The sequence below is a fragment of the Centroberyx gerrardi genome, chromosome 7, assembly GCF_048128805.1.
Source record: "Centroberyx gerrardi isolate f3 chromosome 7, fCenGer3.hap1.cur.20231027, whole genome shotgun sequence".
Classification (NCBI taxonomy): domain Eukaryota; kingdom Metazoa; phylum Chordata; class Actinopteri; order Beryciformes; family Berycidae; genus Centroberyx; species Centroberyx gerrardi.
Window position 1 is genome coordinate 16,555,640 of NC_136003.1, and position 128,317 is coordinate 16,683,956.

General features: G+C 41.7%; 2 protein-coding genes and 2 pseudogenes across 2 annotated transcripts; 1 reads left to right on the top strand and 3 right to left on the bottom strand.

Annotated features, from left to right (window-relative positions):
- Positions 1-47,192: 47,192 nt before the first annotated feature.
- fam20ca (FAM20C golgi associated secretory pathway kinase a) lies at positions 47,193-93,340 on the top strand. Its single transcript, XM_071921197.2, has 10 exons — positions 47,193-48,467; positions 49,425-49,603; positions 53,858-53,936; positions 81,579-81,671; positions 85,148-85,263; positions 87,965-88,145; positions 88,860-88,969; positions 89,197-89,278; positions 89,967-90,026; positions 91,345-93,340. Exons 1-10 carry the CDS (start codon positions 47,908-47,910, stop codon positions 91,601-91,603), a joined length of 1,719 nt encoding a protein of 572 aa, XP_071777298.1. The 5' UTR covers positions 47,193-47,907; the 3' UTR covers positions 91,604-93,340.
- A 2,607-nt stretch (positions 93,341-95,947) lies between these two features.
- LOC139928599 (microfibril-associated glycoprotein 4-like) lies at positions 95,948-96,839 on the bottom strand. The gene has a single exon (XM_071921204.2). It carries the CDS (start codon positions 96,797-96,799, stop codon positions 96,065-96,067), a length of 735 nt encoding a protein of 244 aa, XP_071777305.2. The 5' UTR covers positions 96,800-96,839; the 3' UTR covers positions 95,948-96,064.
- Positions 96,840-107,026: 10,187 nt separating this feature from the next.
- LOC139928601 (microfibril-associated glycoprotein 4 pseudogene) lies at positions 107,027-107,973 on the bottom strand (annotated as a pseudogene).
- A 10,729-nt stretch (positions 107,974-118,702) lies between these two features.
- Positions 118,703-119,683, bottom strand: LOC139928594 (microfibril-associated glycoprotein 4 pseudogene; annotated as a pseudogene).
- Between the last annotated feature and the right edge of the window lie 8,634 nt (positions 119,684-128,317).

The following is a 128,317-nucleotide window of genomic DNA, read 5'->3' on the forward strand; positions in this document are numbered from 1 at the left end:
AACAGCTTGAAAGATTTTATTAAACCCAGGCAGATGAGTCAGAAGAGGGTAACAAAAAATAATGCACTGTGCATGTTTGAATATCTTCAATATCATAGACAATAGATATCAACTATAGACTTCCATGTAAGTCCAAACATTCAAGTATAAGTACTAAAGATTGGTATCATGTTCATGCAAACATGGTCCACACAACTAGCACCCTTCATAAATACTTTAAACTGTATCAATATTAGCTTATGTTGTCTTTCATGGTTTATCTACGTTCTGCTTGCTCTAGACAATCTTTATTTACAGGCATTTATTTACTGTAGAAGACTCTTTCTCAGGAACAGCATTAATATCTGAACCTCTCTGATGCCGTTCTTACTTTAGTGTATCTGTGGTAGGCCATGCGTGGAGCACCCCATTTATTTTCCATTGCAGGAGCCTCCAGATGAGCTGTCGCCTCCAATACTATCAGAAATAGATGGCAGAATCAATGGGATTGGTTCGCCGAGCAAAAGCCCACTCAAATTCAATTTCAAAGTACAGAGAGACCCTAATTTCTAAGTCACTATCTCAGGCTGGGCGTAGATGAGCAGGGAATGAATTTCGACAATGTCATCTTCAGAACGCGTTGTATGCTGCACCCTCTGTCGATGAGCACAGACATTATTTCATGCATAATGTTGACATTTCAAGTTTGTGTAATTATTCTCTTTCAGCACTTTTAGTAAATTTACAGATGTTTACAACATTGCCTTAGGCTAGTGTTTCAAATGCGTGCATCAGTAAGAAATACAATCAAATCAATATTCATGCTGTTCAGAATGTTGACAGCTCACAGAGAACACATTAGCTTACAATTGTAGGGAATTTAATAATGTCTTGCTGAAAAATCCATCAGCAGTTGAATGTTTTCATTGTGTCGGACATAACATCTGAATGTAAATGAATCAGCACTCTTCGGAGGAGGAAAATTGCTCGGCAGAAATTGAAGTCTATGTAAAGTGTTCACAAAGGAGGGAGAAGGAAGAGGAGGGAGGGCAGACCAATCCCCACCTGAAACACATTGTCAAAACACTCGAGGAGCTACTTGACCTTTTCTCTCCTTCCAGTTCGAAGCTGAAAATTCATGGAAACATTGGTGTGGGCGATTCCTGAGCGCGGCTCATTATGAGTGATTAATATTGCTCATCAACACAAGGTCGTCGGGGGTCTAATAAACAGCCTCTTGAACAGTGCTGCCATAACTACGCAGCCTTAATGTAGCTCCTGCAGCTCAATCGGCTCTGCTGATTACCCTGCACTGGAAAACAACTCTGCATGCTGGTTTCATATAACCTGCTTTAATAAAAGTTTAATCAATTGAACATTTTCATACATACTGAGAGCTGCGATACAACCACTAGGCCTTTTCATTGTATTAATAGGTTGGCAGGCTGAGCACTGCAGCAGAAACCAAAAAAGGTTTATTCAGAAGAGAGTCCCTGTTTGTTGAGTTTAGTTCAGACTGAACTGAGGATCAAAGGTCGTCGTTTGTATGCATTGAATCAATTGCGCTTACAGTGGAATTGTGTCCACATGCAGTTACTGGTGACCCATGAAATGAGATTTAAGCATTTTAACTGCCTAATGAGCTAAGCTAATGTGCCTGATCATTGGGCTCAGGGTGGTGAGGGAGATTAATCATTTACCTATGTGTTCCCAGGGTTACCCATGTTGTGGCTGATACCACCAATGGATGGATTTTCTAAATAGGCTATATATCAGCAATCTCATGATATATTATGATCTAGCTACAGATACATTCCCTTCTGAGGAAAATTCTCCATGAAAAAATTCTCCTAAAAACAAAATCAAGAAAACAAATCCCAGTGAGGTTCAGAGAGGGATATGTGATGCTCGCTTGTTTTTTATGTTGGTTTTGCTTGCTTGCTTTTTGCTGGTTTACTTGAACTTCAAGGTACAGGTTGGCATCAGATAGATAGATAGATAGATAGATAGATAGATAGACTTCTGATTACTGGTATTCATCTGACAGTTTTACTTTCTCCATTTCTTTTCACATTGGTTACTGTTGTAGTCCAATCAATATGCAGCACTCACACTCCATGTGTATGTCTCATAAAACTGCACTCAACATCATTTCATTTTCATTCAGTTTCACTGAGAACTCTTCATGGCTGATATTGTATTCCTTCTATTACTTTTTTGAATATGTAATAGGTAGCCTTTTGTCAAACCTCTAGAGCATGTTGACTTCCTGCCCGTTCTTGTTCACTCTCTCCTGTGAAAACCAGCATTTACACAAACAAAAGTGAGTCTAAAAGGAGCAAACATCACAAAGGGGCTCCTGTCAAATGAAATTAGCCAGATGCAGACATGGGATTGGATACAAAATGTAGTCTTTTATCCAAATGTCAATGGCTCCGATGCTGTGGAGTCAGGTAGTTATCTTCAAGTAGATAGCGCTTATTGTGTGCTGATCAATACTTGGCAAACCAGCAGCCCGTTAAGTGGTGGAAAAACAGCACAATGATGAACTAACACCGCCACACAGCCCAAGACGCTCCTCACTATGAAGTGTTTTCTTACTTTCATTTCTCCTATATTCATTGTTTTCGAGAAGTCCACTGCCTTTATGAGTGGCAGAGAAGTGAACTCCTCTTTGGTTGGAGCAAAGGTAGCAGCAGGGTCATGCAGTGTAAAAAGTGGGATTTGTACAATGCAAACATCTGTAAATGCCCCCCAGGAATTTGACATGGCTCCCTACAAATAACATCTGGCCATTGGTTTATAAAGGCTCACTCTGTTGATGAAGGATGGGCAGGTGTGGGTTTGACCTGGACTCACTACTCAATGTCACTGACACAGTGAAGCAGTAAGTGTGCCAGTGAAACTCTTGAAGGGTATAGCGTACTCAGTACATTTCATCTAGTGGTCATTAGACTTGCAAACAATGTGCTTGTTTATCATAATAGCCAAGGATGCCCCGGTCAGACAAGCTTGTTTGTTTCCCCTTGTCTTTGCCTGAGTGTCCTCACTTGATAAATATCCCATTAACTCTTCCGTTCCACTTAGCGGGTCTGGCCATGTGGGACTCCTGTTTGGCCCCGCACACACACACTTTCACACGCTCATATTCAGCTATACGTTTGTTCATGTCAACCCATACACACAGGGGGCGGTCGCTCTCATACACACACAAATAAAAAAGCACTGTGCTTCCTTCTCTCTCTCTCTCTCTCTCTCTCTCTCTCTCTCTCTCTCACACACACACACACACACACATGCACATACACACACACACACACACACACCATTTGCAAATAAACTCCCTCTGATTTACTGTACAGTATGGAGTTCCTGAGGGTCCCACAGGGCCTGTTTGGGCACCTAGTTTGCAAGATTATGTAGCACCTCCCTGCAGGCAGATCCGTTCACATGCTGCCAAATATTCCACTCCCCTTCACTATCCACCACAACTCCCCCCTCCACTGTCCCCTTGTTTGCTAAATAACTAAAGAGAACATAAAAAAAACAGTGTGCATTCCACCCAGTGTCTCAGTGGTCATTTATCTCTCTTGCTGCCTATGGTTCAGGAATAAGGGGAGAAATTAATTTAGTCTCCCTGTCACGAGAGCGCATCAAATTCGGCGGCGGCAGGCACACTCGGCTCATTTATTGCCTCTTTCTTGGCTCCATTGTGTTTCACGAAGATAGGGGGATCCCTGCAAGGGAGGAAGGAGGATTAGGAACTTTTATCCATTCCTACAGAGAATGGAGGTCGTAAAAAAGTCAATACGACGCTTCATAAAGAATGATAATGAGGAAAAGAGTAACATATGTCACAGCTGGCTAAATATATGAGGACTTGGTCACAGATTTACGCGCTGAAATAAAAGGCAGTTTTTGCCATAAACTTTATGGGCTGTTGGTTTGACTTGGGGGTTGGTTTCACCGGTAAGTCAGGGGTGATTGCGGTCAGGATGAATGATGTCTCCTTGGTCCCAACCAGTAAGCTCAAAGAAGGCTGAGAGGGGATGTCTCCATCAGGCTCGTGTGTCTATAAACAAGAATTAGCAGGAGCAGACTTGACAAAAATACCATGTAGGCACTTCTGTCTCTCACACACTCATTCTAAATCAAAATCCTTATTTCCAAATCCCTCTGAATCGATGTCAGGTGAAGATTTTGAGTACTTTCCCTACCCGCTTGGTCCTAAATAACTGGTATCAGTGTGTTCCATTAAGCAAATGACTGTTTTAGGGGCTTGGAGTTGAGCTCTACTTGCTAAGAGGGTGCCATTTTTGTCAGACCTGAGTAAATATAGGGTCAGGGTAAAGGCTATGGCTATCTGTCTCTCTCTTTTCACTCTTTCTTGGTCTGTCTTCTGTCTTTCACCCACATAGGTGCACACATACACAAACACACACACACACACCAAAAAAGAGCAGTTGCTCAGTCATTTGTGTACTTGATATAGCTATTTCACGGAACCTTTGCAGCTGCTGTTTCATGAACAGTAAATATTGTCTGCCATGGCGAGCCGCACCGCTCTGTGTTTTTCCATGTGTGTTGCCATTTTTCTTGGATACTAATTTTGCCTGTGCACAATCAGTTCAAACAACGCTTGACTGCTAAAAGTTATTCAGGGGCAAAGGTTAGAGGTTAGCTGCTAATGGAACTGTAAAATTTGTGCTGAAAAAAAAAGGGATATATCAATTTCAGCGAGACAGGACAGTGGTGGAGGGCAATTCTAACTCATGGCATATGATCTTGACTTCAGACTTCAGAAAACCTTTTGAACTGAGTCTAGAGAATATAGTAGACAACTCTTGAAGTTATATAAGGGATGAAATATTTAGTATTCCGAAGATGTGCCATCGCAGTGGCGGTGTCATGCCCTGCTCTGCACAGATGCACACACAGTTCACACACACACACACACACACACACACACTGAGAGCAGAAGTGAAAATGGAAATGGAAATGTAATGCACAGCATATCCTATAGATCTCTCAGTGTGTGTGCATGTGTTCACTGCACTGCAGATGTGTGCGATGTGATCATGCACACGGCTGCCTCTTTATCACGATTGCATTTTTGTGTTTTGTGTTTGTATTTGCGGACATGTGAGGATGAATGTGAAAATGAAAAGGATATGTTTCTGTGTTGGTCCTCCCTTCGCTCATCAAAGAGTCCAATGTGGCATGTCGCCCCTTGTGTGGCAATTTAGTCGGACAGATGTGTTCAGAATGCTTAATGATACCATTGATCTACTGTGATCTGACTGCATTTCCATTGGGCTGTCATCTGTGGGGGTGTCCCACTAGTAAAGTGTCTTTTTGGGCAAAAAGGCAGCAGATCATTAGACTTCTCAGTGGGTGAGCCAAGCTCACAGAGTCCCTGGTCCCTGCCACCAAAAGGCACTGCCACATTTCATTCCAATCAAAACACATGTTCGTAATAAGAATTAACATGGCGGTGGAGAAAAAATATATTTTATGCCCAGCTGAAATTTTCTTCAGTGCAAGAAATTGGAGGGCAGTTGCTTCTATGTCTGCAAATGATTTTTGTTGTGAACTGAATCAGATTATTGTCATCTTGTTATATAGCTAGATAAGCTCTGAGCCGTGGCTACACAAATACAGTACACCTGACACTGCATAGTGCTATTGGAATAAATCTATAAATACAACCTACAAATCAGTCTATAAACACATGAAAGATGGCTTTTCATAGCCAACTTTAGTATAGTAAAGCAAAGTGGTATTGATTACCTGTTGGCTGACTGGTCCCAGCCCCTGAATTCATTTGCCAGTTAGTTTTTCTTCTGCCCCTGAGCACATATATCCCTGGTCCTTCCTTTATCAGCTATTGATAGGTAGAGGTGACAAACATGCAGGCTTAAAATATAGTCATCTTGAGACCCATAATGCATTGTAGACTGCCTTTTGCTGCAAACGCACAAACCCACACACAGACACACACTACATTAAGGTACTGTACTCTCCCCTGCACCACACACACACTTGTCATGTCCCTTAATTCAGTACAGTCTTGGGAGCATAAGATAAATTGGAGCCATTCTTCAACTTGCACGGGCTGGGTGTCTGAGAGAGTCAATAGCCTGCTAATTACATGGTGGTAGAAAGTCTAGGCTTGGCTCTGTGGATTTGGCTGTAAGTCATTATTGGAGCCCCCATGCACCACAGACCTATTGGCATGGTCCTAACATGGGGATTAGTTCTGAGTGCCAGAGAGCCAGTGAACATTGGGGAGTTGAATGTTACAAGACCACTCCACTCTATGTTTGTGAAGTGGGAAAAAACGTAATTGTGTTGAGAGGCTGTCACGGTCCACCAGAGGTAGAGTACACTAAGGTGCCTTCGCTTATGTCCCCCCCTGAAACTGGGACAGAGAACTGTTTACGGTAGATGCTTCCTGTATCAGTGCACTTTGGAATGAATCGAGGTGTGTGTTCACAAATTATTAACTCCTGGTTAACTGTAGATGTTGAGGAAAAGAGAGAAACAACAATGTACATGCCCACCAACCCCCTTGTTAAATTTGAACAAATTACCCACAGATTTTTTCTAAATAGCATCCAACTAATAAAAAAAAAAGATGTTGCAGAATACTGTGCACCAGGCTCGCTCTGAGGCTATGCTCGGTTGCCACTGAATTAACAAGCAGTTTTTATCATTTCTAAAAAGAATCTTTTGCAATGTGTTTCTTCACAGCCACAAGCAATAATAGATAAACCACAAATGTTGCCAGACAAAGATAGGAGTGCTTTTTCTGTTGCATGGTTTCATCTCAGGTTCCACAAAAACCCAAACCAGATCATGGCAGCTTCGGTAGTGTGTCTTGGACTAAGGATTATCTAGGTCATCCATATGAGTCTTGTATGTCAATTTGCTTCTTTCTATAATGTAACACTGACCAAAGACACTTTGATGTGTTTGTACTGAATATTATTACCAAAGTACAAAAGAATATCAAGTGGGCATATTCTAGCTCATTACCAGTACTGTATCTTGTCTGTCTAAGACCTGAGGACTTGTTTAATGGTTACCTTTTGTTTGTTGTTGCTGACTGTGTTTTTGTGCTCCACCGGCCATAGGTAATGTTAGAGAGACCAGCTATTATAGCTGTGTTCAGTCATTAATCAGACAACTCATGATCAATCACATGTCAACTACACGTCAGCAACTATCACCTCATTGGCCCATCTATCATGTATGCCGAGTGCTGCGTTGGTGAACTGTAATCCATGAATTATCCATCAAAGTGTTGCTTGAACTCCTCCAAGGTTCCCCTTCCACTATTAAAGGACAGGTGATAAGATGCTACAGAAAAAAATCATATTGATAGCACTATTGTGAATAGATACGCAGTGGGTGATTTCAGATATTTTTAGAAGGTAACAAGCTTGACATTTCAAACATGGTTGCCTATGTGTGCGTATCCTAAACCTACAGCAAGTCCTTTCCTAGCACTGACAGAGGAAAGTGAAATGAAAGCTGGCAGAAAGCGGGAGTTTGCGTCATTATAGGAGAGCAAAAAAAGCAGAGAGCTGGAGTGGGAGAGGGGAGGAGTGGGTTAGATTCACGTAGACGGCCCCAGAGAGGAGAGGAGGAGGAGGAGGAGAGTGGGAGGACTAATTGTCTTTGTAGAGGCTCATAAAGTGTACGGTCATCAGTGTTAATCACGGCGTGCCGTCACCTGGGCTGCTGTGATTATCTGACTGCTATTGTCGCCACTGCCATCGTCCTCCTCACACTGCAAGGGCTCTTTCTCTCTTTCTTTGTTCCCTTCGTTGCTTGGACCTCAACCTTTTTCACCTCTGCCTGTCTGTTTGGCTCTCTTTGTTGTTTTAGTCTACAAAGAGTATGCTTTCTCCCAGTCTCACTCGGTTTCCTCTGCCATTTTCTTTGTCTCTCTCTCTGTCTCTCTGTCCCCCTCTCTCTCTCTCTCCCCTCTCTAGTAAAACAAAGAAGTATCTTATCTACCCTTTCTCATGTTCGAGGTGCCCTGTCACCTGGATTTTCAGGTCAGGGCTTTGATTGTGCCACTATGTCCTATACTTTCAAGGTTTACATCACTTTCACGACAATTCACAACATCTCACCTCTCTATGCCAGGCAATGATGAATGAATGAGTTTACTACTGTACTGCAATCACCATATCATTGAACTGTAGAACACTGAAAATGTTGCCGAGCAAACAAAAATATTTTAGTGTCGATGCATTCTGAATCTGTGGACACTTTGTTTGTCTGTGGCTTTGTAATGGTACAAATGTACTGGTTTTCAAGGAGAATGTAAAGAGCCAATAAATTCTTGTCAGAGTTGGGCCTCATGTTCTTCAAATGAGCTCACAGATAACTCATTTTATAACATGAAAGAAAAAGAATGAGAAAGAGATTTCAATCTCAGTGAGACTCCCCGAATTAAATAAAAGATAAAAGAAATGAAGAGAAAAGAATATGTACAGTACCTGCCTGAATATATGAAAAGTTTAGAGGAGTAGCATGATTGACAACCTGAGGCTCGCAGACCTGAACCATAAATTTCTGCCGTGCTCCACCAGCCCGACACTTCCTTTTGTTCCTCTCCTCCAGTAAGTGAGCTGTAAGCTGAAGACAATAGGTTTAATGGGATTATAAAGGGCATCAGAGGAGTTGCCATGGATCACAAAGCCCACAACACACTCACAGGGCAAGGGGGAAAAAAACTAGACAGTCAACATGGTGAGATAGGTTTCTCCTTTCTCTAACAATATGCTGACCGTCCATCTTGTCTGGCTGGAGTAAGCAGCCTAGGGACCTGGGGACCAGCGAGAGGGGTCAGGGAGATGGTCTGGGTCGATGTTCCAGGGCCCTGAACTGAAAACCCAATTATGCCGGCATTTCAGTCAGGCTTAATTAGGCTTGTCAGATGTGCGGCGGATTCATTATGTTTCTAATTAAGTCCCTATCAGCCCCACAGAAATAATGGCTTTATGGCACATCAAAACCAAGCTGCACCACGCTGACAAGATTGCAAAACTATCTTGTGTCAATCTCTCCGCTTGCCAGAGTGGGTGGTCGCATGGAGGTTGGTGTCTCCTTCAAGAGAGGTTTTTGAACAGAGGCCTTGCTGTGTGTGTGTTTCGCATGTGCTGCCAGGGGCTAGATGCAGCTGGGACTGAGTGGGACACCCAAGTCAAGTCAGGTCAAGTTTATTTATATAGCCCTTCCTCAAAGGCATGTCTCAAAAGACTGAGAACGAGCCTACCTAGATCCAGACAGGGCTATTGGTTGGTCATATGACAATCAAAACAAATGATTTCCAAAGCATTAGCTTCCTTAATCTCAAGAGGAAGCTGATTCCAAAGATAGGTAGGAAAATGCTCTACTGCCTGACAATTTTTTTTGTATTTTTGGGACAGTAAGGTAACCAGCGTCCTTTCCTCTGCAATGGGAGGGCGGGAGGGGAAACATAAGGGACAATGAGGTCAGATGATGGCATGAGCCCATGTAATGATTTATATGTCAGCAGAAGCACTTTACAGTCAGATCTGGCATGAATTGGGAGCCAGCGAAGGAAGGTCAAAATGGGTGTAGTTTTGCAATTGTGGCAGCATCAATACATGTTTACTGTCAGTCTCTAACCTAGAGATAGGGTATACTGTGTGATATTTTATAACCACTGAATAGTAGATGTCCATTTTCAAGACCTTGAGAGGGATGAATTAGTCTTTGAACGGAATGACTAGAGGTGCTCTCTACTTTGACAGCAGAATATCAGATATTCTCAGGAAGAAAATGTACAAAAATATTTCCTCAGTGAAGGACAGCAGCAAAAAAAAGGCTGACAAAGTGATTTGACCTTGAGAAAAGGTTTCCTACCATTTATAGTATTATTTTGTTCAGAACCTGGACTTGTTCATGTGCATTTATAAGCAAAAGCGTTCATACCACAATGTGAGCTCTGCTTCAACAAAGATATAAAACAAAAGCAGTAAACACACGCTCCAAAACATGTCACAACTACTCAAGCAAAGAATCGTAGCTAGTGGGTCTTTTGGCCTTTATCTTCCTCATGAATTCACGTGCCACTCGAAAGGAAACAAAGAGAGGATGCGTTGATTTTGTTTAAGGCTACGAGTAAAACAGCAAAACACGGGTTCTGGGTGAGTGACTACCAACTGATGCTGATTTAAATATCCCAGAGGATGGAGCTTGTACTCCAGGGAGAAAAGAGGCCTCATGAAAGTGTGGAGAACATGTGGGAAACAGTTGGATCACAAACAGAGGGATGTGACATCTACAATATAGGCTGATGGAAAAAACGCATTTGAAAACCAAGCAGAAAATCAGCTATGATGCTGGAGAGTCAACAAATTACATAAACAAAACAGACGCTGTGGGTGGTTTCCTTTGCTTCACTTTTTATAAAACTACAACTGAATTCTGTATGCATGCATTTGAATGTGGTTTCCAGAGACATGGAGGCAGATTTTCTAAGTCACAGAAGGTAAAAGCGTTCCAAGTACAGTGATAGCAATGCCAAGCACATATTGTCCATGAGTGCTGTACAATACTCTCTAGGCTAGACCACTTTGGAGTCAGTCAGTGTGTCAGTGGAGAATCAATATCAATATGGCTCTTGTGATAGTGACCAGTGGTCCAAACAGGGCGCTAATGATAAAAGCTATTTTCTGTCTGATCAATGGTAGTTATGACAGAGAAGCTATTGTTATCAGCCCTAAATGGACACTGGGGCAGACTTTGTATTATTCAACGCACATTATCAATGATCCCTGTGAGAATCTATAAAACAGCTTGTCTTTAGATCATCAGTTTTCTGCCTATGATTATTTGGGCAATGTATGTCACATAGTAACTACAATCAGCAAATTACTATCCATGATTGCTGGCAAAGGAATTGTATGTCAATGTGTTTGTATAATCATTTTTTTTTATTTTGTTTGTTGAAATTGTTGAAAAGAGAAGCATGTGTCGCAGCACAGGTCTAAATGTAATCAATATGGCCTACTGTACATGATTATTAACAAGAAATGTGCACATTAAAGTAAAACTGCATGCAACCATGATCAGTCGTGATAATTGACTGGGCCTGTCGCACTTGAAGGTAATAGATCATTCAAAAGCCCTACTTTGCATTCAGCAAAAAGAGTCAGTAGGCCTTTAATTGTAAATCCTTGTTGCGAGGCACTTAGCACTTTATTTGTGTGTGTGTGTGCGTGCGTGCGTGCGTGCGTGCATGCGTGCGTGCGTGCGTGCGTGCGTGCGTGTGTGTGGAGCTGGCGGGATATTATTTTATCGTCCAGTGGAGCAGAAATATGGGAGCCGGTTGGAGGCCAATGCCGCTGGGTGACATTTAGAGGAGCTGTGCAGGTTCCTCCAGGGGATAATAGGTGCTGGGAGGCAGGTGATTGCCTGGGAGACACACTGGATGGCTCAACACTGCAGTCTGTTTGTCCCAATACACTAAAGAGGCCTCCTGCTTCAGTGACAGCACTTGGTAAATAGATGAACTGACTTGGTGCTAATTCGGAGTTGTATAGTTCCTGAGTTCTTGTTTGCAGTCCACACTGAAGAAGACATACATTTATCTCTGAAGGTGCACATGGCCCCGAAACAACACAATGCTCGACAGTTCAGAGACAGTGAGAGAGAGAGCGGCTTTATTATTTTTCATCCTTTTACAGAGGTGTTGACAGTTGTGTTTCTAGACAGTGTTTTGAGCTGTCAATGTCAATACACACTCCACTACTACTAGGACTAGGGAACACTGTGTCACAGTGATTGAGTGGGTTGTCAGAGGGGGTCACATTCTTGATAGGTAGTTTTGATTGGATTACCCCAAAATGTAATCAAGGCTGATTCCTGATTACTTGCCTGACAACTAATTAGTTCCTGATTACTGAAAATGTAAAGTGATTAATCACCATTTACCATGAGTTACCGAAAATACAGGTTCAATTTGGGTTTTATTACAAAAAAAAAAAAAAAAATGGTATTGCTTCAAATATTTCAAAAACACAGATTACTATTTTGTAAGATGACTGACGGTAACATGTAATGTGCTTTGCCTTCATGCCAGTTAATCATTTTGTTAAGAAGGCATCATTAAAAAAAATAAAAAAACATAGTGGCTGTCTCATTTTGGAGTGAAACTCTTCATTTCCTTGTAACCCCGGCTAAGCCAACCACTAAAAACTTCCCCTTCTACAGAACTTGTCAATATGTGATGCTGCTCTTTAGAAACACTCAGCACACACAGTTTTCTCTGTTTGAGGAGACTGCATAGGTAGCTTTAAGAAATACGTTTGGGGAAGTTAAAAATGTGAAATTGACATTGTTCCTGTTAAACTGTTTTAACGGGAAAGAACTCACAAAGTGCTCAATTGAAGCTTAATGTAGGCCTGCTTGTGCTGCCTAAATGGTGAAGTGAGAGAATGTGGTTTTCAGTTGTTCTTCTCATTCAAAAAGGAATGCTGAACCAATATTGTGATATCTTATTCTAATGTGATCCATAAATGTTTTAAAATGGAAGTTAGCCAAAAATAGGTTACATACTTTGATAATACTATGCCTGGCTGATAAGTGCCAATTTATTTGATAATATAGAAAAACAATAGAAAGAAGAACTGCTCCAATACAGGTAACAGGTACTTATTGGAGGATGCATCTACATAGATCCCCAATTCAAAAAAGCCAAGGCACTTCATCTGCAGGTATGGTAGAAATATTAAAAAGCCTTCATAATCGTGGTACATACTAAGGACAAACGACTCACACATGTCGACCACATCTGGTCGTCATGAAGGCGAGGACACAAACGGGCACACACACCTTATGAACAAATATGGGAATTTCAGTGATTGGATGATTGGACAACATAGTGGGCACGGTCTCACATTGAACAATTGCTCTGCAACAAATTAGGCATTACAGTTTGTCAAGGTGGATCTATACAAGTTTTATAGAACATTGCAGTCTGGTATCACCAAAAGCCTCTGAATACTGTAACAAAACCAACAAATGATGCTTCTACTCAGCCTGACCTGACCTCTACCTCACATTTAGATGAAAATGTCACTTTTTTCCTGTGATCAACAATGCCTGCCTGATGGCTTTTACCAAGAAAGTTAGTCATGCTGTTGAATCACCGGTCAAGGATGGGCATCTGCTAGCTGGCTGAAAATGAAAACAGGAGAAATTGTCTGAAATTATGACTAAAGCTGCGGAGGACGGTTGGATTAATGGCAAAGAACATGCTTTCCTACTTCCAAATAATCCTGGACTAGCATTTTTCTATATGCTGCCAAAAGTCCCTAATAGTCTTATTAACCCACCTGGTAGAACCATTACTAGTGGAAATTATTTAATTGCTGAACCAACATCAAAATTCCTCAACTTTTTCATCAAGCTTTTAGCCCCACAGTTGCTCCTTTGTACACGACACTACCTATATTCTAAATTATTTTATTCTTTTATCGTGACAATGGATGTAGAGTCACTATAAAGTGACATTAAGCATGAAAATGATCTTCATGCACTGAGCCATTACATGCAATTAGGAGATGATAACTGTATGCCACCCAGTGATTTGATTTTGCAACTAATTGAACAGACTCTCAACAATATGTTTATATTCCAAGATAACCTGTTCTGACAGAAGTTGGGGATAGTGATGGGAGCCTGTTATGCACCTAATCATGATGGTCTATTTTCAGGTTTATGGGGAAAGAAATTCATCTTTGGTCCCTCCAGTCCCCTCAGTGACAAGATACAATTGCATGCAAGGCACATTGACCTGATATGACATTTTAACAGGAGCCAGCAGAAACTTCAGCATTTCCATAATACCTTAACAAGAGTAATAATAACTTCAAATTGTCATTGGAATACAGTAAAACTGAAATAAGTGTCTTAGACTTTAATATTACAAATGAGAACGTAGATCTCCACACTACCATCTTCAGGAAACCCACTGATAGAAACATAATTTTACATCCTGATAGTTTTCCATCCAAAACAATATGCCCTTTTGACATTTTTTGAGGCTGCGACACATTTGTGACCAGGATGATGACTTTGAACAAAAACTATATTGAAATGCATTTCCATTTTTCTAGATGGGGCTATTAAAGTCTGAAAACTCTCACAAAGCCAAATCCCTCAATAGGAAAAAACAGTTAAATCCTTACCAAACTTGTCACACAGGCTTTTAGCATCAAGAACATGATCAAATATAACTGGGCTATACAAAGTGACCCCACACCACACACATTGCTCTACTCCCTGAGCTGCCTACCTGTTCATTTAGACTTGTGCTGAGTTTCAAAGATAAGCTGGTGTGAAGTTAGTTATCTTCCACCAGGAATATAAGCACCAAGCACATGGTTAAAAAATCTGTCTGGATTTATTTTATTTTTTTTATATTTATATATGGAACCTGCTCACACTGATGTCATGTAGTCAAAACTAACACATTTGAAGATGTTTTCTCTAATAAGAGCTAGCAAATGTAAAATGTTTTCCAACTTTAATCTTACACGTCATCTGTCACCTTGAATGTCCCTGTGCATGTTTTTATCTGGTATTGGACTATTATTTTTTTTCTAATTGTATTATTTGTTTTTTTGTATCGTTCACTTTGTGTATTTTTGCTTTTTGCTCATTGCTTTATCCCCATGTATTGATAAATCTCTTTCTTTTCTTGTTTACTTTTTGTATTAGGGCAGAGCAACTGTTCAATCTGCTCGACGTGTTTTTGTTTTTGTAGGAATGATAATAAAGACTGACTTTTTAAATTATTGTATCTGCAGAGTGCCTTGGCTTTTTTGTATTATTTTTTGTAGATACACTTTAACAAAAACATTTTATCAGCAAGTGTATCTCTTTGTCGTGACTTTTATTTGTTGATATATTGGATTTAGATAATCCAAGGATTACCTCAATGCTGTAGACACATACATTTTAACGATGCTCTTATAGCCCACAACAAAAATAAATCTTACCAATGGAGAGATGTAAAATAAGTTAGGTTGTTTTTGATTTTGGCGGCTGAGAAGAGTCTGGGTAGCTACGGTTTGCATACTCTGTGTTGTTTCTCACAGTAAGACCCAGGCCATGCATCATTCATGACTAGATCTAACACAGTTGGTTTTGAGATTTCAAGATGAAAAAACATTAATCACATTCAACAGCAGCACACTAGTTGTTTCGCTCCTTCCTGGAAAGGAAAAGAAAGCACATTTCTATTTCAGCAGCCAAGGTGACATTTACAATCTCCTGTAAGACCAGGGTTATGTTTCAGGTGAAAAGCATAGTTGTTTCTTTTCAGCATGTCACCAGCTCACATTGGCAATTTGCTGTAACCTTTCACTCACGCCTGGGAAATCTCACCTCGGAAAGCACAGAGGGTGTTCTTCAGATGTTTCTCATTTTTTTCTGGGCAGAAAAGCTGCCAGACAGCATTTGACATGTAAAGGAAGAATCACATCTCTTGGGTATTGACCAGGCTCGTCCCTCATCTGACACAAGCGTTAAACAAATTTTTACAAATACATTGGCCTCCGAAAGTAGACCTTGCCAACTGATGGTTCTTCAATAACAGCAATCTTACACCACAGCCTCTCGCACTTGTCCTTTTGGGTATTGATTGGTCTAATGGTGGGGGGCAAAAGTGAGGTTTCATTGCTTTTAAAATCATGTACTGAAAACTTATCTAATAGGAAAAGGCCTTGGTGCTGAGGAAATATCAAGTTGGGATCCCTATGACTGAATAATTACTCACAGCGGAGATTGGAGAAATCATATTAATCATATTAAGAGACACTCATCTGTTCTCTTGAATTTAAATAATTTGAATGCACTGAACACAAACCCACTTCTGAATTAAGATGTTATGATGTCAAAATATTGAAGTTTTCAAAACCAAGAACTGGACACTGCATCATGTCACTGAAACAAATGGTGATAAACTTAACGCAATGATGACACTGACCAGAGAAACTAATTGTGATTCATTAAGCCATCACAGCTGCCTTTTACTCAAGAAGAGCTGGAAATATGGAAAACAAACCATGTGCCATTTCATTTTACACCTCATTTAGCAGGCTAAGCAGATAACCCATTACTGCCTGGTGGCGGAGGACTAGCTGCCTCGGAACACAACGCTCCTCCGATGGTGACAGAATTAGCACCGCTAAGTGTTTCACACTCCAAAGGTCAGGGGCTTGCAGTGATTGAATATTAGCTTGTGTAGCACAAATGAAATCAATTACCAACCCGCTTCATGAAGGGAGATTAGAATACAGAGAGGGAAGAGGACGACAAGTAAATCTGATGGAAACGGATGGTCACTGTGGAAGTTCAGTGGACCGACTGCTCCAGTTAACAGCCAAATTGGTCACAATCGCCTGTTGGTCATTCTATCTTTTTACCATTACAATGTCACATCCAGACCAATACACACTCTGTTTTCTTAACTTTGCTGTATCCACCCACCTCACCACACACACACACACACACACACACACACACACGCACATACACACATACCTTTTCAATAACAAGATTTTTAACAAGAACTTGAAAAGGTTGCCTTGTGCTATGGTTCACATTGCCCTTTTGTTCCGCTAACAAGGCCACTGCTGGATCCGCATGTGTCCTCGCCACGCAGTGCCAGCTCTCTCTGGGAAGGCTATTAGCCATCAGCAGTCAAGGCCTTCCTACCTCTCAAATCAGGGTGGTGATTTTTCGCTGCTGGATGCTGCTGTCTCTCCCTAAGTAACCCTCTGGCAAGGAAGCGGCACACACTTAATCAGAGTCAACCTCACCTCAAATTACCTGTCGCAGCCCATCCTCCCAATCTGCCTGCTCTCTTGCCCCCCTGCTTGATAATTCTTGCATCTCCACACAATTTGTCACCGCTGAAGTAATAGAAAATTGCATTATCACCCTGATGAATGTGAACTCGATGTGTTTGAAGTCAAACGGAAATTAATTGACTTTTGAGTTCTTGATTATGAAACTACTTCTGCACAAGCGATTACAATTACAGTTTTACAAGTGCCCAAGCTAAGTGATGCATTATTTCATAGACATGATGCGCTGAAAATTCCTGGTAAATTTCAACAACCGTAGCCCTATAACTACATTATGTGCCCAACAACAAAAACAATGTTATATGAAGATGTAGATGTTTATTATGAGTGACATTTTCATCCATCAGCAACAGTTGGGTTTTGCACACTTCAGTGGAGATCCAAATGGTTATTTTTATGCCCATACACCGAAACTAGAACAGTACAAATGGGCCAGAGCAAAACAAACACAATGTAATGTGACATAGTGCTCAGTTATATTGATTCCATGGTCTGTCAGTTACACCAGGTCCCACTGAAGCCCTTCCACCAGACTACAGCCAATCTGTTTTATTAAATACTGTAAGTCAGGAGAAACACTGGCTTCCTTTGAATATGTTGTTGATATTTGTTTTCTCACCCTGACTTGCAAGGCAAATATTTCACAGTAATCAAAGGTGGCATGAGTGGGCACCAGAGTCAGTCTGCTGTTGTGAGATGTTTTATTTAAAAGCCTCAAAGTCCATCCTTTCTTTATGGATGGTGATGGAAAATCACATCACTGACAACTGTACAGCAACAACAGTATAACAAAACATGTCAATTGCTATAAAGTGCAGTAATTGAGAGGGAATCTTTCTGCTGCATTTCCTTCATTTGAAACCTGGCCTCTTCAGCAAATGTCACACCCAGCACAGTGTTTAACCAAGGCTTTACTGGCACATATCAGAAGCAACAACAGCAAACCAGCCTTTCAGGACGAGCTCATAACGGCTTGCTGTAAATCAATACCCCAGATTGAACAAATGCGGACAATAAATAGTTTTCATGGGACCACAACATATCAAATTTCACCATTACTGGCATCACCTCCTCTTAAGAGGGCTATTGTTCTCCTGTATAACCTAGTCTGCGTTCCTACATTTCATACACAATGGATGTCAAGTGATTTCAGTCAAGTCCAGATGGACAGAGTCCCCTCTCCTTCCTCCCCCCTTAGACCACAATAAAAGAGACTTGCCAATTTATCATGTCTGAAATGGGATCTAGCGCAATGGAGAGCTGCGGTAAATGAGTTATAAGCCCATTTACCTTCTCATCACAGCTAGATTGGGGGTACAGTAGAAAGCCGGGTCTCAACGCTCTGATAGATGAGAGATAAATGAATGAATGAAACGAATTCGCCGGTCCCTCCCAGCTGTGCCGTCTTACACATCTGCTCTGTCCATATACGACTGTCACCACTCAGCTCGGGTGTAATTCCTGCCGCTGTGGAGGATGCTCATGCTACATTTGATGCCCAATCGAGCGGGGGGTCTAAGACGGAGTCACATGTGATTTGGGAGAGTTATCAGTGTGTCGTGGTGTGTAGTGTTTAGGGTGAAGCCACATCATCGCTTCTTTAATAGGAGCACCTGGAGCAAAAGTAATCAAGGCACTTACAGAAGTGAAAGCATGCATCAGCTGTGGAATGATGAAGTGCCAACATGGCAGTCTTGGTTAACTTTTTGAAATTGCTTCCAAATTATGCAATGGATTTTGACTGGGTTTCCCAAGCCCCAGTGGCACTTACACCCCTTGTCGCTACACTGGGGTTTTGGGGAACAATGCTATGCTAAACATTCAAAGAAATGTGAAAAAATGCATTCTAAGTCTGGGTGTTGTCCCTACATTATAGTTTAATTCTACTTCACCTCTATTTTAAGTCATTTGTGAGTTTAAGATTGATGGCTCCTTTACTTGCACTTTTCATTTTCATTGCTGGTTATTTGTTTTAATTTTATATTGTTGTATGCCTCAATTATTATTTGTTATTCCACTGCAACCTAATTGCTCACTGGGGATATTAGTGCATTACTAAATTGAACTGAACTGCTGAGTCTTGTCTGCTCTTTTCAAAGGTCTAGGCCGACATTAGAAAAAACAGAAAAAAAGCACATTTTTAATTATTTTTTACAGAGTATGACACACCATGCCATCATGTTTTGGTAAAATGCTTTTATGGAGTGTGTCACTTTTAAAATTTCATATCTAGTATGCTTTAATTCATATAATTTCACCTCCCGTTCTCTCCCCTAAAAGCATTAAGCGATGGTTGCTGAGTGGGTACGCCGGCACTTAGGGTGCCCTACTGTCTCACCTGTGTGGAGGAGAAGGCGCTGTGACATTTAGGCCTCCATGTTCTGTGGGCTCCGGGCCAGGGGTCGCTGTGAGAGCCGGCCAGGGAGAGTTACAGAGTGTGGGGTGGAAATGCCAGCCATCAGAGGCCTTGTGTGGCACGTCACAATCTCACCGCTTTGCTGTCATTGACTAGAAGGCGACTTCCTGACCCACAAACTTAAAAACATTATGTCCTGTTCCTGTCTGTGTGAGTTAACACACACAGCCGCACAAACACACACACCAATAAGAAGGATCTCTTCAGTCAGTACTGAGGATTGCTTGATATTTCTTTGGTCCTGGCACCTTATTCTACAGACATCTACTGAGGGCTTGAAGGCATGTGGAAATAATATAAGGTATCAAAGTGTAATAGAGTTCACATGATCACATTCAATATCCCCTTCCATGAGACTTATATAGGAAATAAAAGAAGCAGTGACTTGCTCAAGCAATAGAGGGTTTTTTTCCTTTATAGTGGCCAATGTCCAAGAATAGTCACAGTGGTTTCTGTGTATCCCAGTTTGTCCATAACCGCAGAGGGGAAATCCACGTTTTACCAAAGCTGACCGCTCACACCCACTCGTCTGAATTCCACAGCATGACCTCAAACCACACAGCGAGTCAACACGGTCCTGTGACTGCGCGGCACACTGGCCGACACAAACAGTGCCTACCTGCCACCCACACAACCCCAAACACACAAGGCATTCATTAGGCCCTGTAGAGCTCTAAACACACACTCGCTCAAGCAAAAGGCATGTGCGTACATGCACGCACAGCCACATGTACACGCACACACAAGGACTTAAACACACACGCATGCATGCACACACACAAACAGATATTACTTCAAAACATAAAAATGCATTGATAAATGAACATTACACTGAAACCTGAATGTCAAATGCACAAGAATACCGGTATCCCCTTCCCTTGCATATAACATAGGTTTGCATGTCCGCATCCAAATATATAGGATCATGCAGATTCTCTCACACTCTTCCTTTTTCTCTTTCGCTCTCTCATGCACGCACACACACACACACACACACACACACATGGGCACTAAGCCCCTTGACATCTGTCACTACTCTGTGGCTCAAACCTAAGTCACAGTTTTGAAAGCAGCCATCAACCACAGGGAGACACTGTAGTCTCTATATTAATGCCTTTTTTTTCTGTATGAATGAGCATGGAGCTGCAAGTGTACACAATCCAAGGCAACTCATGTCAGCTAGTCCCAGTGTTGCCACTATCTCAAAATGAAAAATTTGAGATAGAGTTTGTCAGACGAGAATCCTGTTTTTCTTTGCAATGTAACTTTTCAGATGGCACAAATCCACAACTTGATTGGTAGTTTAATTCTTCAATGTAGTGCTCAGTTTTCAAACTTTTTCTTTTGGATGAGTCTTTACGAGGGTTGAGTTGTATCTATTGTTGCCTTTGCGCCTCTCAACTTCTTTGTGACTGAGCCGGCCCCGTGTTTTCTGCTCTCTCATCCATGGAGTTCACACCTCCCACACATGCACACATCTTTTCCACCTTATTGAAGACACTAATGGCTTTTATCACAACTCAAGTGTTTTGTGCTCTTCTTCAATGCCTCACCCCTCCTAACCCCAACTTCATCCTTCTCCACTTTTTGAGCATAAGAACTCAGAGATTTTCCAATGCCTTCTTGGCTGAGAGTAATTTGCGCACACTTGTGTGCAAATTACTGTAGAATGTGATGAAGGATGAGAGCAATGTTGTGGGCTGATGCAGACAGAGGCTAATGCATGTTTATTTCATTGAGTAACGTCGCCTGGCAAAGCCAACGGAGCCCATACTAGGGGTAATGGCCTGACAAATCAGATCTGTCAGAATATCCACACTTGCTGTTTCTCCATCCCCTGCAGGTAAAGAGATAGCTAACTCAATAGACTAGGGAGAGAACAAGGGAATCACACACAGCTATACGTACAAGAAGAGGAAAAATATGGGTGATTTGTTATTCAGATCATAATGCATTAAAAACTGCTGTCTTTTGTAAATGCAAGCAATTTGTTGCCTTCTGAAGTAAGATGAGATTTACAGTAAAGTAGCAGGTTACTTCAATGCCACAGCTGGTGTAAAAGTGCTAACCATGCTAGCGCAGCTGCCCATAAACCCCTACAACATAACTGTTACTGATGCAATGGCCAAACCTGTTGCTATGATTGCTTAAATATTTGAGACTTTGAGAAAAATGCTTTTGGTACAAGTGCATTTGTCCATCTCCCATACAGGAGAGAACTCCTAAAGGAAGTTGTCAATGTTCCATACTTGGAATATACCAATATAATAACCAATATTATCTATATGTAACTGTTCACCAGCTTCTTTAAGTTGTCATATTCTGTACTTGATTGTTGTTGAAGGAGGAGATGACATGGGAATGTTACTTCTCTGGGTCTAGTTCCACTTGCTCTGTCATTTCAGGCATCAAAATTGTACAAACTCAGCAAAGGGGTATTCAACCAACCACTAGTAGACTATAAAGGGAATGTCAAGTGCTAATCAACAGACTTCATCAACTGAGCATCGACTATCAGCTAGGGAGAAACATATTCCTACATATGAAATTGTTTCATGAGTCCATTGCATTACTGTCCCATAACCATTTTTATGTTGTTGTTGACAGTCTACAACAGTCTAATCGACTCAGCCCACATTATACCTTTCAATTGCAAACACGTATCTAGTTTTAGATAAATGTAGAATAGATACGATTTTTTGTTTATTACCTTCAACTGAATATTTTCAGAGTATGTGCTATCGCCATACCAGCTTTCATACTGCATTTACTAGTCTCTAAGTCAAAGTATTAAGCAATTACAATGGGGTGCACTTTCTTGGCTTTGAAAGTGCGTCAGGGATTATGAGAAGCCGTGAGCTGCTGGGGAGGGAAGGCTGAAACTCCTGTGGAGGGGCTATATTTGGCCACCTCAGCATCTCCTTTAGTGCTGTATCACAGCATGGTGGCTCCTCTGACAGCCTAAAACCCTCTCTCTGGGGGGTTGCCATATTTGAACAGAGGCCTCCAGACAACAGAACAACAAGTCTGGCTTGTTGGAAACTAACTGCAGCTATGGATGTAATCCAATACAATGCACGCACATCGAGGTACATTGTGGTACAGAGCTGCATAACTGATTTGATACATTTCTATCCTATTTCTTAAGTAACATTAAGGCATGGTACAATAAAATGCAAAATACATTTAGCGATTTAAATAACTGCAAATGTATGCTATTGATGCCTTGCCGTCACATGATTTCTCAAGATGTTTTCATCAAGTGCCATCATATTGGAGACTTTGAGAAGATATACAGAGAAAATGTTGTTGTTGGGTGTGATCCTTACAACATCTCCACAGGCCACTGTCACAACTTGACAAGTTTGTCACTAGATTTAGCAACTTTTCAGCCCCCTTGGCAACTAATTTCCCAAACAATTGGGAGTGCCAAACAAACTGGGCCCTCCCTACACCAAAGCCAGGAGAGAGCAGGAGGCTTGTCAGCAGATCCTCAGTCTCTCACAGGCTTCCCGCTCACTGGACAGCTGCTGTCTAGTCAACTGGGACCCGAGGTAAGCAAATGGGAGGAGAGAGGACCTGTTGACAAGCTCTCTCTTGCAAATATATGCATATGCGAATTAGCTCATGATGGCATCTGGGGACTTGTGATGTTTTGAGAAGTTACTAGAAGTTAGCAATATTGGCCCTGACCTTCTCAGGTCATTGATCTCATCAGACCTTGCCAGATTTATTGTTTTATGACATTTAACACTACATCTATCAAGTGCATCATACATAATAAATACAACAAAATACATACAAGGAAATGTAAGAGTTAATCAAACTGGCAAAAATTACATAACGTTGCTACTGCTGTAGCTAGCATTAAGCTAATGTTCGTGCCCAAGCTAAAAACAAAGCAAAAGCAAAAAGCACATTATTGTAAAAATGCTTAACACACACAAACACACTTTTTAGAGTGCATTTTTGTAAACTATGGAGAATTGCAAAGAGCAATATAACTTCTCAACAGTTTGCAGTGATGCAGTCTTGTGGAGTCGTGAAATTTATTCTGTCTTGCTGGCGCAAAAACAGTGCTACTGACTGGATAAATTCTCTCACTACAGGTCAAATACTCGAGGTTCAACGTGACTCCGACTCAACCGCGAATGGTGATGTCAGGACGATGCTCATGGACACCTGAGTTTGAGCCATTTAGACTACAAATAAAGATGACATGGTTTGGTGACCTAATCATTGAGATAAAACAAGAGTTATCGATGTGACTACGATTCTATGAATCCTGATGACCACCAGAGGCAGTGGATAAAACTGAATAAATTCTGTCTCGCACACACGCAGGTTGAGTACCTTTGGTCAAGTACCTTTGGTCAAGTACCTGTGTCCTCTTTAAGTACTAAAAATCACCACACTTTGGAGGTAACCATAGTATACAGACAGTGAGTGAGACTACTAGACTAGACTACGCACACAATGCCCACTCCCGTTTTGAGTAAAGGGAGAAGTCCCAAAACAGATGCTAAAGCTGCAGTATCTAGCTGTGTGACAAAACAGTGACAAAACAGATTATCAATAGATAGTTAAAGGTGCATTTCAGGGTATCCCATTTATTATTATTAATCTTCCATGTGACTCTGCTTCTGCTATGGACTACAAAACCCTTCAGATGAAGATAGCCATTTTCATGTACGGTGTGTGTGTGTGTTGGGGGGGGGTGAATTGAAGAATATATGTGTGTGTGTAAAAGACAGAAAGAGATTAAGGCAGGATACAGAAGTATTTGCTAGTGTTCATGCGTGAGAGAGATGCTCAGATGGTAGCGAATCAGGGCCGGATGATAGAGGGAAGAACTGAGAGCTGGAGAGAAAGCGCCGACTACAGAATAGTTGGAGGGAATCAGAGGGTTAAGAGAGAGAAAGCTGAATATGGGGCTGTGGAGTGAAAGAAAAAGAGAGAGAGAGTGCACATGAGCCAGATAGAGTAAATAGAAGGCAGCCCAGAGAGAAGAGACAGACTGAGTCGTGGAAGAGAGCAGATGGTGGGGTAATACTGCTCTGCTCTCATTACTTCTCCTTCCCCTACATTATTGTTTGGGAAATGGATATTACAGAGGACATAATAGCCTTTACCGGCAATTTTCCCCTGTATAATTCCCTCGGTTCTGCTGCTTCAAAGGCAGATGAAACACTCGCCGTGCCGGATGGGGGTAGAGGCGGTAGGGTAGGTGCCGTCGAGAAGAGAAATTCTCTGCTGGCATGGATGGCGCGCAGTTTATTTCAGCCAGCTCCGGTGCAATGCATACAAAATCAATAGAGTAGTCTAAAAATCCATGAGGGGTAAAACGCTTCCAATAAGTTCCCATCTGGCCGTATCCTTTACCAGGCTGTTTTAGTGGCATAAATACAAATCCTATAGTGCTCCAAAACACATCAGTCACAGCGCTGTTTTTCGTTTCAGAACAAGGGAGACCATACCTTTAGTCTGTGTTTGTAGCGTATACTGTAAGTCCATCTCAGCTGTAACATGGATAAGTACACGCCATATATCTGTGTATGGATTATTGCTGCTAAAAGTACAGTGACCGCACCTCTCCATCCATTCCAAAGTAATAAATCTGACAACAGGTAATCACAGCTTTTCCCTTCAGTACATGGAACGACAGCCAGTACATTGTACTGTAAAGGCAAAAGTCAGAGATCTTGCATGTATTTTTCAACCTTTTGCAAACTGCAATGAATTTTTTTGAGGGAAGATGATAGGCTTGGCTAGTACTTTCATCAGCAGATTGGTACAAACAGAACAGCGCTGCAGGCCTAATTGGAATAATTCAACAGCCTACTTTGAAGTGTAAAATACGTGTGCTAGAGAAGAGGCTCCTGAAAGGTCAGTGCTGGGGGTATTACATGTAACTGGTTAGAGCTGCATGCTGTATAGAGATGATATCATTACTTGGATCTCATTTCCATTACCAGTGCAGGTTGTGGCAAAATCCTGTGCATTTTCACTGTTGATATTCCTTTGTGTTGGTTTTGGGTCCACTAAATTCTTTTTAAAAGGAACCCACCTAACTAAAATGATTCAAAACAAAACAAAACATTGATTTAATATGCAAATGTCAACCAGAGTTCATGTCCAACAAGGCTAAAATTGGTCACAAAACTGTTTTACCTTTTTATGGATGTGTAAATCAAATAGTATCTATATAAAAAATAATTTACATCAAAATGATGTAGGCTACTGCACCAAGACTTTCAAAATAAAGAAAATTTAAACACATACTTCTACACATTTATGATATATTCACATTGTACAAAAGTATTTTTAAAATCAATCTTAAATTGCACTGATAGCCAATGAAGCTAAAGTGAGGGTAATATGTTGTCTCTTAAACTGTAATATGTTGTCTCCTTGCTGTCAGGAGTCTGGCTGCAGCATTTTGTACTAACTGCAGTGTTGATATACTGTATTTTGCTGGGTAAGACAGGTGTACAGCGAGTTATAATAATCAAGATGTGACGGAATAAAAGTATGAATCACAGTTTCCAGGTGATTAAAAGACAAGAATGCTCCAAGTCTCCTGAGCTGTAGAAAACACGGCTGCACACCTGTCTTGTTTGTCCAGGCTTAGACTGGAGTCGAAAATGACTCCAAGATTCCTGCAGTCTGAAGATACAGTAGAGACTGGTGATGACTACAGATTCAAACACCAATAATAATCAGTGTTGGGGGTTACACTGGTGCGTTACAAAGTAATGAATTACTGTAATTACATTACTTTTTCCTGTAACAGAGTAAAGTAAGGCGTTACTGTTCTAATACTGATCTAACGGATAGGTTGTTACTTGCGTTACATTCTTTAGCCTCTTTCACCTCTTTATTGCCGTAATATCGATCAAAAGATTCCCCTTGTCGTATCCTGCCTTCAAGTCATGTCGGAAATATCAGACTTACGAGTGGAGTGCACATGAACAAGCCAACAAAATGGTAAAAACGACTCGTTAGCGATGGATCCTGGAATTTCACTTTTCCCGCTGTAATGATGTAAGCTACAACTGCAACAAATCTTTGGCTGTCTGATTACATTTTCACAATGTCACGGCAACGTAAATGTAATCGTAACCGGGTTCCCTCTCGCTCTTCCTCTGCCTCCACTCATAACCCTGAGTGAAGAAAACTGGACAACCCCACTGGCCCAGAGGGGACGCAGCTGTAGTCCTCATCGCCTGGTCTGTCTGACTGTCAAGTCCCATTAACAGTTCAACTGTCCAACAGAGAAATCAGCAGCTATAAGGGGAAAAAGTTCACTGGCTGAAATGACAAACAGCGTGCAACACAAATACACAGCAAACAAGGGTTAAACTTGGCATAACGGAGCCTGGGAGTGGAAAATAAAATATATATTTCATGGCAACAATTGACTACTGTATATGGAAGGCATAAGATGGTATTGTGTGCACACAGATATAACTTGTGACCTTGAACTGCTGAACACGCTGCCTTAAAGATTCTCAAAGCGTTGTTTTGTAAAATACGTCCTTGTGTGTTAACTGAAACCATTGTTCACCCACAAAAAACTATTTCATTGCTACGTATTTGCAATACTATGACAAAAGTGGATTGAAGGAATGCCATTTGTCATTTTTTCACCAGTAAACATTAGTCTGCATTAGAATTCATTTTGCATATTTTCACCAATTATTTGATCCTTTATCTTTTAAATCAGTCAGTAATCCACTACTTTGTAACAGAGCCGCACTAACTATCCAGGGTCTGTTTGTGTTAAGTGTGTATTTGTTACATTTTCCATCATACAATTTCTGGCTAACTTTTGGTGAAGACAGACAAAAATAAAGTATTTTTAGTTACCATTTATTGCCATCTTTGTTACAGGCATTTCTAAGTTAAAATATTGTAATCAATCACCTTTTTTGTCTGATACTCACCAGCTGTGCAGACTCAGTTTTTAGAAGGAGCTACCCTGCACTTCTGTGTAGTTAAGGAAAGTTTTGATGTCACCAGTCATGTTCTAGCCTAGACCATGCTTGGAGGGTTTTGATTAGAGTATCTTTGGTTCATTTATTGTGTTTGTGTATTTCAAGTTTATATACTGTAAGCACTTGGACGCTGTAGTGGAGGGAATAGGGCTACTGACTACCCAGGGCCCCTAAAGTGTCTGGACTAAAATGCATTTTGTGGTCCTCAAGTGTATATTTATAAATATTTTATATTTTTATTTCACACTGCTCTGGTTTTGAAACAGGGTTTGGTTGAAATCTACAAAAGTGCAAACAAATGAAGCTCTCAAAAATATGATACAGCAACTGCTGTGTTGTATTATCTGAAACAAACTGGAAAAAGCAGGAATAAAATTTGGCTAGGTATTTTCTGTGCAGACTAAAAAAAAGCCCACCATAGAAAGATTTTGAACAGGGAATGTTGGTTCACAGATCACAGTAGATTGGAGCTATCCAGGTACCGCCCAAAGCCCATAATTTCAATTAGGGATGTGCCAGATAATTGACCAGTAAATAAATGTGTGGAGGTGTGTTTGAGTTGTGGATGGGTAGACATAGATGTTGGAATAATGGTGGTGTGGAGATGAGAGGACAGCGGAGGGGGCCCAGAGTCACCTCCTGTCCACAGGGCCCATAATGTCTAGCTACGCACATATTCTGTAAGATTCTGTAAGAATGGCAATGTAAAGACAACTTGTTTGAAGAAAATCAAATGTTGAAATGAATATTGGAACTGGTCTGTCTAGATGTGTTTTGTTTGTTGAGAGGGTAGGGTTCATTTAGCTGTGCCACTATTCTCACCAGTATTTTGAGTTTGTATCATGTGAGTTGAGTTATTCCTCAGTTGCTTAAGCTTGTTTTTTTGTATTTCCTTTGATTTCTATTCTGTTGAGTAACACATGTAGTGGTGAAGGGCATTGTAAATACATGGACACCTTATGAAATGCCTCCTGCCATCCTCTTAGACCATTTGGCTGGGCTATCTTACAAATTCATGTATAATGTATGTATGTACTGTCTGTATCTCTGTACCGACATTTTTGGAGCAAGGCTGTAACATTTCAAATACACTGTTTTGTTTTTGAAATGTGTCTTTGACAATTTGAATAAATTATAGCAGAAGAAGTTAGGGCAAACAGCTCATTAACCTTCAGATGACCTGACTTCAGATGGGATGTGAATCCAGATGACTTCAGACTGTTCATCAACTGTTTCATCAACTGTTTCATGTCCTTGATGGAAAATGATTTAGATTTCTTGGTAGAGCAATAAATGAGTCAGCTGATGCTGAAGTAATCATCACAAACTCCTCCTTAGGTAATTCTACTTCTTGCTTAAGGCTGTCCTGGTATATTTGATGTCCTGGACAAAATTTTAGATTATTTCTATTGATCACATAACAAATCTTAACAATGACAACGTATTTAAAGTTGTGATGGCTTGATTTAACACTCCAAGTCCATCTACAAGCTATTTAGTAATGTAGTGAGGCTTAACATTTTTGTATTATTATTATAATGATAATAAATCTACCAATAGGGCAAGATATTTTCAGTTGTTTCCAAATCAAATCAACTTGTTTCATTTTTTTTTTTTAAATCAAGTTACATTATCTTGATACTAGTGGAATGATCTGCCTTATTTCTAGATACTGTCACACTATTATAATAGACTAATTTATTAAGTCGATAGGGCTTTGAGGGCATCTTTCTCGTCCTGGAAGGGTTGTGGCTGTCATGTCCAGTTCTTTCTGACCTTTCATATAAATTCTCAGCATCAAAATTCATTTTCTTTGCAAATATTCTTACAGTTGCCCTATTATATTTGCCTGTGTTTATATAGTCTGTCTTATGCCAAGCTATGTTTTCATTGTTGTACATACTTTGCATTGTTTTCTAGTCATGTAACATGTCAACCTACATTTGAAATAGACCTTCTTCTATCCACCATCTTGTTCCTCTTGCAGTTTGTTGTGTTGCTCCCTATGGCCAAAACACATTGAAGTTGGTTTTAACATGTTCTTTTGAACTAGCCATGCATTAAAGGCTTCTTTTTTCGCTTGAAGAGTGCTTTTGAGCTCCTTTTTTTCAGTAGACTGAGTGATTTCTTAAGATGGATATTTTTGCAGCGTAGGAATTCAAAATTGTAATTTTTCATTTAGATTGCAAAAGTTCTCTACAGTGGCCTTAAGGTATTATGAAAACACATTACAACAGCCTGTGTAGGGGTGGAAGTAACAATACAGATCTAGAGGATCAAAACTGCTGCTCGGTGTTCAGAATAACTTTTCACCTGAACACAGCTGCATTACAAAACACATCAAACATTCCTTTGTGAGAAGTAAAATATCGCAAAAATTCCACGTAGAAGGAATTTTCTGCAATGCAACATCAAATTATTGTGAGAAAATCCCAGTACTGTCGGTCCAGTAAATGACAAACTACATCAAATGAGAGGTTCTAAAATGTTAGAGAGACAGAAGTGAATCAAGTCATGACTGTACATTGTGTTTCACAGCAGCAGAGGGACAGACAGAGAGGCGTTGCTTTCATTACAGACACAGTTAAGATATTGGCTCCACTGACATCTGATTAAAAAGCAGTTATGAAATATGAGTGTCTAGGTCTCAGCCTCTGAAATACACAGGCATAAAGACAGAGGACAGAGTCAGACAGACATAGACAGGACAACACACACACACACACACACACACACACACACACATACCTTAAATCCCTCCACCTACCGCATCCCACCATTTAGTCTGATTACACTCTGCCTGTCAGACAGCTTTTTGGATGGGAGCTGTTTTATCTGTCTGACATTTGCAATGACTTTTAGTTGAAAACTTTCTCTGAAGCTTAATGGCTGACAAATACCAGCTGATTTTACTGAAATGAGCTCATCTCAAAATATTTACCATTTAGGGAATATTCTGTATTCATATAGACAGCGAGCTTGACTACTGTGTCTGCTGGAAGTACCTACGCACTTTGTCTTACCAGCGCAGCAGCGTAAGAAACAAGAGTTATCAGCTCAATTCTCAAATAGATATCATGTCTCAAAATGAAAGTTATGAAGGTAAGACTTTGTCTCTGATGGATTGCCAGGGATAACTTTCGGAGCTTTGAAAAATGAGAGAATGGAGCACTGAAGAGCAATTTCAGCAATTTTGTCCACCCCACCAAAACCCTTGTAGCCGTATTTTTTTGTCAGTATTTTCTAGTATCAACCCCTCACCTCAACGCTTCTCTGGCATCAATCAACTTCACTACACCAGTTTTTGTTCTTTCCTCCCTTTCTGTTTCCTTCCTCTTCAGTTTCATCAGGCAGCCTGTCAATCATGTATCTGTTCAATAATTCAGAACTATACTTTTCTCCTCTCATCTGATAGGGAGAAACCGGGGCCTGTTGGTGCCGCGGAAACTGCCGAGACCTGAGACTGGGCCGTGAAATTGGAGTGCCAGGCATTAACCTGGGTGGGTATGTACATATTAATATGCTCATTATCTGCAGCGTCGAGGGACACGTGGTCTGTGGCACACTAGTGACACTCTAGAGGACACCATGCAAAGGCGCACATGTTTGCATTGAGAAATATGTGTGTGCATGCGCAAATGGTAGTGCACCCACACGCGAAAACAAGGCTCTCCCTCTCTACCCCCCCACCCACCCAGCCCATGTCCTCCCCTCTCATACACCCATGCACAAGTCTCACCAAACTCTAAACGCCTAATGACACTTTCCACATTAAGAGGTGCATTCAGTTTTATTAATTCCCTCAACAGAAGGGGTACGACAGCATTATTAATCATGCTCAGCCGCCGACAAAAAGCCAGCCAAACAACCCCAGGAAACAAATTGTTACTTGTTTATGCAGAGAATTAATTTCTCACACACGCACATCTTGTTTAAGAATTAAAGAAATTAGCCTGGGGTGAAAACGTATCCATGGTGCGTGTTCGACCTTGTTCTCTGGCTGGCTGTACAGGGCTGTTAGGCTACTATAATATTAAGGCCAAAGACAAAATGAATGTGTAACATCAGTAAAGGATAGGAGTGGTTTGGAGGACACAATGGAGTTGAATAGGGTACGTCGGAATAAAACAAATAAGAACTGAACACAATAGCTATCTAATGAATTGCCTTACATTTTCTAAGATACTGTTTTTGTGCTGCTTTTGTTTTTTGGAATGTATGTGGCTTGGCCTCCCTTATGGATCCTCGATATAGCTTAGGCTTTTTCCAGTAGTATATCATGAGTTTCATTCCAGACTGTGGTAAAGTAATTTTTTGGTATGCATGAAATGTCCTTTTTCTGTCCATGGTCTATTGCCCAGTCAGTGGTACAGTGTGGTGTATTTCTGCTGGCTGTACTCTCACTGAGGCACACGGTGATGTCATGCACACAGAGTCATGCATTAGTCAGTTCATGTCTTCAGCTATCGCAGCTCAGCTTAGCCACTTCTGTTATCAGCTGCCCCTTTACCACAGTGATCTTAAAGTTAATGAATAACTCTTGACTTGTGGCTTGACCGTACCCGGGCTCTGGCAGGCACGGCTGCCTTTTGGGTCTCAACAAGCCTGGCACAGCAAAGCATCATGGGAGCTCCCTTAGCTGAAGAGCACTTAGTTTGCTTGTGTTTTATTCCCCTATCATGAAAACAGCACTCATTGTGCGGCGGGGTTATGTGACTACACACTGAAAGCTCTTGGATTAACATAATGACCAGCTGCAGACTTTTAAAAGCTGTAATCAAGTCCCTCAATGAATCTATAAATGCTAATTAGTCTCATCGAAGACTTCATGTTCAAAAAGGAAAACACATTTTAATATGCCTTCCAGCACAACTTAAGTGTAGCGTGAGCTGAGCGAATGAAACTGAGGAGACCAAACGTTGATTGAGATAGGAAATCTCTGCTCTCTTCCTCTTTACTCCTCCTCTCTGTATCTGTTTCTCTATCAGGAAAACATTACTCTGCTAAATGTTACGGAATACACTTTTTTTTCCCATTAACAGATCTCAATGCCTATTCTAAGACCAGACACAAACACATTTTCTTTCAGCCTGACTCATTCTCCGGTCTATCAGATTTACTCCCAGCAGACTAGAGTAACATTAGGACAGCTCACTCAGCTTTGTGCCGGCGGGGACAGGATAGGGGGGACAGGACACGGAGCATAAGGACAGCCTAAGGCGATAGCGATGGGAGGGCATCCAGGGCTACATACATGTAGGACAACCTCAGGGCCGGTTGTGGATGGGGAGCATTTCCCACTTTGTCAGCAAGACACATAGAAAACCTAATCCGAGCTACTCCATATTACATTGCATCAATGAATGTTGCGCATGAAATATGTATGATATGCACTAGTAATATGAAATATTAAATATACACATTATGAATAGCCTATATATCATGTCAAAATAATATGGTGCTGTGGATGATAACATAATTCCGTGCACTGCTGGCTTCTGGCCATTACTGCTATCATATTTTCACCTTTCATGCAATTACACACACAAAATCCTGTAATGCATACATTTATTGGAAATAGGATCCAGGCATATGACCACCGACATTATTGTGTGTCTCTGAGTCTCTGAGTGACCATAAGAGTTGGGTAGTATCAAAATACCTATTATAGGATTACAGGAATTTGTTTACAAAAAAATTGAAACTGTAACTAATTACAATTACTGTGAAGACAGTAATCAGGCTGCAAATACTTTAGAAAAAATGTGAGATTACTTGTGGAATTACAGATAACATGATTCTTAAGATTCATACATAATTATAAGGTCTAGGACAATAATCCTAAAGTACATAAATAAATAAATTATAAATTATAAGAAATAATCCCTCCCCCACTCTAACAAGTCAATTGACACTTGATACGAGGACATGTCACGTTATATTGCTGAGCAAATATGCTACAATGAGAAAGGAACAGGATGAAATGAGTTTATCCATAGTTTGACTATCCTGGTGTGAATGAACGAAGGAGACAGCTTTCATCCCGGCAGTGAAAAAGCTGGCTTATTACTTATAGCTTAATTGTCACAAGAAACAGGCTGGTAGCTATTATCACATTAGTTTTCAGCACATGAGTCTTTGGTAGCAGAGACAGATGAACCCGTTTTGTCAAGCCACATCGGAGCTACAGCAGGCTAGCGAGCAAGCAGCTGAACTGACCAGCAGATCCTAATCGCAAAGGTTACTCTTTATTTGCCGAAAATAAACAAAGCCTTGACAACATTAAGATATTTAAAGAGAAAACAGAAGTTGCTTTCCCTGCTTGCTGCTCCTTGCTCCTTCAGTTTCTTTTCTTTTTTTTCACATCAAGAGGGATAATACTGCTTTGATGCCATCCTGTCCTTGACAACTTTCACAACATAATTTTGACACGGGTGGGCGGGGCCTTGGACAGTGGGGGGCCCCTATGCAACTTGCGTAGTGTGCGCACTCCTGCTGACATACACTTATCAAGGCCTACTATAGGAATATCACATCCTCAACTAATCCTGAACAATATCCCTTACTTAATTCAAGGGCCAATTAAATATATTTAAATGATAGAGAATTTAATGATTATGTATTCAAGCAAAATGATGGAATTAATTCCATTGCTGCCTCTTATCAAAAAGCGTTCATTTTCATGCTACCATGTAACACCACAAATGCAGATATCTTCTAACTATTCATAACAAGTATTCAAACTAAAATATAATTTGTTTTAGGATTTCAACCCATTTTTCAACAATACATTGACAAACTAATCTTCCCTCTGAAAACTAATGAAGCAATATGACAAATGCTATTCAGGAAAGCCTTTGTACATAAAGACAAAACAAAAGTCCTATAGCTGACATTATGTAGTCAATTAGTCAATTAGGTTGGCACTACAAAATGATTGAACATTGCGAATCAGTAAAGAAACTTGTCCATGGCTGAATCTCTTGCTCCACAGCGGCAGTGATGTGAGAAATGGCAGGAATTCACCTCGGCTGACTGTCGGCCTGACAGAGAGACAAAACACTCCAGATAGATCGCTTAGCACAACACAATACTCAGTTGTGGCAACTTTGAAAGGAAAAAAATCTCAGCTACGCCTTGGCCAGTTGAAATATTATGATTGAACTTACATCGGATCTGTTGACAGAGACATCTAACAGGGCTGCTGAGGACTTAGCTGTCTCGGCTGTCTACTGTTTCATGAACAGAATCTCAGTCTCTCTTGCCTGCCACTGCTTTCACCGGCTCAGGCAAACATCTGTTGTAGTTGATATCCACTGAACACAAGACAAACCAGTGGCTAAATATATTTATAAATAAATAAACAATACAAAAAAAGTTAGATTTTCTTGTAAACATGACAGATCTGCAGCTGTGTTTTATTTTGTTCGCTTTAAATCGCGATAGAAAAAACAATCAGACTACCACTGTGCACCTGACCCCTGGAAATCCTGCAGTCTCTTAGCAACATCAGCACATGTAGACTATGCATATCCCTTTGGCAAGCATTAAAACAATGCATTTTATTGTAGGATCAGAGATATTTGATTGATAATGGTTGTAAACGACAATATTAATTGTTGTTTGGTGGTGTATTTTTCTTATTGCTGTGGATAATTGGCCAAATGTAGACAATGTGAAGTCACATCAAGATATTTCCAGCGCAGCTACAATGGAATTTAATAGGAGAAAAATCGATCTAAAACATAAACGGTAATAAGGTTTTGGTGTCAGTCTGTCAGCATCAGAGAGCGAGGGCTTCTTTCAAGGCTCACCATTTTGCACTAACATTCAACAGTCATACAGGGAGAAATCCAATGTAGAAGAGGAACAGATACCAATTTCCACTAGACCAGAATGCAATGCAGCCACAAGACATGTTGCATTTTGCGTAAGGGGCACGACTCGCTTTTTCTCAACTGGAAACACTCTCGCTCTCTTGCTCTTACAATTATTTTGCTATCGCTATCACTATCGCTCTCTCCACCTACACATATAACCTACAGCTGACAGCAACAAGTCCAGGCACGTTCGCTGGGGGTTGGGGAAAGTTGTTCTGGGAAATGTAGGAAATCACTAACTGAAGCAGAAGTAGGCGAGGCAAGGAAAACGAAAGGAAGGAAAGTGAGCGCACCAATAAAGTCAATTACAACACGTCACTTGTCGAATGCATTGAACATTACAGATTGACGATACTGTATATAAAGGCGTCTGAGGGTGGACTTTTCCTTTAAGAGAAACATGCAACCCATGACTTTCATCATGTTTGAACAGACAGATTGACATAATCTGAAATGATTACATTTGTTTGAGGACACCCATTATGCAAATCATGGCATCATAATTCCTAAGTTGGCAGTGTCATACTTAAGCTGATTATATCAAAATCATTGTCTGTTTGCATTGCATGCTAATTTGATGATATCAAACTCACTTTGTCTGTGGCCATTGTAATATGTGAGCATGAATATGCATAGAGGACCGTTCAATGCAATAATTTCTTCTGACGGCATACTAATGCCTGTCAGTGTAATGCTGTAAAATGATATTGATGAGATATATTATAACAGACTTCAGCCCTGCCCCCCTCCCTCCACCCCCACACCCCCAGCACATACACTACTCCAAGCCTGAAGACTATCTCCAATAATTAATTTTCCATTCTAACATACAGCACAAAAATCTGTCCCAAGCTGAGCCCTGAATCAGTCAACATTTTCTAAAAACGCCCCAGGAGACAGCGTGCTACGGGCCTATCCAAACTTTTAAGACTTCTTGGCACATGCGCACACACACACACATACTGTACACACACGCATACATACACATACAAACACACAAGGCAGCCTAACCCTAGCATGGGATAAATGCCCTGAGCCGCCCTCTGACTAAAACCACTTGTTTACCCAATGATCCCATGTCGGCTTCCAGACCACAGTGACCTGGGGCAGGGTAACATTCTGAGGCCTTGCTCTCCCCGTAGCCACTGTCCCTGGCTGCAGATCAAGGCTGTCTGGCCTCGCTAGAGAGGGACAAGGACCCAAGTGGGAGGGAGAGAGTGGAACAGGCGGGGAGGCAGGCCACTGGTGACAGCAAGGATCCCATAAGAACTGTGGCCCTCTCTGAAACTTTCCAAAAATTGCCCACTGTATTATTTCTGATGAATTATAGACTTGTGTTATTTATTGGTGCTCTATAGTAACCTGTCCCAAGAGATATTATGTGTTTATTGTTTTTCCTCTTATTGTCTTCTATTGTTTTTCTTTTTATTAAGTAGGAGGTGGGAGTAGCGGTTCAGTTGGTCAGTGCAAAACTGATTAGGTGTGGGATGATATATATTGTGAGCAATTGCAGAGTCAGCACAACAGGTATATTAAAGCAGTTAGCATACGGTTTTGTTTACATTTCTCTGGAGGAGGGTGGAGGATCGATGGACTGATGGTGCAAGGGAAACTGCGGAGCCAGCCCCGACATCACAGCCTCAAATACCTATCGATGGTTGGCCCAAAGGTCACCAGAAAGTATATCGATCAGACTCAACTTCAAGCCTAATTGGCTGGTATTGGAAAACCTGGAGGAGATGGAACTTAACCTGATGCATTGAGAAAGAACGCGCGAGAGAGTGAGAGAAAAAGAGCGAGCCGGCTAGCTATTGAAAAATGGAGCTACAACAAGGATAGATTATTTACAATTTAGACTGCACCAGTATTCTCTACAAGAGTGGGTTATTTTAGGTCAATAGCATTGGCCGAATTCCAAACCTTAAGGGAGGGACAGTCTTTCATTAAACCTGGAGACAGATTACTGGATTTTAGAAAGGGGCCATCTGTAGACCACGTGTTGGCAAACGTCAGCGAACAGTACAGTGCCCATTCACTGGCTGAAATAATACATTATGGTGTGAGAGAGAATTCATAAAAACATGGACAAACTCTCGGTTGTATTGTGTCATTGTACTAATGGATAAAGTTTAGAGCGCTATACTGTGGAGTAAACAGGTTGCACACTTGATCATCTGATTGAGCCCTGCACTGAAATGTCACTGACACACTGCAGTCCCTCTCATCAACAGGGACAGGGCTCACCTCAGCCATCAATAAGCAATTATTCTAATGCAATTAAACATGACTCTTCTTCTCCTCTCACAATCGATACTGATCATTTCCTCTAATCACAGGAAGCATGTCATCAAGCAAGCAAGGTCCAGCGGGGGTGTCACTGCTATAATTAAGCCTCCACACTCCTCATCATGCTTGTGAAAACCACAGGGCAAACAGGCCACTTGCTCCCACTCCTTAACCTCATCCTTCCTGGGCAGCATCAGCATCCGGTGTTGTCTAATTATGGGCTTCCAGGACCGGGAGTCATGGCCAAACACAACACATCCCACAAGCAGGAGAGCCAGCATCAGAGAGGCTGGCACTGCAATGCCCAGCTCCCATCGCCTGCTGCCTGTTGGTCACCTGACAGGCTGAGAAACAAGCTCTCTGTGTGTGTGTGTGTGTGTGTGTGTGTGTGTGTGTGTCTGTGTTTTCATGTTATGTTCGTGTGTCTGCCTGTCCTTTTTCTGTCTGTCTCTGTCTGTTTGGAAGCATATAGCCAACGCCCTGCGCTGACCCATGTGTCAACAAGCGAGTGGGAGCAGAGCGGGTAACAGGATGTGGCCCACAAGAGACGCAGCAGCAGGACCAGAGCCGTGCCAGACTCTTGTGTAACAAACAGCCTGTTAAGTCCGCCAGAGCTGAGAGGAGGAAGTGAGGGCCAGTGCCTACACTACAGCAGGCAGATCCTGCAAGTACAAATAAATGAATGGATAGGATTGCCACATCATCAAACCAGCCGTCTCTCTGTTGGTCTTTCTTGTGACCCACATGATGTCACTCTAACCTGGCACTGCAGGCAAAGCCCATCCCGGGTCATCTCATCCCAACAGTGGGCAGAAAATAGGGAACAAGGGATGACTGAAAATGTATAGAATTTTACCATATACCATATACCTTGCCGCTGCAAAGTAAAAGGATTCTTCTATTTTTCTTTGTCTATATTTTTCTTGTATGGGTTGGAAAACATCGGGAAAAAAATATTTGGAGCATTGCAGTATTTTAGCCCATCTAGCCCATGAACCTTGAAATTGGATCATACCCACAATCTCTGGGGCTGCATACTGTATATTGGAATGATCCATTAATTACCCTTATCCCCACATGGCCATTGATTTGGCATCGATTTGCTTATTGGCCACAGGGAGCAATTCATCATTTTATTACATGTGTAGGAATTCAGTTCCACAACACACCAAACCAAGGCAGAAATAATGCAGCGCAAATACTTTTGTTTGGCAGGCTAAAGGCAATATCCAAAATATGTATTATTGGATGTGACACCTCGCTAACAATATCATCATTATGCACTCATGCGCATTACTTTTGTTTGGGTGAGCAGTGATCCAGCCTTAGCCCTGCTGGGGGAGATACAGCCCATGATCTCCCTCTGAGGCATCACACTCTCTGCTATGACAGCCAGAGAGCTAATGTGACAGCGTATTACCACTACAACCCAGCTTACCAATAACCTCCCCGATATATGGGATTCTGTTCTGCTGCAGCGAATGGTCACAGGCCTGTCCTCTCTCGCCGTTCGGGTGTTGTTCTCATAGGTTTTGACAAGGTGTAAATGTAACCTTTTCGAGCCACTGCAGGTGATCGGCAATTATTTTCATGTTAGCATTATGTGTTGTGAATGAGGAATTAGAGGTGCAACAATAATAAATCACGTTCCCCTCTATACTCAAGTGCAAAGTCATTAAAGCAGGTTCCTGTGATAAGCGTAATGACAAATAAGTCAAATTGAAAACATATTACAATTTTCACCCCGTGTTCGCTGTTCGTTTGCTAGCTGCTTAATTGAGGGCACGGGTTTGTCTGCACCTACTATTGCCCCATAGACTCACCAACCCTTTGTTGTATGAGACCATTGACGCACAGGCACACACACACACATACACACACACGCACACACACACACACACACACACACACACACACACACAAACAGTGTCTAATACATGTAAATCTGAAGGACTAGGGAAGATAGAATCTGACCCCTGACACTTCTCATAATCCTTGGAAACACACATACACACACAGAAATACACACAGCTGGATGGATTGTCACAGGCTTATCTCCAGCCTCCCCTGCACACTTGTCACTACAGTAACATTTGAAGAGAACAAATCCTGCACTGTCATTAAGAAAGCCTACGATAAATTCTGCTCCTCATCTGCATGTTTGTACCGTGTGTCTGACGTCAGCAGGGGGAAGATAATGCTTCAGCTGGCAGGGGTTTAATTGCTTAGTCAGGCACTAGGCGAAAAAATAAAACAAGAGCGTCTGGTCCCCTCCAGGTGTCAGATGGTCAATCAAGAGACATGACTATCAACAAATGGTCTCGAGTTTGATAGAGATGAGAATCATGTGTGTCACTTTAGTTCTGTAATGTGTTAAGAAATATTAAAAGTTTGTCCCTGGCCAGTATTTAGTCCACAGCAGGAACGAAAAAAACAAATATACTTTACATAAAGCAATAATTCACCTCAGCAGAACATTTCCACTTTTAGCATGCATACCTCCATAGAATTACTGCCGCATTTGACCATTCATGAGCTCCTATAGAGGTATTTTATTTTATTATATGCTTCATGATGGGAAATCGGGGGAAAGGGGAGGGGGGAAAAGGAAGACTGAAATACAGTAATAAATAAAACCTCAAATAAAAACTGAAAATGATGATAAAAAAGTTAAAATGTCCAAAGTACTAGAGCACTTCAGTACAGTACTCAGTAAAACTAAAGTTGTTGAAGTATTTGATAATAAATGTAAATGAACAACTAAAACTATATTCCAGATTCAATAGTGCAATTTGATTTCATAGTAAATAACACATCTCAATTATTCTGAAAGCAATTACTATACTTGAATGTAAAAAAGTAATAAAAAAGTCACAATACATTACAAGAGATACATTCACCGCATTGTTTTATTCTACAACCTGTACACAGTCCAATATCCCTCTAAAATAACAGACATTATCTGTCAGTACATTCTTCACACAGCAACTGTTTCAGTGTACTATTTTTCACTGAAAGTTTCTGTTTCATTTTCATAGTTTTTTCATCTTTGATGGATGGAGTGAATAAGGAATAAAGGTTAATTTTCTGGCACTGTGGAGATATTGTGAAATTACCACAGCAAGAGGGATTTAGCAGCAACAACTTTCTGATCTGCAGATTGTTAATAATTACTCTATTATGATCTTTGTGAAGATCCAATGTCTATGCAAACTTTGAGAAACTGTCCTGTAACCGAAAGTTCACAGATGCAACCCCTGCAATAGGCAATGTGTTCGCCAACAGCTGTGTATCCTGTCCAACTGTCTTTGAATAACACGCTGAACTCCTTCTTCTTTACTCGTTGTAAGTTGCTCTGGATAAGCATATCAGCGAATATTAAATATTGACTGTTGGCTTAATGGTGTCGCATAACTTTGCTTTACAGAGGAAGGTCAGACAGGGAAAAGTTCCTGCTCATGTCACTATTAAGGTTTAGAGTGAGTGGCATCCAAGGGCTAGATGAGAAGATGATGGGTCTTCAGTAAAGCTGCACAAGGCAAGATTTTTACCTACCAATACACCCGTATTTAACAGCCTAAATCACAAAGTGGGGCTGCAACAGAGAAGAGCGCCCCATCCTGTTTAATTGAGATACTATAGATTTGCCCAAATAAAATTTTGGCCAAACCTCAAGAACAAAATGCAAAACTGTCTCCCAAAACCTCTCTCATCCCTTTGCTATCCTTTGGTACCAAGCAGTCACAGACCGGCCAGGTTGGTAAACATGAGCGTGTGTGTGTGCAGTTGATGTTACATAATGTCTGCCAAATTCAAACAGTTACCTCTCTCTGCCATGTCGGGGCCGCCAAGGTGCGAAGTTGCCTAGTGCAGCTTTAAAAACACACAATAAATACATCTCTTGAAGTGTGATGTAATTAGCATTTTTTATGGAATCTATTATTAATACTGCACAAAGAGTATTAATGTGGGCTGACATATTTACAACCTAAATAAATCGCTACTGCTCACTTCTTTGCATACAGGCATCAATAATATTCCTATTGACAGTCACCACAGACCAAAATGAAAATGATGGAACGGTTATCTATTCCCTACCCTTTGATGGCAGTGTGAAGTGGGACCTTGGATGAATACACGGTGTCAACTACTTTGTCAGTGGATGATGGACGGATGAGAGTTCACCACCAGAGCGCTCTGATGATAGATGGGCCAGTGGGTGATGTATTGTTGTCATGTGGTTGGCATGTGCCTCTTTTACTGGTCCTCCTGTCTAACATGTAACTCTCTCTCTCTCTTACACACACACACACAACGAAGCATTCAAGAACACACACACACATTCCTTCTGTACCTAAACTTCCAAGGTCATACACTACTCTCCCCTAATTTACAACACCCGAGCTCACTGTACATTGGAGTCTTTGAGATAAAGAGATCAACTCAGCAGGACTACTGTATTGCTGTGCATGAAGCTCGTGGTCTCATTATTCTAACGCTCTACCCTGCTGTGATTGGCAGAGGGTCCAAATGAAAGACAAATACGGTACATGTGTGAACATTAATGTATTCAGCGTTTTCTATTTGACAGGCACAATATATATATACAGTATATCCAACATAAGTGAAACTGAAAGCAGTTCAATAATGTCTGTACAACAATATAGATATATAGAAGTAGAACTGTGCTTCCCTTGCTGAGACCGCAACACAAAGCAAAATAAGTGATTGTGATTGTCAAGAAAATAAAGGAAAACAAAAATAGTTTGCTTTAGTCTAACTGGGTCTGACCAAAAAAATGTTTCACTGAGTTAAGTGGAACGACTTACAGTACATAGAATACAGACACCCACGATCAGTGATGGGCCCTTTTCACACAGTGTCACTAGCATGTCCCCAGAGAAAGTCCATTTTCAGCTTGTTCTCAGTCAAGTGGCTGAATGTGCCATTACTCAACACCCTGGCACCCTCCCTGTCACACTCTCACACTCTCTCCCTCTCTCTCTCCCCCCCCCCTCTCTCTCTCTCTCTCTCTCTCTCTCTCTCTTGCTCTCTCTCGTCTCTCTCTCTCGTACCTTCTATCACAAGTTCTGACTTGCCCAGTCACACTGTTCATTCTTTTACCACACCAATGGTGTCCAATGACATGCCGTTCGTCAAAACAACATTTTTATTGCTATTACTTAGTCTCATTATTCTCCAATTATGACTTGTTCTATACTTGTGACATTTGCACAGCCATTTATTCCTCATCTTGAAATTAGCTGTAAAACAAATCATCGGGCTCATAAAGCTGCCTAACTGGGCTTAATGTGACTGAGCTTATGGCCTTCTATGGAACAAAGCTATAAAAACTGATATAATTTTTTATTATCGCTCCCCATTGAGTTATTGTGACTTTTGGATTAATTGGATTCAGAAGTAAGTAGTGCCCTAATCCAGTGCCAAAGTTACCATTCTAGGTTATATAACCCTGATTCTTAAAGACTAGTTTGACATTAGTGAGCTCTGGGAGCTCAAGTTGGACTTTGCAAAGTCTGCCCCCAACCTGAGGAACAGACTAGCCCTCAGGTCAAACATCCAGACACACAGACAGACACAGGAGTACTCCTCAGTGGAATCCAATGGGCCAAACCAGACCAGAATCCAGAGTATGCATCAATTTTTTCTCCACAGTTCTGCCTCTTCAGGTTCTCCCTTTCCTCCCATCCTAATTTTAAGACAAGGTGAATCATTCTTTAAATAATTCCAGGCCCATGCAAAAGCCAGCTTCGGATATTAATGGGAGAATAACTGTGCGTCCCCCAGGTAGCTAAACTCCCCATCTGAGGTCACTCTGCCTTCTATGGGTCAAAGGTTGCCCTCCTGTATCAGCACTGAGGGGATAAATATGATGCAGAGAATCACCCAGGGAACGATGTTTTGGAACCAAGGAATATATTAAGTGTAACCTTACAGCACTGGATATTGACATGTTGTTTACTTTAACTTGATATGGAAACCCCACAGGCTTCAAAAACGTGAATTGCATCAATGAGCGTTATCCACAAATGAACGGGTGATATGCAGAGAAAATGCATACAGTATAAGTATGTAATCATGTGTGTCATCAGAGCAGATTGCTGCAGTATAGATGTAATCTTTATGTTTTGTACCCTTGAAAACAGCTGCTATCATTCCCCCTCTTTAGAATAGATCCATGGTCATGCATATACAGAATATTCAGTGCAATTGGGATATTTTAGTGTTTATAGACCACTAAAGTCTAGTGTCACAATGGCCAAAATGTGCTGAGTCTGGATGTGAATGCTTATCACATTGATTTGTCATGGGCAAGTCCTCAGCTGATTTAGATTAAATAACATCAAATCACAATCTCTGATACTTTCTTACCTGGTTGATGCGGAATTCATAATGAAATGAATACAGGTTCTGAAATTCCTTTTAGAAAAAAACATCAAAGCTTGTTATTTCTTTAGCAGCAAATCATGCCTTGAAGTCAAAGTGGCTTGTTAGCCAGTGAGATAACTGGCAGCTGCTAATCACAGCGTAATATCTGGTTAACAGCTCCACCAATGGCTCGCTCAAATCTTAATGCACAAGTCACTCTGGTAAATCATTGCTCCCAGATCGTCTAAATGATTCATTTGAAATGAGCAAATCAAGAGTTGCACATCACTAAACAGTAATGGGAGCCCATACTGGCAGTAGCCGCGCTTGATGTTCCTTATTTTGAAAAGAACAACACATAAGCAACCAGCTCTTTTACATCAAAGTATTTATGGTTCATCTTGGAGCAGTTGTGTGTCTTTTCTTTAAAGATGTGTCAAACTTACAGACTTAGATCTTTTCACTGAAAATAATATGGTTTGACCCCATGCATGAATTCAAAGCAAAGATATCATATCATTTAAGTCCTGTGGGCAAATTGAATGAATATTAAATTCCTTGTTACCTTCTTGACATTGTAATTCTACATTCATACAGTTGATAATGGCATGCACTTTCAGTCTCTCAATTTCCTTCTCAAAAAGTGTTCTTAATTGCTTTGTTGTCAAGAGTGAGTGATACAATTTCCTTTCAATCATTCAATATATATATATATATATATATATATATATATATATATATATATATATATATGTATTTGACAGCCACTATTTGTAAAAACAGGTCAAAAGAACGCCTTATTCTCAGTCACGTTCAATATATTATTTTTACAAAAATCATCTTTAATACTTCTAAACAGTGGAAAGAATGTCTGGGGATGAGGAGACAACTGCAGCTGCTCCAGGGAAGTAGCTACAAATATACTAAATATACTTCATCAGCTGATATAGATTGGGTCTGTGCTTATTGGCAATGCACAGTGATGCTGAGTGCCAAAAGCAACTGTAACATGTTGGCCGACTCAGACTGCTCCTACAATAAAATGTACAACAACTCTTATATGTGGTTAACCTTTTATTCTCTCTCTTTGAGCTGAGGCGAATTATGTAATTTGTATACACACAGAGAGACATGGACTACCTTTTTATATTTTAAAGCATAGCATCAGTGGATTCTAACATGTCTGCGCATGCCAATTTGTTTTGTTTGGAACACAAGATGAATTGGGGCAGCAGGCTTGCCTTTGGGAGAACAATTTGTTTGCTTGTTAGCTCTAAGATCCTGTTTTATTTAGATGCACAAATCTGGCAGTGGCATGAACTCCAACTCACTGCCTCTGGGAGGAGTGGCAGAAGCCAAGTGAAGCTCTTCCAGTTGGGCCCACTTTGTGAGCCTTGTACAGCACACACACACACACACACACACTGAGACACAAACACACACACACATACACACACACTGAGACACAAACACACACACACACATATACACACACGCCAAAGGCATATGTATAATTTGTTCATTTTATTTCTCCGCATAATTCCATTGAGCTGAAGACATTTCACCCATAGGTGTTGGTGTTTATTGCTCCCCATCTAACGTAGTGTGTCCTGCCTCCCATGTGACAAAATGGGTAAATAGATTTTCTGCATGAGGAGTGTGTTTGTATATTTAGCCTGGCAGTCAAAAGGCCTGCAATTGGCAGCTTGAATGAACTCCATGCCACTTAAGCTGTTATTCATTTAATCCTGTGATGTCTCAGAGAAATATATTCCAGGCTAGCTATGGGTGCCGGCTGCAGTAATTGCTTCGAGTGTTTTTTTCTCCTGCAGTTTAAATGAAAGGTGTGTTTCACTTTATCAGCAAACAGAGAAAAATAGCCTCTGAGAAGGCAGGTAGGTGCGTTTTGACTGCAAAACAATCATGTGAGGGGATTAATGTTTGTGGATGATAAATAACCTGATTAGTTTTTGATTCAAATGAAATTAATTAAGTTTTGAAAATAGAAAATGTCCAACAGAAAAAGTTCCAGAAGACACCTGGGCCCGTTCAAACTTTCAAGACTTCTACAGGTACACTCACCCGCACACACACACACACACACACACACACACACACACACACACACAAAGTAGTTTGTCATGGCCACCACTTTGTTCTGAGTGTCACTCAACCAGGTTAAATTCCTGATATATTTAAACGTGGACTTAATAAAGTTATTTTGTTGATTAATTGTCAGCAAAGCAGCTCTGGCTTGTTGTAAATAGGTGTTGTGCGACAATGGGCTGAACATTCCAATCACTGCTCAAAAATGAATGAGTGCCCTGTGGTGTGGCCCATGGCAGAGGCTCCCAAACATAACTTTTATATCAAAGGAACGCATTAGACCACACGCACCCCCACTGAAAAAGGTTTTGTCCCAATTAATTAACGCCATCTGAGAAGATTTTTGTTGTTAGATGACTTGGTACCATAGCCGACACTCTCTATAGGCTGAATAGGCAAACGCATCCTTTAATCTATTTTTTCTACTTTCGAAAATTTAAATAAATAAATGTGTTACCGTTCTTACTGGATTACGTGCCAGTGATCATAAAACCAATCAAAAGTCCCCTTGAAAGTCCTCATTTTAACCTCATGTCCACACAGGAGGAGAGAGCCACATTCACCTTTGTATTTATCACATTTTATTTTGATATTCATGTGCTGTATCTTATAGGATTTGTCTCAAAAGGGGGGCCTCCAGCAGTTTAGAGCCAGCCCTGCTTGGTACAGACTTATAATATTCTGTACCTGTCTATACTGCTGGGTGGGGAAATAACAGTGGATACAGTGAAACCTATGATGAAAACAGTTGCCCATATGAAATAACAGTGAAGTGAAACTATTCCTCATTTTGTTTTGGGACCCCTTGGACCATCCTCAAGGACCTGTGGAGGTTCCCAGGGCCCAGTTTGAGAAGCCGTGGCCTACGATGCACTTACAGTATAGTATAGTACTGTAGGATGCACATTATTGGCCTTCAGATCAGGTATCAGGTGGGCAGCAGGGTGCTCTGCTGCGCTGCTGCATACTAGGCAGTAGCACTGGATTCGGGTTGCGCCAACGCCCTCTCCCTGCGCAGAGGAGAGTTGCAGGCTCAAAGTGTATCAGTCCAAAGCCTTTTTTCCCCCTGAAGCTCGCCTTTCATGTCACTATTGCTACTTGTATGTGCAGACGCAGCCAATCTCTTCCTCATGACGCCGCCGAGGATGGGCTCAGAGGGGTCTGATCACAATATTTAACACACCCACCCAGGACGAACAGTTGGAAGGCAAGGCAGTGTTGGGAGGACAAATGACAACCCAAATCCCTGCACCTGCCAAGCAGTCTCTGGTTTGACTTCAACGAGGCTTGGTGACAGAAGCTTTTGTCAAGGACCGGGACTGCGTCCAAGCATCCTTTGCAGCGGATCACCTGTTAGGCTATAGCCTATTCAAGGACTGCTTTTTCTTTTCTTTTTTCTCTTTTTTTTCTGGCGATGTGCTTATCTTAAATATTAGGAAGACATTGGTTTCGGGAGCCACATCAGTCTATTCATCTGACTTTTTTCAGAAGACAGCTGTGACACATCTCACTCCGTACTGGCAGCATTACAAGGAAACAGGTTTTGAGGAAGAATTTCGGTGCTTTTAACAGGGCAACCCCCTCCCTCCCCTCCCCTAACGATTTATTTAGTGGTCCGTCCTCCTGGCACTGTATCCTATTCAACAACGCAATGAATGAAGAATACTCCTTGAGCCGTTGCCAGTGAAGTGACCAGTGCTCGCAATGTGTCGGCTTGTCCACCTGGCTGGAGATGAAGAATTGGGACTGCTGTAAGAGACCCAGGCTCAGCACATTATGAGCATGGAGTTCCTGACATAACACGGATTATGTGTGCAATGATCACAGAAAATATTCAAACCAACAACGCTGCTTTTTCATCGCATAACACTGTTGGACATCTGTGCCGTAAGGTGCGCTGCGCTTGGTAAAGAAAGCTTACTCTGAAAAAAATGATCAAGATGATATTGTTTCGCAAATTCCGAGTGTTGATACTCATGGTGTTTTTGGTGGCGTGCACTATGCACATCATGATAGACTTGTTACCAAAACTGGAGAAGCGAGCGGCGGGAGCGGACAGCGGGGACGGCGGCTGTCAGTGCGCTCACAACCCGGGCGAGGAGACGCAGGGCTGGGGGAAGCAGCGCGCCAGGTCGGCGGCTGAAGCGGGCTGGCCTAACAAGCACACGCTGAGAATCCTGCAAGATTTCAGCAACGAGCCAAGCTCCAATCTCACATCACATTCCCTGGAAAAGATCACGGCGGCCGGGGACAGAGCGGAGTCCTTCAAGCGGATGAAACAGTCGGCGGGGAACGCGGAGGACCGCAAGCCGCTCATCAGAGACGCCAGCGGGGGTCGGACCGTCCCTGCCCCCGGTGTCTCTCGACTCTCCGCTCTGTTTGAGCATCCCTTATACAAGGTTGACCTTCCCCCTCTCACGGACGATGACACCTTGTTTAACGTCAACACTGACATCAGGTTTTATCCCAGAGCAGCGGGGAACCAAGAATGGTAAGCTGATGGGCTGCATGAACGGAACTGGAATCTCATATGGTGACAAGTGCAAGAGTGATATCAATGGGATATGGTGTCAGTGAACAATTAGACTGTTTTAAAACAGGTTTGATTGGTGATGGGGGGTTGAGGGGATGCACCACAAGTAGGTAAATGACTAAAAGTATTTTACACTCTGCGCAACACAAAGGAATAAAGGAATAAAGGTTGGGTAAAGTAGCCTAATCTTAGAATATGACTACTTAAAGGTAGATATCCTATCAGCTCAGTTTCTCATAGTATCCCATTTAGTAGCCTAGAATTCATTAGACATCCACCAAATCTGTATTCATTCACTTATCACCTTTTGCACATCTCTCTCTCTCTCTCTCTCTCTCTCTCTCTCTCTCTCTCTCTCTCTCTCTCTCTCTCTCTATTAAGATATCATTAACCAGCAGACAATTCCTTACATCCATCCAGTCAATTTCTCATCTCCTCTCTGCCTCTCTTGTTGCACAGTGAACATCCACCCATCCTTCTCTCCTCACTATTGTCATACCATCACATTCCTTGTTTTCCTCATAGACACTCCACTTATAACTTACGATCTCCTGGGATTTTTTGAATTGTCTTGGTTTATCATTATTCAGTGTTGCTGCCAATTTAACCATGTATTCGTATTAACAAATCCATAATAATAACAAATCCATGTGCTACTAAGATGAAGTTTACTGGGCCGATTCATTCAAATCAATTTAATATTTGTCTAGACTAAATTGTAGACTTAATTGTATCAGGTTGTTTGATACCCTGCAACAAAAGCCCATCCTTTAAAACAAAGGATAAACAGAAAATATCATTCCAGTGGGAATCAAACCCGCGCCACCTCAGTTTACTCGCACCACAGCGCCTTGAAGATTCTCAATAAACCTCCTCTCCTCTCCTCTCCTCTCCTCTCCTCTCCTCCTTTTCCAGGCACAATGAGGGGAACGAGGAGGAGGAGTTCCCTCCAACGGGGGAGGTGACGGCAGAATCCTACCCCAACTGGCTACGCTTCCACATCGGGATCAACCGCTATGAGCTTTACTCCAGACACAATCCAGTGCTGGACGCCCTGCTCAAGGACCTGGTTACACAGAGGATCACCAGCGTGGGTGAGTCAACCAGGGGGAACTACGTTACCAAGGTGTGTGTGTGTGTGTGTGTGTGTGTGTGTGTGTATAAAGGTTAGGGGGTGGAGGATGTATGTGTGTGTGGTAGGGTCAGACTCATATATGGGCCAATCTTGCCGTCCACTGCAGATAAGATGGAGGTTCCTCCCTGATCATAGCTACACAGTCTGTAAAATATGCAGTGAAATTGTATTTTCTTTGCACATTTTATTTATTCATTTAATTGTAAAATTGTGGGTCACCATGGCTTAAGAGACTGCTAACCTACCTAAAACAATTTCATTAGTATAGGGTTCAGTGGAGGGTTTTAGTATCCCATGGTGTAAATGCTGTTTCAGAGGTTTTTCCATCCTGGCAAGAGTAAAATTCTGGGGGAAAAAGACTGAGCTCATATTTAAAGATATTGAACATTAGCGCAAATATCGGCTATTGGCGCCTTCAGTCTAAAAATAGGCCTATATCGGCCTTCAAAAACCCAAATCAGTCAAACCCTAGTGTGTGGTGTGTCTGATGTGTCTGTGTGTGTAGAATGAATTAAAATAAGTCTGTTCCTCCATGTACAGTATGATTGAGTGTGTGTGTGTGTGTGTGTGTGTGTGTGTGTGTGCGTGTGTGTGTGTGTGTGATAGAGAAAGGGGCATGAAAGGAAGAGAGGCCATAATCACACACCTCTGCCCCTTTATATACATCTCTGCATCTGTGTGACTTTAAAAAGTTGTGTTCAATCCCCTGCACCCCCTTTTCTCTGTTGCAAGCTCCCCTCCTTGCGGCTTGTCCTGGGGTGCTTTCCTTGGTGTGTGTGTGTGTGTGTGTGTGTGTGTGTGTGTGTGTGTGTGTGTAGGTGTGTGTGCGTGTGTGTGTGTGCGTGTGTGTGTGTGTGTGTGTGAGTTTGGTTGAGGATGTTGGTTTGCATTTGTTAGGGCTGCACAATTAATTGTAGATAACGATTCGTTTCCACGATTATTAATTGTGTAATTCTGTGATATCGAGGTGTTTGTCATATTTTCAGTTCAAGTCCTGGTGTCGTATATCAAGCGCTTCCATTACATGTGACCAATCACAGCCTTTGAATGTGCAAAGCGCACCCATGTGACCAAAACCAAAGATGGAGAAGCAGGCAGTTCTCGTGGGAGACAAACCTGAATGTAAAAATGTTGTTTTTATTTCCTAAAAGTGGATCATTGTAGGTCATTTGGAGATACTTTGCTTTTAAACCAGATGACGACAAACAAGTTCAGACAACAAGAAGTTTTTCCTTGGAGTTGTAGCTGCGCCCCAAAGTAATAAAGTAGTAATTATTGTGTAAACAAAGCTTTTTAACTTCTGCTTCTCTGAGAAATACTACACTGAAAAATGTAAAAAATAAAAAAAAAAAAGAGAAAAAGTTAAATTATATGTTAAGGTGCAAAAGTGCAATAAAAAATGTCTCCTGAAACCATTACAAATAATTATGATCACAATATTTAGCAACATATTCAGGATTATCATTTTTGCCATCATTTGGTTTACTCTTGTGTCTATTTGTGCAGTGTGAGTTCTAAAAATAGACTCAGCATCAGGCCTATTAAAGCCTTCCCCACCAACTCATTGATATTAGTCCCTCCATCACTCCCAGGCAGCCTGCAATCATTCATGCTACACAGCTCAGCCCGTACTTTGGTAGTGTGTGTGTGTGCGTGTTTTGTGTATCCCCACTGTTTACAATGTACCATCCATCAATCAAGAGCTTCTGTGCCCAGAGACACCTATAAAAACGCTGTCTGTCTGCGCAGGCAATTCAAAACCCAGGGGGGTGTGTGTGTGTGTGTGTGCATGTGTGTGTGTGCATCAGACTGTACATGCCCCCTAGTTTGTGCACGGCCTTACCACTTATCTGTCTTACCAGAATTAGAAAACAGAGGCAATATTAGAAGTTTCTCTCTTCAACAAATCAGCATTTCTCTCTCTCTCTCTCTCTCTCTCTCTCTCTCTCTCTCTCTCTCTCTCTCTCTCTCTCTCTCTCTCTCTCTCTCTCTCTCTCACTCTCTCTCTCTCTCCCCTCGTCTTTGTCTGTCTCTCGCTCTCTCTGTTGGGGCAGGCAATGACCTTTTGTTCAGTCCTCAGTGAGACTCATAAATCATACATACAGTACAGTGAGGTGGCACAGGTGAGAGCGGGACGGATTCATCATCATGGCACGCGAGGGAAATCTGATGGTGGCGGGGGAGGCCCGGAGCTTTCCTAAAGACCAGAGAAGGGGAAGATATACTGTAGAAGATTAGACAGCGGCATCCATTAATTCACGGACGCTTAGCGAGGCAGAGCAAGAGATAGATCGAGATACATCAATAGAGACGACGTACATTGACACATTGCTACAGCGACAGATGTGCTGTAGGAGAATCCAAAGAACTGAATGTCTTGAAGGCACGCTGTTGAAGTTCACTCATGTTCAAGTCGTGTTCGATCGCATGTCAGCCCGGATACAATCCGGGGAAACAATCAGCCTAGCTTTGCTTTCACAAGGGATTACCTATTGTAGTTTTCGATTAGAACCGAATTTTATAAACGGCCAGCACCGAGCAGAGAATTGAGGTCAGTTCCTCCTGGACTGTGGCTTATGACTACAAGGTCACAGCATTAACACATAGTTCAGTCGCAAGCAATCTCTCAAAGGTTTAAGGCATGTTGTATAGCTGTACAAAGTTTAAAGAGCAAAAGATAGATTACTTGGGGGCACTATCCACTTGACCTGCTTCAGCAAATCTGACAGCGGCACACGTGCGGGCATAATGCTCCCTCTGTGCTCCTGCCTGATGGCTTTTATTTCACTTAATATCCATCCTCCGTCGTAGAGAAAATGCAGCGACTCGAGGTCAAGTAGGTTGTACTTCGTGTAACAGTGTATGTAAAATCCAGACGCTTTTGAAAATGAGTCACTGTAAAAGGAGAGACTTGGCAGGGGCGAGTGAGACAAACTGAGAGAAAGGGGGAGTATAACAGAGAGAGTAAGAATAAAAGGATGACATATATACACATAAAGAGGAAGAAAAACAACAGAGAGAAAATGTGAGAGAGCTCTGAGAGAAACAGAGAGAGTCAATAAACACAAAAGACGGCTCTGAGCAGGGGGTAGAGTGCAGCCAGCAGGACAGGCAGCCAGCCAGGCAGCCAGCAAGCCAGTCAGTAAGTGGGTCCACTACAGGGGGCTTATGTTGATATTGGGGTTAGGCAGAAGCGCAGTGTTGTGTAATATGCTCAAGTTAATGCGCTGTAATAAATGGGCAAATCCCCTGAAAGCCTGTCCATTATGACAGAAACACAAGGCATTTAGACAGGCCCGGCGGTCCCTTTGTTTGAGAGAGGGGCAGGCAGAAAGCTCAGAGTGTGTCTGAATCAGCCTATGGGACACACCATGGATGTGACTGATAGCCAGAGACATGTGCCCTGCCTGCTCCGCCCGGGTATATGAGGTCGTTTTGGGGGACGGAGTGCTTGAGCATCAGGCCCTCCTGGGGGGGGGGGGGGGGAGTGGTTGTGGATAGTCTAATGTGCACAAGCAATTGGCGACAATGTGCACGCGCCATGCAGACTCGCACCGAAACATCTGGTCGGAATCAGGTCTGTCACGTAGCATGGGGTCAATTCACTTTTGATTCAATTCAGGAAATTAATATTCCTCAAACTTTTGATATAAGACGATTTTCATTTCCCGAAGCAAAGTGTGTGAAATAATAAAGAGTGATTGCTCTATAATAAACGAATGAATTGTAGTCTCAATGCACTGCATGGATTGAAAGGAAAGTGACCTCTCTCACTCTCTCACTCACTCCTCACTCACTCACTCACTCACTCACTCACTCACTCAATCCTGTGTCCTTCACCAAAGATACTCAAACACACATGCACGCTGCAGGCACACCCACCCACCCTGTTACACTCAACCAAATTGTCCACTTCCATGTTCGACCCTCCGTCAGTCCAGAACTAGCTGCAGTTGCCAGCAGATGCTTTCCATGCCAGCGCTTTCTCTCAGCCATACCCAGCTCTTGCACTTTGATTATACACAGTGTCTGGCAAATTGGTCAGCAGATGTGATCACTCTATTATGTGTTCATGCTAAATTGCATTTTTCCAAATTGCCAAACAGGTGCGTATATGTGCGAGCGTATATGTGTGTATGTGTTTGTGTGTGTGTCTTAAAGTGTTTGGAACAGTTTAGATGCTGATCTAACTTCTCCCTTGTTTTCCTCGCAGCCATGAAGTCAGGAGGCACCCAGCTGAAGTTGATCATGACCTTCCAGAACTATGGACAAGCGTTGTTCAAGCCCATGAAGTAAGTACCACCGCAGCTGACTGCATGATAGCCCAATTAAACTACATTTAGATTTCAGCCTGCTCCACATCATCTGGGTGATGTTATCATTGTTGTAGTACCCTTGTTAAAACATCTAGAGTTTCTTTTACTCTGTTGAGTTCAGTGAATCTGCATTTCCCCCCCCCCCCCCTCTCACATCGCTAACATCAAAAGACTGTTTGATACAGTCGGTTTAATGTGCTCCCACTTGTAACGTATATGTTTCAAGAGGGCTGCCGAAAAACTCATCCGACTAAGCGCCAGACGCTGCCGCTCGCCGCGTCCGCATCTCGCGGTGTGTTCAGATCCACCGCTCTCCCCTCTGTGTGATCTTTTCTGGTGGGGAATCGACAGTCTGCTTTTTAATTAACATCAACAGGCTTATGTGTTAATTAAAATGAGCATTGAGCCGTCGTGGAGATGTCTTCGGGGAGGCATATATGCTGGCAGAAGTGCACCACACATAAAAAAGAAATACCCACTCTCTGAGCCGTCTGAGTTCTGAGTTTTGCCCAGTGAATTCCCATGCCCACACGGATAAACAGTGTCCAGGCCAACTGGGCCGCGATCAGAAGTAATTGCTCAGGAGCCTGGTTTGATTGCTGTGAAATGTTGGAGGGGTTTTCTACATGAGAGCCTCAGTGGAGTGTGTTAGAGAGTATGTGTGTGTGTGGGTGTGTGTGTGTGTGGGTGTGTGTGTGTGTGTGTGTGTGTACATACGCTTAAAGAACTGATGACGAAGGCTGTTTTGATGATACTTGCAAAAGCAGCAAAGTGTCATGTCTTGACAACCTGCAAAGGTATAGTGCGTGATGACGCCTTAATGCGAGCCAAACACATCACCATAGCAGCCAAACTCGCATTAGTGGGAGCAGGGAGTTACTTAGGGCCTGTGAGATCACCTTCAGCTTAAAAATGAATGATGAAATGTTGCCACTGAATATCTTTTCACTGTCAGGGCTTGATTTATGGAGAGGCTGCAAAGTTTATTCAAAGTTTGTTCATCTTGGTGCTCATATCTCTTATTCAACCCCACTTTACGTGCGTGCGGTGCCATTTAGTCCCTTGATATATCCACAAAAAATAGCAGCCATTGTTCGGAGTATGTTGCAACTGTTTGAATAAGTCATTTTCCTGTGTCCTAACTTGGCATTTTATTTCAAGGTCAATCCGTGCCTGAATATCGCCTTTTTTTTGTTTGCAAAATTAGCCTCGGAGTGTATGGTCCGGACTATGTGACTCTGAGCATCCAGCTTCAACACACACGCAAACCTTCCAAGCCAACAGCCTCATCTCACGCAGCAGGCATAGTCGGCACAGTCATATCTAATAGAAACTGAGATTGCTGTGTGTGTGTGTGTGTGTGTGTGTGTGTGTGTGTGTGTGTGTGTGCGTGTGTCAGACTGAATGACCATTAGACGGGACAAGCACTTCAGCCTGGTTCCAGGCGACATGTACAGTATATGCACATGCATATATTTATGTGTGTGTATGGTGGGAGGATGGGTCAGAGAAGAAGGAAAGGGAAGGTAGAGAGTTGTGGTCCGGCTTGGAGCCGCGGCTCAGGGCAACCTGTGGTCTTAAGAATGTGAGGGGAATGTCATGTATCATTCAGCAGTCATGCAATGCCTTGTTACAGACATGTGCATGCAGTTTTCTCAAGCAGAGCCTAGATACTGTGAGTCCCTTTGGAATAGAGGTTGTGCCAACATGTAAAATGTTTGCAGGACAAAAATACATTGAACAATCATGGCAACTCATCTTAAAAATATAAAACATATATGTACATGTTTTCAAAACTTCCTTTAAACTTAAATTTGTAGCTAGACTGGATTTTAGTTTCATACCTGGAATTCCAGTACTTCTGCACAGTTCAGTAATATAATATTATTTTTCATTGCCACATTTTCAACAATACAATGTTTGGTTAACTGTTGATAGATGGAAGTCTCATGTTCAGAGTTATGAGGTTCTACTGTATTATATTATGGTGGAGGAATAGAAAAGGTGATATGTGCAATTATTTTATTTATTTTATTTATTATTATTTTTTACAAAACTTTAATAATAGTGTAATTTAGATTTTAACAAGACTTAGCAAGTTAACCAGTAAACCTAAAACACTACATGTAAAAAAATGCAGTGATTTTACTGAGCCATGAGTAGAGAGAATTCTTTCTCAGATGCTGTTAGAAAGCTGTTTTGACTTTAATTATATGTCAGTTTCTGAATTACATGTTACAGATTCCCGCAGCTCCTTATTTAGACTGTCACAATTTCTCACAACTCCTTATTTTGACTGTCACAATCATCTGTCACCAGTGTTTACAGACATTGTACCAAAGTCCTCAATTCAGAAATGCAAAAATATCATAGTTTCGTTGTGAGAAAGAATGTAGAAAATCAAGCTTTGTTCTACTTTTTTTTTTTAAAGCAGATCATGAGATCTGAGTTTCTATCATGGCACTGATGTGTCTCACTTTTATTTCAGGAATTTTGGTGCATTATGGGTGCAGTAGTTCAGAGCGCTGCTGTGTTATATTGTTTTTCTTCACCTGTCCCATTGTGCAGCATCAAGTGGTGCTTCAAAGAGGCTTTGATGTTTAGGGCCTCCTTTGAGCCTAATGCAAATCTGTATACTGGCATGGGCCAGGAGACTGCACAAGCTGACAGCTTGCCAGACACCTCCACTCTCTATTTCTCTGTAGAGCTCAGAGAAAAAGTTTGGAATTTCTTTTTATCTGTCTGACTGACAGATATGATTGTTTTCACTGATTTAATGTGGGCACCCACAGCAGGGTAGAAGATGCTTATTTAGTTTTTCAAAGCGCAATTTGGTAAAGTGTAGTAGTTCACAATGAATCTTTTTTTTCTCTCAAAAGCGATCTCTGATTTTTGTGTTAGCCAAATGGTTTGTGATTTATTCCCTCAAATCTTTCAGTCCCAAACATTTTATCTGGCAATCTAACAGTTGCTTACAATGCATGCGTGTGTGAATAGGACTACAATTGTGGATATTGAAAGTGATTTTTTAGGATAGTCATCTATTCAAAACTGAAGTTCACTACACTTATCTTAATGCCTTGGCTACCCAAGACTGTAAAGTGCTGTCACAATGGCAAAGTCTTTCCTTTGGTACCAATACCAGTCCAGGTATCATGACATTTCATTTTAAAATGATACCACGGAAAAACAAAACCAAAAAAAACAACAACTTGTAATTAATATTTCAGAATTTTCTAGAATGTTTTAGATTTTGTTCATAAAATAATCATTGATAATACTTTTGAAAAAGGGGGAAATGAAACTACAAAAAGAGTTTCCATATTTTGGCATATTTTGCTGTGATGCAGCATCCCTTGCTCTCACATACTAGCTGCAAAGCACTATGCATGGTCATTCAAATGCACGCTTTCAAGTCAGAGCAGGATTATCTGGTAAAATTAAACTCCATCTGTGTGTAAACGAAGATTTTGCATTCATGAGTGTGAATTTTATGCAAGCTACCAAAAATAAGTATGATGTGAGACATAAAATAGATCACGGGTTCTGGAAAAACTTGAAGTTACGACAGGAATAGCAGATGGCCGTGAGAGAGGGTCAAAGGCTGAGAGGAAGGAAGAGACAGCATTGATAAAGAAGGACAGATGAGAGGCAGAGATAGGCCAGAGGCTGGGGGAGCGGTTAGCACTGCCAACCTGTCAAGGAGCCGGCTCTGCCAGCTGGAGCCGGGGTACAGGTCTCTATCAGGCCTCCATGCCTCATGCCTGCTTGTCTGTCTGGCTCACATCCCTGGTGTCCATCCCCCCCAGCCGTGCCAAGGACCTGGCTGTGGTACACCGAGCCATAATGTTCATGTCATACTAATTGGATTTGTCAGTTGGGGGCCGGGGGACGGGGGGGTTGTGACAACACTCAGATATGCAAAGGAAAAAAATCTTTTCGTTTCTCCATCACACACTGTGTGACAAGCCTGTCGCCACTCCCCTCCCTTTGATTTTGCTGATAGTCTCTGAGTTCAAAATGGTTTATGCATTGTGTAAATAACAGAAATGGCTTTGATTCTCCTTGTGTGTTGTGAACATGCCCCGTTCCTCCCGAGAGCTGTCATGTCAGCACACAGGGTTCATTACATGTAAACACGTGTGCTAGGAACATATATATAGGGCACACATGCCCGTCCTTGCACCATGTTTATGCACCGTGGGGAACCAAGATATGTCCTCCCCTCATATCTCATCTGCATGAACTCAATCAGTTTTGACAAGCTCGGGCTCTTAGCGCTAGCTAAGCCAGTGGGATTGGCTATGCAGCCTCTTAGCTGCAACACCCAAGAGGCTGCTTGGTTTTTATCGTCCACAGGCTGTTTCATAACCACAAGTCCATTGCAGGACTCATCATATCTACCATGCCCCAATTGCGTTTTGACTGACATTCCTCCATGGATCCCCTCAGTAGATATGGAATCCGATTAGGGCTGAAGCCATCTAATGTCCTGTGGAGAGCACTCCTCCCTGCTCTGGTTATTGATCTGATCATGAAAGATTGATGATTGTATTATTGATCTACGTATATTACTGTAAAGTGCAAGAGGAAATCCTGCGGCTCATAAACCGTCTTTGATGGCCTGTGGATTTGATGGTGAGTTTGATTCTGGAGACTTCTTCACATACTGTCTACAAATCTCTGCTCTTTACAAGAACTACCGTTTGATCTTCATCAAACCATCAACCATAGAGATCCGAGATCCGTATGCCCAGATCACAATCATGTTCTCACTTGGCTTGAACAGATAATAAGCACCTGTGGACCAAATCACAATAAAGAAAATAAAAGTAAAATCCTTCCTTAAAGCATCTCAGCCCATTTGTTATGTCTTCCAAGAGTTTGCGGTCTCTCACACAGGTTCTCTGTCAGGCTTGATCATTAATAGAAACTGTGATTGAAACCCAAAAAGGGGAGAAGGATCATTGCCTCCTATCATGTAGAAAAGCCAAACCCCAGCTACAGAACATCCATCCGGATCCACACCTGTCCCATTGTTAAAAACCTGCGCGACAACCAGAAATGTGAAGGGAAAGTCTCATTTCATGGATAAATGCCGCATGCCTATGGGCACACACGCATGCACAAACATACATGCACACTGTACATAAACACGTATATGTACTGTTTACATGCAGGAACATGCACTGCGCGTGCACACACACACACAAACCCCTCTAAAATTCCTTCCTCTGAATTCAAGACCACAGCTTAACACAGATCTTTTCTCATGTCTCACGCCTGACATTTCACGGTGGGAAAAAAATGATAGTTGAGAAGCAATCCTTTCTGTTTTTTCCTTTTCTTTGGGAGTCACTTGAATTAACATTATTTCTTTAAAGGGCTCCCCGGAGGACCATAAGAGCGCCGTTGACTCTCATAAGTTGGACACACTTTTGAGAGGTGCTGCCTGAGCTCATCTTTGGGTGTGTGTATAGATATGCGTGTCAGAGCGGATGGAGCATGTTACTACAGACAGCTGTTCACACAGCTGCAGCTCACTCACACACACACGCATAGACAGTCACACAGACACACACATAGGCCGCACTGTGGGGGTTACGGAGTTCGTGCACCCTCCATCACCTAGCGCTGGTGAAGGAAAATCTGAGAGCAGCCAGCCAAGTCCCAGCTGTAACCGCTCACTCACAGAAATGGGTATATCACACAGAGGGTGGTGACTGTGAACTCACACACTTTCCCTGCACACACAATAGAAAACTAGCTCCTTCGCTCCAGACCATTCACCGTTTCACACTTCCCTAATGATTTTTACGGTGCCGATTTAAAAAGCCTAAAAGCGCGTAAAAAGACTTTAAATGGGATGAAACGGCACATCGTTTTACATTCACATTATCATAGTCCTACATAAAACCTGCATGATTTTTTTTTTTTTTTTTTCAGTGACAATTTTCACCTTGATCTTGCACATAAAAGCCTACCAATCAGCTGAAACGCCACATCTTTCCGCACGCCGACAGGTTATGTAAACTTTGGCTGCACCAGATTGTCGCTTCATCAGCTTTCCCATTGAACAGAGAACTCAACGACCCAACGCTTGGCAGAGAGAGACTCCTCAGGTTTTCAGCAGCCCCTGCTGTGCTGCCCTGGCATCGGGGCGGTCTCTCAGTTGTCACATCGACTCCACTCACACATCACGTAGGCACACAGGCCCCATCATCTGCCAGAAAGAGAAGCGAGCTGCTCAGGACACCATGCAATTCTGTCTGGCCTAGCCGTTGAAATCAGTGGCCAATCTCTAAAGAACAGGCGTTTGTTCGCATGAGGGCAGAGATAGAGGAGAGGGTGAACAGTCAGATTGGATTTTTAAGTGTAGTGTGTGTGTGCGTGTGTGTGTGTGTGTGTGTGCACGTGTGTGCGTGTGTGCATGTTCATGTATGTCTGCAGGTATACTCTTATACTGTATATGCGTATTCATCTGTGCATGTGTGCCTGCATGTGTGTGTGCTGGTAAGTTGTTTGTGATTTTCTTCGTAGAAGTGTGTGCATGTGTGTGTGAAAACATGGTGTTCATGTGTCAGTGTTACAGTGTGTGTGTGTGTGTGTGTGTGTGTGTGTATGTGTGTGTGTACCACTCTGTATCTGGTTTTCCATATTTGCAGGTTTATGTAGTGCTAGAAGTTCCAGTCTTTGGGGGTGGCTGTAGGTGCTCACCCAGTGGGAGAGAGAGAGACTGAGAAAGAGAGAGAGAGAGAGAGAGAGAGAGAAAGAGAGACTGATCAGTGGTATAGAAAAAGGGCAAGGATGGAGTGTGAAATAAGAGTGACAGTGAGAACTGGAGAGAGGAGAGAAATTGAAAAAAGGTGGGAAAAGTATATAGGAGGGAGAGATAGTGTGAAAAAAGTGTGTGTGCAATACAATATGTGTTTGATAGAAGGAGATAAAAGAAGAATACTAAGTGATAGACACTGATACAACTGACACAAGAAAGAGTGCAATCCTTGTTGCCTATAGTGCATGTTGACACTGGTGTAAGGCTGTTGTTAATGTGCATGTGCAATTGCATGTGTTAAGAAGAGCACTCTTTCATGAAATGAGTTTAATGTGGCCAAGAGCGAATGATCCGCTGTGTGTTGTGTTTTGGGATCCAGGGAAAGGACAGACACAGAGAAACACGCAAGGCACAGATAACATCTTGTGTCAAACATTATATGCCCCATTTTTTCCCTCTCTCTTCAACATGTTATTCTCTCTCACTCTCACATGCACACACACACACACACACACACACACACGTTCTGGTGTCAGGCATTCAGGACATCTGTTTCCCATGCAGCTTTGTACTTGCAGCCAGCCAGCCAGTCAGAAAGGGCCAGGGCCAGCGGCACTTCTTTAGGCTCTGGGCACTACTGGCTCTCTCCTCAGGTCTTCAAGAAAAACCCCTAGTTTAATTTGGTTTTTGAGCTGATCTAATGTGGCTGAGGATTGCTCCTCTTACTGACCTCTGATCTCTTCCTCTGCTGATCTCTCTCTCTCTCTCCTCGCCCCCTTTATTCATTCTGTCAAGGAGGTTTGTAGTCCAACCTCAGGCTGATACTGTAGCAGTGTCAACAGTCTCAACCTGGCTTTCTGGCTTGTATTAACGTTATGATATATGTTTTTTTTCTTCACCCTTCTCATTTCCTCTCTGACTTTTCTCCTTTCACACATCCATATAGATGAACCCCGTTAATGAAATTCTCTTTCTAAAGATCTCTCAGCTCCGCACTCTGATGTGGCATATCAAAAGCTGTGTGTTGTTTTTTGCATCTGTTTGATCTTGAATTTCTGCATATGCTTGTATCTGGGTGCCCATGTGTGTGTGTGTGTGTGTGTGTGTGTCCAGAGTAGTGAGTGTGGAGGCTGTGTAGTGTTGACCCAGGTTGTGGAATGACCTGGTTAGTCAGTGTGATGCTTTAAAATAGTCATGTAGCCAGCCATATTCACTGGCTTGTCACAACAGACTACTCATCAGCACACACACACACACACTATACAAATAAGTACCACTATAGCTTGCTGTGTAACTATACTTGATTTTGAGAGTATGATAGTCTTTAAGTCAATAACAACTTTCTGAATTTCAGTGTGTAATCTTCTGATTGAATTGGCAGATGCGAGTCATTTGGTGTGTGTTCTATTTATTGCGTCATTATGTCTTGTCACTAAAGTTTGTGTTTGGGTGTGGCCGCACATTTGGGTGTTCTGCAATCCGTGATTTAAAATCAATCACATCTGTCACAACTGCCACCACTGATACATTTCTATTTCATTTGTTGGATGTACTCCAAAGGAGTTTTTTTCATGCTCGCTCTCTCTCTCTCTCTCTCTCTCTCTCTCTCTCTCTCTCTCTCTCTCTTCTCTCTCTCTCTCTCTATTTTTTTCACTTTTGTCTGATATGTCTGTGTTTCAGTTCGGCAGTCTATTCTTGACTCGGGAGGTCGGCAGTGTAGCTTCATCTGGCGCTGAACGTGCCCGTGTGTCATCTCAAATCTCAAAGAACTTTCCTGACAGGCACACACACTCAAACAGAGACACTAAAAAAAAAACTGCCTTATTTTAGACTCCCAAGCCTTAAACTCCCCTTACACACACACCCACACACACACACACACACACGCACACACACACACACACACACACACACACACACACATACTTCACATAAAGACAGTCTCTTATGAATGTTTTACTAGGTCAACTCCTGTGGAAGTGGCGTTTTTCATCACCGTCCCTCTCCCCTCTCTCTCTCTCTCTCTCTCTCTCTCTCTCTCTCTCTCTCTCTCTCTCTCCTTCTCTCTCTCTCTTTCTCCCCGCCTCCCTTTCATGCTCCTTTTTGGACTTGTTTGTTTGATTCGCTGAGGCGGTACTAATCCTAAGCTTGTCCCTCGCCTCCGTTCAGAGCCTCTCTGCTCTGTATTTTTAGATTCTCTCTCGTTCTCTCTCTGTCTAACAAGTGTTTATGCACTCACAGTGCAATGTTGCAGAGCCATGGGTCCCCTCATTGCAATGTGATTACAGGCCAACTGAGCTGCTGGAGATGATACTATGAGTGATGCGTGTGAGTGCATGCATGCTTCTCTGTTTTCTTATGTGTGTGTGTGTGTGTGTGTGTGTGTGTGTGTGACATGTAAAGGTTAACCAAATGTTTTTGGGGGGCAAGAGCGTACACTATGGCTGCACCAGTACAACCCTAGACATTTGTGTGCGTGTGTGTGCATGTGCGTGTGTGTGTGTGAGACATATTCCAGCCAAATTCACACCTCAGCATAGTATCTTGATGAGACATGATGAGATTCATGTTGTTTTTAGATGTTTTGCGTGTGTACTGTATCTTGTCAGTGTTGATTCAGCACAAAAGCAGGCGTCAAACGATAGCAATCATGCTGAACAAATTGGCCTAAGGTGTTAAGTTAAGCCCCATAAGCCAAAAATGGTAGGACTGGGATTGCCATTTATTGCCCAATGCATTCTAATGTAGACCATGTATTTCTAATGCATATCATGCATGCTTATGCTTGTGTATGTGGTTGCATGCGTGCATGTGTGCATATGTGCATGTGTGTGTGTTTGTAAGTGAAGCAGATTCTTATGCAACCCTGTGATTGGGACATGAGGGCAAGATGGGTCACCAGCTTGCGTCATTTGTGTGTGCCTTAAGCGATGTGGTGGTTTGGGGTTTTCAAAACAGGTTTGCCACAATCATTTGAGGAGAGACATAGGCTGCTGGAAAGATAAAGATTTGATGACTACATCGAAAAGCCTGTTTATTCTTTCAACCAACAGGTCTGGTGCTGGTATTTTAGTCACAGGTAGTTGGTGTGTTGTGTATGTGTGTGTTTGCGTTCATGTTCATGTGTGTGGGTGTCTGCATGGGAACCTGTGTATCTGCATGCCTGTGCACAAGCTGCTCCTGTTACACCACATCCAAGTGATTCGCGTTTTCACAGTTGAGCGCGCGTCTCCCTCTGATTCTTGGCCTTGTCTTTGTTACAGCTTTGCCTGGTATGTGGTTCAGCCATCCTATCATATCATTACAGTCTAAATGACTGTATGGGGGATTTCCTAACCTTCCCGCTAGGAATGCCTCTGCCACACTTTGTCTGGAATGCTGAAAAGTCCTCTACCTCTAAGAGATGAATTCTAGACATCCCAAATGAGCATTTCATTTTATGAGGCAAGGAAGCGGGCCAAACCTTGACTTATGGCGAGGCAGTGTCTGCTCGAAGTACACAAAATATCCCAGGTGGGTTGTCTCAAATAAGCACTCTGAAATGTTGCATTTAACTGAGGGGAATTCTCAAAGCCTAATTGTCATATAAGTGCTTTGGTAAATCTAATGTCTGTGATTAAGACTTGGCATTTTAGCAATTTGTCATGACAAGGTGGAAATCAAGCTGCAGTGTATGACTTAAAATCTTGCTAATGGTCCTGGTATCTTCTAAATTCCAGTCTGTCTGTGAAGGTATAATGTGGATAATTGTTTGGGCTTAGACAAGAGGAAGGTCCCTGTTTTTTTTTTACAGTGCTCTGAAAATGACTGAGTGTACTTGCCTAGTTCTTGCTTTGTCACTAAATCAACTGGTGGCCCTCAACAATAGGACCACACGCACTGCACCACCCCTTACAACTCAACTCAGTCATTAGATAATGACTGAGTTTGAATTAATGACCTTTCCCAGGTAGATCTATCACAGTCAACCTGAATGTCTCTCCAAGCTGGATGAATGAAACAACAGTTCTTGGACAGAGAGAAAGAGAGAGGGCATTGTGGCTCTGTAACTTGGGCCTTTTGTGATAGCATGCACAGAGGTTAATACGTCCATTGTGGGCCAGGCCCGTGCTTGTCTAAGCCTATCCCGTGCAAGGTGGCAATTAGGCTGTGTGTGACTCCCCTGTCCCCCCAACAGAGGCCCAGGAGAGGGGGAGGAAAATGCGATCATTGTCTACCAATTAAACCAGAGAAGGCCCCCCCCCCTTCGTCTTCATTGTCAGGGCAGGATGTAGGAGGGGCTGCGGTGGCCAGGTCTGGTATCACCGGACCAGGGAGGCCGGAACCTGATCCAGGGGTTTGCCTGGGTCACCCCTCCCACCCTCCCTCTTGCGGCCCTGGGCAGCAGGGAAACAGACAGAGGAGCCTCTGTGCTGGAGGTACAGGGAGACTCTCAGTCACTACTCCTGCTGCTGGGAAGGTTGTTCACAAAAGGAGTGCTAGTGGGACTGAAGAGATATGGAAAGGCACAGATGGACGTGTTGTGTGTGTGTGTGTGTGTGTGTGTGTGTGTGTGTGTGTGTGTGTGTGTGTGTGTGTGTGTGTTACGCATGTGTTACCTCTTCTTGTCTTCATTTTAATGTTGTTATGTTAGTTATAAGCAAAGGGTAGAAAAAGTTTCCTATTTGAATCCTTGATGTATGATGTATGTCTACAGTAATACTAAAGGTTTTCATCATACTTTAGTAACATTGCACATTACAAGATGCATGGACAGTGCCTCATGTTATGTTGCTGGACCAATAATAGTGCAGAGAAATACTGAGAATATCTTGCTTGGATTCTTGGCTTTTTATATGTGAAGCAATGCTTCATTTCCTTTCCTTTACTTGAGAGCGTCACTTAGTGCAAATGTGGTGTGAAGCATCTTTAGATAGATATCTTAGATAGATATGTACAGGAATCTTTTTTTGGCTCTATTTAGTGTGAAGACATCTCGTTCCATCCTTAGTTTTGTCACGTAGAAATTAACTCTATATATCCTCCAGTGTATTGGACTCACTCCAGCCCACTTAGCTCTTACACAAGGATAAATGCAACCCTTGGAACTGTTTTTCCAGTGGTTTCACCACTTCCTCCTCCACCGCCGTCACCCACTCACGACCACAATGACATCTCTCAGCCACCACTTAGCCCCTGATAGATGGTTTCTATTTAGGAAACGGCATCTGACCACAAACCACCGAGCACAACAAGATCGTTGACAGGTCTAAATAGAAAAGTTCAACTATGGGAGAAACGCGGCACAAACACCCATGCCTCGGTCTGGGGACCTCGACCGCAAAATAACTTTCTGGAAAGACTCTTTTGATTGCTTTCTTTTTGGTCGGGTTATCAAAGTTTTGAGTTTGATGTAGTTAGGCTTCACTCGGTGCTGTGCAATCCATTTTGGAGTGGTGAGGAAAAGCGCTGTTGAAAATAACTGACAGCCAGCTAAAATTGAGCTGTTATTCCTCCGGGGTGAACGTGGTGATGGATGAACGCAACACAGGAGCTTGTAACTTCTAGCCCTGAACAGAATAGGTTGAGGCGACTACCAAAAAGCTTCTCAGGTAATTAATAAACACATTCATTATGGGGCTAAAGAAAAAGACAGCACCACTAAATCAAACGCTATTCTGTCATCAGTCATGCGCCGCCGGTAGATGGCATTTTAACGAGCCTCACGTTGGACTAATTAGGGGAAAATGGTAAGCGCTACCAAGCCTGTCAAGCAGTTCGGGCCTGTTGTTGTTGCTTAAACTCTTCAGAGAGACTCAAAAATAAACGACCGCCAAGTTTCTCGCTGTAGTGGCCGCTGCGTGTGTGCATGTGTGCGTGTGTGTGTGTTTGCGTCTAACATTGTTTTTCTGCTTTTGTGGTGTGTCCAGGTTCAGTTTAAGTAGACACAGATGGAGAGGGGAGCGACAGGCCAGCAGCCGGGGTATTCTGGGGGAAGAGGAAGCAGGAGAGGGAGGAAAGGAGGAGGGAGAGAGCGAAAAAGAGAGAGAAGGAAAGTGAAGGAGATGTGCTTCTGTGTTTGTGGTCTTACTTGGCTGACGGGTTTATACCCGGGGCGCCTGAAGGTGGTAGGGTCATCCGCACTGAATGGTGCATCAGGAAGGCCAGAGAGAGATAGGGAAATAATTTTGGGAGAGGGGAGGATCTCACCTGCATTCACACCAGAGACATTTGCCCTTTCCCAACTGCAGCAGCTGATATCATTATCAAACATGCTTTTGTACTGTGTGTGTGTGTGTGTGTGTGCGTGTGCGTGTGCGTGTGCGTGTGCGTGTTTGTGTTGCACGATGTTAAGAAGTCCAAATTTCTCATCACTGGGTCAAGATAATAGGATTTTTTTTGGATGAGTCACCTCAAGATATGCACCCCCGCAGATGGGCGAAGATAATGGATGTCCAAAATGCTTACTCACGATCCAATTAACTACTCTTGGCTCAAACCATACAGACGCACTCCATGTCCCATCGGGGGGCGGGGTGGGGGTGAGCCGGGAGGGGGCGGGGGGTATCTGGAAAATGAATGCTTCCCAGGATTTAACATATTTGCTCTAATTGGTGTGCGCTGTTCGGCAACTACTTAGCGCTAATCAAATAAATTCTTAATGGCTTGTACCACAGGGCTAGTTTTGGGGAAGAACCTTTTTGCAGAACCTCTCACTAAAGATTCTTTGATCTAATTCCAGCAGAGATGATTTATGCAATTTTGGTTTGTAGTTCAAGCTCCCCTTTCTCAGCACTCGTTCTGGCCCAGTCATCAGCCAATTTCCACTTGGGGAACCTGCTTTGAATTTTACCCCAAGAGGGGAACATAATATCAGATTAAAATCCATGTTTGTTTTTTGTTCTTTGTGTTTTTTTACAGGTTAGAGGTTTCTTGTAGCCTTTTACGACCCCAAGATTTATGACCAAGAGTTAAAAGCATGCAACAATGCTAGAGAAATAACACTGATCCGGCTTTGTGAGCATTCTAACTTAAGACGTGACATTATACTAAATGGTCCTATTCACCCTCTCATCTCTGATGACAGTAGAATGCATGGAAAGTAAAGAAAAAATAGAAAAATGAAAGGGAAAAAAGAGCTTCAGATTGAGAGGAGATAGCCGTGTTTTCTGTATCTTACCCACAATCCTCTTTGGTCCGTGAGGAGAGACTACTTTTCGCTAGCCCTGCAGTTTAGTGACATGCTCGCATGGGGATTTTTTTTTCTCTCTCATCAGCCTCAGCTTGCATGTCATGCTGAATACCAAGGCTTGTTACTCAGTCCCTGTGAGATGGAGGCTCATGGTAATGCCCATTGATTTTGTGTGCAGGCAGAAACACAAACTTGTGCACACACAGACACAGGGAAAGTGCTCAAGATCCCTATTGATGCTAAGAGGCTGAAAGCTATCCAGCTTGTTTTCATTATGGATGCGATTTAGGTCTTTGTGCACTTTGCTGATCCTTTGTTGCCTCTCTAAGACCAGTGTCAAGGCGGATGACATCTTTTTACTTTCTTCCCACATTATTCATCTTAAATATGGCTTTTGGTGGTTTGAAGCATTAGTCCCTCCCCACCCTTTGCTTGCTCTCTCTCTCTCTGTCTCTCTCTCCCAACCTCTCTCTCCCCCCTCAATCACTCTCCTCCCCTCCATTCCTCATCCACCCTCTGTGAGGGATGGAGACAACTGGTAGGGGCTTTCTGGTGGAATTTGCTGGTGGAAAACCTTTAGAGGAATTATGCCTCCCTGTCTGGGTGCATTAGTTCCTTCCTCTACAGCAAGGATGCTGTTTGCCACAGACAGCTTTTGGGGGGTGAGCGGATGGGCACAACAATCCTCATGGCATTCTGCCATTCCCAGCGTATCCGCATCGCTATTTCATTATAGTATCCCTCATTTCATGGTGGATTGTCTGTGTTACGGATGTATGGCATAGTCGTCAAAGTCTTGGAGACTTTGTTGGGCCAAGTGTTTTTATATGTGAACCAGTTGAATAGTAGTCCTACATTGGCTGGCTCTGAACACTACTGCACAACATACAAAATGACTCTTCATGAAGAAAAAATATATTAAGGAAAACTAGAGAGAAACACAGTCAGTATACGGTGTCAGTATATACTCTCGTCCACATTTTGAAGCATATTGTTCTAAATATCCCCAAGCTTGTGCATTCTGATATCTAATCACGTTGACCTAAGAATACCCTTGTTGGGATGTTTGTGTATGTTCTGCATAATTCATAGTTCATATTCTGTGACAATGCCTATTATGAATTCCCTCCCCTGTGAAGGATTGCCTCAGAGTACTGCCATTGAAAATGTTTAATCCTCTATGGTTGGATATGTAAATATGATGAAGTGTGGCTCTGTGTTACTGGAACACTCCTGATTGTTAAGGATAAACCAGTATGTCTTCTGTTTGTTGTGGGTGATAGTGTGGGGGAGAGAGAGAAAGAGAAGAGAGAGAGACCATACAGCAAGACCTGTTCCATCCTTCGAGTACATAATCCCCTCGGTGAACACACACACACACACACACACACACACACACACACACGCACGCACGAGAACAACAAAAGCAGTGCTATTCCAGTGTGTGAACTTAAATTCACACTACTGTTACATCGCACTACCAAAACCCATACTGCTATCGAGATCAAGAGCGATGACAATTCATTTCCATGTCTCTTCTGCTCTTTGCTCTGTTGCTGTTGCCACACATAGGAAAACAATTTGCAGAATTTCCAGCTAATGCCATCCAAAAACAAATCTATTCCAAAATGATGGTGGGTTATGAATTATGTAAAGAGCGCCGGTAGATGTTAGATGTTAGATGTGATCGGCACGGCTCAGCGGACTATCATTTTGACTCGTTGAATCGTTCTTAGAGCCAGCAGACGAGACAGACAGAAGCGAGCCCATGTGAAATGACCGTGTTTACGTAGAGTGCAGAACGGGGGAGGGGGGGGGATTATGCTCACTCAGTTTTCAGCGTCATTGTCGCCGAAGGGAGTGTTTGTGTTGCTAACTAATAAAGCACAGTCAACAGGCAGCAGTGTAGCCCACAATGGCGGCACCACACTTATCACACAGAGATTATACAATCAGTGTGTGAAATATTCATGATGGAGGAGAGAGAGAGAGAGAGAGAGAGAGAGAGAGGTCACATGGGGTGAGATATTCATGATATGGAATTAAACATCACATCTGTTATTAAAGGGCAAAGATTTTAATATTCATAATCAGATTGACTCAAATAATCGAATCAGATCATGTTTTTTGGCAACTGCTGTTGCTGTGATAGAAAAAAAAGCATCCCATTGATGTTAAGCTGTCATAATGTCACATTGACTGTACTCTGGCCTATTTTCTGATTATTCTCAGTGAATAAAATGCTGAGTCATGAAACATTTACTCTGTTGATATCAGAAAGCTGGCATTTGGAAGCACAGTTTCTACTGAAAGTCACTAGTGAATATGCTTATCAAGCAATACGCACAACATTTATTTTGACATGGAAAAGCACTAATGCATTCACCAAAATGTGGCTTTGTGAAAATGAGAAATACGCAGCGATACTAATAAGATTCCAGTCTTTTCATACATATTCCAAGAGCGCTCATGACTCAGGGGAGCCCGTTAAGATGATTGTAGGGAAGGATCCCAAAAGCCCAGATATAATTCTGCAGCTTTGAGTCAGGTCTTCATAGTGATTCCAGGTCTTTAAACACCGTGCTCTATGGAGAGATAAGCCCAGGGGAACACGGCTGAATATGCCATGCCAGTCAATTAAGGCCAGGAAAAAAAAAAGAGAGACGGCTCAGGAAATAGCTCTAAGAGCAATGTGGAGCAAAGTGGAGCAGAGTAGATACAGTAACAAAGGTACACTGAGGGTTACGTCACTTGTTCAGCAATATGACAGAAATGCAGTTAGACCTGTGTGAGTGGCACTTTTGGTAAACACAGTCATAAAGTCAGATAATATATATATATAGGAGACTGAATGTCATATACACACAAACGCACGTTTACCCAGGTTGACGTTGAAGTTTCGCAGGTTGTGAAGCCTACAGTCTCACTTCCTGGTACTAACTGTGTTCTACAGTACGTAAATGTGTATTTTGTTTCCTAGACCCTGTGTAGTCTGGTTAGCTAAATTGTGCACTACTGAGGGCAATTAGCAAACAGGAGGGCTTCCCAGGCCCATCGCCCTCATATACAGTCAGGGACTCCCAAACCAACTCTCTCTCTCTCTGTCTTGCTCTCTCTCTAACCTCCCCCTCAACAAACACACACACTTTAGCATAAAGAGGTTCTGAGGGGTTCTGTCATCTGTGTCAAGGGTTGCCAGAGAGGTCTGCTGGTTACAGATAGTGACCTAGCCCACAGCTATGTAGCTTCCCTTAAAGCCGCATATTTAGATTCCAGATTCAAGGTTTCTGCCTGCAGCTTTTATGAGGAGAGGACAGACAGCCAAGAGAGAGAGTGAGAGAACTGGAGATAATGGAGGAAAGGGAAAGAAGTGAGATAAACTGAGAGAAAGAGATAATTGACACATGGAGAGGAGAACATGCTCTACATGGCTGTAAGAGAAGCGTGATACTGTGATATACTCAGATTACTTTTTTGTGATAACTAGTAACTGTTTTCAATTCTTGTAATCCATTATTAGTTACATTTTTGTCAGTGCAAATAAAAAAAATAAAAAGTAGAAAAAAGTGAAAATCTCGCAGCATCTTGTGCAGACAACATGCTGCTAATTGAAAAAACACAATCTCAGTATGCTTGATATAAATGAGACTGGCTTTTATAAACAGAGCAATAGTATAATGATCAACAACACACTTGGTAACTTTGTAATGTAACTAGTTTTTTCTTAAGGTAAGTAAGAAAGTAATTAATTACCTTTAACAGTAACTTTCCCCAACACCGCCAGAGACCCTATTAGTCTTTCACACACACACACACACACACACACACACACACGTGCACATACTCTTTTAATTCAGCAGCACAATGACCTCCAGTCATCTCTACTCTGAACATCTCCAGTTCAGTAACAGCACTGTTGTTTGTACAGCCTCGTAGTTTACTGTCTTGTCTAGTAAGGACAAATAACTGCGTTCATAAATTTACTGTAGCAGCTATTATCGTGATGGAGTCAGATTACTGCTGCCCTGTTGTAAGCGGTGACGGACAGCCAATGAAATGAAAACGCTTCAAATCCAGTGCCGCCATGTTCAAGACTTCAGAAACCGTCAAATTGACCCAATACTCTTGATTCATCAATTAGAAAACATGCAATCTGCCAGTGGATTTTATGTTTAATCCATAATATCTTCCATGTATGGCATTATGTTATAATGACAAGTGAACAGAGAAATTTCCTTTAGGGATCAACACAACTACACATTATTGATTTCTAACACATTATCATATAACATATAATTATCAGTATGTACAGTATTCTGCACTGTAATTTTAATGACTCAGCATTATATCTACAGATCATCAATCGAACCAACAAGACTCCCAAGGCACCCTGCAGTAACAGAAGATCAATCGATAAGATATTTGCACTTCTATACTTGCGGGTATACTTCATGGAGAGGCAAGCATTTTAGATGGCTGATAATCTTGCTCAGTCTTGGAATTAAATCCTCACTCTCCCCCCGATCTCATCAGTATCTAATAACTTTGAAAACGAGGCACCGGCTGAGGCCATCATCTGTCTTCTTCAAGTCAAGCCCTTCCTCCAACGTTATTATCATAATATCGCCCATACTGCTTCCTACACATGCAAATAACTCGCTCTTTCCTCCTGGCAGTGTCTCACCCTGTGTGTTGAAAATAGCTGAGGCCAGAACACAACTTGTGTAACATTGATTTGAAATTCAATCTAGACAGCTACCTAGGGGCCCTGGGCCGATCCTCAGATCCCTCTCCGATACCGACGCTGGTGAATGTGAGAGAGAAGTACGTGTGGAAGAAAATAGAGCGGCATAAGCAGGCACGGAGTCAGGAATACACACATATATCCACACACACCGGTATGTTGAGTCTGCAGATGCTTTGTGGTGTTGATGCGCGCACGGGAAACGCACGCACAAACACACACACACACACACACACACACACACACACACACCCTTGCCTTGACAGTCTTTGACAATGTTCTCTGTGATACTTCTGCGTGTAGTGCGACTGACAGACAGGCACCCTCTGACACAAACCACCAGGCTGAAGAGGTCTTATCTCGCCCTCTTTTATCTAGCCATCCATCCTTCCACCCGTCTATCACTTTGAGGGATGTTGTGACGACTCCACAAGGTGCGATTTGCCAGGGAGCGTCCTGAATATATCACAGCTCCACCAAAGGCTCTCGTACACACACCAAAGACGTTTCACTGGCTCTTTGTAGAGTATCCACTCCACGATAAATAAGGCGCACAGGACTGGAATCTATTTGAGAACATAATGAACGTCAAGAGGGAGGAAAAAGGGGGATGTATATTTTGGTGAAATCTGTTTGTAAAGCGGCGTAATCCGAGTTTATTTTTTGCCGTGACGAAAGTGGAGGAGTGGTGAGGAGGAGAGAAGAGGAGGTGAGCGGTCCGTAGGGGTGAATGGGGAGGAGGAGAGGAGAGGAGAGGAGAGCGAAGGGGGAATGGCAAAGATGGGACAGAGACATGGAAGAGATGAAGTGAGAAGACTACAAAGGGCGAAAATTGGAGGAGAAAACAAGAGTGGAGGAGTGAAGCGGCTGGATACTTAATAATTGGTGTTAAGTAGGGTCAGGCTGGCGAGAGGGAATTTCATTTGGCAGCACAGTAACCAAATAGATTTGGCAAATCAAAGCAGGTTAGGGACCCTCTAAGCAGGTCTAAGCGTAATATTCTTAAGTCTCTTTCTCTCTATCTTTTTTGCTCTGTCTTCCATGCTTGATATACAGGAAGCAGTTTGCTGTTAGGGTTAGCTGTATGCAGCTATTTCCCTCTGCGTTGTGCTCATATTACTCTTTTACTGTTATGCTTCAGCCACCATTCAACTCCACAGTTTGCATGTAGGATTAAATCAATATGAGTTTTTGAAGGCCGGTACCATTTTTAGACTGAAGTTGACATTCGATATTTTGTGCCGATGATCTTTTTTGGGGGTTTTTATCGTCTTTTTATTGAGAGCAAGTTAGTAGTAACAGACATATAAAAACAACATGTTTTAAAATTTTTCAAAGAACACAATAATAACAACACCCATCCCACCATCACATCCCACCAAATCCCTGATAGTGCATGATGTTCAATATCTTTAAATTTGACCTTCATACAAAGCAGTCAGTGTTTCCCCCACAATTGTGTTCTCTGCAGGGTGGACAAGCCTCTGAAACGGCATTTAGACCATCATAGGACACTAAACTCTCCATTGAAACCCATACAAATGAAATTCTTTCAGAATGTAATAAAATTTGGACAGAAAATAACATTTCATTGCAGGTTTTACAGATTTTTTATGTTGCTGTGGTGAGGTAGGAACCTCCATCATATCGGATGTCAAATCCAATTTATGTGTGTGTGTGTGTGTGTGTGTGTGTGTGTGTATGTGTGTGTATTGTTCTGCATTTTACCCAAACTTCAACTGTCCAATAGCAATGCCCTCCTCTTCTCTCCTCTGCCCCTCATCCCTCTCTCTCTCTCTTCTCTCTCTCTCTATTTCTCTCTCTCTGTCTCTCACACACACACACACACACACACACACACACACACACACCATACACAGGACAGAGGGCCAGACAGAGACAAAGAAGCCTGTCAATGGGGGGCTGAAATCTGCTGTGGATTACCAATAGATGATAGATCTCCCCATGTGCCTCCTCTCTCTCTCTCTCTCTCTCTCTCTCTCTCTCTCTCTCTCTCTCTCTCTCTCTCTCTCTTTCGGAGCAGTAGCGAGATGTCATTACACCACAAGGTCAGTGGGAATGTGTACGGTATGGGGTGTGTGTGCACTGAACACCAAGGTCTTTCTGAATAGGGCTTATCAGCTCAGGGGTGCTTGTCTGCTGGTGTGCATGTGGGTGTGTGTATGGGGGGGTTGAAATTAATGTGTGCATGTGTGTGTGTGTGTGTGTGTGTGTGTGAGAGAGAGAGAGAGAGAGAGAGAGAGAGAGCGTTTGAGTGTTTTTGGGTATACAGGCAAATGCAGAACAATATAAACATTATATAAACAGGACAAGCGTTGAAGTTCCTTGGCTGGGCAAGACACATTACATGCTATTACAGCTTGATTCTGTATGGAAATGTGAATGGAGGTGCTTATATGCACACACCTGTTTCTTTCCATGTCACCTTTTACCACTCAGTCCAGGTCCAGGTCCATGTCGGTGTTCCTCTCCCTGTGGAAGAATTGGCTGGCTGGCTGGCTGGGTGATTTTCTTTTACTAGGTTTGCCATGTCTCTGCTGCCCTCTCTCTGTCACCAACGTGTACTATCAGCTCCACTGTGTGTGTGTGCGTGTGTGTGTGTGTGTGTGTGTGCGTGCGTGCGTGCGTGCGAGAGAGAGAGAGAGAGAGAGAGAGAGAGAGAGAGAGGAGTGAGTCAGCAGTCTGGGCCACAGCTGTCAACTCAACCCCCCACCCTCTCTCTCCCAATTCCCCCCCCCCCCCCCTCTCTCTTTCTCTCTCTCTCTCTCTCTCTCTCTCTCTCTTCCATTCCCTCTCTCTCATGTTATTAATATAACACTGTACTGTGCTGGCCCGAGCTCATGAGAGAGAGCATAAAAACTGCCCAGTCAGCAAAAACTACCAGTCCATAGGCAGGCAGTTCAGCTTCATCCCCCCACACACACACACACACACACACATATTCTGCTGGACTACAGTACATGAGTCTATCCACACACTACTTCAGATAAAATGTTCAAGGACACTCATTGATATGAGGCTGTGTATGGGTAAATCTGTTTGTGAGTGTGTGTGTGTGTGTGTGTGTGTGTGTGTGTGTGTGTGTGTGTGTGTGTGTGTGTGTGTGTGTGTACATGTGTGTGTGTGTTATGGCTTTTCCCATCACAAACCTGCTATTGCCTACATCCAAAATGCTAAAGCGCTTCCTCCCAGACAGGAAATTGCATTCCACATCATGGTGACCATGGCAACCAAAGTCAGTAATGCCTGTCAGTCAGATTTATGTGACACTTTTTGCACAGTGGAAAGTGGTGTCAGGAAAAATTCATACATAACCGAATAGCCGGAGGAAATACATCATTATGCCAACATACTGAAGACAAAGAAAGTTTCCCTCAGTGACCCTCCAGAGGAAAACAGCTCTCTCCAGAAATAAACTTTAATCTCTCTCCCTGACTCTCCATGAAGAGTAACTCAATTAACTAAAAGCCACTTGACGTAGCAGCTTCACTGTGTTCTTTCACAGATCTGTTATTACGTGCAGCGCCGCCCCGACATGGCGGAGACATGAATGAAAACCTCTTACGCCTCCATTACACGTTGATGAGAGAGCGTTCCAACTCAGCATCTTTTTGTGTTGCCGCGCCTGCTGATTATCTGGACTCGATAAGACACCTCGATAAGGGTGCATTTGAATGATAACAAGGTGCGTCACGAGGTGCATTCGGTGCTGTGCAACATAAGGTCACCTTTAGAAACCCAGACCTCTCAGATCCCCCCACCACCGCCCCCCCCCCCCAAGGACGTTGTGTTGTCTTTTATGCTGCCCACTCTTAATCTGCGCAATGTCTTTTATCCCCTACCCCGCACTCCTTTAGTTCCCTCCTTGATCTGGGGGGAATGAAGGGATCACAATAGCAGCAATTGATTTATGGTTAAAAGGTTGCTTTCCTGACATGTAAAAGAATAGAAGGAAAGGTTATTTTCTGTTGTCAATGGTTTGGCTTCTCAGGGAAATAGGGAGGGAGAGGGGGTGGGAAAACATGCACCACTCCACTCTGAAGTCCAATCCACTCTAATGGATTGGAGGAGGGGAGCAAAGGTAAAGGAGCGAGAGGGGATAAGTGGGTGTGTGTGTGTGTGTGTGTGTGTGTGTGTGTGTTGTGTGTCAGTTTTAGCTGACTGGGTTGATCGTATGTGCAAGCGTAGCAGTTACAGCACTAACATCAGGTGTGTGGTGTGTGTGTGTGTGTGTGTGTGTGTGTTTGCGCGTGAGTGTGTTCACGCGCGTGTGCATGTGAGTGTTTGAGCGTACACCTGGAGATGATATCCTGTTCTATTCATTTGTCAGTATGTGTGGAATAAATTGTGTGTGTGTGTGTGTGTGTGTGTGTGTGTGTGTGTGAGCATAAACCTGGAGATCATATCCTACAGCCTGACAAGCAAGCAGACAGACAGATGGGAAGACAGACAGACAGACAGACAGACAGACAGACAGACAGAGGGGAAGACAGAAAGACAGACAGACAGACAGACAGACAGACAGATGGGAAGACAGACAGACAGACAGAGGGGAAGACAGAAAGACAGACAGACAGACAGACAGACAGACAGACAGATGGGAAGACAGACAGACAGACAGACAGACAGACAGACAGAGGGGAAGACAGAAAGACAGACAGACAGACAGACAGACAGACAGAGGGGAAGACAGAAAGACAGACAGACAGACAGACAGAGGGGAAGACAGACAGACAGACAGACAGACAGACAGACAGACAGAGGGGAAGACAGAAAGACAGACAGACAGACAGAGGGGAAGACAGACAGACAGACAGACAGACAGACAGACAGACAGACAGACAGACAGACAGAGGCTTCCAGCAGTCCCTGACTCAGGAATGGCCTGCTTGGCAGAGTTCCATGTCTCCTGGATGTCTGTCCATGTGCGTGCATGTGTGTGTGAGTGTGTGTGTGTGTGTGTGTGTGTGTGTGTGTGTGTGTATTTGCTAGGAGAAGCCACAGGATATGAGCTAGAACCTCATCCAGCTTCCCTTTAGTGGCCTAGTCCAAACAGCCTTGGGTCTCATGCGTCAGCTTCTGCCCTAGAAAGGGATGCAGACACTGAGATGGAGGGAATAAAGCTGTGATGAAAGCTGAGGAGATTTGCATAGATTCCAGTGTAAATGTCTCAAAACGAATAAAAAGATCTTAGTTTATTTTAGCGAACAGCCAAGTTCAATGTGAGAATATTGTTTTGGATTACCTTACTAATGTGTTCTTTACTATAGCACCATTAACACCATGGCCTTCCTAATGGTGTCCATCCATCCTGAGTGTCTTGCCACTCAGGATGGATGTCGGAATGTAATGAATAATAATAATAAAAATAATAATAATAATAATAAATATAGCAAGCGGAGATGATAGTGTTTTGAGCTCAACATGCCAGTTTGACTGAAGATGACTTCTCGAAGAAGTGAAAGAAGGAAAGAAACACGTATATACCACTTATACTTATACCAATATTTTGTAACTTTAACATGGAAAAGCAGGGCTGAAAGCAGTGGCTTACCATCACTACAATGGTGGAACAATCTATGCTTGCATACAAATCCACTTACATTGGCTCTTTTATGAGATTCGGTTCTTTATGAGTCACTCAGTGAAAAGATTTGTTCAATTGATTCTTTCATTCATTTGATTCAGCAATTAAGCGTGGGTGAGACTGGGAAGACTTCCGGTCAGCTCCACTTCCATTTCTGAGTTTGATCGTTAGGCAGAGAGAGAGGGGGGAAGGTTCTATTTTTAACAGCATGTAAATAGCAAAACCACACAAACAATTGATAGAATTACACATACATAATACACACATACATAATTCTCTACAGAGACAAAACTATACAGGCAACACATTATTTTGTTCAGGAAAAATAGAGAAGGGAATGGAATATGATGGTGGTGGAAATGGATGTAGGTGGGTTGGGTGTGTGTGTGGTTAGGTTTGGGGATGTGTGGTAAGGGTTGGGGGTGTGTGTGGTAAGGCTTGAGTGTGTGTGTGTGTGTGTGGTTGAGCACAGGTGTTATTGTGCTTGAAGAATCAGAAGATTTTGTTGGAGTCCTGGGTGGAGGTGGACTCCTTCTCCTTGCGGGTTGGTTTCAGAGCGTCCATCAGCCTCTGCAGCCGGCTGGGCTTCTTTCTCTTTTTCTCCAGCATCTCATCGACCTCGCTCTCCAGATCGCAATCCTGACCAGCACGCTGCTCTCTCTCTCTGCCAACTCCCTCTGCTTCTCCTCCAGGGCCTGCTGGATGTCATCTTGGCCCTTGAGGAGACAGGTCCTCTCTTCCTGCCACTGGAGAAGGCGGCTCTCCAGCTGCTGCTCAGCCTGCTTTAGAGCAATAGTTGCCTCTTTCTCCTTCTGGAGCGCTTCATTACGTTAGAGCTCCACTACCAGCGTTGCGTCGCGTTGCCATCAACGTCTGCTCCACAGAGTGCGTTGACTTTTGAATGGATTCACCAGAAAACAATCAATTAAACTTTATTTCAATGAGGGAGAACGCGTGCGTCAGCCATCGAGAATTGAACCTCAGCGATTTTTTCGCTTGGACGCAGCCATCGGACGCAACGCAACGCAACGCGGACGCAACGCAACACGGACGCAACGCGGACGCAACGCGGACGCAACGCGAGCAGTGGAGCATCTTTCACTGCTAGTAAAGGAATCATTCCTTCGATGGCTAACGGCCGATGGCGATGCCTGACGCCCGATGGCTGTAGTGGAGCAGGGCCATTAAGCTCCTCAGCTTGGAAGGGGGCCTCCTTCTCACTGGTGTATTTCTCCGAAAGTTCAAGCTGCAGGCCCAGAATCATTGCCTCATGTTTTTCAGCAGTGAGGGTGTTTAGACTCTTCCCTTTGTGGAGCGTTTCCTTTAGCTCCTCCATTTCATGAAGCGCCTCCTGCTTCACCTCAAAGGCCTTGATCCTGTTGGCCTGCTGCTCTGCATCAGTTTCAGCTCTTTGCAGCTGCAGCTGGAGCTCAGAAATGGTTTTCTCTGCAGCCTGGGCCTGTTTGCAGAGGGCTTCCTGCTCCATCTCAAAGGCCTTGATCTTGTTGGCCTGCTGCTCTGCATCAGTTTGGGCCTCCTGCACCTGGAGCTCCAGCTGCAGAAGTCTCTGCAGACGGCTGCATCTCTTGTTCTTTTTCTCCAGAATCTCACTGACCTCCCTCTCCAGATCAGCGATCCTGGCCATCATCTCTCTGCCCATTCTCTCTGCTTCTCCTCCAGGGCCTGCTGGGTGTCATCTTGGGCCTTGAGGAGACCGGTCCTCTCCTTCTGCCACTGGAGGAGGCGGATTTCCAGCTGCTGCTCAGCCTGCTTTAGAGCAATTGTGATCCTGGTGTGTTCATCACTTTGCTCCTGCTGAGCAGCTTCCTTCTCCATCTCAAAGGCCTTGATCTTGGACGCCTGTTGTTCTGCCTGATTTTGGGATATAGATTGTGTGGATTTAGTTGGCTACCGTGTGTTTTGATACTTTAACGATGTTTAGCTAGCACATTTAACTCCTTTATAATCAAAGAGGCAAGGGAAATCCCATTTTCAACAATATGGAACCTTTAAATAACTGCCATTCCTGAAGGGTTCAAGGAAAGGCAGTCTATAGGGTTGCAGGCCCATAATTCCTTGCAGCACCCCTGCATGTAAGCACATACTTTCTACATCACTTTTTCATGACTGAGGAGGAATTAATATGGTCATAAGGGATAACTGATCATAAGGGATCATAGCCTGGATTCACCTGTATAGTCTTGTATGCACCTGCTTATGTGTTGTATACTTAGTGTATAGCAGAGTAATAACCAGGCATCATGGTTGCGCCATTGTGTTTGAGGCTGCGCTCTACTGTATGACTGTGGTTGTGTTATATTCTAGCTTTCCTACTGTTTCCACACACACTCTTGGCACACACAAACACACACATACAGATACACACACACATTGTGATTAGACCAAATTTTGGATTATGATTAACTGTCCACTGAGTATGTGTATCCAATTTCATGACATTTGGTACATCCAGTTGTGAGAAAAAAAAATTTCAACATTTTGGCGCCTCCTATTGGACATTTTTAAAGTGCTTTTGCACACGTAGTTGCTGAACACTATTTAACATAAGTGTCAAGTTTGCAGAAGATTGGCCACACAGTCAACGAGTTAGGGGCATTTTTCTACTTAGCGACATTCCGGGTCAAGTTCGTTAGCTAATTGAAGACATGTCGTTAAACCGATCAGGAAAAAAAGCTGAATCTTTGTGTAGCTCAGTCTGATAGTGCTGTGTACAACTTTTGGAGGCAAATGCTTTTTGTTACGTTACGTTAAGTTTTTCTTATAGCGCCACCATCTGGCCGACTGGTGTCATTTTTTTGCCTGAGTAGTGGTTGACCTTTCAAACGTATCTGCCAAGTTTGGTTGCTGTGGGTCTTACGGTTTCTGAGCTCCAGAGAAAAATAATAATCCAAACAATTTAAATAGTGTTTCTGCACTACATGCTCGAAATGCTAATAATTCCAACTTTATTTATATGGCACTTATCTAAAAGCAGAGTTTACAAAGTGCTTACAAGAAGGCATAAAATCAAACATAGTAAATTATATGAGGAGATGAGAATAGAAATCACATTCAAAGGAAAAGTGGTTAAAAATATTGGGGACAAAAGGTCTCTTCATTTGCCACCAGTTAAAATCCTAGCTGCTGCACTCTGAGTGAACTGGAGACGTGAGAGTGACTTGACTGAGGCAGGAGCAGAGAGGGTTGCAGTAGTCTAAACGAGAGGAGATAACAGCATGGATGACCTTGACCAAAAATGTTATCTCGCTCACGTTATGCTGCCGTCGCCCTAACATTTTCTTAACCATTGTGTCTTTCAGGCAGACCCGGGAGCAGGAAACCCCACCAGACTTCTTCTACTTCTCCGACTTTGAGAGGCACAACGCCGAGATTGCTGCCTTTCACCTAGACAGGTATGGCTCAACCTTCCTGTTAAGTGATGAAAATGCTGACACCAAAATCATCAAAGTGTCCCCAATATTGTGCGCACCAGTGCTATAGCATACACCATGTTGAGGGATAAAAGCTAACTAGCATTCATTGTCATTTCTTAATGATGATGCTGGTGTGTACCTTTAAAATAGAGATTTGTTATGACTGATATCGAAGGTATCTGTATCCCAACTGTATACACTTTCAAATCATCCCTCCATCCCTCTCTCTCTGTTCCAGAAAGAATGACAGGTCGCACATACACAGAGAGACACTTTAACCCCATTATAAACTCGAGATAAGCCATATAACGGACTTGCGGTGTGGTAGTTTGAATGGGATTTGGTACATGAGGGATTAGATAACACAGCGAACACTGGGATCATCTTGTTGCCTTCTCTTCCCGCTGCCGTGTCTATTGATTCCCACATGATCCCCACTCCCCCATGATCCCACATGATTCCCACTTTCATGGCCTTCATCTGACAAGGTGGAGAAACAGTAACACATCTCACCGGAGGCACACTGAGAAGAGTAACACACACACACACTCTCTCTCTTGCACATACACTAGTGGAATGCCCAGCTGAAGCCGGTGGCATGTGTTTGCGTGGGCAGGAGGATACAGCCAAACAGGAAATCACAGACATGCCATTGCCAGCGGGACATCGTTTAGTGCAGGGAGGAGGTGCCTGTGTCACCCCTAAAGAGCAGTTTGTTTTTAGGTTGTGTGCACCATGCAGGGCTGCCTATGAATTATGGTCTAGCCGCCTGACCACAGCAGCCTTTGGATACGAGCCTGAGCTATTGCCGGGATCCAGGTTACAACTTCATAGCAGCTTGAATCAGGACCGCGGAGGAGGGAGAGGATGTTTTTTGCCCTGCGCAACCTCCTTTCTAATCCTGGGCTGTGTTGATACATGTGGTGTTATGGAATGTACCAAAACTTCATGCGGATTTGGAGGGAAGAAGTAACGTCATGGACCTTCCAGTAATTACTTCTAAATCTCAGTGATCCAGTGGGATTTTTTTTTTTCTCTCGCACAACCTTTGTTCCTTGGTAGTGTGCTATCTTACCATCTGTTCTGAACTCCTAGTGACTTCGGGGTGTGTAAGAGATGGAACGCACACAAAAGGATGCGTGAGTGTGCACACACACACACGCAAGCACACACCCGTACACATACGCACACACACGCACACAGGTGCTCCTTTGTCACCAGGGCCCAACGTGACGGTGCAGTTTGCAGCTCCTGAATGCTTTTCTCTGTAGGCTAGAGTTTCACCCCCTCTGTTACACTCAGCCTGTCTGTCTGTGTGTCTGCCTGCTCCCAGGAGGCTTAGTTTTAGTCTCGCAGGGGTCAGGGTCATTTGGACAGCAAACATACAGTGAGACAGGCTAAACAGGGACTGAATAGACGTAGTGTTCTGTTTGGCACGGTAGAGGGGATGCACTTGAGTGTTCACTATGAGAATGTAGGGTGTGCTTTCCTATAAATACACTAGAGGGGGAGTGAGGGACAAGATGGATAAGAGACATCGGAGACAAAGAGAAAGAGACAGAAAGACAAAGAGAGAGAGGGGATAAGAGAGAGGCTGAGACATGAGCAGATGCAGGAAGATCAGAATTCACTGATCCCTACCATCTGAAGCCAGGTGGAGTCGAGTCAATGAGAAGAAATAAGCAGACACGGTTCATGGGGAGGAGGGGGGCAGCGAACCAAAACCCAGACCCCCCACACCACCCCCTCCACCACCACCCCCAGACATACACACACACACCCACACACCTTTTCCGTCCTTGTTTTGCTTGGAAGCCGAATACTGGATGTCAATAAATACTGCTTTAAAGGCCAATAACACAAGCAGATGGAAAGTATTGTAAAATGGATGAATTATTAATACATCACACTTACTGAAAGGAAACAGCCCAAGCACACTTCAAGTTTAGATCGGAAATCACATTCTTCTCTTGTTGATGAAAATGTGTTCTGATGTGCTGGATTTTCTTTGAGCAGTCTTTATTTAGACAATAACTACCAACAATGTGCTGAAGAACCGGAACCGGAAGAACCTATCTCCTATAAACAAATAGAAAAATCAGTTCTGTATTGCAGCACAACACAATGTGATTGCGTACAGACACGAGGCAACTTGAAACTTTAAACAATTTAGATTACATTAGATTAGATTAGATTAGATTCGATTAGATTAGATGAAACTCTAATGATCCCTGTGGATACATTGGGTCATTACAGCAGCAAAGAACATAAGAGAATATTGAGAATACTATGACAAATAAATAAATAAAGATACAGCATCTTTGTTGTCCAATTTACAGGTTAGATATTTGCAGTTTGGAGATCTGCAATTTACAACATATCTGCACAGTGTGCAAAATGTGTCAATGTGCATTACGTTTTACGAATTGGATGTACAAGTGGGGATCACTAGCTCTTCACATTATAAGGTATACAGATAGGAGAACATATTTACATAAATGTGTGTGTGCATTATTAGCTATTCACTACATCACATTTTCATTTGGAGGTAACAGAAATGTTTCCAGACATGCAAATGTGCATTGTCAGCTGTTCTCATTATCAGATCATATCTACAGATGGAAGTAGCATATGTACACAAATGCGTCCATAAATATGCATCGGCTCATATGCAAAGATTTTGTACAGAAATATGTGCGAGTCGTGTGCATGAATGCAGATCAGAATTGTGCGAGCAGGGCTGGTGTAGCGGTGCAGAGCCTGAGACAGTGGGGGAGCCCAGGGTTCACAGCCCGCCTGGCTGGCTGAGGCCGGGGCTGCTGTGGCACTCGGCACTAATGAGGACTTGAAGTGCTGCTTGGTACGCCTCGGGGAATGAGCTGGAGGCTAAAGGTGCTCCGTAGCTGCATCGGTTCATCGCAAAGCGGGTGGGAGACATTGTCCAAGACTGAGCACAGTTTAGACCTCATCCTCCCCTCTGCCACCGCCTCCAGGATGTAGACTGACAGAGCCAGCCTTTTACACCAGTGTGTTCAGCCTGCGTGCAACAACAAATATTCCTGCTGTACCCACACTTTATACTGCACTATGGCAACATTGACATCAGGGCAATCTGTAGCCCTTCACATGAATAGTACCAGTATTAATTACGATTACTAAACAAAAGTATTACCTAAAAACTTGTTACATGCAACAGGGTGAGACTCAGTTGACAGTTTGTTGATTACACACAGGTCTATCCAAGCTCTATGTTAACAAACACTTACATTTTTCTCAAAAAGGTAAATTGTTGAGATATGACCATGATATTTGTAGTTTTCTCTGTTTAGAATATTGAATATTTACTTTTGTCAACACATCTCTCTCTCTCTCTCTCTCTCTCTCTCTCTCTCTCTCTCTCTCTCTCTCTCTCTCTCTCTCTCTCTCTCTGTATATCTCTCTCTCGCTGGTTCTAGGATCCTGGACTTCCGGAGAGTGCCCCCGGTGGCAGGAAGGCTGGTCAACATGACGAGGGAGATCAGAGACGTGACGCGGGATAAGAAGCTCTGGAGGACCTTCTTCATCTCACCAGGTAGAAACTCTGCCAACCCTCCTGCTACCTGGCTACATCTCTCATACAACTTGGAGAGAGCATAGAACAACCAAACTTCCCCACAGACTTCACTTGTAAGAGACTACTTAATTACATTCGGGCTGAAACTGGGTTATGTACCATAACCTGGGTATAGTTGAGGGATCTTAGCTAGACTGTGGAGTTTGTTTGTCCCGGTCTGCCAATCATAGCAGTAATGATGGCGAAAGAATGATTTGATTGATGATAATAATTCCATAGCCAAAACTGGCCACACGGTGGCACTGTAACTCAACATACTCTCAAAATCATTGCAATGATGGAATAGCAAGGGTTTGATATAACCTCATGAATGAATATGAAACTACATTAATAAAACAAATAAATACAAATAAGTAGAATGAAAACTATGTTAATACCCATGAATAATAACAACCACCTCAACTTACATCACATTCATAAAACCTGCAGATCAATTTATTTTCATTTCATTTAAACCAGTATGTATTCCTTATAGAAAATAAATGAGTTTGACAAACAAGCAGCAAAGCAAAAAGATGACACTGGATAAAAAAAAACAAATTACAAAGAGCAATAAAATTCAGATTGGTGTAGCCTACTTACATAAATGATGGATCTGAAGTGGTGTCAGTGAACAAGGTGCATACGTTTCAAGCACATTTCCCTAATTGTGTTTTGTTGTATTGCTTTAGATTTGCAAGCATATGGTCATTAATTGGTAATGAGCATATCAAATCAAGACATTAGGTCTTACAGTGACAGAAAGGGGGAACTTTAGGCTTCTTATTCAGGACAAAGGCAACATCAAATTGTGTGCGGCCAGTGGGTTCACATACTCTGCTGGTAAAGCAGGGCATTTATCACTTAAGAATAGCTGTCTCAGTGCTTTGAAAAGCTCTAAATCAGATTGAAACTGACCATTACTTCTCATAAAGGTAACTAATTGAGCAACTATTTTCATCAAAACCATGGACAAAAAGTTTTTTTTTAAATTAGATGGGTACAATGCCAGTGGTTAAAAATGAATTAATTATTGTTAAGGTATAAAAATAAACCATTTCAAAGACTGTCAAGACATTTGGTGGGAGGAATATCAATTACACTGATAGAAGGTTTCATGTTCTTGATTACTGAGTTTGCAGAAACAGTATCAAAAGATTCTAATGAGATTCTGTATGGAAACGGCTTCGTCTTGAGCAGCTGGGGTGATCTGCTAATCTAATAATGGCAACGTAACACACACCTTAACATAAAATCTATTTTTTTATGGCAGGAAAACTAGACCATTCATCTTAAAACAAAAATCTGTCTATTGTTATGTACCAGATTTTGTGCCTGTAGTTCTTCAATAACAGGTTTGGGACAATTAAGGCACAACAAAGGCTAGAAGGCAGACATAACTGGTTTAACAAGCAAAGACCTTTTTAATTTGAAATAATGGCTCAGCTCCACACTCTCAGCATTCTTCTTGTCTCCTTAAATAGCATTACAGTACATCCTCAGCTCGGAGAGACGCTGTGTGAAAAAACAGCAGTCAGATTCTCTTTGACTCAGATATATTGTAGCAGTTCCCGCTCCTACCTCAGGCTGCCAATAGGTGGCAGCAGAGACTGTATTTTGTGTTACTTGAGTTTGAGTTTTTTCACCTGTCTTAATTATGTTGATTTGGTTCACCTGTTTGTTTAAGTAGTCCTTTGTTTCTTTGCTCAGTCTTGAGAGTTGTTGAGATGTACTTTTTGGCTGGCTGCTGTTCACTCTTTTGATTAACACACTGTTAAAAACCACGTTCTAATCTCCTGCATTCTTTCTGCGCTTGGGTCCAACTTCCTCACCCCATAACAGATACAGTTTGCTGGGTCAGCACTCCCCGCCCTACCTCTGTGACCAGGGGTGGAGCTTGCCTTTCATGCATATGGATGCAAGAGATCTCTGTCTACACAACCATGTTATATGTCTAAAAAGACAAAAATGACTAATCAGCATACTAAAATTAGTTAGAATTATGCTACAGAAAATGCAGAGGATTTCCTGTCAAAACAACAGCATAAGTGTTTAGCCCAAATTTTGTGTATTTATTTACCAATAAGTCATGTTAAGTCAATTAAGTAATGTAAGTGCCTCAATATCACAGCATTTTTTTTCAAAATCTGCCACATTACACAAACCCTACAAATACATTTTTCTAGATTTGATCTTTGCAAATTTGTCAATGACTGTGTTGATAAAGGTTATAAGAGTGAATTGACAATTAAAAATAGTCAATTATTGTTCATAATATGCTTATTATGAACAATCATTTTTACCAAAATTGCTACGTTCCAAGGGATTCTCTACATTGTTGGCCATGGGTGCCAGGCACCCACAGCACCCATTCCTACTCCGCTTATGTCTGTGACCCACCGTGAACCTGAGATTAAGAAACCCACACCACCCTGCTTGTTCACTGTCTAGCTCTCCATTATTGCTCTTCCTTCCTTTAATCTCTGTTCTTATATCTCAGTGTCTCTAGGTTTACCCCCTCATACATATTTTGCCACATGTGCACACACATACATGACTGCATGCTCCGCGGAGTCTCTCTCTCTCTCTCTCTCTCTGTCTCTCTCTCTGTCTCTCTCTCACTCTCTCTCTCTGTCTCTCTCATATCATTTCTAAGTGTTTTCCTTTCTCCCTCCCACAGCCAATAACATCTGCTTCTACGGTGAGTGTTCCTACTACTGCTCCACTGAGCATGCTCTGTGCGGTAAGCCGGACCAGATCGAGGGCTCACTAGCAGCCTTCCTGCCTGACCTGGCCTTGGCCAAACGCAAGACCTGGAGGAACCCCTGGAGACGCTCCTACCACAAGCGCAAGAAAGCCGAGTAAGGACAAGACACTGACGCATCAGCCTTGATTGAACTCACCTAGTACCAATTTACCTCTTCTTTCTCCTTATTTTTTATCAACTGTCATAATTCATGTTTCTTGTACTCCATATCTCCTTTTGGTCTTTTTCAGTAGAATTGTAGAATTAGCTTTGGATACATCCTTGACTGCTGAAGTAAAATATAAGCATTTATTTATTTTTTTTACTTATTTATTTTGTTGTTTTTCTGCTCTGCCCTACTACTCTTTCACACACATTCACACTTGGGGGCTTCTTCCACAGCAATGTGATCAGGAAAAATACCCATAGGATTATAAGAAAGCCCTGACAGGCAACTTTTAAAATTCTACCTTATACATTTGGTAAACGTATTGTTGCATGATTAAACATATTAACAACAGCCACTCCTGAGCCTGTTGGCCCAGGAGTGGCTGTTGACATGACACTAAACTATTATTGTAACTATGCCTTCAAATGACCCAAGTACTCAAAAAACCATTACACCCCCCTACACTGGATCTCCCAGCAGCCAAGGGTTAGGGCGGATGTATAATTTTCCAGACCTGACGAATACAACTGTGAAATTGCACAATGTTTCCAGGTTTTTCATGTGACTGCTGACTCACTTCATCTATGCCATTTATCTAACCATCTGTCTCTCTGTGGCTAAATTATGTTTTGTGTGGGATATTTTTTTGTGTATTCTCAGGTGGGAGGTGGACCCAGATTACTGTGACGAGGTGAAGCAGACCCCTCCTTATGACCGTGGCACTCGACTCCTGGACATCATGGACATGACCATCTTTGATTTCCTAATGGGTGAGAAGAAAAGGAACTGGGCATGGGAGACACACTAGGCAGACAGCAGATATCTAGGTCTGAGATCTTGTGCAATCGCAAAGCCACACATATTGAAGGAAGGGAGGAAGAAGGAAAGAAGGATGGAAAGAAAGAAGGAAGGATCTAGTATCACCATACTATTGAAGCCTGCAGTTTGTTTACCCTGAACCATATTTTCTCACCATTTTCAACCTCTCCTTGTACAGGTAATATGGACCGCCACCATTATGAAACTTTTGAGAAGTTTGGTAATGACACTTTCATTATCCACCTGGACAACGGAAGAGGGTAAAGACATTCAACTGCTTTTAAAGTGTCTATCTTAGCAACCAATAAATGTTCGATCCTCACGTATGAAAATGCTACTTTGGACATTCTCCATCAAACCTAAACAGCCCATAGAAGGTCTTGAAACTTATACATTGTTGTACCTTGGCTGTTTTACCTCTTTCTTTTATGGGATTTTGACTGTAATCTGATTTTGTACAGTGTTCTGTGTTGGTGGTCTGCAACTTTTTTCTTAGTCTTAATGCTGCTTTCTTGGCCAGGTCTCCCTTGAAAAAAAATAATTAGAATTTGCAAAGACTCATAGTTAGCGTTCACATGAAAGAGGCAGGGTTTGTAACAAAGCCAATCTCATGCAACATGGACAGACCCGGAGCAGCGTATTAAAGATGAGATGAAAACTGTATTGTTCTCCGTGGGGAAATTAGGTTGTTGTAGCAACAAAAGTAATAGGATTCAGCGGGGAAAAATAAATAGATTATATGCGCACAAAAAGACTGAAAAGCCAGGAAAAAGCTAAAGTTAGCTCACTGACTCACTAATCTTGCTTCTTGAGATAGGCCCCAGATCATGAGTTAGGTTTCATGTGAAGGAAACATGTTTTCTTTGTACAACAGCTAACCACACTAGATCAAGGGAGGCGTGTATGAATACCTGGTTAACCTTTTGTTCTTGATCCCCACCCTTACAGGTTTGGCAAACACTCCCATGATGAGCTGTCAATCCTGGTGCCTCTCAGCCAGTGCTGCAGGTCAGACTGTCGCTTGTCTGTGAATTTCACAGTTTAAAAGAACATTATTCGTTCTTAAACTTAGCTTTATGGCACTTTCTCTCGTTGTTCTCTCCTGACTAGATCCTTGCTTGTGTTGTATTAAAATCTCATGTGTACGTTGGTTTGGATAAAAGCGTCTGCCAAATGGGAAATTGTAATTGTAATTGTAATTATTCTGTCACACACTTCATTCTACAAAAGGATAGTGCGTGCACATCCAAAAACAGCAGACCTGGTGTTTGGTACTGCACCATGAATCAGAAAAGTTGAATCAGAAAACACTAAGGGAGAAACCACTGAGGGGAATTTTCTTTTCACACCCTTCATTCCATTCCTATAAACAGGGTTATTTATAGTTTGGAATTTTTAATCAGTTTTATTTGTATATACTGTAGGTTTCAATTTCTCAGTGTAGTTTTAGTTGCTTTCAGTGTTGTTTTGGCAGTTTTAGTTTTCCTTTAATGTTTTTTCAAGTGCTTACTATTAGCTTAGTTTTTATTTAGTTTAATTTCTAATTTTAGTATTTTCAGTAGGGGTGGTATTTTTGGAAGATATAATTATATAAATTCACAACAGGTATTTTGTATATCTGTGCAACAGGTATTTTACTTAGTTTTACAAATACACAAGATAGTTTTAGCTCAGTTTTCGTTTTTCAGTCATGTTTGTAGTTTTACTTCAGTTTATGACAATGATATTAACACATTTACATCTACACACATCTAGTTTTCATCTTAGTTTTAATTTACAATAAGAACCTTTTCTATAAAGCAGCGAGTGATTCCAATCAGTGTTTCATTCACTGACACATTGTCTCCAGTTATATAAAACATTCAACATTTAATTACAGATATGCAACAGTCAGACCTCTAATTATATGATAGGGTTCTCTGCTGAGAGATTACATTCATTATTATCGGTATGCAAAGAACACTTCCTGCTCTCAGACATGCACTCCTCATACATGATGTGCTACCACTTTTTTGGCAGTTGGTTTATGACTCTCTGACAGCAAAGTTTGTTTAGTATTCATCCATAATATTCAAGCATTCATTCTGCCTCACCCATTCAATTTTTCACACTCTCTCCATATGTCAATGAGTGGTTGGGGTGGACTTCACTGACCTTACAAGACACCTAAACAGCCTCAAAGACTTAAGACTGGTACTAACCAGACTCTTTGACTCTTTGACCCAATGATGTTTTTTTTACATATTCAGAATATATACGGTTAACACTTTGCCCTAATCAGCCCTGTGTAGAGTTTTATATTCTAACTTTTGTCCCTTGTCTCCAGGGTGAGGAAGTCCACTCATGTGCGTCTCCAGCTGCTGGCCAAGGAGGAGTACCAGCTGAGCTCCCTGATGGAGGAGTCCCTGCTCCGTGACCGCCTGTCCCCCGTCCTCATCCAGCCCCACCTCCAGGCCATGGACCGCAGGCTTCGCCTGGTGCTGCAGGTCCTGGCTGGCTGCATGGAGAAAGAAGGCTATGCCAATGTTGTGGAGGATGACCTGGCTGGGGACACGGCCAACCACAGGAGCTCAGGCCACAGGTAGTGAGGTCTAGGCTGGAGGATGGAGGGAACCGCCCTGCATCCCTAGTCCCATCTTGGACCCTCAGTGACAGGTGGACAATGGACTATGGTCGCGGCTGTCTGACCGATGGGATTGAGCCAAAATCCCACTCCTGACATCATGCTGAATTCAGTGAATTCCAAGACTTGCCATCAATGCCTCTATGGAACCTGCTTTTAAGTGTGTTTATATAGAAGAAATTGTCCACAGATATGAATGAAAGACTGTGCTAAAAAGGAGGCTTTGTATTTGTTAGATACAGATGTATTTTTGTTTTTATCAGATGGTGTACAAGACATATAGGGACCACTGTTGTGTTCTGATTTTGTTCTGTTTGTTTTGAATACTGAGGCTATCATGTTCATTTAAGTGTTTATTATATTATTACATGACCAAATGGGATGTTACAATGACAGAACAGCATATGGTCAGACTATAAGCTTTATCAATGCACCACAACATGAGGAAAGGTTGAAAAACTGTATGAGATTTTAACATATTATTTACTTTATGAAACATGTCAGCATTCATCACTTTTCACCTATTTCAGTCAGCATATCAGTAAGTACATGAAGGCAGGACTGGGGTTAATGGAACTGTGTAGTTGTCATTATGCAAATGAATGAACCAGCCCTACCAGTATCCAAATGGTCTACTCTCTCTCTGTCTGTCTGTCTCTACATGCTTTATTGTCTTGGTCCACACTCATGACAGACAGGATGAAGATGTGACTATAAACTTCTGAAAAACATAAATCTGAGCAAAAGTATGTTTCACGCTGTAGTTCAAACAATATCCTCACTTTGCCTTATTCCCATTTTATATCTCTTTTTTTTTTTTTTAAACATGTTTCCCTCTTAGCAAGCTCAGCTTGCACTACATGCAGTATGACAGGCATAACATTAAAAGATTATTATTTTGGAAACCAAAAATAGTATAACTGATCAGAGACTAGTCTTGTGTGCTAGATATCTTTAATTCAAATGTGTCAGCCCATTAAAATGCACTACCACTCTTACATGCAGACCTGAAACATTTAGATCAAGGATAGTCTGCTCTGTTATAATTTAAATAGTTACAGTTTATGCAACACAAACATTTACAATGTGTATGTTGTTTCATTTTAATATGTCCAAATGATTATTTATTGGTGAGTCACAAAGAATGAGAAAGGTTTGACAAATTCTGTTTAATGGTTTTGCTTTAGTTGCTTTATATGTTTGGGAAATGTTTAACATAACATTTGGATACTATTTAACGTGACGTTCCTTTGGGTACTATTTAACATTATGTTCAGATGAGAGAAAAACAACAAAGCTTTTTGATTTTAGACATTAAATAACTGAAGTGTTGCCAGTGCAATTTCAGTTAAGAGTCCTGTGAATTGGCTAACCCAGTGCCTGTGCAATGACGGAAATACTTGAATGTTTTTTGGGTTGCCAATATGGACAGGATTCATAGAGCTACTAACAGTGTAAAGCCTGAGTGGCTGGACTCCAAGTCTGAGAAGTGCTTGGAGGCGATGGAGGGGTTACAATGCCTCTTCTCACGACAGGGATAGCCTCGGGCGTTGAACTTTGATTTTCATATTCTCAATGTAAATACCTATAAATACTTTGAAGACTTAACAGGCTGCACCGCGCAGTGATTCGCTTCTGTTTTCTGCTATTGCATTGTTACTGTGAAGATCTGTTTACTAAATGATTAAGGTGTGCAATAAAAACAAAAGTGAGTACAATGTGGGTACGGATGTGTTAGACTGCAGGTGCACTCTTGCTTGCGCGCATGTATGTGTGGAGGTGGATGCATGTGTGTTTCTTCTTCTTTATCCATCTGAGGGAATGCAAGTATGGTGTGAAAATGAACCATACACTGTACGAATAGGGATGAACACACTGCTTGGGTTGAATGAAGAGTGTTCAGCATCTTCTGACCTCAACCAGCCATGTGAGCTGCCTTAGAATATTACATGAGAAAAATCAGAACGCTGACCTTGTGTCTTCACTGTGGCCCTTTAAGACTTCACAGTACTAAAACACATGCACACACAGGTGTATACACACACACACACACACACACACACACAAGCAAAGCAATCTAACGATGGTCATGTACACTAGAGGTCTAACTTCTCCCTCAGAGTCACATGCTGTCTTCAACATGTGGCTAGCCACACAGCTCTGGCTGAAAGTGAGGAAAATGTTAAATCCTATGCTTATGTCAAATCCTACATCATTTTAAAATAATATTAATACCTTAAGATTTTGATAACTTAGGCACTCTGTGGCAATTCATGGGTTTTGATACACTAAGAATGGCCCTGGAGTTTCTCATCTCACACATTTCACAAACCACAGCTATTAGGCTCAAAGGTGGAGGCCCAGCCTGCTTCTGGATGCTGGCCACAAAGAGTGAGTGAATCTGCATCACTGGGTGATTCCATACAAACAGTGCATTTTGTGTGTTAGCAGTAATTACATAACTAGGTACCAGTAGTTTGTGTCACTCATTTTTTCCAAACTAAATTGTCTAAATCTTTTTGAAAAATACAACTATTACATTTGCATATTCCCAAGCACCTATCAATGTTCAGATTTGGGCCAGATTCAAAACCATGCTGCTGCAATTTGGACTTAGCCATAATGGTACAGGCTCTACCGGTTGAACCAGCGGGGTGCCCCTTCAGTAGCTTCTTCAACATGAGCATACAGAATAGCCTCTGTGATACACACACATTCAGCGGGCGGTATATCCAGGATGGATATGCCGCCACACTGGAGCCTCTAGGAATGAGGGGGGGCTCTGAGAGAGTTATCCTGCCGCTTCTGTGTTTGTCTTACATTAGACACAGACAGAGGGTGAGCAGTTCTTTTTGTCCCTCCTGGGTTGATGTCATGCTAAGACTAGGGCTGCAACTAACGATTATTTTGGTAATCGATTAATCTGTCTACTGTTTTTTTTTTCCGATTAATCTAACGATTATTTTCTTAGTATGTTATGTATTGATGAATTTTATTCGGTTATTTCATGCCTGCAATGCCATGGATTATCTGTGTACAAGTAGAGATGAGAGACCAGATGAATTTACTACTTTAACTTTGGGCTTGGTCTTGAACATTGTGTAACTGTTATTTGAGCGCCTGTCTTTAATTCAAAATTATAAAATACTCATCACATAAACATTAATTTAGTGGCAAAGAAAATAGCAGACTATGGATTTATGGCTAAGTTTTTGGAGTTCCAATGTACTGTGTGCACTGTTTAGCTGGTGATTGGCTGCCAGTCACCCTCCATGTTGCACAACAAACACCCAAGAGGAGTGTGGACAGGAGGGATTGTTGCCAGCTATGCACACCCAGGCAACCATTTCTTCAAAAATCTTTCCTGTGGGGGACAGTACCAGTTCATCAAGACTAGGACCACTCACCACCTCCACATCGTCTTCCAATGAGGTGTCACCCTACTCAGTGGACTCTTGGTCTTTACTCCCATACACCCATTGAATGTCTGTCCCCCCCCCCCCCCCCTACCAATCACCCACTATATCAACTAATTGCAAACTATTTACTGTTACTGTTTCAACTATTTTTATTATTACCAAAAGCTGCTCGCACAAACTATGGAACTAACTGTAATCCTAATGCTGTTTGCTGTCCAGTCCATCCGATTTATTAAACTTATATACTTATACTTTGACTTGTTTGTACAATTTTGCACTACTCATAATGTCTGCTCAAGTCTTTGTACACTGTACCACTTTAGAAACTATGTCCATGCTCCACAATGCAGAGAATGTTTTTCATGCTTTTCAGCCCTAATCAGTACAACTATCTCATGGTATTTTGTTCCATTGCACTGCTAGACAAAATACCATGAGATAGTTATACTGATGTGCGGCTGCAATCTGCTGCATGGCACGCTACTTGAACACACAACTTGATAATCAGAGTGATATATATAGTCTACTGTCTACTTGTTTGTGATGGACTGGTGACCTGTCCAGGTTGTTTCCCTGCCTTCCAGTCTCCAGCCCCCCACCCCGTGACCCTGAATAGGAATAAGTTATCGAAAATGAATGAATGAATACTATGTGAATGAAGGGAAAAACAAGTCATTTTCTTTACATGCATATTTGTATTCATAGTGAAAAGGATAAGATACATGCTTTGCAGTGTAGAAAAACATACATCCCTGATAGGTCACCATTATAACGATTTCTGATAAACTTGAGATACTGTTTGATTAGATAATCAGAAAGATTTTTTTCATATGATAAAATGTATGAAGACTAGCTATTCCCATTATGTTACTACGATGGCACTAACATGGATTCCCTCATATGAAAATCTAAACAGTTTATATATTAAGTGTAGAGGACACTAAGTTGTAATTTTGACTTCAGAAGGCTGTGATATTCAAAAATGCCCCTGAATCCAAATATGCTTAAGAAGCTGGCCTGATCTTCATTGCTACAGCTTTCAGGGAGTAATGATAGCCCTTCCAGGTGGACCAGGTTACACTTGTTGCATAATGTGATGTTTTCCCCCAGAGATATGCTCCATTGATGTTAGAATGGTGGCAGCTACTATACCAAAAGGCTCCGTAATAAGTACTTGCACAGTTGTTGCTCCATTGGTCCTGATCTTTATCAAAGGTGCTGAATTTCTGCCCATTATGTGTCGCCATTGAGTCTCCTGCTCCTCCATTCCTGAAGCCAGACACCTGCAGCTTGTAGCCATCAGCCTCGGAGCCAACAGAGAATGAGGAGTACTGGGCAAACACTTTGTTTCCCTCAAAGTCCTCCATGTCCACTCTCAGCTCATACGTTCTCTTCTTGGTGACGAGATGCATGTTCTCCAGTCCCAGCCAGTACTCTCCTGATGCGTCTCCAAAGCCCACTTTGTACTGCTCCCAGGGTCTGTAAAAATTCAATGTGCCGTCCATTCTTCTCTGGATGACCGTCCACTTCCCTCTATCAGTGTCCATGTCACAGTAGACCTGAACAGGTGCAAGAACGGGGTAGATGGTGTACACACCACTCTCTGTGGAGACATTGCTGTAGATTTCATCACAGTCCACAATCAGGGAGATATCACAGCGAGGAGAAGAGTGGGCTGTTGCAGCCAACAGCAGAACTGTGACAGCACAAACTGTCACTTTGAAAACTTTAAGTTGCATCTTCTTTTTCAGATCAAGGCACGAATGAAAGTGTCAAGTGGATGCAGTCTTGCAGCTCCAGTGCTCTCTGAGCTGAAGAATGTCAATTTATAGTCACAAATGGTGACAGGTGATGGCACTGATCAAATGAAAAACTTGCATGACAGCTTTAAATATGTAGCCGTCTGACCAGTTTGCAGTTCATAAGATTCCTTATAATTGATTATACTGCTTTAAATCATCAAAAATAAATTTAAATTGCTTATTCTCTAGATAGTACATGTTGATCTAAGCAGACAATTTTGATTTTCATATTCCAGTTATTCAAATTGTAGTGTTAGAGATGATTTGATTTGAATTATTCCTTCTTGCAGTGGATAAATACGAATTTAGGCTCCATGAGACATGAACACTAAAGAAAGAGTTTGACTGCAGTCAAAGTGATCACATCTACACACTGTAGATGATGGAGGGGTGTTACCAAACAAGTGTCCCAAAACAATGTAAATGCATTGAAGTGCGGATCTGCCAGGTATAAAATATTGGTCATCGAGATCAAACATCCTGATCACATCCAAGATTTTGCTAACATTGGCACACTTCATTACTGCTGACTCACTGCTTCATATGCTATTTATCTAACCATCTGTCTCTCTGTGACTAAATATTACCAAATAATATTTTGTGTGAGATATTTTTTGTGTATTCTCAGGTGGGAGGTGGACCCAGATTACTGTGACGAGGTGAAGCAGACCCCTCCTTTTGACCGTGGCACTCGACTCCTAGACTGTTAGGAATGGTTGTCTTCTTGGACCCAAATGCAGACACAGACAAAATGTAAAAGGAAAAGCGATTTATTGGAGGTTGGAATTAGAAGTGGTGAGATGAAGGCAGGCAGCCGGAGTAGGGAAGATGATCGGAGCTGGGCTGACCGGCGAGCTGACGAGCTGGTGGGTTAGCCGGCGAGCGAGACGGCTGGCTGGAGCTCGGGTTGGAGTGTAACGAGCTGGCGGACAGGCAGGAAAGCTAGGTGGCTGGCAGATGTGGCGTGGGCAGGTGGAGAGACTCATGGAGGAAATCCTGGGCACAGGAGAGACACGATCAACATTAACAGAACTTGATACACAAGGTAAGTCCAGACATAAAGTGCAGAGCGACCGAGAGTGTGTCTACCACGGAGTTGGTGGAACAATCTGGCGACCACTGGTAGGTACGCCGGGGTTGATATACAGGAGGTGATGAGTGATGAGGTTCAGGTGTGTCGGCAACTCAGGAGCCCAGGAGCTGGGAAGGAGAGGGAGCCACGCCCACGCCACACACGACAGACACAGACAAACACAGAAAGACAAACCAGGGAGGCGGAGACACACAGGGGGCAGGGAACAACGAGAAACACAAGGAAAACTAGAGTCATGGCAAGAGCCATGACATAGACATCATGGACATCTTTGATTTCCTAATGGGTGAGAAGAAAAGGAACTGGACATGGGAGACACGTTCACATGAAAGAGGCGGGGTTTGTAGCAAAGACAATTGCATAAAACATGGACAAATCCAGAGCAGCGTATTTAAGATGAGATGAAAATTTTATATATTGGAAATTAGGTTATTTCAAAAGTAATAGGATTCAGCGGGGAAAAATAAATAGATTATATGTGCACAAAAAGACTGAAAAGCCAGGAAAAAGCTAAAGTTAGCTCACTGACTCACTAATCTTGCTTCTTGAGATAGGCCCCAGATCATGAGTTAGGTTTCATGTGAAGGAAACATGTTTTCTTTGTACAACAGCTAACCACACTAGATCAAGGGAGGCGTGTATGAATACCTGGTTAACCTTTTGTTCTTGATCCCCACCCTTACAGGTTTGGCAAACACTCCCATGATGAGCTGTCAATCCTGGTGCCTCTCAGCCAGTGCTGCAGGTCAGACTGTCGCTTGTCTGTGAATTTCACAGTTTAAAAGAACATTATTCGTTCTTAAACTTAGCTTTATGGCACTTTCTCTCGTTGTTCTCTCCTGACTAGATCCTTGCTTGTGTTGTATTAAAATCTCATGTGTACGTTGCTTTGGATAAAAGCGTCTGCCAAATGGGAAATTGTAATTGTAATTGTAATTATTCTGTCACACACTTCATTCTACAAAAGGATAGTGCGTGCACATCCAAAAACAGTAGACCTGGTGTTTGGTACTGCACCATGAATCAGAAAAGTTGAATCAGAAAACACTAAGGGAGAAACCACTGAGGGGAATTTTCTTTTCACACCCTTCATTCCATTCCTATAAACAGGGTTATTTATAGTTTGGAATTTTTAATCAGTTGGGGACACGGCCAACCACAGGAGCCCAGGCCACAGGTAGTGAGGTCTAGGCTGGAGGATGGAGGGAACCGCCCCGCATCGCAAGTCCCATCTTGGACCCTCAGTGACAGGTGGACAATGGACTATGGTCGCGGCTGTCTGACCGATGGGATTGAGCCAAAATCCCACTCCTGACATCATGCTGATGCACACACACACACATACACACACACAAGCAAAGCAATCTGACGATGGTCATGTACACTAGAGGTCTAATTTCTCCCTCAGAGTCACATGCTGTCTTCAACATGTGACACAGCTCTGGCTGAAAGTGAGGAAAATGTTAAATCCTATGCTTATGTCAAATCCTACATCATTTTAAAATAATATTAATACCTTAAGATTTTGATAACTTAGGCACTCTGTGGCAATTCATGGGTTTTGATACACTAAGAATGGCCCTGGAGTTTCTCATCTCACACATTTCACACTGAACAGGTGTAAGAAAGGGGTAGATGGTGTACACACCACTCTCTGTGGAGACATTGCTGTAGATTTCATCACAGTCCGCAATCAGGGAGATATCACAGCGAGGAGAAGAGTGGGCTGTTGCAGCCAACAGCAGAACTGTGACAGCACAAACTGTCACTTTGAAAACTTTAAGTTGCATCTTCTTTTTCAGATCAAGGCACGAATGAAAGTGTCAAGTGGATGCACAGTCTTGCAGCTCCAGTGCTCTCTGAGCTGAAGAATGTCAATTTATAGTCACAAATGGTGATGGCATTGATAGAAAAAAAAAAATGATAAAAAAATCGCAAATTGCATGATAGCTTGACTATGCAGCTGTCTGATCAGTTTGCAGTTCATAAGATTCCTTAGAACTGATAATATTTCTCTGATTTAAATGGACAAAAATAAAATGACATTGCTACTTCTCTAGATAGAACACCTTGAGCTCAGCAGACTATATCATTTTCATATTCCAGTTATTAAAATTGTAGTGATAAAATTATTTGATTTGAATTATTCCTTCTTGCAGTGGATAAAAACTAATTTAGGCTCCATGAGACATGAACACTAAAGAAAGAGTTTGACTGTGAACAGCAGCCTTTTTGTTTTATTGTTGTTATTTTTTTCGACAAATTTTAAAAAATGCCTCATGAAAAGGGAATGACTGTGAAGCACTGTTTTCTGCTTGTTGGGTTTTGTGTCCACATTTTGATGCTGACATTGTCCAGCCTGTAATGTTTGCAGAGCCTAATTTGGCAGTGTTTCTGATTCTGTTTGCATTGTCAGCCAGATGGAGGCCAAGCAATGAGCTACTGAACTTCAAACACAAAGTAGCAGCACGTCCCATTGAACTTTCCCCTCTGATAATTGCAAAATATTTTTTGGCAACATGATTATTAGTAGGAAATTACCATTATGTCTTGTAACAAACACACAAGAAGCCAAGAGAAGCATGTGAATAGCTGATTCATCTCTTGCATATTACTTTACATTTAGCTAATGCTGTTACCAAGAGCAACTTTCCATTTTGCTGTACCCACTTTCCCTTAACCTGGCTTGTGTACTTCTACTTCATTTTAGTTAGGACAACTCACATATTGATATTAATAAGTTTATAAATGGTTAGGACATAGCAATGAGTTTGTTTTTGAATGAATAGATCTTTTATGGCTCGCTGCTGCACATGCATTAGACCCCCCAAAACAGCAGACCTAACCCACCAAAACATGTGCGCTGCAATTACGTGCCGTTTCCTCAGCACGGAAAGTAAAGCAACCAATATTGAACAGTGGAACCTGCCTAACTTGTGAGTGCCTAGGTCAGCTTGGCCGAGTGGTTTGTTTATCTAGTGACCAAACTCTCTGTGTGTGCCTGGGCCAGCTTGGCCAAATTACTTATTTATCTAGTGGCCGATGTATCTATGTGAGCCTAGGCCAGCTTGGCCAAATGGCTTATTTATTGATATAAATATCTATAGTCATTCAGACACTCATCAACTTTTGGCCGATGCTTCATTTCGGAACACTCTCAGAAATGAAGTTAAAACCTTATTGTACAAATGCTTATACAGTTGTATTTGGCAGAACAGGGTGCTCCCTGTACGAATCCAAGCAGCACGCTAAAAAATTCAGCAGGGAGAAAATCAAACCCCCAAATCAAATCATGGTGGTCCTAGTTCCAACCTCACTGAGATTCAGTGGAGAGCATGTAGCCTCCCAAACCAGCAGAACCAGACACTGCCAAACAATTGCAAGCCACAGCATGTAGCTATTAGTACCTATATGTAGCAACAGCATGTGGTAAGTTCCCCTTCAATGCCTATGCTGCCCTTATCACTGAGGCATGTAGGTTCAGCAGCTGCACAGTGCCCTCAAATTAACATATGGCAAGATACGTGCTGGCTACGGGCATCAAGAAGAGTTTTGAGTTGAGCAGGCAAGTTCTTGATTTGAGCCAGCAACATGTTGGCATCTTCATGCATTGGCTATGCCAAAATACATACTCTTACAGAAATAACCTGGATTGAAAATTAAGCTTACCCAACCACCCATTAATTATTTATATTAGAGGTGGTTATAGTAGAGGTGGATTTGTGTTGCTATTTCAAGCTCTATCCAGGTTTTGTATTTGAGTATCCAAATAAGAACTGTGCCTCTGAGATCCTTCATCTGTCTCAAAACAAGACAACTTGAGCATGTGAAAAACACAGCATGAACAAAAGCAGCAAGACTCATGACAGCAGACAACAGCTGCAGAGTGGCAGTCTGCACAGCAAGCTAGACAGTGAGTGAGTATGTGTCATTTAAAAGGTTTGACAGAAGGGTGTGTGTATGTTGATTGGTTCACTTGTAAAGGTTGCAACCGATTTCCTGCGTCTCCCAGAATGACTTTCAACAACCCCCAGAGAACAGCATGAACTTGCTGCATTCTGCTGTGGGTTGTATGTGACCAAAGTAAAGTAGTTGTATTGCAATATTGAATATTAGGTGGAAATTCATTTTTCCACCTTCAATAAAGCAAACAAGTAAACTCAAATTAATGAATATATATTTAGCCTATTTGTGATTACTAGAAGAGAAGAAACAATTTGCAACCATTTTTTTCATTATCTGTTGAGGCTGTGTTGCATTACAGACAATTGAGGCTATGGTCAGAGAAACTGGTATCTCTTCCTCTTCTATGATTGATTTTTTCATCTATGTTGTTGAAAGTTGACACCAGAATGTTCATGTTAATGGAGAAGTGTTAAAGACAAATTTGGAGGAAAGGTAGAGTGAATGAATGAATGAATGAATGAATGAATGAATGAATATGTTGCGAGCTAGCTAGCTATTTATGCATTTATTTTTCCCCACCATCAGGATTATAAAGCAATCCCATGATGAGCTGTCAGTCCCAGTGCTGCAGCTCAAATTGTCTGTGGACCACCACACTTAAAAAGAACATTACTCTGTCTAAAAAGCAGTGAGTATTCTTTAGGCAGGAGTCAACAAAAGTATGAAAAATGCTCAGATTTCATTCAGTACCAGGAACTGAAATTCAGTATGACTGGTATGCAGAGAAAACTTCCTGGTCTCACACATGTACTGTTACCAATGGAGAAAAACAGCAAATGAACCAGGTAACCAGGAAACAGTTGACTGATGAATTAGCCGAGATGTTTTGACTTGACCCACCGTCTGTCACTCTTCTATTCAGTGTTTGGACAGATGGGACATAATATTTTCCAACAGTCCACATGAACTCTTCATAAAGGCTGTAAGATTTCACTTCATTTTTCTCCTCATTGAGGTGGGCTTGGTTGATCTAGCCACTTGAATACAGACACTTGAACAACTGGTCTCAATAGACACAGATGCAATTTAAAGTAAATTAAGTCTCTGTACACTTTACCACTTTCAGAGCTGCCAACTCTCACGCACTGAGCGTGAGAATCACGCAAATTACCCTCTTCACACGCTCTCACGCCACACCTATTTCTCACTCTGTCAAATCAAAAAAAAAAAAAAAATGAATGTCAGGTGACGCGCTATTTTGCCGCGAACTTACAGCCTGCTTTGAAAACATTTCGGACAGACTCCACTAGTGCTCTACATCGGAGGTTTCGAATTCGAAAAACAATCTGACAGGTGGTGAGTATTAGCCTACTAACACTATGAACTTGAACTTGAACTATTACTACTACTACCAGTGCCTGAAATGGGCCGGTACTCACCGGTAGAGTACCGGCACTTCTGATTTTTGTCCACATGAGTACCCTTACTTCTTATTCCGTACCGCCACCTCCTGGTACGCCTTAGTTGAATGAAGAGAGTATCTCCGTATGAAAAAAGTGCGCCATAGACTTGATAGGGCTTCATTTAAGCAGACAGCATCCTACAAAGCTGCATAGATCAAGTGAAGAGGTGTCACTCTGGCCCTAAATTAAATAGCCTCTTGTAATTACGTGTTCTGCAATATTAAAATCATTCTACTGACGTTTTGCCCCGCAAAGGCAGATTGTAAAGAATATAATGGCTTACATTCTGATGCAGGACTTTGTGGGCAAAACGACAATGGAATGATACTAATTGTGTAGAAAAAAGAAATACATTTATATTGTGAGCAGAGTGATGCCTCTTCACTTGATCTGATGGAGCAGAGCAGTCAGTGGAGCACAGGGCCGTTAAAGTGTCAATCATGAAGAAATTCATGGTAATCAAACGCCAATATGTCCAATCAACACTACTGGTCAGGTGCCAATAGAGAGAGAAAAGAAAATAGAGGACGTGCAAGCACAAATGAAAGGTATGTTATTGCGCCAAGGAGGAATAAATGTATGTAAAAAGTTACATAATGCTAGTTTTCTTATATCATGACTGTCAACAACAAAAGGTCAATATTGCTTTGTTGCCACTACCTCCAAAAAGCACAGACAGCTCTGTCCGTCAGTTATATAAAGACAATATTGGCCTCTGTCTATTTGCATCAGGCTTCTGTATGCTTGTAAGTATGTAATCTTTCTCTGATGTAATCTTTCTCTGATATTATTACAGCACTAACCCAGCACATTTTTCTGTATTGATTTTTTTTAAATGGCAAGGTAGGTTAGGACTAGTTGTTTTGCAGCTAAACTGACTGCAGTCTTGTTTCATTTTCAGTTGGTTTTATTGTAGCATATATGCAATATTATATTTGTATGTAATGAAATGCATACAAAAATACATTTGAAGTGGGATATATTACCAAGATATGCGTATAAATATAAATATGTCCAAGCCACCAGGTCAATGATCCCTCTGGTGGCCAAAAACTGTATTTCTATGTTCATTTTTTAATGGTTGGGGTAAGGATTAGAAGTTATGAAACTGGGGAAATGGCTGTAAATAGTCATGTTTCTTTACTTCAAGTACAAAAATGAATAAAAAATAAATGTCTTCGGCATGCGGTGGCAACCCCGAACGGGCCCCAAAAAAATTTGCCGCATGCGCACCCAACTTCCATCAAATCTCACTCCAAGGTTTTCTGTAAAGTTGGCAGCTGCATGACCAGCTCAAAATCATGACAAAGTGGATCACCACGCCATAAAGATTAACCAGTTTTATTATAAACTAAACGATAAATACACAAACCAATATGATGTAGTGTGGTCCATCAGTATAGTCAGTATGCCGGTAGGGTGTTGCCATAATTTAAGTATAAGAACTGATAACACAACCTTTAATTACAAAATAGTACATTATTATGATGCATAGCTTACATTGGAAAGTTTTCTTTCCCGTTAACTTGGCAATTCTCGCTCCAAAGCAGTTATTAGGGTAAGGGTGCATTAAGTGTGGAATAATTGTACTGCATGTTGGTATTTATATAGACATGGGACAGTCTGACACACTTACTTGGTGCCACATGAACACGCACTTCAGTACACAAAACTGCAAGTATGTGTGACCAGGCCAGGTTGACGGCGCAACTAGATCTTATCTATAGGCCAAATACTCTAGGTTGACTATGTCACGTTGGGACTTTCACCCAAATAAATAGCTACTTGAATACACTTGCAACAAACTAAGAGGGTTTCCACATACACAGATTGATTCTGCAGAATGAAGGACAGAGATGCGAGTTTCACACATAAAAAAAGTAGAAATTTATTTGAAGTCTGATCAGCAACAAAGCTATAATGGTAAAACAATATACAATTTAATAATATTCTAATTCTCTGAAAACTTAGTTATGGTTATTAAAATAACTAGAATTGGCAGTTACCAAACAATTCAATTGAGACTAATGGAGGGCTGCAGGCTGACAGCAGTGTGTGTGTGTGTGTGTGGGGGGGGGGGGGGTATCACGTATATTGTTTTTTCACAATTGCTTACACACATTTTCTTAAACTAGGGCTCATTTTCTCAAAACTCTAAACACAAAACCACTCACACAAAACCCCACAAATCACTGGCAAAATGAAACACTGCATTCAAAACCATTTTTATCTCTTTTCAAAATGTTATTTTGCAATAAAATGACACACACAACCATCAAATGAATACATCTTTCTAACCGACTACACACTGATGTGCTCAATGGAAAACACTATTATGAATCGAAACGAGAGAAAACTACACATTACTGTGTGTAGTGTTTTGCAAAAAGTGTGATAGAGAATTGCAAACTGAGTGAAAAGCAGAAAATGTGCTTGTGGGTTTGCAGACTTGGTTTAGGGATTTGATACATGAGTTTCAGGTTTTAGTGATTGTTGTCCAAAGTTCCAGTTTTCCAGTGTGTAAACAATTGTGAAAAACTAATGGAAACTCTGGCTAACACCACTTGTAAAATATTATGGCTGGAATGATGACTTGTGTGCATCTCCTAACTCGCTAGTGACTCCAGGAATAGTGACCAACTCAGTGGGTTGTCTATTAGGACAGATGAGCACTAACGAGGTTGAAACATTTATAACTGAGGATCATTACAGTAACCTTTACTATCGTTTTCTGATCTCAGAGACTGAAGGGGTTCTCTGTTGTGCAATATGGCAGCTATCGCTAAAGTTAAAAATCCCAATTAGTCTGGCGGTTGGTCAAAAACTCTTCTGGAACTGAACGTTTCAACTCTACAAGCTACCAGTTACGTGTGGGTAATGGGACAGGCCCTAAATTACCCATAGGTTTAATGTGAGTAAGTGTTAGTCCTGTGACTGGTGACCTGTCCAGGATATTTCCTGGCCTTCCAGGATATTTCCTGGCCTTCCAGTCTCCAGCCCCCCACCCTGGGACCCTGAATAGCAAAAAGCAATTATGCAAAATGAATGAATGAACGAATGAATGAATGAATGAATATTATGTGAATGAAGGAAAAAACAAATAGTTTTCTTTGCATGCATATTTTTATTCATAGTGAAAAGCATAAGATACATGTTTTGCAGTATAATAATTGCAGATAAAATTGAGATACTGATTGGTTATATTACATTACATTACATCATTTAGCAGACGTTTTCTCCAAAGCGACTTACAATAAGTACATTTTGTCAACAGTAGTGAAACCTTACTGTGCATCACAGTCTTCATCAGCTAAGCCTTCTAATAGGAATAAGAAGCATTCGTAGATTATTATTTTTTTTTTAATATTGAAGAAGGGTAAGAAGATAGGTTAGTTCAAGAAGGGTCCAGGTGTAACCTGAAATGATGTGTCTTTAGTCTCTGCCGAAAGATGGGCAGTGATTCAGCCATTCTGACAGAAGAGGGGAGCTCGTTCCACCATTGTGGCGCCAGGGATGAGAAGAGTCGCGACCGGGATGAGCAACTTCTGAGCCTATGTAGCGATGGAGGGGTGAGGTGACCTACGAGGGTGGAGGAGCGGAGGGAAAGAGGCGAGGTTTGGAATCTGACCATAGATTGCAGATTAGACATTGTTAAGATTCCCTGAAAGAATGTTTTCATATGTCACACATATAAATGTATGCAGCTAGCTATTCCCTATATTATGCCACTAACATGGATAGTTTATATATTAAGTGTAGAGGACACTAAGTTGTAATTTTGACTTCAGAAGGCTGTAATATTTTTTTAAAAAAATGCAGGCCCCTGAATCCAAATATGCTTAAAAAGCTGGCCTGATCTTCATTGCTACAGCTTTCAGGGAGTATTGATAGCCCTTCCAGCTGGACCAGGTTACACTTGTTCCAACATGTGATGTTGTCCCCCAGAGATATGCACCGTTAATGTTAGAACGTTGGCAAACATTATACCAAAAGGCCCCATAATAATAACTTCCACAATTCTTGCTCCAATTGTCCTGATCTTTATCAAAAGTGGTGAATTTCTGCCCATTATAGTAAGTCATTGAGTCTCCTGCTCCTCCATTCCTGAAGCCAGACACCTGCAGCTTGTAGCCATCAGCCTCAGAGCCAACAGAGAATGAGGAGTACTGGGCAAACGCTTTGTTTCCCTCAAAGTCCTCCATGTCCACTCTCAGCTCATACGTTCTCTTCTTGGTGAGGAGATGCATGTTCTCCAGTCCCAGCCAGTACTCTCCTGATGCGTCTCCAAAGCCCACTTTGTACTGCTCCCAGGGTCTGTAAAAATTCAATGTGCCGTCCATTCTTCTCTGGATGACCGTCCACTTCCCTCTATCAGTGTCCATGTCACAGTAGACCTGAACAGGTGTAAGAAAGGGGTAGATGGTGTACACACCACTCTCTGTGGAGACATTGCTGTAGATTTCATCACAGTCCGCAATCAGGGAGATATCACAGCGAGGAGAAGAGTGGGCTGTTGCAGCCAACAGCAGAACTGTGACAGCACAAACTGTCACTTTGAAAACTTTAAGTTGCATCTTCTTTTTCAGATCAAGGCACGAATGAAAGTGTCAAGTGGATGCACAGTCTTGCAGCTCCAGTGCTCTCTGAGCTGAAAAATGTCAATTTATAGTCACAAATGGTGACAGGTGATGGCAGTGATCAAAAAAAAAAAGCATTACATGACAGGTTGAACTCTGCAGCTGTCTGACCAGTTTGCAGTTGATACGATTCTGGATTATATTTCATTGCTTTCAATCATCCAAAAAAAAAATAAAAAAAAAATGAAACACTCATTTGTTTAGATAGAACATCTTGATCTTAGCAGACTATTTTTATTTCCATATTCCAGTTGTTCAAATTGTGGTCTTAAAAAAGATTTGATTTGAATGATTCCTTCGTGCAGTGGATAAAAATGACTTCAGGCTCCTTGAGACATGAACACTAAAGAAAGAGTTTGTGAACAGCAGTTAGTTGTTTCTTGCGTTTTATATTACATTACATTGCATTTTACATTACATTTAGCTGATGCACATACCAAGAGCAACTTCAAGGAAAAATCCACCCTCAGATACTCTTAAACTGTTATATATCATCAATCTGTGATGTTCAGATTTCATCCACTACCAGGAACTGAACTTCAGTGTAACTGGTATGCAGAGAATACTTCCTGGTCTCACACATGCAACAGAAAAAATAGCCAAAAACCAGTTAACCAGGAAATTGTTGACTGATGAAAAAAATGCTCAGATTTCATTCACTGAGACATTGTTTTCCATTTAATAAAACCTCCAGTAATTATAATACAGGTATTAGGTAACAAATAGATTTGTATGACCGTAAGCTATGAGACAGTGCTCTACTGGGAACTGAACTTCAATATGACTGGTATGCAGAGAAAACTTCCTGGTCTCACACATGCTCTGTTCCCAATGAAGAAAAACAGCAAATGAACCAGGTAACCAGGAAACAGTTGACTGATGAATTAGCCGAAATGTTTTGAGTTTGACTCACCATCTCTCACTCTTCTATTCAGAATTGTTTGTTCAAATGGGACATCATATTTTCCAACAGTCCACATCTACATACATGCACTCTGCATAAAAGCTGCAGTACTAATTACATTTTTCTCTTCATTATTCTCCTCAATGAGGCAGGCTTGGTTGATCTTGCCACTTGAACACATGAAGACACTTGAACAACTGGACACTGTAGAGACAGATGCAATTTAAAGTGAATTAGGGGTTTGACTGCCCTGTATCCACTCCTCATCCCCTCATCTGAGCTTCAGAGTTAGAAAGAACTAATTTCAATAAATACTATAGTTACTTAACCAATATCAGACGAGAGGGAGTGCTGTTGTACTGTATATCAGCACAGCTGTGATTCGGTCGTAGGCACGAGGCCGCAGGCCGAGTGCCGAAGATAATCACAGCCGTGCTGATATACAGTATAACAGCACGACCTCGAGTGCGATATTGCTTTTATACAACAGTTGTATAAACAAAGCTATTCATCGAGTAATAATAGTCATTTTTTAAAAGTAATTTGAGACAACAGATTATTTTTGTCTGTTATTTGTCTCCGCCAATAAAAACAGTTCCCTCAGGATTGCACTACCAAGTGTTGCCAAGCAACAGGTAAACTGTTTCCCGACTGCAAGCTAGCTAAGCTAGCTACTTTGAGGTTAGCACAGACGATTTCAGCTTACTTTCTTCCCAATCTTCTGCCTCGGCCGACCGTTCACAATTAAGGTCAAATGTATCCATAACGCTGTCGCTACTAGGTGCGAATGAAGTTAGAGTTGTGTGTGGACGTGTACTGGGAATATCTGGTAAGCATTTGTTTGTTGCACAACACTGTGTATTGTCTGCTAGAAGTGCTAGCCAGCTACTCAGCTAACGTCAGATGACGTTGTTGTGATCCGCTTTTTATTTCTCCTCAAAAGAAACGCTCCAGGCAGAGCTTTCTCCACACAGAAAAACGCTGTGTGTGAACGCAGCCTACTCAAGGTTACATTAGAACACCTGTGAAGCGGAGTGATACATACAGTACAGCGTCCCAGTGCTGTTATACTGTATATCAGCACTCATGGAATGCCTCTTGTCCAATCAAATTGCTCAACCGAAACTAACTGTTGTATAATGCACTATAGATATAAGATGTAGGCCAAGCAAAGAGCCCGATAACCCCCTAACAGAGTATGTAAGTGTAAGAAAGTATACTATAGGAGTTATTCAAATTAATCACTTAGTTTCCCAATTATTTTAAGGGTGAGTGGTGATGGCTTAGATTTTTTTCTCTGACACCATACTGAAGTCAGTGACTTCCTCCTTATCGTTATTGACTCATTCTCATATTATTCCTCTTTCTTGCCCCATAGTCTTCCCTTTCTTTTGGAATAGCTATATAATTGACATTCCTGTGGGCTGAAGGAAATACAAGTACTTTTCTTGGCATCCATGCATGAATTCATGGAGACATTTTAACCTTTATTTATACAGGGCAAGTTGACTGAGCATCCACGCTCTTTTTCAGCAGTGCCCTGCTTCACATTCATACAGTTACAGGCATTCACACCTGTGAGCTGCCCATTACAACCACTGTCTTCTACTGTTGGCTACGGAGCAGCTCCACTGGAGCAGTTGGGAGTTAAGCACCTTGCTCAAGGGCACCTCAACAGAAGAGCATTTAGCAATCACTTTCTCCGCCCAGATTTGTCCAAGCAATCTGGGATTTGAACCACAACCCACAGGTCACAAATCCACATCTCTAACCTCGAGGCTACCACTGCCCCCAAATCACATCTTATCAAATCATCAAATCACAACTTTGGATATTTATCATTTATGTGACAATGTTAGTTTTTCTGATGTCCTGCAGGGATTTAATCTATAAATACTTTTTTATATGTATATAAATTATAGTTTTCCTGACAATATTTCCTCAGTGGCAAACTGGATAAAGCAGTATGATGACTTGTAGTGTGATGACTAGACTGTTAAGATGAAGATGGAGCATTTTCTAACAGTAGAATATCAGAACATTATGTTGATATGTATTATTAACTGCATCCCACACCCCCAGTGCATGGTCAAGCCCTAAATACATGCCCTGCACCACGCACAGCTGTCCCTTCTCTTAGCCATCACTTGACTCTTCTCCCTCCTGAGTCCACTGGCAAACTTAAAGACTCAGTCCATCCTATTTTCTCATCTTTTTTCCAATGGACCAAAATTGACCCTCAAAGCACCCAAAACATTCCTTTTTCAACACACTGATTGCTCGCTCTGTAATGGATCAGGATCACCAACTCTTAGATAGGCAACTATCACATTTCTGTTCAAATGTGGTAAGGGTGCACTTGACGGCAGCTCCTATAGACCTTTCTCACTCTTAAATGTAGATGCAAAGATGTTAACAAAAAGGAGTTATTTTGTGATGAAGCGTTGTAATTTACCATTTTGCTGTACCCACTTTCCCTCAACCTGCCTCATCTACTTCTACTTCAGTTAGTGATTTCCTGCATCTCCCAGAATGCCTTTCAACAACCTCCAGAGAGCAGTGTGAACTTGCTGCATTCTGCTGTGGGTTGTATGTGGAGTAAAGTAGCTATATTGTGATATTGGATATTGGGTGGATATTAATTTTTCCACCTTCAATAACTTGTAAAACAAACAAGTATAATCACATTAATGAATATTTATTTATTTGTGGTTACTAGAAGAGGAGAAACAACTTTCAAACTTTCTATCACCAATAGCTGTTAACAGTGTGGAAAGCTAAGTGTTTTATGGTGGATTTTCTCTTTAGAGTGCAACACTCGTAAAGGCTTAAATTCCTACTATATTAATTCTAACAGTAAGCAACCAAGGTGTACAACGATTGATACCACAGCACCCTGTCAAATGATGTGATAAAATATCCCTGTGAGACCAGAATGATCATGTGTAATGGAGAAATTTGGAGGAAAGGTAGAATGAACGAATGAATCTATCTATATGTAGTGAGCTAGCTAGCTATTTATGCATTTATTTTTCCCCACCATCAGGATTATAAAGAAATTCCATGATGAGCTGTCAGTCCCAGTGCTGCAGCTCAAATTGTCTGTGGACCACCACACTTAAAAATAACTTTATTCTGTATAAAAAGCAGTGAGTAATCAGGAGTCAACAAAAGTGTGAAAAATGCTCAGATTTCATTCACTACCAGGAACTGAACTTCAATGTGACTGGTATGCAGAGAATACTTCCTGGTCTCAACAGAAAAAATTGCCAAAAACTAGTTAACCAGGAAATTGTTGATGAACAAAATGCTCAGATTTCATTCTATGAGACATTGTTTTTCATTTAATAAAACCTCCAATAATTATAATACAGGTATCAGGTAACAAATAGATTCGTATGACCATAAGCTATGAGATAGTGCTCTACTGGAAACTGAACTTCAATATGACTGCAGAGAAAACTTCCTGGTCTCACACATGCTCTGTTCCCAACAACAACAAGCACAGATCCTGTACAGACCCACGCCGCGTGTGTTCAATTCAATTCAATGCACTGAAGAATCACGACACTGTTATCGGTTAAATAATTCCACTAATGTCACTTAGATACCACAGGTAACAACGTTACCTAACGTCAAAGTTTATAGGGCAACGAAAGACGTGGATGTATGTAAATTAACAGCAGAGAGTGGGGCTCGGTTAGCCCCAAAGGGACTCTAGATGGCGATGTCATTACTAGCGTCCCAAAGATCTTCATCTAACTTACCGTTAATGAGAACTTCATTTAGCGACACCTTTCAAATGCCGTTTCCTTACCGCTGTGAAGTTAGTTTGAAGTTTGTGCCCGGTTGCACAAACACTCTTAGTTAAGTTTTATACCTTAAGTTCTCTTTAAGGTTCCTTATATTATTGCTAATGGGTTGCACTTAAGGGAATTGTTGTGGGTTGATACGAGGGGAACTGGGGTCTCTCTGGGAAATATCCCCACATCATAGAAAAAGGAAAAATAAATAAATACGGATGGGTGCAACCATGAATGCTGGTCCCCTGACCTCTGTCCCCCTTGTCTTGCCTTTTGCCCCGCTTGTGCTTCGGGGCCACCCGCCCTGTGGTCAGGGTTCGGAGCTGGGGAGGCCGGCGGTCACTGTATCTGGGAGCCCCCCGCATCCCCCACCCTCACCCCCACCCTACCACCCTACCAGCTAAGCAACCCCCCCCCCTTAACTTGTGTAATTTCCAATATACTCACTAACTACAGTAAAATCTAACCTACTCTAATCTACTCTGACTTGAGTAAAAAAATTCCAACACTCCTTCCACACAGATGAATACAAATTGGTGCAGGCCATTATTTCCTGTCCTGCTTTGATTTTTTTCTCTGACACCATACTGAAGTCAGTGACTTCCTCCTTATCATTATTGACTCATTCTCATATTATTCCTCTTTCTTGCCCCATAGTCTTCCCTTTCTTTTGGAATAGCTATATAATTGACATTCCTGTGGGCTGAAGGAAATACAAGTACTTTTCTTGGCATCCATACATGAATTCATGGAGACATTTAACCTTTATTTATACAGGGCAAGTTGACTGAGCATCCATGCTCTTTTTCAGCAATGCCCTGCTTCACATTCATACAGTTACAGGCATTCACACCTGTGAGCTGCCCATTACAACCACTGTCTTCTACTGTTGGCTACGGAGCAGCTCCACTGGAGCAGTTGGGAGTTAAGCACCTTGCTCAAGGGCACCTCAACAGAAGAGCATTTAGCAATCACTTTCTCCGCCCAGATTTGTCCAAGCAATCTGGGATTTGAACCACAACCCTCAGGTCACAAATCCACATCTCTAACCTCGAGGCTACCACTGCCCCCAAATCACATCTTATCAAATCATCAAATCACAACTTTGGATATTTATCATTAATGTGACAATGTTAGTTTTTCTGATGTCCTGCAGGGATTTAATCTATAAATACTTTTTTATATGTGTATAAATTATAGTTTTCCTGACAATATTTCCTCAGTGGCAAACTGGATAAAGCAGTATGATGACTTATAGTGTGATGACTAGACAGTTAAGATGAAGATGGAGCATTTGGAATATCAGAACATTATGTTGATATGTATTATTAACGGCATCCCACACTCCCAGTGCATGGTCAAGCCCTAAACACATGACCTGCACCACGCTACACGCTGTCCCTTCTCTGCAGAAACCTAGCCATTGCTTGACTCTTCTCCCTCCTGAGTCCACTGGCAAACTTAAAGACTCGGTCCATCCTATTTTCTCATCTTTTTTCCAATGGACCAAAATTGACCCTCAAAGCAGGGCTGTAGTACTCGAGTCCGGTCTCCGGTCGCCATTTTTGACGGTCTTGGTCTCGTCTCGGACTCCTGGTTAATATGACTCGGACTTGAATCCGTCTCGGGAGTGAATATGACTCGGTCTTGAATCGGTCTCGGATTAATTAACGTTACATAATATTATTGTTTTTATAATATTATTGGTTTTATAATTATAATCTCTTCTAAGAAAGTGACCAGCAGCGAATTATACAATTTTCACAGTTGACAAAGTTATGTGCCCACCGAAAGGTTTAGTGATATGCCAACTGCCCAACCAACAAAACTCACCATGTCCATATGTAACGTTGCCCAAAGTTGTTCAATGCCCATGTTCAGATAGTAACGTTTATGCATCAAGAGCATACCAGTAAAACAAGACACAGCATAATTAATAACATAATTGCATATTTCATTAAAACTGCATATGATAACTAATTGATCAAATATTAAAATCTAAAAAATCTTGCTATTAATTTAGGAATTGGCCTTAGCCAGACCCAATAAAATCACCTGTGACAGAAGATCCTGTGGATTTGTCATTTTCCAATGTCAGTGTACTGGCTGTGGCTAGACTATCACAACCAGAGGGACTGCCAAAGTGCTGAGTTATCCTATGCAGTTTTAGTATGACATAAGATTATTTCAATAATATGATTAAATTAAAATGTCATGCCAGGTAAGAATATTTTCAGTCAAGCAATGCTGAGAGCAGCATATGGTTGTGGAGCAGTAAGAAAAAGTAGGTGAAATAGATTAATCCACTTCTAGTTAAGTAAAGGTTCAACTACTGTATGTTATGAACATAAACAAGCTGCCTACAATTAATTTTGTCCTCAAAACATGCTAATTTTGTTGAAATGTCTTTAGAAACCTCTCTTCTATTTTAGGCAATAAACAAAAATATGCTATTTTAGTCAATAAATACAATGGTAGCCTTGGATAACACATTGCTATGGTATTGGTCTCGAATTGGACTCGTAGTTTTGCGGTCTTGGTCTCGACTCGGTCTCGACCCCCCTCGGTCTTGGTCTCGACTCGGTCTCGACCCTCTCAACTCCCCCCGGTCTTGGTCTCGACCCCCCTTGGTTTTGGTCTTGAATCGGACTCGATTCACCAATGACTCAATCTGGACTTGGACTCGACCAAGGCGGTCTCGACTACAGCCCTGCCTCAAAGCACCCAAAACATTCCTTTTTCAACACACTGATTGCTCGCTCTGTAATGGATCAGGATCACCAACTCTTAGATAGGCAACTATCACATTTCTGTTCAAATGTGGTAAGGGTGCACTTGACAGCAGCTCCTACAGTATAGACCTTTCTCACTCTTAAATGCAGATGCAAAGATGTTAACAAAACTTCAAAAATAACGTGCACAAGGGCTACACAACATAGTCACCCTCTTAGCCTGCCTGTTTGCTCTAGCTAGTGAACCACTCTTTGTCATGATTAAATGCCTAACATTGCTTTGTAGAAAGCAATGTTTGAGCACAGAGTGTGCCTCTATGCAAGACTGTCCCCCCGCAAAAAACGACCCCATAGGTCATTTGTTCCTACCCTCTAATACGACCCACAGGAGCGTTTCCTAAATTAGCGCCCCTACCGGCGGCAGGAGATGGCTACGTTGGTCTGCGTCCACGTCACGTGACTGTCAAGTTTCTCTCTGCGGTGAAAAAAAAATGGCTGACATTCCTTTTATTCTCAGTGGAAAATGCAATATTTTAAGATAGTTTCGGCATTAAAATGCGTTTTGATAACATTTCTAGCGAGAAATGTGCATTTTATTTTCATAATCTTCGTTCAGTGAATGTATATGATGTTTGATTTAGTTTGTTAGTTATTACGAAGATTCATTCAGGCTTTCTATCGTTGCTATGGTGGTTGCTATGGACGCTGCTATGGACGTGTTCGACTCCTGTTTTGGGTTGTCTGCCATCAGTGGGCTTCATTCTATTTCAAATTGCCGCAAACAAACAAACAAAAAGCTTCATTTTATATATTGGGCCTTCAAAGTGCTCTCTGAAACTAGGCCTGATATGGCTTGTGTCCCTGAAATGAGAAAATTAAAACTTTGTCGTAGAGCTAAACCAAATACATCGTTGGGAAGGTCTCGACCTGGAGAGTAACATATGTCAGTATGAAGATTCTACATGGCTCCTGCTTTGAAATACTGACCTTTGAACCTTGACCTTGGTGTATGTTTGAAGGCTTATAATTCAGCAACAAAAGGGGTTACAGACATGGGACCAACTGTTATAGAGAGCTCTTGACCTCAGCTATCACGTGAGTATAGTCAACAACTGGGGGCGCTATCAGATATGGGTAAAATATGGTAAAAATTAATTTTCACCCATTTAACAATTAGATATTTAAAATCTGATTACACAAATGTGTTTACCATCCCCTTAAACTCCTCAGTGTACTCTCAATTCAGTATTTACAACTTCCAATTCTAGGAAAAACACTAATATTTTTTAAAAACTACAGTTCCCTAGCTTGATACAAATCGGCTCCACAGTTGTAGTTCTTCCGGTTTGCAAAGTAGGGTTGTAAATAGGGTCGTAAAAAGATATATCTATTGAATATATCAAATATCTAGTACAGCCGAACTAGTAATTACACTGCATCTAGGTGATCTATGTTAAGAAAAAGTAAAGATGTTGGTTTATTTCAGATATTTTAGCCAAAACAGGAGTCGAACACGCCAAGTCCGCCCACAACAGCCCTTCCGTGAGCCACGTCATCCAACGGGGTGTGTGTGTGTGTGTGTGTGTGTGTGTGCGTGTGTGTGTGTGTGCCAACATTTTATTCTGGCGATTGGGTTGTTTTAGTTTAAAAGGTGGGGAAGCAGTTTGCTGTTGCCTGTTGACCGTCCTTCACATGAGCCAAAGCCATTGACAAAAAAGCGCTCTGACAGGAACCGAACTTATGATCATATGGTGTTATCGGATAACATCCGATAACTATCTTAAAATATTGCATTTTCCACTGAGAATAAAAGGAATGTCAGCCATTTTTTTTTTCGCCGCAGAGCAGGCCCGGACTGGCCATCGGGAGCACCGGGAGTTTTCCCGGTGGCCTGGCCTGCTAAATGGTCGTTTTTAGTTTTTTTTCAAGTTTTTTTTTTTTTTGCATGCTTTGCTTTGTTCACCTCAGGCAGGTGTTTCTATGTTTACTGCGGAGGCACAATCACCCTTTGCTTTCAGCCTGGATTTTGGAACGACTAAGTGTACTACCTCGGGATCTCAGGTGGCAATTGGACTTGTAGGGGATTAAAAGGTCAGAGATGTAGCTAGTTGCTAGTCCAACACAATGAATGTGATCAATAAAATCTTCAAATCAATTCTAAACTTTACAGGCTACCAATGTAAGAGTGCAAAATTTTGGACTAATATAGTCATATCTCTTAGATTTAGTTACAAGCCTTGCTGCAGCATTCTGTATTAACTTCTATATGCGAGTGAGAATTCTGACTGAGACAGGAGTTAAGAGAATTACAGTAGTATACTAGATGATATAAAAGCATGGATCACCTTTACAAGGTCAGCAAAGAATGAAAAAGACCTTATTTTGGAGATGTATCAAAACATCAAAAAAGGTTTGGATCAAATATCATTCTGAGATGTCCTACAAAGCACAAACAGCATCAGAGCCAACACCAAGGGCAAAAGGAGGGGGCTTTCTGGTAGTGCTTCTACCTGGGAGGTATACATCTATACCCACACACCTATTTAAGTGGATGATTGGCAGCACACTGGTGTGAAGCTCTGAGGAAGTGGGTGTGTCTGCCAACCCCACCCATATTATTAGTAATTCTACAAGCTACCGGTTATGTGGGTAATGGGACAGGCCCTAAATTACCCATAGGTGTTAATGTGAGTATGTGTTAGTCCTGTGACTGGTGACCTGTCCAGGGATCGTTTAGACCTTCCAGTCTCCAGCCCCCCACCCTGTGACCCTGAATAGCAAAAAGCAGTTATGCAAAATGAATGAATGAATGAATGAATATTATGTGAATGAAGGAAAAAACAAGTAGCTTTCTTTGCATGCATATTTTTATTCGTGTGTAGAAAAGTGTAGAAAAACATACATCCCTGTTAGGTCACCATTATAATCATTTCAGATAAAATTGAGATACTGATTGTTTATCAATCAATCAATCAATCAATTTATTTAAGTGCAGAAGCACCATGAAGCATGGTCCCAATACACTTTACAATTAAAAGAATACATAGGACAAAACATACAGCAAGCAAATAAAATAGTTAAAATAAAACAACCACATTGAAAACATCAATATTAAAAGGATGTTTGACATGTTTGTTAGACCAGCATTGAGAGAGCGAAGAGCATTACAATAATCAAGTCTGGAAGATACAAATGCATGGATTACAGTTTCAGCATCATGCAATGATAGAATAGGTCGGATTTTAGCGATATTACAAAGATTACGAGATTATATAATTAGACATTGTTAAGATTCCCTGAAAGAAGTTTTTCATATGATCAAATGTATGAAGACTAGCTATTCCCTATATTGTGCCACTACTATGCCACTAACATGGATAGTTAATATATTAAGTGTAGAGGACACTAAGTTGTAATTTTGACTTCAGAAGGCTGTGATATTCAAAAATGCCCCTGAATCCAAATATGCTTAAAAAGCTGGCCTGATCTTCATTGCTACAGCTTTCAGGGAGTAATGATAGCCCTTCCAGCTGGACCAGGTTACACTTGTTGCATAATGTGCTGTTGTCCCCCAGAGATATGCTCCATTGATGTTAGAATGGTAGCAAACATTATACCAATAGGCTCCGTAATAAGCACTTGCACAGTTGTTGCTCCATTGGTCCTGATCTTTATCAAAGGTGCTGAATTTCTGCCCATTATGTGTCGCCATTGAGTCTCCTGCTCCTCCATTCCTGAAGCCAGACACCTGCAGCTTGTAGCCATCAGCCTCGGAGCCAACAGAGAATGAGGAGTACTGGGCAAACGCTTTGTTTCCCTCAAAGTCCTCCATGTCCACTCTCAGCTCATACGTTCTCTTCTTGGTGAGGAGATGCATGTTCTCCAGTCCCAGCCAGTACTCTCCTGATGCGTTTCCAAAGCCCACTTTGTACTGCTCCCAGGGTCTGTAAAAATTCAATGTGCCGTCCATTCTTCTCTGGATGACCGTCCACTTCCCTCTATCAGTGTCCATGTCACAGTAGACCTGAACAGGTGTAAGAAAGGGGTAGATGGTGTACACACCACTCTCTGTGGAGACATTGCTGTAGATTTCATCACAGCCCGCAATCAGGGAGATATCACAGCGAGGAGAAGAGTGGGCTGTTGCAGCCAACAGCAGAACTGTGACAGCACAAACTGTCACTTTGAAAACTTTAAGTTGCATCTTCTTTTTCAGATCAAGGCACGAATGAAAGTGTCAAGTGGATGCACAGTCTTGCAGCTCCAGTGCTCTCTGAGCTGAAGAATGTCAATTTATAGTCACAAATGGTGACAGGTGATGGCAGTGATCAAAAAAAAAAAAGCATTACATGACAGGTTGAACTCTGCAGCCGTCTGACCAGTTTGCAGTTTATACGATTCTTTAGAATGGATTATATTTCATTGCTTTCAATCATCAAAAAAAATAAAAAAAATAATGAAACACTGAATTGTTTGGATAGAACATGTTGATCTTAGCAGACTATTTTTATTTCCATATTCCAGTTGTTCAAATTGTGGTCTTAAAAATGATTTGATTTGAATGATTCCTTCTTGCAGTGGATAAAAACTACTTCAGGCTCCTTGAGACATGAACACTAAAGAAAGAGTTTGACTGTGAACAGCAGTGAGTTCTTTTTGTTTGTTTGTTTGTTTTTCCAAATTAAAACAATGCCTCATGAAAAGTTAACAGCAAAGGGAATGACTGTGAAGCACTTCTTCATTGTTTTCTGCAAATTTTGATGCTGACATGGCCCAGCCCATGTTTGCAGAACCAAATTTGGCAGTGTTTCTGACTTCTGTTTGCATTTTCAGCCAGATGGAGGCCAAGCAATGAGCTACTGAACTTCAAACACAAAGTAGCAGAGTGTCTTTTTTAACTTGGTTCAAATCTATGTCCAGGATCTCCAGAGAGCAGCGTGAACTTGTTGCATTCTACTGAGGGTTGTATGTGGAGTAAAGTAGTTATTGAATATTGGGTCGATATTCATTTTTCCACCTTCAATAACTTGTAAAACAAACAATATAATAATATAATCACATTAATGAATATTTATGTATTTGTGGTTACTAGATGAGGAGAAACAACTTTCAAACACCGCCAATAGCTGTTTTATGTTGGATTTTCTCTTTAAAGTGAGAGCAACACTCGTAAAGGCTTAAATTCCTACTATATTAATTCTAACATTGCAAGTAACCAAGGTGTACAACGATTGATACCACAGTACCCTGTCAATTGATGTGATAAAATATACCTGTGACACCAGAATGATCATGTGTAATGGAGAAGTGCTACAGAAGGACAAATTTGGAGTAAAGGTAGAATGAACGAATTAATGAATGAATCTATTTATATGTAGCGAGCTAGCTAGCTATTTATGCATTTATTTTCCCCCACCATCAGGATTATAAAGCAATCCCATGATGAGCTGTCAGTCCCAGTGCTGCAGCTCAACTTAAAACACAACAAACACAAAATCAACTTAACTTAAAAAGAACATTATTCAGTCTAAAAAGCAGTGAGTATTCTTTAGGCAAGAGTCAACAAAAGTGTAAAAAATGCTCAGATGTCATTCACTACCAGGAACTGAACTTCGATGTAACTGGTATGCAGAGAATACTTCCTGGTCTCACACATGCAACAGAAAAAATAGTCAAAAACCAGTTAACCAGGAAATTGTTGACTGATGAAAAAAATGCTCAGATTTCATTCACTGAGACATTGTTTTCCATGTAATAAAACCTCCAATAATTATAATACAGGTATCAGGTAACAAATAGATTCGTATGACCGTATGCTATGAGACAGTGCTCTACTGGGAACTGAACTTCAATATGACTGGTATGCAGAGAAAACTTCCTGGTCTCACACATGTACTGTTACAAATGGAGAACAGACTCACTAGCTGTCACTCTTCTATTCAGAATTGTTTGTTCAAATGGGACATAATATTTTCCAACAGTCCACATCTACACACATACACTGCATAAAAGCTGCAGTACTAATTATTAATTTTTCTCTTTATTATTCTCCTCAATGAGGCAGGCTTGGTTGATCTTGCCACTTGAACACATGAAGACACTTGAACAACTGGACACTGTAGAGACAGATGCAATTTAAAGTGAATTAGGGGTTTGACTGCCCTGTATCCACTCCTCATCCCCTCATCTGAGCTTCAGAGTTAGAAAGAACTAATTTCAATAAATACTATAGTTATTGCACTATATTTTAACATGTAGGCAAAGCAACCTAGCCATCGCTTGAGTCCACTGGCAAACTTAAAGACTCAGTCCATCCTACTTTCTCATCTTTTTTCCAATGGACCAAAATTGACCCTCAAAGCACCCAAAACATTTCTTTTTCAACGCACAGGAGTCGAACACAACAGCCCCTCCGTGAGCCACGTCCAATGTGTGTGTGTGTGTGTGTGTGTGTGTGTGTGTGTTCGACTCCTGTTTTGGCTAAAATATCAGAAATAAATCAACATATTTACTTTTTCTTAAAATAGATCATCTAGATGCAGTGTAATTACTAGTTCGGCTGTACTAGATATTTGATATATTCAGTAGATATATATTTTTACAACCACTTTGCAAACTGGAAGAACTACAACTGTGGTTTCAGCGATAGCAGCGTGCATAGCAACCACCATAGCAACGATAGAAAGCCTGAATGAATCTTCATAATAACTAACAAACTAAACATCATATACATTCACTGAACGAAGATTATGAAAACAAAATGCACAATTCTCGCTAGAAATGTTATCAAAACGCATTTTAATGCCGAAACTATCTTAAAATATTGCATTTTCCACTGAGAATAAAAGGAATGTCAGCCATTTTATTTTTCGCCGCAGAGAGAAACTTGACAGTCACGTGACGTGGACGCAGACCAACGTAGCCATCTCCTGCCGCCGGTAAGGGCGCTAATTTAGGAAACGCTCCTGTGGGTCGTATTAGAGGGTAGGAACAAACGACCTATGTGGTCGTATGGGTTGGAGGACTTGTTGACATAGATGGTATTGCCAACATTAAAACCCTTTCAGCCAAATGTAAGCTGCGCCACTCTGATCTGTTCTTCTATTTACTTATTTCCTGACAGGTCATATTATTCAAGCCCAAAGCTCTTCCTAACTCACCACCTATATCAGGATTAGATGGCAATCTACCCCCTCAAGTCTTAAAGTGTTTTTTTTTACATTTTATTTTATATTTATTTAAAATGTGACACTTGACGAGGTCTGAGCAGACTGAGTAGAAGAAAAAAAAAAATTGCACAGAAAATTAATGATGTCAAGAGCAACACTTAAGAATTTTGAAGAAAAAAATCTTGCAAGCAAATTATTTCTAAGCGAGTGCAAACTATCTGACTTTTTATTGATTCAAATAGCGACCCTTTGTTTATAGTTTTCTCGGCTTTGTTTATGCTGATTAGGACTTTACCTTCACTGGCAGTATTTGCTTGTACGATTCTGACACAACCCTCTCATGTGGGTGGGTTTTAGAGGGATACGTCTCCATTGGTTAGTGCATTTTGGAGTGACAGCTCCATCACCCGGAAGTAGAAATTGCAAGGCAAGCAAGCAGGTGCACGCCAGAGCAGAGAAACCTGCCCTGTTTTTGAAACCAAGCAGGACATTGTTCTATCCCATATGAGCCAAATCGCCACCTGAGATCCTGAGGTCATTCCAAAATCCAGACTGAAAACAAAGGGCGATTGTGCCTCCTCAGTAAGGGCGTGAGTAGCCTATTATGAAACAAACTGCCTCAGGAGGACAAAGCAAAAAATGTTTGTCAGGTCTACTTTGGGTTTTTTTAACAATGTTTTTTTTTTTCTTTACTCTCAAATTGAAATGTTTTATTTGATATTAAAGATGTTTTGTTTGACACTTATGATACAAATCTAATTCATTAGATAAACATTAGCTAAGAGACTACCAAATTGAGGCTACAGGTGATTCATGGAAATGGGAGGGCAAAGTAACACAATTTCACATGAAGCTGGAGAAAGTTTTGATGGATCATTCACGCCACTCACTTGATCAATGGAAAAAATAAGCTGGCCATTCAAGTGTACGGTACACAAGTAGCGGTGGACGAGGAGAGGGAGAGACATTCACACTTGGCTACCAACGCCCTGTAGCCCCGTGTTTGACATAAATGGGGGTATTTTGTAGGGAGAAAATTTCAGAAACGGACTCTAAGATGATTTCTTTTTTGAGACGGCAACTTAAACAAATAGCATGACATATCTGTCTGTAAAACTTGCCAAAAAAAGAACGGATCATCACCCAGCGATACTCGGTTCCCTTCGTTCCTACAAAAGAGCCGCTCAAAGACTTGGATCGTTCGTGACCAACCCAACACTACTACCCACCCAAGAAATGCTTTCAAGGAATAGTTCACCCAAAAATGAAAATTCTGTCATTATCTACTCACCCCAATACCAGTTGAAACTCTGGTGAAGTTTGTTAGTCCATAAAACAATCCCGGAGCTTCCGAGCACAACTTCGTAGCAGCGTTCTCCAAAACAACTGAAGTCTTTGGGGACCGCTCTTTTCGGAGAGTTCCGAAAAGAGCAGAAAAAAAACAGAAAATATCGATAAAATGACTCCATACAGCTCTTGAAGCATAATCCAAGTCTCTAGTGTTGTAGTACTCGAAATCGGTCTTGGACTTGAGACCAGTCTTAAGACCACATTTTGAAGGTCTCGGCCTCATCTCGGAATCGACTGCATTTTTACTCGGTCTGACTCTGTCTCAGACAAAGAGGACTCGGAATTTTATTTCAAGAGCAGTCGAGACCACAACTGCAGTAACATCATTATCAGCCGGTGCATTGTCTGATTTATTTATTTTTACTGTGATTGGATGTAAAACTTCCCCCTTCAATTGCAATCAATAACTTGGCTTATTTTAAGTTTGAAAGTTTATTAACCATTAACCGCTGCCACTCTCATCCCCCTCAGAGCTGCGCCAAGAAAGAGAACGGAGAGCGGCGCACCATGTGTGGCTGAAGAGTAGCGAATGAGAATAATACAGTTTGCCGACAGAAATCACAAAGAGTTTTGCAAAACAAGTTCTAAGAACAAGCACCGATTCTATACAGGCCCACAGCGCCTGAATGTTTTAGTGAAGCTATGTGCTGAGGGTGTTTTAACACTTCTGCCCACTGTATTGAGCCTTTCCAAAGGTCAGTGAAATCAAATTGCAATGTTTCAGATCAAAGGATTGCCTTCTGTCACTGAGTACATACTGTACATCTATTTGTATTTCACTAAAATTCCTGCTTTCTTTCTTTTGGAATTTAGCAGAGAAATGTTGTAAATGTTGAGCCATCACTATGATTACAGTCATGGTCTTGATAATGGACTCGCATTGGTCTGGTCTCGGTCTTGACTCGGTCTCGCCCCCCCTCAAAGTCTTGGTCTTGACTCAGACTTGATATGCTCTGGTCTTGGTCTTGACTTGGTCTCGGTTTAGGTGGTCTCGACTACAACACTACAAGTCTCCTGAAGCAAACTATCACACAGTGAGTGGAAAAGACCAATATTGACGGCGTTATTGAGAGCAAATCTTCACAGCCAGTTGATTTCGGAAAAACATTTTCAACTGTTTATATATACACTGTATAAAAATTGCACAGTGAAAATATCATATCACATCCCTAGTGTCCACACTAGTTCCATTTTAATTGCATTTTAGCCACGCATTCAAAAGACAGAATTTCAGTTGGTGCCTAAGAGCGACCATGTCTACAGAGATGGTAATATCTACACTATATAAATATCAAACATTGATACAACAGTCAACATAATGTAACTGTGTAGTTACATTATATCTATTACAATCAATAGCCACAAGTTTAACTGATAATATCGTGAAAAAACAGTGACTGCTTACTGTAAAGGTAGCAATACTTTTAACCTGCTGAGGTATCATGAAATGTACAAAACCAAGTTAAACAGACAAGTTTTCCATTATTTGAATTATGTGTACTCATTGTTTGACTTCCAGAAAACTGACAGTTGTCTTAATTTGGCAAACTTCCAAGTCACAACTCAATTTCTGAATCTTGATTCACACCTCACTTACCGTGACCACATTCAAAACCATTCAAAATCTAAGAAGCTCAACCAAAAACTGTATGTATACAACAAGATCAGACCTTACCTCACCCGCACTGTCTCAAACACATACTGTATCTACATGCAATCATTCTCTCAACAACACTGTACATACATACAAATACATACATTCGTATACACGTGCACATACATTCACACGCGCACATACATACATACATACATACATACATACATACATACTTCATAATTAAGCCCCATCCTATGCCCTCGCTGTGTCTCATGTCTAACGTCTACCCTTGTCAAGCCACCTACCCTACATTTTCCCCTTTATCTACCCTTTGTGCTTTATGTAATTCCTATTTTGTAATGTAATGTGATTTGTCATGAATGTGCTGCAGAACAGGAACCTGCTGTAAAACAGTTTTTTAACTGAGTCAGGCCAATCTAACTGTAACATGTTTTTAACACCTGTAATGTTACTTTTAAATCTTTCCTGTATAATAAAATTAAATTAAATTAAATTAAATGAATTTATGCCAACATAATAATTAAGACACTCATTATAGACTGCTGCTAATAAACTATAACAAAACCAGCCTCATCTCCTGAAATTTACACACAAAATCTTAAAAATGTTAGCAACAATTAAGGGATAAGTGTATAAACATAGGTATAGGGTAGTGTAGACGATGTAAGTTTTGGTGTTGAGAGTGTCGAAGGGGGGCTGTAGGATACCAGAATGTATCTACCATTATCCTATTGTTGTTCAAATCAACAGCGAGTCATAAAATTACTGAACAACAATAGGGTAACATATTTTGGAACACTGATTTACAGTGACACCCCTCCATCACATATTAAATAAGCCATAATAAATAAGTCAATGAGTGAGTTGCATTGGTTTCACATTTTTTTACTCCGAGCAGTGATGCCACCAAAGAAGAGTGAAGTGAAATAAGAGAATATGAGTCTTTGATGTTGCTGTGTGTCTCCAGTCTGAGCTTATGGACAAATGCAGAGGGAATAAAGAAACATCTGTTTTTGCACAACAGGTTCAAACGGTGCTTGCTGGGCCAACTGAACATGTTAACAAGGGGTTGAAAGCAATGTCTTTATATGCATATGTACAGCCACGATGGCAAAACATCTCTGCTGGCAACAAGATGCTGCAAAAATTACGTAAACGCAATGAAATTCAATTACATGGATAATGCATATGCCTTGGTTAGGCCTATTTGGTCTATTGCAAACCAGGCAGCTGCACCTTCCGAAACACTCAAGAGGAAGAAGATTAGAGCACAGCAGGTAGGCAGCAGAAACTCTAGCTTTGAAGATTGAGTTCTCCATCATCAACCAAAGTCTTTCCCTACTGCCAAACATCTAACCATGAGCCAAACCTTAAGCCTAAACTTAAACCTAACCATACTTTAACCCAAAGATGCAGTAGGCCTATGTCAGATCGCAAGCATTTGAATACCACTATGACATTATCATGAATCAACAGGGCTCCATACATGAAGCTCCTCTGTGAAGCCCATCACAATAGAACACATCTTATGTACACCTCATTTTCCCATGATATCCATTCTTCAGTATTTTGGCAGTTTAAGTGAAGATGTGGTAAGAGATCTGTGAAGGCTGTGTGAATCGATTGAGCATAGAGAGCTGAAAAGTGTGTTTAGAGGTTAAAAGCTTGCTGAGAAATACTGTAAACCTCATCTCTGTTGTTCTTGACATAGAAAATAACATGCCAAAGGTCAAAAATGTGTGTGTGCGTGTGTGTGTTGTTTTATTTTAGAAATCAAGCTACACAGACCTTATTTGTAATGAAGCAGCAGAATGAACAAGAGGACTTGTGCATCAGGCTAATTAATTTACTAGCCAAAATATGTTGTACACATCGCTTCCATGTTCTCCACCTCTTAAATATCACATTTCTGCATATCGGGTATCTTACAAAATCCCAACCTTCCCAGTCGTATTTGTTTAATTCAGTGTTACCGACAGTACTTGAAGGCAACATTGGTCCATTTTGCTTTTGCTTTTAAACAGGCTTATGTCAATTATTGCCCACGAGAGGGCGTGAGTGTACCACATTTTCTGTCTGTAATGCTCCGGCACTGGAGTGATGAGATTATACTGTAGGTTGATGTCCAGAAGCTGTTATAGGCAAATTTCACTAGGTGGCACTCATGCTTCATGGTCCTATTTGAGCGGTTTTCCATCTCTGTCTCTGAGATGACGTGTGGCCTGAATGAAGTCAAGCTGGATAATAAGGTTATATAGCCTATAAATCACACTATCTGCAAAATGTGCTGAGTTTCCAAGAGATGCCCTGAGTGTTTATCATGACCTCCACTTGTAGGCCTATTCATGCTTAGAAAAGGACATGGAAGGATGTATTGGATACAGACATGCCATTTCAGTCTGTATCCAATACATAAAAAAAATATCTCATATTGTTTATCCAAGGCACTTGGGTTGCCTTATGAGAAGCTTAGAGCCAACTCCCTACAGGGGAGAAATCTAAAATGGGAATAAATGGATCTTGGTAATATGAGTCTTTGATGTTGCTGTACTTCATAGCAATGACCACTAGATTGTGCACCAGACTTAAACAATACATGCAGGTCACTGATGGGTCTCACAAATCTGACCAGTATGTGACCATTAAGGTTTTAGGCTTCATACTAAAATAATTCAGATTCGGCCATTTATTGACTTATTTATTGCATACTTTTCAACATTTTACACATTATTCTTGTTATTTCAAAACCAAGGTGATAATTTTATTTATATTTAATTGCC

Bases quoted from the DNA above. Each gene is read 5' to 3' on its own strand.
- LOC139928599 (XM_071921204.2), bottom strand. From the start codon at position 96,799: ATGCAACTTAAAGTTTTCAAAGTGACAGTTTGTGCTGTCACAGTTCTG.
- fam20ca (XM_071921197.2), top strand. From the start codon at position 47,908: ATGATCAAGATGATATTGTTTCGCAAATTCCGAGTGTTGATACTCATG. The intron at 48,468-49,424 runs GTAAGCTGATGG...CTCCTTTTCCAG, and splicing joins GCAGCGGGGAACCAAGAATG to GCACAATGAGGGGAACGAGG. The intron at 89,279-89,966 runs GTAAAGACATTC...CCACCCTTACAG, and splicing joins CACCTGGACAACGGAAGAGG to GTTTGGCAAACACTCCCATG.